Below are 134,810 nucleotides of genomic sequence, written 5' to 3'. Positions count from 1 at the left end.
GCTCCCGTGAGAAACAGCAGGAAACTGAACTGGATACAGGGCTTATATGGAGTTTCCAGGGAAGGGGTGGAACTTTTCGGGGTGATGCTTTCCAGGGTGGCGCTTGGTGGGATTTCATGTCCAGAGATTGGATTTTTTTTTACTCTGTAAAATAGGACAAGGGTTCAGCAGTTAGGGTAGTTAGAGTATTCTTGGGTGGAACCTGGCAGTTAGAGGTCCTGGAGGGGAGGGGCTGGCCACTTGTGTGCCTCAAGGGACTTACAGAAGGCACTTGTCTGCCATTACTTCCCTCCTGTATGAAAGAGAGTATTTTAGGGCTGGAGAGATGGCTCAGAGGTTAAGAGCATTGCCTGTTCTTCCAAAGGTCCTGAGTTCAATTCCCAGCAACCACATAGTGCCTCACAACCATTTGTAAAGAGGTCTGGTGCCCTCTTCTGGCCTGCAAACATACTCACAGACAGAATATTGTATGCATAATAAGTAAATAAATAAATATTTTAAAAAAAAGAGAATATTTTATTTTAAATTTCATACAAAACTTTCTTAGATAAGTCTACAAAGGCCAGGAGGTATCTGTTTATTGCCCTCTAGAACTCCCCTCCCAGTCCAAGTCTGCCTGGAACATTTGCTAAGTACACACCATCGCTCACGGGCTGCCGACTGTTTCTTTTGATGCCTCTGGGATTATTTGCCGAAGGCCGCTGAGTTCCTTCCCAGACAATTTAATTAAGCAAACATTTATTTTGTGCTCTGCCTTTATTCCAACCATAGTCCCTTCCCCTTCCCTTTCCTCCCCCGCTCTCCCTACTGCATGCCAGTCCCTTCAGGAGATGAGCCAGGACTCTCCACAGCTCTCCTCACGGAGCCTCCAGGTGCCTGGCTGTGTGCTTCCTCTCCTCTTGGGCCAGCGAGTTCTCGCCTTTCCAGTTTCAGCCCCACATCCTTTGTGAGGGGTTCCCCACTTCCGCACGGCAGTGTCTACACAGCTCCGTTCACATCCTGCTGGCAGCATTTGCCCCCACCTTTTATTAATGCTTATTTCACCTTCAAGTCCTCTTTAGATTTGTGACGATAGTGATTCCTTCTACCTGGCTTATAGTCGGTAACTATTTGGATATAAATTAATTAAACAATACTTTGAGAGAATTCATGAGGTTTTTTTCTATGGTTATTTGTGTTACTCCACAACACTTTCCAAGAGCCTCCAAATGCTGGACTATTGCTCTGCTGGTAGAATGCTCGCCTAGCATGTGCAAGGCACTGGGCTGGATCTCCAGCACTCCATAAAACGGGCATGGGGTTCATTCCTGCAGTCGTAGCAAATTAGGAGATGGCAGCAGATGATCAGGAGTTCAGGGTCGTCCTTGGCTGCAAAGCAAGTGTGAAGCCAGCCTGAGATAGATGAGACTCTTGTCTCTAAAACAAATATTGGAGGTGGGGGCTAATGAAAGTCGCCCTGCCCTAAAAAATCTGTAATTATTTAAAGGTTGATGGGGGAGAGATATTTTCTTCAGTCTGAAGCCACTGGTAAGTCTCATTTTCCTGCAAATAACCCCTCACCCATAATAATTAAACTCAGTGGGTCACAAAAAGAAAAAAAAAAAAGACAAGAAAAAATAGTAAGAAAGATTTGAACCAGAATAAACATTTACAAAAGAAAGATTTGAATAAGTTACCTGTGGGTCAGTAGTATCGACTCCCCAGGGTGCCTTCTGAAGCAGAGAAATTTCCTCTCTCTTTATATGGGTGCATTCGCACAAAACTAAGCTGCGCAGTTAAGATGCCTAAATTCTGTGTGTGTGACTTATACCTCAATGAACACAGAGGTCAGTGGACAAACAATAAAGTGACGTCACACCATGGGGTGAGAGCGAGAGGCTCGTTGGGCAACCCGGCCCTCAGTTACAGGTGTTATTTTGTGTTGTGGCCACACAACGGGGCCATTATAATTTCTCAGGACTTAATGCCTCAAAAATCTGGATCTGCCCAAGACAGACCCTTCAACACATAAGAGATTTTATTGCAACTATGATTTTATTGAAAATAAAATAGCTAACTATACACAGCTTACACATAAATTTTCTCTTCTAAAAGGAATGAATAAACAAAAAATAAAAATAACAATTTTTGCTTGTCAAGTTCAGCCTCTTTATGTGTATGTGGTGACCATGAGTAGCTGAGGGTTCATCTTTGGACATATTTGGTACATCTTTGTGTTCTAGTTAACTTACCTTAATATGTTTCTTTTACTCATTTATTTTTATTTGTGGTCATCCTAAAAGTTAAGTTGACCTTTTAAAGTGCTAAAATGATCCGTATCTTAAGCCTTCAGACATGAAAAGCACTGTAGAAGCTCCACAAAACTCTCTTTGCAGATGTAATAATAATGTTGGCCTCTTCCCATCATACTGTGGTTTGTTTATCCACCCAATGCAGTTTTTGGTTCTTAATACAGACCTTACTGTATTGCCCGGTCTTACCCCTGCCTTTCTTACTCATTAGAATCATAGAGAGGTACCTCCATGCCCTAGACATTCCATCTAATACATCGTACTGAACAGCTGAGTATTTTTTTAAATATTTATTTATTTATTATGTATACAATATTCTGTCTGTGTGTATGCCTGCAGGCCAGCAGAGGGCACCAGACCCCATTACAGATGGTTGTGAACCACCATGTGGTTTCTGGGAATTGAACTCAGGAGCTTTGGAAGAGCAGGCAATGCTCTTAACCTCTGAGCCAGCTCTCCAGCCCCTGAACAGCTGAGAATTCACCATGAACTTGGCCTCACACATTTAGAATACAGTAAACGCCATGCCCTCTGCCTGGAAGCCTCTTTCCACGGGTTAATTACCTGCACCCATTCAGATCACTGAACGCCATCTCTTCAGGACACAGCTTCCCAATATTCCCCAACACAGTGGATTAGCAAGTCTCCAGGCCATGACCCATGAGCCTTGATTCCATGACAACCTAGAGTGTGTCCGGCCTTCACTCCCGTCCTTTTCACCCACAATATGGACAAAGGCTCCTCTTGTCCTCTGTGGCTTCAAATACACTCCTCACACACAAGCTAGAGTTGTCACTGAAGTAAATATTTTCATTCTTTTTTTATTTTCCTTCTTTGTGATTCTGTTATAAGTCTGGGGTCATCCAGAGATTGACCAGTCTGACCGTTAATAAATTTTGACAAAAAAAATGCTTTTATTCAAATATTTGCACCAAGTCTACACCCAGGACTTTATAAAGCCACTTTAGTCAGGGCTTTATAGATGTTACAGAGTATTTGTTTAACTATGCAAAGATATGTTGCCTTTGTTGGACAATGAAAAGATGTGTTGCATTTGTTTATGCTGTGGAATATTTGTTTAACTATGTAAAGATGTGTTGATATTTACCTTGCCTGCCTAAGGTACCTGACTGGTCTAATAAAAAGTTGAATGGCTAATAGCGAAGGAGGAGGTATGGGAGGGACTTCTGGATGGGGAGAGTAAGTAGGAGGAATTTAGGCTTGAGGGAAGAAAGAAAAAGAGATGCCAGGGAGATGCCAGGGGCCGGCCAGCCAATGAGGGAAGAAGCAGGAGAGTAAGGTAAAAAGTCCCAAGGCAAAATGCAGATGAATATAAACAGGTTAAATTAAGCTAAAAGAGCTAGTGGGACAAGCCTAAGCTAAGGCTGAGAATTCATAATTAATAAGTCGTCTCCACGTCTTTATTTGGGAGCTGGTTGGCAGCCCAAAGAAAATTTCAACTACATATATAATCAAAGAACATAATGTTACATTCTGGTTACATGCAAGCAGAAAGTTGCATTCTGATTTGCAAGGTCTTGGTTATCTGGAACAAAACAAGCTTTTGTTTATAGAAGCAGAAACCATAGTTAACCTTATTACAAGTCCAGACAAATACAGAAACAACCCTTAGCAGCCCTTAGCATTTAGAAAGTTCCAGTTTTGCTTTATAGGTCTCTTAAGCACAGTAGTTTTAAAGTTGGCATCACAATTCCTTTTTAACCATATGCTTTCTCTTCGTGTGACTTCACACACACCCCATGCACACTCACCTATCCCAGTAATTGTGTTTCATCTTCAATAACCCCTGGCTAAGAGACACCTCCAGTATACTTCCCAAGTGCTAAAATTAGTGGACAAAACTTTAATGAGAAACAAAAGCATTGCTTACACTCAAAATACAGTGGTCCTTCCTAGCCTAAAAGAAAAGCATCCCAAGATACTCAGCTGATACCTGCGACCTCAGATAATGCAAACCCTCTGTACCCAGTCATCCCTCAAGGGATGGGTTCCCGTGTGGGTACCAACACTGAGGAGCATATGAAATGGTATACTATTTCGTCATTTTTCTGCAGTGCTAGTGGTTAAACCTAGGGCTGGGTGCATAGTAGTGTTGTGTAGCAGTTTCTTCTGTGACGGATACTTTCCATCTTGAAGGGAAACTCTTAAGACAGAAAGTAAACTCAAAATAGCTTCAGGAAGTCCCTGAAGATGACCAGAGTCACTAGGTCCCTCCATCCCTAGGAGTAAACAGTAAAGACTGCAGAGAGGACTCTCAGAGATGCCCAGCTATGAAACCTGAAACATCGCTGGAAGAGGCAGAAACTGGCCAAGCTGCCTGGAAGAAGTGTAGACAACGGAGTCACTTGGAAAAGATGCTCCAACCTCTTGGACTTCCTATAGACTGTGCATGTGCTCCAGGTCCCCGCTTTCTGAGCTGTCATTCATGCTGGAGCGGCTTGGGTGATGAAGCTGTCTTTAGTCATCTCTGCTCATGTAAGTAACTCCTCACCCACATTCCTATAAGTAACCCCAATAAAACTCATTGGTTCACTAAGTTGTACTTTGGTGATATCACCACATTGGTCTGTCTTGGGCTCCCTGATTGAAAATAAATGCAGGGAAGTGTCATACAGCTGGGCCTATGAGTTCACCTAAGGAGCTGGATAGATGGCAGTTCGGGTTAATATTAAGGAAAAGAGTTGAGTCCTAGGAGCCAGGCTGGGTCGAACTCTTTTAATCTTTATGTTGAAAGATGTATTCATGGGTTTGGGTGTACATCACAGCTGAAACAAAGCCTTAGAACGACCTCAGGTTAGATTAAGATATTTGGACAGGCTCCAAAGCTACACAGAGAAACCCTGTATAGAAAAAAAGTATTTTTTTGATAATAGTTTTGAGGTTAGGGATTAAAAAGCAAAGCAGCCCAATTATTACTAGCTGGAGTACTTTCCTTGAGAGTATTCGTTAATCAAAGATGATGATTATGCTGGGTGGTGGTGGCACACGCCTTTAATCCCAGCACTCGGGAGGCAGAGGCAGGCGGGTCTCTGTGAGTTCGAGGCCAGACTGGTTGGTCTACAAGAGCTAATTCCAGGGCAGGCTCCAAAAAACTACAGAGAAACCCTATCTAGGGGGGGAAAAAAGATGGTGAATAATTCCTTGTACCCATTTCTGTCCTCAGTCTCCTGACATAAAAACCAATGACGAGTGGGTGTGCACGCTAAAGACGTAGAGCAGAGCTGATTGTTTCTCATTGACAAAATGTGGGTTTGGGGCTGGAGAGATGGCTCAGTGGTTAAGAGCACTGCCTGCTCTTCCAGAGGTCCTGAGTTCAATTCCCAGCAACCACATGGTGGCTCACAACCATCTGTAATGAGGTCTGGCGCCCTCTTCTGGTCTGCAGGTACACATATGGGCACAACACTGTATATGTAAGAAATAAATTTTTTAAGAAAAAAAAATAGGTCTGTGATTCCTTTAAGATTCCTTATAAAAAGTACAAAAAGGCAAGATCTCCTGAGTAAATTGGGAGCATGGGGAATCATGTGAGAGGACAGAGGGGGAGAGGGAAAGAAGGGAGGAGAATGGAGAAAAAATATATATAGCTCAATAAAACAATATAATCAATCAATTAATTAATTAATTTTAAAAGATTCCCTATAAGATTATCTTTCAAGATAAACAATAAGATGATTGATCCTTTTTTTGTAACCATAAAAACACAGCCTACCAGTAAAAGAATATCTTGCTTGCTTACATTCTGTTAATCTAAACAAGTTGCTTGAGTGTGTTTGTGGGTTCCTAGGACAACTTGTTTTTAGCTTGTACTACATAAAATGTTAAATCATGTAAGGGAAACGAAACCGTGTATTCATTGTAATCATTCACTTGAAAAATAGAATGTACCACACTGTAATTTCCATATTGCCTGAAAGAAATTGTTGGGGTATATAAATTGTAGAGGAAAAATAGTCAGAATACAGAACACAGAATAAAGACCGCAGAAGAATGAAACCATCCAGAGAGTGTGTGAGTGTCCTTTCCCTTACACCTTTAAAAAGGCCTTTTGAGCCCTGTGCTGCTGGAAGCTGCCCCCTCAGGCAAAAGGTGTCTCTGTGTAGCCCTGTAGACCAGGCTGCCCTTGAACTCATAGAGATCCGCTTGCCTCTGCCTCCCAAATGCTAAGATTAAAGGCGTGCGCAATAACCACCATCTTTCTGCACTCATTTTTTTAAATTTATTTATTTATTATGTATATTCTCAGTATTCTGTCTGCATGTGTGCCTGCAGGCCAGAAGAGGGCACCAGATCTCACTACAGATGGCTGTGAGCCACCATGTGGTTGTTGGGAATTGAACTCAGGACCTTTGGAAGAGCAGGCAATGCTCTTAACCACTGAGCCATCTCTCCAGCCCTCTGCACTCATTTTTATTGTCTCCCTTCTAACCAACGATCCCTGTACCTGTTCTCTATCCCCCTTATCTGCCCCACAGGCAGCCTTGAGCCCTGAGTCCCCCCACTCTTCTGTCCAGGTGCTAACAGCCAAATATCTGGACAGCTGTTGTCTGTCAACCTTAACTCTTCCTCATAAAAGGGACCTCAAAAGCCAGGGAAGGGCTGTACTCTGAAATCTGGACTTAGGGGGAGGCAGTCATGTGACCAGTCCCTTGTGCACCTTTAAATGTGGCTTGCTTTTATCAGACAGCCGTGGGATTGGTTTGTTCTCAACTCTAACTTTCTATGTCATCTTAACACAGGCTAGAGTCATCCATCAGAGAGGAGGGAGCTCCACTTGAGAAAATGCCTCTTAAGATTGGGCTACAGGCAAGCAGGTAGGGTGTTTTCTTAATTAGTGATGGATGGGGAAGGGTCCAGTCCATTATGGGTGGTGCCATCCTCATGCTGGTGGTCCTGGGTTCTGTAAGAAAGCAGGTTGAACAAGCCATGAGAAGCAAGCAAGTCAGTCAACAGCGCTCCTCCGCCGCCTCTGCGCCAGCTTCTGTCTCCAGGGTCCTGCCCTGTTCGAGTTCCCATCCTGACTTCCTTTGATGATGAACACTGATGTGGAAGCACGAGCCAAATAAACCCTTTCCTCCCAAGTTACTTGGGCCATGTGTTTCATCACGGCACTAGTAACCCTGACTAAGACACCCCGCTAAGGCAGGAGAAGCCCCCGCTATGGCAGGAGAAGCCCCCGCTAAGGCAGGAGAAGCCCCCGCTATGGCAGGAGAACCCTGTCACAGAGCAGCTAACCAAGCACTTTAAGCTGACCTGTATTACTAATCCTTTTTGTTATTTTTAAGACAGGAACTCCTTAGTTGCCCAGGCTGGGCTTGAAATCAGTATGTAAGTCAGGCAAGCCTTGAATTTGAGATCCTCCTGCCTCAACCTCTTGAGTAGCTGGGATTCTAGGCCTGAGTCACCAGGCCCAGTTCTCAGATTTAGATGCAATCTGTTTACTTTAAGTCATCTCTAAATTACTTACAATGTCTAATACTACGTAAGTGTCATGGAAACTGCTGTTATACTATGTTGCTTGGAGAAGAAAAAAAATCTGTAACTGGTCAATATGAATATAGTTTTTAGTTTGTCTGGGTTTTTGTTTGTTTGCTTGTTTGCTTGTTTTCACGACAAAGTCTCTCACTGCCAGGATATGGTAGCGCACATCTTTAATCCACAACTGGGAAGGCAGAGGCAGGTTGATCTCTGTTCAAGGCCAGCCTGGTCTACTTAGCAAGTTCCAGGACAGTTAAGGTTACACAGAGGAAAAGTCTCTCACTGTCTCACTGTATAGCCCTGGCTGGCCTGGAACTTGTAACATAGACCAGGGTAACTGGCCCTGAACTAACAGAGATCTACCTGCCTCTGCCTACCCAGTGCTGGCATTAAAAGTCTGCCACCATACCCAGCCTTATACACACACACAGAGCCTTTCTTGAATAAAGTTCAACTTTTGTTTCTTTCTCACTGGTCCCAAAATTCTTTTCTACAGCATAAATCAAATATCCTAACTTAACATTGAAAGGTTTTTATGCCCTGATAAACCTCTCTGCCGACGCAATATCCAAATCAGAACAAATCAAACCAAATTAGAAAAGGCCCAGGTTTAATGGATGGCAGCGCTCCTGGGCCAAGACCAGGAAAACACGGAGAGGGAAAAGGATAACCAGGAAGACCATGTGTTTGTTCTCGGGGGGCAGTTTAAATAGCCTATGGGAGCAGTCTTGACCCTCTCTGGGGAGGGGGTCACCCTTTGGCGGGCTTTCTCGGAGGTAGAGTCTGGACTGCAGGCTTGGGGTAGAAAGTTCCATCCAAACCTTTTTATTTTTTATTAATTTTTTTTAATATTTATTTATTATGTATACAATATTCTGTCTCTGTGTATGTCTGCAGGCCAGAAGAGGGCACCAGACCTCATTACAGATGGTTATGAGCCACCATGTGGTTGCCAGGAATTGAACTCAGGACCTCTGGAAGAGCAGGCAATGCTCTTAACCTCTGAGCCATCTCTCCAGCCCCTCACCCAAACATTTTAGAATGGATACCAGAGTCTGGGGTAAAACTTCCAACCAAACATCCTAGACTCCTTGGATATAGGGGTGCCAGGGAGCTGGGGTGACACCTGGACCAAACATTTCAGACTCTGGATATAGGGGTGCCAGGGGGTGGGGTGACACTTCCAACCAAACAAACATGAGTAAAAGTTAGAACTCCCCAGACCACTCCAGGTGGCAACATAAGGCTGGGTCTCCAGCTCCCACTGACAGTCCCAGCCACTCAGAAGGCTGAAACAGGATTGCTCTGAGCTCAGGAGTTTGATACTAGCCTGAGCAGCAACCCAAAGCTCCAGCTCAAGGAAAATAGTCATGCTCTCAAAGACTAAGCTGAAGGACCAGTTCGGAATATTGAAGAGAAAGAAACAACAGCAGAGCAACTGCTGGTAGGGGGTAAGGATTGTGGGACTCTGTCTAATCATTTTCCTTCTGGTTGTTGTGTACCAAAATGTCTGGGTTTTTAAATGTATTGGTAAAACCCTAGAACCTCCAGAAAAATAGAACCGAGAAAGAGAGAGAGAGAGAGAGAGAGAGAGAGAGAGAGAGAGAAATGGCAGGGTAAGGGACATACAGGGATTGTAACTGCAGGTGCACAGACGGGAATCCCTGTAACACTTCCATCTCACAGGCCATCATCACAGCGGGTGTGTCTTCCCCTTGGGATGGCTGGGGCTCACAGTGTCTCTCCATTTCTACCACCACCTGGGCCCAGGCTGAGACAGGGCAGGTAAAAAATTCAGGGGACGTAAGAAGGAAAAGGAGGCCCGGGTGGTGGTGGCGCATGCCTTTAATCCCAACACTGAGGCAGAGGCAGGTGGATCTCTGTGAGTTCGAGGCCAGCCTGGTCTACAGAGTGAGTGCCAGGACAGGCTCCAAAAGCTACAGAGAAACCCTATTTCAAAAAACCAAAAAGAAGGAGGAGGAGGAGGAGGAGGAGGAGGAGTCAGAAGTCTCTGAGCAGGTGAGGAGGTCGCCTACGTGGATCAACATTCCTTTTAGACGGAAGAGACAGATGTTGAGAAGCTGTGTCAAAGCTCTTCCTTTAGAACTCCGACTCCCCTCAGACTAGCTCACCCTGAAGTTCTTGTCTGTGGCGGCACAGAAGAATCCCAGCTGAATCGGAGGGAAGGGTCCTGAAAAGAAGGCAGCAGAGGCCGTGCCCACGCTCCCTGACAAGGCCATCTCTCTCACAAGGGCAGCTGCATTAACCTCCCCGCTGGCCTCCCACTTTCATTTCTTGCCTCTCTTGCAATCCACTTTTTACACAGTGATCTCCACAGAATGGGGATCTGGAGCCCAGTAAGTGTACCTACCGCACGATCCTTGGCCGCATTTCCACAGACTCAGCATTGCAGGGACGCTGTCTTCGTCTGTTTGTACTGCCACACCAAAATAGCACTGACTAGGGAATGTAGAAAGAACTTTTTTTTTTTTTTTTAAGTTCTAGAGACAGAAGATCAAGATCAAATTGCCAATGGACTTAAGTCTGGTGAAGGCCAGTTCTCAGAGATGACGCTGTCCAGATATCTTTGCAGAAGGGATAAGGGAGTAGCCTTGCTTCCTCAAGCCCAGTTTCTAGGGCACTAGTCCATTCTGAGAGCAATGCCATCTTGGCCTCACCATTCCTAAAGCCCCACCCAGGGTCACTACTACAACAAACGTTAAGATACCACACGAGTGTTGAGGGCACAGTGAAAGCATGGCAAACACTGGTGAGGGACTGGTAACCCAGACCACCAGCTGGGTACTAGATAGACAGGCTGTACGAATCTTCATTGCGGGAACCGTGATAGCAGTATTTTAGGATGGCACCTGGTTCTTAGAGGACAAGTGGGTATATTTACAGCACTTACAGGTGAAAATAGTTTACACCCAGAGGCTGGAGAGGTGGATGACTCAGTAGTTAAGAGTTAGTACTGCTCTTGTGAAGGATCTGGCTTTAGTTGACAGCACACACGTTAGCTTGCAAGATTCCACCAGCTTCTCCTAGGCTTCTCAGGCACCAGGCACTTACACATATTCAGCAAACACTTGTACACATAAATTTAAAAAAAAAAACAAAAAAACTTTTTTTGCAATGGAAGTGATTCAGCAAAAATAATTATTTTATCATCATAATACACACATTCAAAGAGAGATATGAAACAATTCTAGCAAAATGTTGCTGGTAAAAAAAAAAAACAAGGTGTGGTGCCTCAGACCTATAAACCCAGCACTTAAAAGGCAGAGGCAGGAGGATGTCTGTGAATTGAAGGCCAGAGTTCCAGGCCAGTCAAGACTGCATAGTGAGACTGTCTCCAAAGGGTGTATGGGGCGCAGTCGGTGGGGATAAAAGATCAGTGGACCTAGGTAAAAGGTAGAGATATTGTCTGCTACTATGCCAGTACTGTAATTTTTCTAAAAGTTTTAACTGTCTCAGAGGCTAGGGAAAATGTTATTATGTGTTAAATATTGTGAGTCTAACAAGCAGCAATATGATTATATAGCGGAATGTTGGTGCCCTCAGGACACCCAGGCTAGACCACATCAGGTCTGTAAAATTTTTTTTCAAATGACTTTAGCAAAACAAATTTATAAAAACATGTCTGAGGTGCACCTAAAGTACGTAAACATGTAAATGCATGTGTACGTGTACAAATGTAAGAAACGGCAAGTCTAAGGCCGCATAGTGGCTCTGAGCATGGAGGCACATGCCTGTCAACCCATCCAAGGAAGGTGAGGAAGGAGATTGTGAGTTCAAACCCAGCCAGCCACCTGTGGTTATTTTATAAGTATCAGGCTCCAGGCCCCCAGCACACCCAGCTCAGACTGCACAGAAATCCACAAAACAAACAAAACAACAACAAAAAGCAAATCTAGTAAAACGAAGGCATTGCTTCTTGGGCTGGAAAGCAGACTGATCCAGGGTTTTCTCGAAGGCCCAGATGAAAGGCAAAGGGAAACAGAAGTTGTGTTGCCGAGGGGCAGACTTGTCAAGGTCTGATCTAGACCGGAGCCAGGGTCTCAAAGGAGTTAGTTTCAGTTCCTGGGAAAAACGGCTCCTCCCAGCCCCACCCCACCGAGAGCAGTGGTTATCGTCCTGAGGCAGATGAGTCTGAAGTATCCTGTGTTCTTTAGCCAACGTTGTCTGACTTAGCTCTCTGCTGGCCTTGGCCATTTTCTTCTGCAAACAGATGCTGTATTTCTTAATGACCTGGCTTGGCATGAGACCTGGTCTGTGCACGACCACCTAATCCTAGCTTCCTATGTTCTCTATCTTCCCATCTCCTGACCCTCCCCCTTAGGACTCATACCTCCCTCTCCCTACCTTCTCTCTCATCTGCTTTTGTTTTTTATCATTATTATGTGTCTGGGGTGGGTTATGTAAATGAAGGTGCCTGCAAAGGCCAGAAGCAGTGGCCATGAGCTGCCTGCTGTGGGCTGGGTACAGGACCAGGTCCCCTGGAAGCAGAAAGTGCTCTTAACCATTGAGCTGCTTTCCAGGCCTAGGACTGAAATTTTTCAAAATGGAAAATATATATATATATATATATTCTAAATATTATTATATATTTTAGGTCATCTATTTATGTCATCTGTATGACATAAAATAAGCTTAAATTATATAGCATATTGAAAAAGTAACACCTTGTTACATTTCTAACTAAAACCACTAGCTCTCAACTGCCACCTAGGGGCTGAAGAGATAAAAGCACCCTAGGAAAGGCATCTAGCAGGACCTGACCCCTGCCTCTTCTCCCCACTACTCCCACTTGTTGGGTCCCATAGGGCGTGCAAATAATGGGGAGCAGACCACAGGAGTCTAGAAACCAGAAGCAAACTTTATTCCAATCACCATGGGGAACAAGAAACTTCCAGTTCGCTGTGGGCACAGGTCAGAGTTCGGGCTTCTGACACTGTGACAATGGAAACAGATTTTGAGCCTCTTCTTATAATAAAAATCACTCACAGAGATCCACCTGCCTCTGCCTCCCGCGTGCTGAGACTAAAGGCGTGCGCCACCACTGTGCATCCCAGGATGTCTGCCTTTAAGGAAGAAAACGATTGTTAAAAGTTAACAGTACCTGTCAGCTTCAATTCCCCAAAATATGTTAAGGCTTGTAATTTTATATTCTGGGCTCTTTACACTCACTCAAACGGTACAGCAACAGTAAGGCCCATCAAGGAAAAATTGGCACCTCTGGTCACGAAGATGGAACCTGTGTCTTGGGTGGAGCCCCAACGTTCTGAACTACTCAGACATGAACTGAGAATCCGGTTAGGCTATTCCACCACCTGGTCAGTGGATCCTGGGGAGGCAGAACCACCCTTAGAAAGCCAGGATCAGCTGGGCAATGCTAGCCCAAGCACTCGGGAGGCAGAGAGAGGTCTCTTAGTTCAAGGCCAGCCTTGTCTACAGAGTGAGTTCCAGGACAGGCAGTGATACACAGAGAAACCCTGTCTCAAACAAACAAACAAAAAAGTCAGGTTCACCTTAAGCCTTCTTAAAGAGATAGGTGGAATAACTGTCTCTTTAATGAGATGATATATATTTCCTTCCTCTACCTCCAACACACACACGCACACACACACACACACACACACACACACACACACACACACACACCAGTGTTAGTATTCAGGCATCTGTACTGGCCTGCTCTTGGGGTCCTGACAGGATACATCCTCATCTGCAGCCACTTAGAGCTCCTCCGGTGCACAGTCACTACGTTCCCTTTTAAAAGGGCCCTGCCCACCTCCCATCTCTCTCTCTCTCTCCCTCTCTCTCTCCCCCCCTCCTTCTCACCATTCTTGTCCCCAGGGACCGGTCTATGCCTCTTCTCTGTCCCCTTTTTCCCCCTTTTCTCTCCTCTTCCAATAAACCTCCCATGTGAGCCCTCCTGGATGGCGTGACTCTCTCCTCCGCCATTTTTAAATAAATAACCACACCCAGGACGGTCCCGACTAGTAGCCATGAGGTTGTGTTGGTGTACAAACTGACACCATGACTGCTCCATGGAATGGTTTAGGGGGAGGTTTTTATTAGAGACATGAGAAAGAACAGCCAGGCCAACGGGAAGAGTCCAGGACAAAGGGAGAAGTAGACTGAACACGGCCAACAGAGTGGTCCTGGCAATGAGAGAAGCCGGAGCAGAACAGAGAGAGGAGGAGGAGATGAGAGAGCAGACAGATATCAACAAAGAGAATGAGTAGCTGTTGGGGGGAGGGAAGTCCCCAGCTGGAGGGAGTTTAGGGTAGTGGGGAGGTTAGAAGACTTAGGATGCTAACTTGGAGGGAGCCTGGAGGCCAGCGTGAGCTTTGGTATGCTAAAAGGCACCACAGATTGGCACCCCATGTTGGGCACCAATTTGTTGTATGAGGCCACTTGTGTGTTCCCAGCCACCCAGACTACCAAAATAACCACACAGAAACTGTATTAATTAAATCACTGCTTGGCCCATTAGCTTTGGCTTCTTATTGGCTATCATAGCCATGTGGCTGTGGCTTACCAGATAAAGTTCCAGCATCTATCTCCAGCGGGGCTACATGTCTTCTCTCTACTCAGCCTTCTTTCTCCCAGCATTCAGTTTAGTTTTTCCCGCCTATCTCTGTTCTGCCCTGCTAGAGGCTCAAGTCTGCTTTCTTTATTCAGTAACCAATAAAAGCAACACATAGACAGAAGGACTTCCCACGCCATAGCTCCTTCTCCATCACCATGTCTGCCTGTATGCCACCATGCCCCCCGCCATGATGATAATGGACTAAACCTCTTTGAACCATAAGCTGAAGATGGACACTAAAAAGACATCCCACACTAGTTCAGAATTGAGTGTAATAAAGAGTCATTTATTTAGGGGTAGGCTCATAGTCCTCTGCTCGAATGGGTAACAGCAACCGAATCCCACCGATTCCTGCAGCCGGAAGAGAGAGGGAACGCACGTTTTTTTTTTTTTTGTTTTTGTTTTTACATCGGCATTTATAGTATAAGACCACACCCAAGTGGGCGGGTAACTTAAAGGCTACTGGCTGCAGGATTTCTTACAGCAGTAAGCCACTCCAATTAAATGTGTTCCTAAGAGTTACCATGCTCATGGTGTCTCTTCACAGCAGTAGAAACCGTAACTAAGGGGCTGGAGGGATGGCTCAGTGGTTAAGAGCACTGACTGCTCTTCCAGAGGTCCTGAGTTCAATTCCCAGCAACCACATGGTGGCTCACAGCCATCTATAATGAGACCTGGCGCCCCCTTCTGGCTTGTGGGCATACATGGAAGGAATGCTGTACACATAATAAATAAATATTAAAAAAAAAAAAACCCTAACTAAGATACCCACGGTGTCCCTCTCACTATTTCCCCAGTGCTCTGTAAACTCTGAGAGCAGGGCTTGTCTTTATTCTCCAGCCTCCGGCACTGGTCTGGCACATGATTCTGTGCTTAAGATATAGAACGGGCTTCCATTTCCTTATATGTCTAATAAATGATTGGGACCCACGGGTGTGACTGTTAGATTTAGAAGTACAGAGACAGAAGGCAGAACGAGACCAGAAACTGACCTCAACACGCCGAGAGAGATTCCTATCTCTCTCAGGTATGAAGGGGTCTGCGAGAGAAAAAAAATGCTGCTTGGGTCTCTATATAGGGGTGACTGAGAGGTTTTGGAATGAGGAAGTTGATGTAGCTGTAGGGGGCTACGTGAGGGTCTTCAGTTTCTTCTTCCTGGACTTGCTTACTTCAAGCAAGACAGATTACCATGGAAAAGAGGCTGTCCCAGCAGACATAGCCTCTGAGTTGTGACTGACCTGTTGAGCAAAGTCAGATGTCATCGCATAGGAATCCTGTTTTTTACTTTGGAGGCACTCTATCATTGACACGGGACAGTAATCCCAGCACGTAGGAGGTAGACGCAGGAGGATCCGGAAATAACGGGCATTCTGGAGAGGTGGAGACCAACCTGGGCTGCATGAGACCTTGTTTTTAAATAATCAATTATAAAGGAATAAAACTATTTGAGTTACAAAACCAAGAAACAACAAATTCGATGCAACGATCCCAAATTTGCTGGAAATCCTTTTATCCTTGTGTTTGCATTGCTTTGCTCAAATTCCAGACATCGCAGGACTTGGCCTGCTGGGAGGAGAAAGGACTACAATTCCCATGAATCATCTGGGTACTACGTAACTCCCGCCGTACGTAACCGGTACAGCATTTCCTAGCTACCTTTCCGACGCTTCGTAAAACTGAGGTAACGCAGGCTCCGCAGCGAGTACAAAGGTACCCCCCCTAGGGTCTGAAGTGGGTGTTAGGGCTCTGACTCAGCCAAAAGGATGAGGTTGCACATCCTCCATTTTTGCATCTCCTAGCCATGCCTTCCCAGTACCCTTAGTGCCCATCGCTCCGGTCGTTAGAACAATCGCCCCTGTCCCTCCGCTGCCGGCGTAGAAGCCGCGTTAACCCGCCACGCAGTGCAGAGGCGGTTTTGGGATGTGCCCATCTGGGGTGCGTGGGGAGGGTGTGTGGACCCAGCTCTCAGCCCTGCGCCCTTGGTCTCTCCGCAGCGGATGCTGAGGGCGCAGCTGGCCCGGTGCATGGTCTCCATGGCCACGCGCGCGTGTGTGTCGCGGGACAGCACGGGATCGGCGGCTGGCGGGCCAGTGGAGGCCGCCATCCGCGCCAAGTTGGAGCAAGCCCTGAGCCCCGAGGTACTGGAGCTGCGCAACGAGAGCGGCGGTCACGCCGTCCCGGCAGGCAGCGAGACGCATTTCCGTGTGGCGGTGGTGAGCTCTCAGTTTGAGGGTCTGAGCCCCCTGCAACGGCACCGGTTGGTTCACGCGGCGCTGTCGGAGGAACTGGCTGGGCCGGTACACGCACTGGCCATCCAGGCGAAGACCCCCGCCCAGTGGAGGGAGAACCCACAGTTGGACACTAGCCCCCCCTGCCTAGGTGGAAGCAAGAAAACTCGAGGGACCTCCTAATACCAGGTTGGGAGAACAACCATCCGAATGGGCCGAATGAAAATAAACCACTAAATCACTACTACCTCATACCTTGATTTGTATGGACCGCTACCCTTTCTGCTAACATACACCATGCAGGGGTAAAGAAGCTCCTGGCCAGCGAAAGCTAAGCTAGAGAGAGTAGCTACTCACAACTGCCCTTGTTTGGGCTAGTCAAGAAGGGCTGCCCGGTCTGATGAGTCGGAAAGGGCCATGAAAATAAAAGAGAAGCTGCCTCGCAGGGTCAAAGCCATGTTCTTGATATCTGTTGTTGTAGTGTACGTGATGGAGTACATGACACCAGGGCCCTCATGCAGAGGTCAGAGGACAACTCTTGGGAGTCTGGGGAATTGAGGTCATCAGTTTTATACAGCTGTTAGGCCCCTTCAGGTGTTTTTGTGAGAAGAAAATTACGTGTAGACTAGAGAAGGGATTCATGAAGAAGTGAAGTATTTGGTTTTTACAAGGATACCAAGAGGCCGGGTAGTGGTGGCGTACGCCTTTAATCCCAGCACTCGGGAGGCAGAGGCAGGCAGATCTCTGTGAGTTCGAGGCCAGCCTGGTCTACAAGAGCTAGTGCCAGGACAGGCTCCAAAGCTACAGAGAAACCCTGTCTCGAGGGAAAAAAAACAAGGATACAAAGATTAAACCAGAAAGGAAGAAATCCCTGCATCTGAAGCAGGAAAAGAACCGAAACAAACACAACCTGGTTTTTCATGGGAAGTTCAGACGATGCTTAGAAGCAGCCTTTCAATGCCCTGTATGTGGACATTGTCAGAGAAAGGTGTTGCTGACCATAGCTTGGACCGAGAATGAGGCTCAGTGGCAGAGCACATGACTAGCTCCTCTGAAGCCTTGGGTTTAATCCCAGCAAAGCAGATGTGTATGATGTGTCTGAGTATATAATTTGACCATTTCTAACTATAAGCACTTATCTAGATTGGACCTATTGGGGGCAGTTATTAAAGGTTTCAGAGCCCCATGTAGTGGTGCACGCCTTCAGTCCCAGTATGAGGAGCAGAAGCAGGCAGATCGCCTTGAATTCAAGGCAGTCAGGGGTAAATAGTGAGGCTTGCCTCAAAAAAAGAAACAAAACATAATGTGGTTTGATTAAAGTTGCAATGGACTAGAGTAAAGGAAACAGGAGCAAGCTGCAGGGAGTAGGAATTCCCGAAAGACAGCTTAAAACTGGGGGCTAGAGAGCTAGGTCAGCACTTTGGAGCACTTTCTGCTCTTTCAAGAATCCAGGTTTGCTTCCCAGTACCCACAACCCACCTAACAACTGCAATCGCAGGGTATCTAATGCCCCCTTCTGGCCTTGATGGGTACCAGGCACGTGTGCATATACATATGTGCAAGCAAAACATTTGAGCACATAGATGTATGTTTGTGTTACTTTTTGCAAGAATAACAAGGGCTCTTAACCCATAGGGTCGCCTTTAAAAAAAAAAAAAGAACAGCTTAGGGATCTTTATTATTTATTTATTTATTTATTTATTATGTATACAATATTCTGTCTGTGTGTATGCCTGAAGGCCAGAAGAGGGCACCAGACCTCATTCCAGATGGTTGTGAGCCACCATATGTTTGCTGGGAATTGAACTCAGGACCTTTGGAAGAGCAGGCAATGCTCTTAACCGCTGAGCCATCTCTCCAGTCCTAGAGTCACCTTTCCAGCCACCATAAATAAATGTTTTTTTAAACAAACAAAATGTAGATTTGAGGTACCCTATTCCACAAGTCATGACTAATGATAGAGGGGTTTGTTTACTTTGGCTTTGGAGAAGGAATAGTTTCACCAACACTACTTTACCTTCCCCAGACTGTCCGGGAGCAGTCAAACGTGAGTGGAGAGGCCAAGAAGCTGACAGAGCCACTTGGAGTTTTAAGGATTTGTACCCTTTATTTTTCAGCAGTATTTTTCATTTTGTTTTTCACATCAATGAATCAGGTTTAGGGTTCCCCAGGAGACGAGAAAGTGGATGTGTCTCCCCTGGGGCTGTACGGGAGAGGGCTACGTCCAGCAACGGAATGGTGAGAGAAGGGGCACACGTACACTGGGCACTGGAGGAAGAAGGCAGTCCTCTGAGCAGACACCAGAGTTAAACAGTCACCCACCTGGTTCATTGTTACAAAATCAGGGAATGGCCTTGGGGGCGAGGGCACCAGACGAAGCGTGAGGAGGGCGCGTTTGGATTTTCTTTGTTGTGGTTATTTTAACTTCCTGTTAGCTTTTTAACATTGTACAAACAGCTAAAAACTCGAACACAGCACAGCTACAGAGGGGGCGTGGGAGAGGGGGGTACCAAAGAAAGCAGCCACACGGGGTTGGGAGGAATGGAGAGGCAGCTCTACCTACGGAGGCTGTTCTGTGGAAGGGCGAGATGGGGGAACTGAGGCTTCTGGTCCCTGCATTAGGGGGTCCATCACAGCCCAACCTCTTTAAGAAGGGTCGAGGGGAGGACCCCTGTTTCCTGCCCCTGCCCCAACTCCTTGTGCTTTTGGATCTGCTGGTTTGACCTTATACCTGGTTATTTTCCCTTTCTTTCCTCTGGTCCCCCGGCCTAGGAGGACAGGTCAGGTGGGAGGGCTGTGGCTAGTGGCTGGAACCTCTCTAGAGAAGGAAGGAGAGTGAGGCCTTGTCAGATGCCCCCAGGTCTCCCTAGATCGCAGGACTCTCATTCCGGCCTGGCTAGTGCTTCTCCCTCCTCCCCACCCCCCAGCTCCAACACAGAAGACTCTGGGAGGTAATAGAGAAGAACAGTGTTGTGTGTGTGTGTGTGTGTTCACTGACACTATCACCCTTGGCTTATATGTGAACAGTATAGTGGTACCCCTGCCCCATGGCATATACACACATTCACACACACACACACATACACACACACACACATATATATATATGCACACATACAGAGTCCTGCTAAGCTGCCTCAGAACTTATATATAAATAAGAATCAGAAAACTAATTCCGTAAAATCCAGGCTTCACATTTGTAGCCTGAATTGAGGTGAAAATGGAGGCCAGAGGGCTGAGGTTTATTGCTACGCCCCAGCGTCCTTGGGAGGTTAGACGGCACCCAAGGCCCTCCCCACTCAAGGAGTCCTTTTGGTCCAAGCCTCAGCCCCCAACATAACTCCATACCTGTGGTTCACCAGGGCCTAGGCAGAGGGGATGAAGGGGAAGGCAGAAGTTCTGGAACCCCTAGAGCAGGGAAACAAGGGCTCCCCACTAACACTGGGGGAGAGAAGGATGCAACCCAACCTTCTCCGGTGCAAAGTCAAGGGTGGCAGCAGGTGTGGGGGGGGTGCCTCCTCCCAAAAGTGGGATGAAGGGACCTTCCCTGTAGTCCCTGCCCATCAGGGTCACACACATGCACACTGGCACACACAGCTAAGACACCAAACACAGGGGAGTGAGGACCAGGACGGCAGGGCAGGGAAGGGATCAAAGGAATTATTGGTCTCACAGTGTGCCTGCCGTCCCTAAAGTCCTGAGCCCTTCTCCTCACTGCAGTACCTGCCCCCGGGTCTCTGGCAGCTTCAGGGCCAGAGAGCTACCAAGGGCAAGGGCAGCGGAGGCAAAGAGGATAGGAGCAGCCTTGGTGATTCCCACAAAGGATGTGAAGATGCTGATCCCCAGAACTGCTGCCAGCTTGCACAGGGCATTGAGGAAGCCAAAGGCGGTGGTCCTGCTCAGGAGGCCCCATTGCCGAGCCACATGGCCATCAGGGCCCAGAAGAAGGAAGACAGGCAGGTGGAAGCGTGAAGCCAGGAAAGATGGCCAACAGCGTTCAGGAGAGGGGAGAAAGGATGGAGGAATGAGGGGAGAAGGTGGGAAGGCAGACAAACCGGGAGACAGAGAAGGAGACAGAAGCATGATGTTAGTAGTTAGGAGTACAAGGAATGAACAGAGAAGCTCCCAACTGTTAGGGGAAAGCTCAGCAGGGATGTGTGTCCTGTCCCTAATGATATTCTTCCCATTCAGTCCCCCACTTTACCCTACTTCCCCCATCCTGCAGCTCCTAAGCTCCCTCCCCTACCCCCAGCACACTACCTCTTGTCCGAAGGGTAGAGTTCAACAGTCAGCACGTCCAGCGCGCTCCAGGATGCAATGCTGACCCCCCCAAAAAGGCAGAGCAGAGCGATCATGGCTGACTCGCTGTTCCCAAAAGAGAGGAAGAAGCAGGAAACACAGGACATCACACTGGAACCGGCTGGAACCAGAAGGGAGGCAATGAGACCCAGCCGTGGTCCAGCTTACCATCAGCTTGCTTTGTGACACCTCCAGGGAACTGTTTCCAGGGTAGTCCTCAACCCCTGTGTTACTACCGGTAACAGTGACAGCCATTTATTCAATACCAATTTAGAGACAAGTAACTGGAGGACTCAGATGTACCTACCTGAGACAACAGCCCTCTGAGAGAGGTCTATTTTCCTTTCCTACATTGCTGGTGCAAGCTCACCCAGGGTGGTGCAAGCCTGCCCAAGGTAAGTGGCAGAGCTGAATCTCCAACCTATAACCTCAAAATCTTCCTGACATTCTGTTTAACCCCCTAGAGTAACTTCTAGGCAAGATCCGCCCCCCACTTTGCAGCACCCCTAAACAAAACATGAGATCTCTTCTGCAGCAGGAGGTGAGAAGCCTACTGAGAGCCCGCCCCAGCCCCAGCGGCCTCCATGCTGATCAGCACCCAGCTCTCATCGCCTTACCAAGCATTCTGAGCCTGCCAATCTTGTCCATGAGTAGGGCAGACACGATATTGCCAGGAAGCACAGCCAACGTCCCCAAGAAGCTGACAAAGTACACCATGTAGGCACCTTCACCCGTTCCTGTCACATCGAGTGGGCAACCTTCCTTATTGTGCAGGAATGTACTGTTCACCAGACGACTGTTCACGAACTTGTACTTAAACAGGTCTAGGAGGTCAAGACACAGCAGATGGTGAGGTGGAAGCAGCTCCCACTGATGGCTTAGGGATCTGCTGCATTTGTGGAAGTTAGAAGTCAGGGGCTCTCAGCATTATCCCTGGCACCCATGGCAAAGCATCAAATAAGATCACCATGGAAACTAGCAATTTTTCAGCAGACCGTACTCAAGAAGCATGGCATGTCTGAGGCTTTGCTAGTCTTTGTTTCTTGCTTGTCCCTTTTGTGTACCTGAGCTGGCTACAAACAGGAGCCCTGCTGCTGGCCTAGGAACTGCTTCAAAAGAAAACATTAGACATGAATTTTAAAGTCCTACCCTCTCTCTCTTTCTCTTTCTCTGAAAGGTGGGGAAAACTTGCACAGTACTCTATTTTGAGGTGAGATGCTTCAATCTCACAAAGCTACCACACAAAACAGCCATCTAGCTAAGACCATTGTTTAAAAAGTAGATTCGGAGGGTTTTTTTTCTTACATATGTTTAAAAGATTTATCTTAGTAGTGTGTGTGTGTGTGTGTGTGTGTGTGTGTGTGTGTGTGCCATGAGCTCTCAGAGGCAAGAAGACAATGTGACATCTCTAGAACAAGAGTTACAGGCACGTGTGAGCTGCGTGATGTGGGTTCTGGGAACCAAACTTGGATCCTCCACCAGACCAAGTGCTCTTAACTGCTAAGCCATCTCTCCAGCACGCTTAAACATTTGGTTTTGAAACAAGGTCTCAGGTAACCTGGCCTGGTCTTAAAATCACTATTTAGTAATCTTGCACTCCTAATCCTCCTGCCTCCACCCCTAGGGTGCACCCCCATCCTCAGCTTGGCTGTTTTGATTGTTTGTTTCTCTCTAGGGACTGGAACCAGAGAGCATCACACTAGCTGGGCAAGTGCTCCACCCACCACTCAGCCACATTCTCGGCCCTTTTATCTGTTTTCATTCTGAGACAGGATCTTATAAAGGTGTGGGCTGGCCTTAAACTCTCTGTGTCGCCCAGGCAACTTTCAATCATCCTGCCTCGGCCTTCTACAGAGGGGGATTACAGGCCTGTGCTGCTAGCTGGGCTAAGAAAGAGATGGATGCCCTGATCCCCAGTCTCTTCCTTATTGAAAATCCCTTTTCATTGTCTTCCCTTTTCCCAATAACCCAGTTTACCCCCTTCATACTCCCATTAACAATACCTCACTGAACTTTTATAATCACGGCTAAAGGTAAAGAATTGTGACATTTTCCTCAGATAGTCGATCAAAATACCCAATGTTCATTATATGTCTAAATCACTGATGGTAGCCAGTAAGCGACTCCAAGGCTCCAGGGGACTTTCAGATTGACAACTGTAAACTACAGGTTAAGGAAGCCTCCTTCTCCCTTCATCCAGGTCCCAGTCCTTGGGCTGACACCTGCTGGCCACCTTACCAGTGTTATAGAACACGGTGTTGATGAACGTGCAGTTGCGGAAGAACGTGTTGCTGGACGTGACGTCTTCGAAGTAACACTCCTCAAAGAGGGAATCCTCAAAGGACACTGACTTCAGACGCAGCCCGATGAACCTGCGGGACCAATATGATGAGACCCGCCCCTTCACCCTCAGCCCCTCACTGACTTTACTCCCCCACAGAGATCATCAGCACTGAGAAGACACAGGCTTTGCCTGGGCTCAGACTCGTCACAGTGACAGAAGTAACAGGGACAGGGAAGAGAGGCGTTGGAAACCCCGCGTACTTGTCATTGAAGTACTGCCCCCCTCGGTGGATCTGGTTCTCCAGTGTGAAGTTAAATGTCACGTGCTCGACGCGCTCCCCTGGAAACACTTTGGTTCGAGCCGCATAGTCCACAGCCTGGAGATGGCGGATCATGTCAGGGAACCAGACAGTCAGCCCGTAGTAGCTGGGGAGTCAAAGGCGTGGAGTCAGACAGGACAGATAAGAGCCCTATCATCAGAGGGAGGGATGGACACTTCACCTGTGTGCTTACCCCCTCCTCACCCCCACACACCCCTGTGGACTGTGGTTCTGGAGTCAGACAGGACAGATAAGAGCCCTATCAGAGGGAGGGATGGACACTTCACCTTCACCTGTGTGCTTACCCCCAGCCTCACCCCCACACACCCCTTCCAGGACTGTGGTTCTGGGGGCTTTAAGGTCTGCTTCCCAGGTATTCCCTCTTCCTCTGCCACCTCCAGCCCCTCAGCTTGTCTTATTCCCAGTCTCTCTGAGGGTTTAGATCCCCAGCCACCCAGTCCCATGTGTCTCCACAATGCAATGCCCCACCACGCTGCGCCCGGCACCACCGCACAGACTCAAGAGCTAGCTTTATCTAGAACATAAACTATAAGGACTGGAGTGGCACATCGACTCATCCTACTGCATTGTCCGCACGGGATAAAAATGGATACCTGCCAGCTTGAATTACAAGCTTGATGAATTCGTTAAGTGGGGAACCTGGATAAGGCATGGCGAGGATGCAGACAGACAGCATCTTCCCCTCATTATCTGTCCTTCATTTCCAGGCTCCTGGCTCTCCGGTCCACACACAGCCCTCTCACCTGAAGGACATGGTGAACCACACACCCATCATCATCAGCGTGATCCGCCGGTACTCCGGACTGAAGCAGGAGAGGAAGTTTCCCCACACCTACAAGGGACACAGGGAGCGCCGAGGGTGACCACACTGCCATCTCGTCTCACAGACCCCCATTTTTCATCAGCTCACTTTCACCATCGCACGGCCAAGTCCTCCGCCCTCCATTTCTCCCACTCCCTTATCTTCCTCCACCATTCAATCCGCCATTACCTGACCCCCCAGGCTCAAAGCCCGGACTCCCCAGCGCTGGTACCAGGTCCCTGTGTCAGACTGAATCTCAATCAATTCGTCCTCCTGATGAATCGTTTTAATGTGGGTGACCTGGGTCAAGAAAAGAGATGAGTTATCATACACTGTTTCCCACCCCACTCCGCGGGTCTCTCGCAGAAGCAAAGTGAGAGGCAGGGAGTGACATAATGCCCACGGGTGGGGGTATCGCTGCACTACAGTGCGGGCTGAGACTGAAAACGGACATCCAGAAAGGGTCTGAGAGGGGGTTGTAGTCAGGACAGCGGGAAGAGCAGCACTTACTGAGAAGACCCGCTCGGGATGGCCCTTGGCTCGCATGTTGGTGTCGTGAACCTGCTTCAGTACCATCCAGGCCTCGTCATGCTTCCCATTCTAGAACCACAAGTGTGATTCCCAACATGCCCTTCAGGGCTCCCAGAACCCATTCTAGAACCACAAGTGTGATTCTCAACATGCCCTTCAGGGCTCCCAGATGCAGTGTTTCAGAGTCTATCCCTCCAGTCCGTCTTCTAGGATCCCAAGATGCAAAAAGACTCCCAGCTCCCCTGCAACCCTAACCTATGGAGATACACATCAGCCCGAGCTGGGGTACAGCAAGGTATGGTCAGACTCAGGCGAGAGTTGGGGTGGGGGTTTGCAAGGGAACAGATGCCAGCATAGGTCCTAAGTATTTCTTCAGTAAAACAGAAAGGGAAAACCTACAATGTGGAAAATGATGGTTGAGTATATGGCCCGAGACGGAGCCACATCCCAATCTGTGCTAGAGACAGGTGCAATTGGGGGGGGGGGAGTGGATCCCATCCTGAGCCTGCAGAATCTTAAGCCACCCATAGATGGGGAGGTTTCCTGACCTCTTCAAACCCCTCTGGAGACTCAGTTTAAGTCAAAGGAAGCAAGATAAGGTCCCCTAGAGTCATGGGCACACAAAGGAGGAAGCGGTCCCACGAGTGAAGCAACCCCACAGCTAGCATCTTTATCCCCTCCCCACACCACCAAAGCAATCCATTCACCTCTAGGAAGAAGCGGGGACTCTCTGGCTGCGTAGTCAGAGCCCCGATGGCAAACACAGAGGGAAAGGCACAGACGAGGACGAAGACCCTCCAGCTATGGAACTGATAAGCCGAGCCCATCTGGAAACTCCACCCTGGCAGACAGTCACAGAATCAGCAGAGAAGCAGGAAGCTGAGTGCTCCCATCATGGGGAGCACAGCAGAGGTGGGAGGATGGAGACTCTGGGGGACTCCTGCTTACCATAGTGGGGGATGATGGCCCAGGCCATCGCAGCCGCATACACTCCACCGATCATCCAGAACATACAGAGCCAGCTCAAATGTTCCCCACGTTTCTCCTGGGCCAGAAACTCCGAAAAATAGGAGAAGACAATGGGGATGGAACCGCCAATCCTGTCCAATTCAAAAATTAATATTAGAAAACAGCCATCATCCCAGCCCCTATCCCAGCACTCTGGGCCCTCAGTCCCATCCCCTCATCTCCACCTCAGACATTATGTCCTACAAACTCTTCTTGCCACCAGCCACCAAGTCACCATTCTTGGGATGGCAGGAAACAGGCAAGCAGGACTCAGGGCAAGAAAAGAGCAAGCATTAAGCCTTGAAGGTGGCCAAGACTCGGGAGAGGGCAAAGCTGAGGCCCACTGGAACTCAGAGACAGAGTTAGAGGTAAGTTGGAGGACTCAGGGATGGGCCAGGCATAGGATTCTGCATGTTACCAGACAGGCCTTGGGCAGACAGAGCTGGCCTGAAGATGGGGTGGGGAGTGGGAAAGGGGTTCATTTCCTCAATTCACACATATGCCTAACACCATACTAAGTGTATATTACAGCAGCGTCTTTAAGGGTTTAGGATGCGGACACTCACCCAACCCCAGAAAGGAGGCGGCAGAAGAGGAAAGTACCATAACCCTGGACGAAGGACGAGAAGAAGGCGAAGACACTGTTGACTGAGAGCGAGATGAGCAGACACTGCCTCCGACCCAGCCGGTCAGCCAGGCCGCCCCAGAGGAAGGCTCCCACCATCATGCCTAGGTACACGATGAGACCTGTGGAGAGGAAGAACCAGGAGGGACATGAGTCCATATGCCTCGGCTCTCCCATCAGCTGAGCACTGTAGGGGTTAAAACTCCTGGAGCAGAAACTCTGAAGAGCCTTCTAGAAGCTAAGTCTACTCAAAGATAGGGGTGTTGGGAGAGATGGGTGAACAAAGACGGATCGTCATTACTGCAGACCAGGGTTCAAAGGCAAAAAGGCAAATATTTAAGAAAAACCTTCCCTCACTTTCCTCCCCTTCCCCCTCCTAATCCCCTTCCTCTCTCTCCTCTATCACACAGAACACTCACCCCCCAGCTCACCTAGAAGTAAAATGGATCTGCCTAGATTTCTAGACGCGCCCCCATCCACTCTACCCTCCCAGTATGTTTGATTTTTTTTAAATTGTGGGGTTTTTTTTTTTTTTTTTTTTTTTAGATGGTGTCTCACTCTGTAGCCCTGGCTGTCCCAGAACTCACCATGTAGACCAGGCTACCTGGAACTCATAGATCTATAAGCCTCTGCCTCCTTGAGTGCAGGGACTAATGGGGTTCATATGCATCGCCCCTGGGGCCTCCCTTCCCCGCAACCCAGTTGTGATGCCCTCAAAGAGATTTCTTGTTCCTTGGAAAAGGGGTTTCAATACAGCGTTTCTCCTTTATCCTTCTAGCCCCAATACTTGGGGTCCTAAGATTCCCCCAGTTTATTGTTTCTTTCCAAAAAACATTGGAATTTATTTTTTAAATCATCTCCAAATTTTGCATTTTATCAATGCCCAAACCAAGCCCCAAGAGAGAGTCCTGTTCATGGCAAAGCCAGCCCTTTATAATTTCTCAGCGAGCCGATGGGATTCCTTCTTCTAGATCCCTGTCAGGAAAGGCCGTCGGAGACATTCCCGTCCCTAGACACACCTATGTCTGAGATGTCCCTTCCTGCACCACTCCAAACAGACCCTTCCCGTGGATATCAAAGCGTTTCAAAGCTGTTGTTCTTGCTCTGCAGCAGGGAAAGCCAACTCAGTACCAGGGTAGAAGGCTTTGAAAATACACTGCACAGTAGCCCCGCCCACTATGGCCAGATCCAGCAGTTAGGCAAACTACCACCCACTCAGGCACTATTAGTGAAAGCCCCAACCCAGCTACAATCCCTCTCTTCCACACACAACTTCATTTGCTCAACCTCCAGAAGAAGGTGTGTGTGGGGGGGGGGGGGTGCGGAGGGTCAGTGGGCCCTCTAGGTGTATCATGTCCAGCTTACTGGGAAGAACTGGGCAGTCCCCAGCTGCAGGGTGTGCACAGGGCTCTTACCTAGCATGCCTTTGTTGGAGTCAGACAGGCACATATCTTTCTCAGCACTGGGCAGCACGAAGCCCACCACAAAGACCTCGACGCCATCTGCCATCAGCGCCAGACCCAGCACGAAGTAGAGTGTCCACTGGAAGCGGCCATGGCCACACTCCCGGAGGATGGTTTCATACTGCTGAGCCAGTTCTTCCCGGTCTTTCCGCCGCTGAGCCTCCCCGCGACCCCCAGGAGGCCCCTCCCCATCACTCAAGCCCCCTCTCACTCCAGCCAAGGGTGCCCCGTCTGCCATCCGTTCGCCTTTGCCCCCAGATTCTGCCCTGGGAATGCCCTGATATTCCCCCTCGTAGATCTCATCATCCTCGTCGTGGCCCTCGGTGGCATCACTGGAAGCGCCGCCTTCCTCCTCATCCTGGGCCCCTTCTCCGCGGTAATAGCCATCAGCAGGGGCAGGGAAGTCATCGTCATCATCTTCCTCCTCAAATCGGGAGTAAGACCTTCGAGAATACTCATCCTGGACCCTGTCCAGGCCTTTCACCACCTTCTTGGTCGCGTGCTTCTTGACTTCTTTGGCGATGTCTTTGGCCCCGCGGATGAACGCTGCCCGATCTCGGAAGCCTTCTTCCATGATGGGGCTTGGGCGCACCTCACTTGATCTACCTCCCTCGCAGCTTCTTTTACAGCCTTTTGTTTAACGACTTGAGGGGTCAAGAAGACCCTCTCCCCAGAAGAAATGTGATCTGGTATCTTTGGGCTCAGAACAAGAGGAAGTTGGGCCTGGCCAGTGACATCAAAGATGCAGGAAAGGGAGAGTTTGGTTCTGCACTCAATAGGGGGAGTAGGGGAGGGACGGGGAAGCAGGGGGGTGGGATGGGAAGGGGGAGCCGGGTTGGAGAGGCTAAACTGAGGAGCCAAGATATCTCAGAGAGGGCTGCCTACTTCTCCTCCTGGAGCCTCTGGAGACCTAGAAAAAAGAGAGGAAAAGGAAGTTCACTAGGCTAGTGAAGGAAGGCCAATATGGAACCCTTTTCAACCCAGAAACTGACGTAGACCATGAGGAACAGGAAATGCCTCTACCTCTGGCCACCAGCCATCAAAGAGATGATTGGATGAGCCAACTGTGGGCCACCCAACAGACAAGCCCCTTGACTTTGACCTTGAAGGGTAGCTCTACAGAATTGCTCCAGAATCAGCCTTTGCCTAACCTCTGCCCACACTCAGTTCAGACCCTCTGCAAAGAAAACTCAGGAGAAACTAGAATTCCCTGCTCTGGTCTGATGAGAGGTTCCCTTTGAGACAGATCTTAGGATAAAGTGCGGACGGACAAGCCCTCCTCCCAGGTTGCTCATGCCACTGGTGGCTCTGCAGGTGGGTCCTCCACAGTTCTTCCCTGGAGGTCTCCTCAGGAGGGATTTCCCCCAACTTAGCCTAGTAGTAAAGCTCAGCCTCCAGAGTAGGAGAGACTTGGGTTTGGCATGGATTACACGAGTATGACTTGTCTCCGAGCACCCAAGCCTGGGCTCTCTCTTACTTAAATGGGGAAAGTAAGGGTTTAGCAGCTCAGTGCAGATGTGCTGACCTCAGGCCCTGGCAGAGGGAACATGTTAGCTCTAGTGTCGCCGAGATAAAAGGCACCCAGGGGGACGCCCTGCAATCCTCAGCTGAGCCACCTCTGCATGTTCTGTAGGGTGAACAGCAGAAAGGTACATCATCAAGAAGAATGCTGGCCGGAACTAAAGCACGTGGCATCTGAAGTCCCCAGTCCCCTACTCGCTAACTGCAGATGGGCAGGCGGGTTGCCCCAGTTCACCTGAACCTCAATGTCCTTATATTTAACTTGCTGATAATTAACTTGGGAAAATCCATTTCTCAGAGTTGAAAAACTTAAACCTCACAGTATAGCCTATGAATATTAGCTTGCCGCCATCCCTATTATAGTGAGAAGGCGCAAACAAAGCAGGGAGGTGCAGTCAGCAGAGGTCCATACTCGGCTGCTGATGCCCAGGAGCCTCCCCAGAACTCTGTGTTTAAACTAATTCCAGCAGCTGGAATGATTAGAGCCTCTGTAGACCAACAGGATAAGGATCCCAAAAGGGAGACTTGGAACCTGGGTAGAAGGGACAAAAAGGGAAATCATGAGCTAAGAAGACACAGCTGCTATCTCCTTCCTTCAGAATGTCACATATAGGCCCCCTTTTGCCTGTGGGGTGGGAGGTCACAGTTCTAGTGAGTGTCTAAGGTCTATAGTGGTGCCGTGCTCCTCCAGGGTCTCCCTTCCTAATCCCCCTTAATTCCTCGGATCCTTCCTGAGTCGGTGACAGAAAGAGTCCACAAATACCGCATTGCGTAGGCAGCTGGTGGGAAATGAAGGGGGCCTAGGACTTCCCCTTAAAAAAGACACCCCATAAAGCGAGGTAGAAGATAACCTCCTTCGTGGCAACGGAGGACACAGGCCTAGACTCTGAGCAAGATCATTCCCCTAAAATAAGCCACTGCTCCCACCCAGCCGGAGCCTTGACTAATGTCTCTCTCTCTCTCTCTCTCTCTCTCTCTCTCTCTCTCTCTCACACACACACACACACACACACACACACACACACACACGTGCGTGTGCTAGTGGAGAAAGGTAAGGAGTGCTATGTCATTCACAGATGAAGCACTGGCAAGGACAGATGTAAGCGGCTGTCCAACAGTGACCAGAGCAGTGACCCCTGTGTCACCTTTTCTTCACAGCTCAGGGACCAACCGTCCTCAGTGCAGGTAATTTCCACCCCTTGCTTTCTTTCCCAACCACGGTCTCCCCTCAAAGCCTGAAGGAAGCATTTGGACCCAGCAAGAGCTGTTCCCGTGCCTGTTGACACTGTTTGTCCCTCACAGGTGACTGTGGGGGTAGGGAAGGCTCCCACAACACTAGACAGAGGCTCAACAGCCAGCCCCCTCCCCACGCGGCCAGCAGACCCAGGAGAGAGGGAAAGAAGACAAATTCTTTGAGCTGGTGAGGAAGTGGTGCTATATTTAGCCTGCAGAGCAGCACGGAGTGGCTGAGCCTGAGGAAGAGAGACAGCACCGGGAGAGGTGGAGTTAAAGGCGAACAGACTGGGATTCACCGAGTCCTTTAAGGCTGACTGGCTTCACCTGACCGGAAGAAACGGGTCCAGATTTTCTGCAGAGGGTGCAAAGGGCATATGGAAAGGACTTCAGAAGCAAACCATTCCTTTCAGGACAACTGTTCAGGTCCAGACCAGGCCCCTCATCAAAACCTTTGATTTGGGGGCTAGCGAGGTCAGCCCATCCTATCCCGGGTCATTGGGAAGTGACAAGGTCGTCAGCAAGCAGTCATTTATCAAAAGGGTCTCATGGCAAAGGACAAGGGACAGAGAAGGTAGGGTGTGGGGGTTCCAGAGCACCCTTCCACATCCAGCTGGATAACTGACCCTCCTACTCCTCCGCAGGACCAGCAAGGCTGAGCCTCACCCCTACAATCTACCCCTGGGTTCGGGAGATGGGAGCATCCAGTGTCGGCTAAGAATGCTCACAGAGAGGACAGGGATGCAGAGAGAAGGTTCCCGGCATGCACAGGTTTAGAGGCTGCCTCTTCCAGGATTGCGGAGACCCCCCAACCTCACCTAGCCTCAGCTCTGGCACAAGGCACGAGGCCCTAGGGGTGACTCCACTGCTACCCCCATCCCTGGTCCTGCTGCTGGACAAGTGCCCACTGTCATTCTGCGGTCCTCTCCTGCCCCCCTCAGCAACTGCCTCCAGCCCCAAGCCCCCCACCTGGGTGCTTCCCATCACTGTCTCTCCAGTCTTGCCTCCCTTCCATCCTTCACCAACCCTGCCCCTCTGCCCCTAAGCCACCCCAGCCCAGGCAGGAGAGACAGCACCCATTCTCAGGCCCCAGCCAAGGTCATTTATCATGGGATTGGGGGGGGGGGGGGACATACATCAAGGCGAGGAGGGGACTGGAGTCTGAGGGAACCCCAGCTTAAACCTCACCAGGTTTATCTCCAAAGAGTGTAACAGGGACTTAGGCTAAGGTAGGAAAAAAAATCCTCAAAAATATGTGTGCATGTATGTATGTGTGTATATACATACATTTACATATATGTGTATATGCACATATATATTTACTTATTCAAGTATATTCTCAAAGCAACTGAAATAAATGACCCAGTCCCCAAACCGATACCACCACCACCCTCACCCCTACAGCAGGGACAGTCACCCTCCTCATAAGCAAAGCATCAGAAATAAAATGGCTGCAAGGCTAGGCAAGGATGCTTCTGCCTTGGGCGGGGTGGAGGTGAGAGGAGAGGGGTCTCACCTGAGCTGGGTTCCCGGGGTCAAGGAGTCCCCGGGTGAGGGAGGGGTCCAGCCGCAGGGCTGAGGCAGCAGCAGCGACTGCTCCTCTACCAGGGGAAGCAGCACTGCAGACCTGCCCCCCGCACGCGCTCCGGCCCCGCCTCCCGCCCCCCTCCCCCGCTCCAGTGAGCAACGGGAGAGACCATTGTTGGGGGGGGGGGTGGCGAAAGAAAAGAGGATGGGGAGGGGACTTAGGATACAGAAAAAAAAAAAGATGATGAAGGCACTGGAGGGGATTGTCAGGGCGACAGCGGGAAATGACAGTCTTTCTCAGTCCCTTCCTCCTAGCACGAGATGAACTAAGGGAAGACGCTAAGAGTGGTTAGCAGAGCAAATGGGGAGACAGAAAGGCGGTGATGAATGAAGCAGCCCTTTCCTTAGCACCCAAGCCAGGATGACAGAGCCCAAGATTCCCAGCCCCAGACGCTCTTGCTTTCCTTTTCTGCTGCTCTCTGGAATTAAGAACCCACCCAAGGCCACACAGCTTAGAGCCCAGGTTCACCTGACTACGTGAAAGCAGAGATAACTCATATCAAGAGATAACTCTTGGTTTCAGTACCCAGGAGCCAGAGTCGGTGACTCCTGGGTCCCTGTCATCTGTCTCCTCCAAAACCAGTCCAGACTGTTTACCACAAGGCGGACCTCCTCCCTTCCTTCTCCACTCGATTGCTGGGAGCAGAAGCCAGTGATGGAGAAGGGATTTGTTTGTTTGCAAGTCTGACTAGATGGACATTTTCCATTATTTCCACTCTCTCCAGTGACTTAAAAAAAAAAAAAATTAAAAAAAAAAAAACCTCTTCCAGAGGAGGGCGTGAACTGGCTTGGGCTCTTCTTGTGTCTCTCCCCATGTCATTGTCAGATGACCTGGACCCTGACAAATCCAAAAGCCATCACTTGGTGGCACACATCACTTGGTGTGGCTTTGCTCCAGAAGTCAGGTGTTTTGAAGGTGCACACCCTGAACCAGTCTACTCCAGCAAGCCCATGGGACTGTCTGCACAGAGCACAATCCAAAATCTGGCTCAGATGTCCTCTTCTGACATTCTGTTGGCTTTTAGCCAAGCCCCCTGCCTCCGTAAACCTCAAGTTTCTTGTTTAGAAAGTGGAGTGTTTTGGACTGGGTACTACATCAAGTCGTTTTTAGATGCAATACTGTATGAGTCTGCTTGGTTAAATGTGGGTTCAGAATGTTGAGCTCTATTAAATACCAAAGGCCAGAGGTCTGTGTACTGAGAGATTTCCAGATCTGCTTGGACCTGTTAAATTTACTAGGCGAGGAACGGGGACCTAAGTTTCACAGTTTAGTGAAAGTCACAATAGACACCAGTTTACCCTAAAAGTTTACTCTTACCCAGTCTGAAAATGCTTGTGTCCTGTGCATCTCCCCCAAAAGCCAAATCACAACCATGTCACTGCATAGTTGCACAGTGGCAATACTGAACAAGAGGGTTTGTATCTTTAATGGCATCTGGCCATGCCCTGTAGGATGCCAATGAATCCAACAACACCTGGCACCAGTCCTCTGCCCCACCTCTCGGGAAGCCTTGCCAATGCTCTAGAAGTACTCTAAATCTGCTGGCTGGAGGACTCCTTCCAGGATGGCACAGGCAACAGCGCCGCCCACGTGGGCCTCAGGAACTCGCCCTCTCCTGGACTTTCATTGATGAAACTTCTTAAGGTCAATACATCTTTTAATTTAAATACATTATTTCCCATCTTCGGTTATAGCCAATGCTGGCCAGCAGGAAGCTGCTTCTCTTTCAAGCAATTCTGCACACTCTGCATGACATGTTAGCCTCCCAGAAGAAATACTGTACTCGCCAGCCAAGAGTGCTACAAGCCTGTAGTCCTTGCTAGTCAGGGAGCTGAGGCAGGAGGATCACAAGTCACACGCCTGCCTGGGCTACAAAATGAGTTTAAGGGCACCTTAGTAAGACCCTGTATCAAAATAAAAATGGTAAAAAGGGCCCGGGACATTCGATCCCCAGTACTACAAGCAAATGAAACAGGGAAATGAAGTTTCTCTTTAGATTCCGAGGGAAGACTTCAATCACGCACTTCACCGCCTACACTTCCCGAGTTCCCTGAACTGGATTCATCAACTCCAGCTTCTTCAGTTGGGTACCAGGCCCTTCCAGCTCCTTCTCACTCATTCTCTTGCTACTGTGTCTGCGTAGGTGATCCCACATTTACATCTCCAATCCAGCGCCGAGTCAACACGACCACCTTTGATGTCTGATAAACAGTCACGGGGCAGCTGGAATTCCTGAGCCTAGAGCTGCAGTAGCATCCTCCCTTTTGCCCAATGCTGTTCTGAAGGGCTCTGTGGTCACCAAGTGAAAAGAGCTGAGAAGCACTAATGCCTCCACGAGTCTCCACACCTAACTCTGACCTCAGCCAGCGCCCAACAGCCCAGCTCTAGTGCAGTATCCACCCCTCTGCATGGCGATCCCACCTTTCAAGTTACCGTTCAGCCAGGAGCTGTGGAAACCCCATAATGCCAGCATCCTACTGGTAAAGGCAGAAAGACAAGGCAGGTTGAGGCTAGGCTAGGCTAGGGATAAACCATTTTTTTTATTGAGACAAACAAGTCCTATATGGCCCTGGCTGTCCTAGAACTCATGGTATAGAACAGGCTGGCTTTGAATTTACAGAGATCCACCTGCCTCTACCCCCTGAGTGCTGGGATTAAAGGCATGTGCCACCATGCCTGGCTAGTAAGACCATCTTTGACAAAAAAAAAGACTACATTCAGACGTCAGTATTTTTCTAGGAAAGTCTTCCTGAACTTCCAGACTAAGCTAGGCATCTTTTGTCCTATCCCAAAGCGTGTTTCGGTACTGTGCTGTGCCAGTTCTGACAGCAGTTACCCGTTGAGCTTGCATCCTCACCACTAGCAGAGGCTCTGGAGGAACCGTGGAAATGTTATATTGTCCTTACTCATTTTGTCTAGCAATTAAGACGTTTATATTGCTCCAAATGAAAAGCCATGTTAACGGTACACTCGGTAAACAAAGCTTCAGCTAAGCATGGTAGCGTACGCCTTTAATCCCAGAGAGGCAAGAGTTCTGTGAGTTGCTGACAAGCCTGGTCTACATATCTACATGAGTTCCAGGACAGTCAGGGCTACAAAGACCATCTCCATATTAAAAAAAGGAAAGAAGTTTCCTCCATATTCCCTACCTTCCCAGTGATAATTTCCATTGGTTATCTATTTTTCCAATAAAAGCAAACACACACATACGTGCTACCCCTTAGATAAGGTAGCAGCACATCATATATAGGCAAATTGTATTAATACATAATACACGGCATGTGTAATTTCATTTACTATAACTTACACTCCACCACTCAGTCACAGCGCTCTAGTGTGTGGCTTTTCCGTGCCCAGTCCCTTACTGACTTTCCAACTCAACTCCATATAGCCTTACAATGGATACTTTTCTGCATGTTACTTTCTTTTTCCCTCAGTTTTTTGAGACAGGGTTTCTCTTAGCTTTGGAGCCTGTCCTGGAACTAGCTCTTGTAGACCAGGCTGGCCTCAAACTCACAGAGATCCGCCTGCCTCTGCCTCCCGAGTGCTGGGATTAAAGGTGATATATCACCATGTTATTTCTGCTGCTAATGTCCCCATCATGAGCCAGAGGCTAAGGTCTACTCCAGAACAACTGCTCTGGTACAGGCGTCTGGTGGTTGAGCCACTGTAGTCTAGCAGCGGCACACATGACCTCTACAAGGGGAACGCCCTCTTTCTGTACCACTCCCCCACAGTACCCCGACCGCTCTTAAAAGTTACTTCACCGGGCTGGAGAGATGGCTCAGTGGTTAAGAGCATTGCCTGCTCTTCCAAAGGACCGAGTTCGATTCCCAGCAACCACATGGTGGCTCACAATCATCTGTAATGGGGTCTGGCGCCCTCTTCTGGCCTTCAGGCATACACACAGACAGAAAATTGTATACATAATAAATAAATAAAATATTTAAAAAAAAAAAAAAGTTACTTCACCAAAGAGTAAGAAGTATATTTTTATTTTCTCTATACATCTGTAAAACAATTAGGACCAACATTTTGAAACAGAAATGAAAAAACCCCCCCTGCGGAAAAATGACACTGAAACAGGGACAGAGTTGCTGAGGGGCAGTGCACTAGCCCTGACAAGCTGTAGCAACTCTGATTGGTCCAAGAAATGGCGGTACTGGGAGGGTGTAAGAGGGAAACAAAGGATGGCAATTTACTGAGGAAGTGGGCCCCGAAGTGGACCACGAGGGGGAACTGGGGGCCGTGGAGTGGGTCTGGGTGGAGGGAGGGGCCCCCGCTGGTAGCCGTAGGGAGGGGGCCTTGGAGGACCAGTGTATCCATGAGGAGGCATCAATGGAGGAGGCCCGCGCATACCGTGCGGAGGCATGGGGCCTGGATGACCTGCAGAAAGAGAAAAGAAAAGTTAATAAAAATGAAAACAAGTAGCAGTTGATGCTGACGGAACAGAAGAAATGCGAGAAGCCACAGGGGACAGGGCAGTGACAAAATGCTGTAAGAGGACACGCAGAACTGCCAGCTCGGCCACACAGGCCCCATAACCCCAGCACCGAGGCAGGAGGAGGAGCCAAGGCTACCCAGGGGGGTAGAGCCTGTCTCTCTCACACACAGAGAAATGTATGTGAGGATGGATAAAGGGGCTAGCGCCCACTCACCCATGGGAGATCCAAAAGGAGGCCCTCGGGGGGGCATGCCCATGGGAGGAGGTCCAGGATGCGGCATTCCAGGAGGTGGCCGGGGTGGTGGTTGTCCTCCAGAGCCTGGAGGCCCAGCATGGGGGTGTCCTAGGCCATGGGGGCCATGGTGGGCCAGCTGCATCTGGGACATCCCTATGAAAATAAAACAAAGGAAAAGGAGACAAAAGGAACAAAGCGCAAAGAAAGAACAAAATGACAAGAGTGACACGGAGAATATTAAAACAGGGCTACCACTGTCCTTCACCTGTCAACAGTAAGGCTCAACCAGTTCTGTAGGCTCTTCACTTTCCTTCTATGATTTTATTTTTATATCAATACTTGTCTGAAGGTGACTGACAGCAGTGGTCAAAGTAGCCACGCTGCTAATTTACCTCCAAGTTTATTTAGCACATCAGAAATATCTTTTCTCTTGATGTGAAGAAAAAAGACAATGAAATGTGCACTCGTTTTTCTTCTATGACTCAAGCACAGGGACGGTGACAGCACGTATACAACAGCAGAATGTTTGCTCTAAGACAGGACTTGGGACGGTGGCAGTCATACCCCAGGGCAAAGGCTTCATTCTACAAGGCCAATGATATCTCCCAGCAGCAAGGTGATGCCACACACTGAGTTCGAGGCCAGCCTGGTCTACAAGGACTAGTTCCAGGACAGCCAGAGCTATACACAGAGAAACCTTGACTCAGGAAGCTCACACCTGCATTCTCCAGCATGTTGAAGGCTGAGGCAGGAGGATCAGTAGCAGATGAAGAACAACCTTAGCTACCTAGCAAAGTCGAGACCAGTTTGGGCAACATAAGACTCTGGCTCAAAAAACAATAGAAACTAAATTATAAAAAATAAAATAAATGCCAGTGGGTGGTGGTGCACGCCTTTAACCCCAGAACTTGAGAAATAGAGGCAGGCGGATCTGGTCTACAGAGATAGTTCCAGGACACCAAGAAACCCTGTCTCGAAAAACCAAAAAATAAAATAAACTTTTTTCTTGCCATAGTAATGCACACTTTAAATCCCAGCACAAGGGAGGCAGAAACAGGCAGATCTGTTGCGTTTAGGCTAGCCTGCTCTACAGTGTTCCAGGCCAGCCAGGAATATACTGTAAAGCCACCACCAGCACTGAAAAAAGGTTCCTTAAGAGGACAGCAGAGTGGACATCAACGGCTCCCGGCAGAAAGTCTGGCGCGCGCAAATCGCCAAACGGCAAACACGGAAATACTAATAACTAGGCCATCAGGAGAACCTGAGTACGGAGTGCTATGGCAATTTCATAAGTGACAGGAACAGAAGAATTTTAAGGACACGTCTATGAACATCCTAGAAAAATCACTCAGGAAAAAGTAGATCAAAGACAGAGAAAATTAGAGCCAAAGAGACAGGAGATCAGCAGTCATTACAGGTGCAGGAGAGCAGGGTGCCGGCTTGTGGCCAAGGGCAGAACACGCGTTAGATTCGCAAGTGGATGACAGAACAGACAAACTCCCAGAGCTGTGAACTTAGCGGCTACAAACAAGGGCTGTGGAAGAAGGCTCAGGAAGGAAAGAAAAGCAACCTGTGGGCTGAGGAGCAGCCTTGTCTAGCCTGTCATCAAGATCCATGGACCAGAGTCCTAGAAGGAATCAGTACCTGCACATTCAGCACTACAGATAAACATTGAAAAGAGAACCAAACATAAAGTCTACACAGAAAGAAAGGGGGGGGGGGGGGCTGGTCCAGGTTGCTAAGGCTGATAAGTCACATGGAGAATAAAGAAAAACAGAAAAACACAATAATTTCAAACAGGAAGACATGGCTAGTCACATGCATAGCAGTGGTTGAGAAGCTGAAACGGCTGGTTGGTGGTGGCACCATCTTTAATCCCAGCACTTGGGAGGCAGACAGGCAGATCTCTTAAGGCATGCCTGGTCTACAATGCAAGTTCCCAAAACAAAATCAAACAAAAAAAGGAAGCAGAAACATCACCTAGATTTGGCAACTGAGTTACTACCTGGGAATGGGAGGAGGCTAAGAGTAAAAACAACAGCAAGTACAGCCTATTCTGCAGAAAATGAAAAGCTGGAGATGAAGTGGGAGCGTATAGAAGTATTGTTTTCTGACGGAAAGGGGGACCCTGGACTACTTCCTCCCAAGACAAAGAGCAGCGGCCGGGCAATGACCAAGGCAGTCTCACAAGCTCAGCTCCTCTTCCCAGCAAAGAGCACTCACCTGGATGGGGCATCCCACCTGGGGGGAACGGGTGAGGATGTGAATGTCCGTGACCAGGATGTCCAGCTCCTGGAGTTCCTGCTGCTGGGGGGCCATGTCCTCCAGCCCCAGGTGGCATCGGGGGCGGGGGCATGGCTGGGGGTATCCCGGGAGGCAGGGCTCCAGGAGGTGGCACCGGAGGTGGGAAGGAGCCAGGAGGAGGCATGCCTATGTAAGAAGGGAGAGTTAGTGCTAGTGTCCAGCCTCCTCCCAGCACACTGAACTCCAGCCTCCTGAAGACACCCAACAACTTCGTCCCTTCCACCACCGCTCCCTATTCTCACTGCCCACTGATTTAATGGCTCACTACTTCAGGGCCTTTTCTGCCCCCTGACCCTCCCCCTCCTATGGGCCTCCCTGGTGTAGTTTGAACTAAAAGCTTTACCTGGTGGAGGAAGTCCAGAACCCAGGGATGAAACCACAGGGTTGGGGGCAGAAGGTGGAGGGGGTGCGTCGGCAAACAGCTGATGAGGGCGGTCAGCCTGGGACAGAGGGTTCTGGGCTGCCAGAAGTCGCTCAGCTGCTGAGCCATGGCGCTCGCCCTTCGAGTCCTTCTTGAAGGCGTAGGACACAGTGATAGGACGGTTACACAGGTACTGCCCATTCATGGCCTCGATTGCTGCGTCCGAAGCGTCAAATGAAGCGAAGTTAATGAAGGCATAGCCCTTGGAGTTGCCCGTGTCCGGGTCCCGCATGATCTTGGGGGTTTGTAAGATGACCCCAAAGGCGCTGAAAGTATCATAGAGCAACTTCTCATCGATTTCGGGGTCCAGGTTCCCAATGAAAATGTTGGCCCCTACGTCCAGGTTTTTGTTGTGAGCGGAAGCCTTGTTCACCCGGATCGGCTTCCCATAGAGCTTGATCATATTCATGATCTTAATGGCATAGTCGGCATCCTCCTCGCTCAAGAACTCAACGAAGCCATAGCCTGTAGAAATGGAGCAGAGAAGGGACTACTGACTACTCAGGTGAAGGGAAGCGAACATTAACTCACCAGCCTCCAAACAAGGACCAGGACGGAAGGGGAAATCTCGCTTTAGCTGAGAACAATTCCAGTAACTTCAAACTAAAGCTAAGAGAATACTCCAGAAACAAACTACGAACTGAAGCCTAAGGAAAAGAAATCTTTAGGGTTCCAAAACAGTTGGGATTACTAGGGTTGAGACTCTTCAGGGGCCGTTAACCCTACGTGGAGTTCCTTCTTGCCATCCACTCACCTTGGTGCTGGCCAGTGACTCTGTCCTTTGGCATGTGGGTGTTGACCACTGGCCCTGCCTGGAGAAAGAGTTCCCACAGCAGAGGTTCGCTTACTTTCTCGTCTAGACCGCCCACGTACACAGTGGCATCTAAAGCGAGGGAGCAGAAGGTAAAGGCAAGGTCAGGAGTTAGAGAAGGAAAACAAAAATGAAAAACGCTACCTAAAGCGCTGAAGCCTCCCTCTGCCTGCCTAGTCGAGAAAGTCCGCTGAAGTCTAATTCAGTGCTCTTTCCTGGTGGGCTTCCGTCTGTTTGGGGATGGCAGTGCCGAAGGGACTGGATCTAGAAGCATCACCCCTTACAGGCCTCGGCCTGCACCCGGCCTCCAGACCCAGCACCCAGAGGCTGGCCTCACACCGGGAGAATCTAGTCCCCCACCCTGGCAGACACGCTTCTGGCACTAATCCGCCCTCCGCCTCCCCTGCGCCCATGTTGGGCTCTTCTCTCTCAATTACCCTGATTGCGTTCGGAGATCGGTCCGGCAGCCATGGCGAAAAGGCTCCCGCCGTCTCTAAGCAGCAGCACCGCCCTCTGACCTCAGTTACTACTTCCACTTCCGGGCCAAGGCTCACATTGGGCGGGGCCGGCGGCAGGGGAGGAACCGGAAGCGATCGCGGCCATTTTAGGAGTCGGATTGTCTAGGAAGATGCTCTGGAGCTGTTACAACACCGGGGAGGAACAGACGCACTCAGCCCCTCTTGATGTAGTTCTCGACTGTCAGAGGATCACACTGCTCCCCAAGTGCAAACTCAAGTGCTAAGCCGAGCTTTATATGTTCCGTGACGCAGAGAAGTGTGCTGGAGGGGGGGGGGGACCACCGGGCGGGGGACGGGGTCTCCCTCAGGTCTGCCTTCGGAAGCAGCCTAGGACCTCAGTCCACGCCCCTCGTGCAGATCCGCCCTCAGCCCTGGCTTGAGCTCCAGGTAGATTGTTTTCTGCGCCTGAAGTGTCTGAGCTCCACTAATGTTTGGGAAATCAGAGACCCAAAGCCAGTATTGAAGCTTTCCACAACACACTCTGGTCTCAGCAGCTTCACGCTCTTGTCCCATCGCCTATATAAGAGACACAAAGAGATCCTTTCCCTGGGCGTGGTGGGTGTGATGGCACCTGTTAATCTCAGCACTCAGGCCGGTGGGTCTTGAGGCCAGCCTGGTCTACAGAGCTAGTCCCGGGACAGCTAGGGCTACACACACAAACCCTGTCTAGAAAAACAAAACAAAACAGAGGAGGTTTCAGGACAGCCAGGACTACACTGAGAGACCTGTCTCCAAAAAAAAAGGAAAAAAGTAAAGGGGGGGGCACCCTTCTGTCCCCACATTTCACGTGAATTCAGCCCAGCCCCACCTGACTTGTGCCTTTATTTCCTTATCAATAACATGAGTGCTATTCTCTCAGTTCATACTTTTCTTCCAACCGCTTTTCTGAGATCATCATTCAACACAAGAAATGCTACCAGCAGTGCGTAGAAGTACTGTACTTTAATGAATTCCTTAAATAGAAATACCACTACAAAAATACACAGTGGGAGGGGAGGGTGTCTCCCTTATTCACCTCGTTCCGGTAGAAGACTAAAAGACCGGGTTTCAAAGCCGCGGCGAGGCTTGAGAATGAGGTCTCTAGGACATCTAGGGACTGATCTCACAGTTTTGACTGTTTGTGATCTAAAAGGTATGGAATTACCTCGGGGGCGGGGCTGGGTGGGGGAAGGCAACCACATTCTGAACTGGTTTTGTTTCTTATTCTTCAAATCAAGAGAAACAAAAATAGCTCTAGTAACCAAACGACATGCAAGCTGGAGGGAGCTGGAGGTTGGAAGCGCCCGCCTCTGCTACAGAGACTCACGCAGGGAGTTAGCTCCTTTATTGGCTGGGATGTGAAAACTGAGCACCAAAGTCAGATACAAAGAAAGTTTGGCAGAACCGCCCCCTCCGTCCCCTCTGCCCTGCCTTCCAGAATGCTAGCAGTTTCAACGGATCTGAGAGAGCATGGTATTTGGATCTCTTTTCTTGCAGTGATCCTCAGGAGATACTCTTGGTGTCAATTTTCTTAATAGTTCCTGGAGACAAGAGAGCTCTTCCTGGAGGCCAGAGACTGTAACTGCTGAGGAGCCCATCTGGGGAGGAGAGAAAGAAGGGCACAAAGGTATATTGTTGCAAGTCTCGCTGGTTTGCTTGCTTTTTTTTGTTTTGTGTTTTTCAAGACATGGTTTCTCTGTGTAGCCTTGGCTGTCTTGAAACTCACTTTGTAAACCAGGCTAACCTGGTCTGCACACAGGCATGGGCCCCACTGCCTGGCAAAGGAGTAGTATCTGTTTTTAAGATCCTTGCTACTTCTAGAGTCTTAAATGCTCCTTCCTCTTCTGCCCGTGCCCTACATTCTACATGACTCAAGCCAGAGGCAGTTTCCCACCACTGATTAGCCCAAGTAGATAAACAGTATCCCAGCTTGATAGATAGAGTACCCCCAGTTCCTCCAGCCTGTTGCCTTTCCAGCTCTTTCTCCCCTTCCTGTCTGTCTTCCCTTCTCACCTGGACGTGAGGCCTTCCCCTCAGGTAACAACGTTTCCAGAATCTGATCTGAGGTCCCAGATACCCAGGCAGCAGTAGCCCAGGAGGTAAAGGGCAAGCTCCCCAATGTGAGGGGAGCCCCCATTCTTGATCAGCTAGGCTTTCGGAGGATCTAGCAGGTCGAGGGAGCCAATGAGAAGAGACTGCCAGCAAGGAGGGACTGTCTTGCCAAGGACAGAGCTGATTTAGGGGTGTCAGGGCCCCTCGAGAGAACAGCCACACAGAACTGGGGGGTCCAGGAACCATGAAGCTTTTCTAAAAAAGAAAGTGAAGTCAACAGACAACCGAGAAAACAACTGCTTTCTGAAGTGGGAGGGTATCCAGCTGCCGCCCACTCGTGGTCCCAGTGGCTGAAACCCCAAGCCGCCTCTGAGCTCCCATCTCACTAGGCTTAGGGCTTCAGGGTTATTAGGTTCATTTTTATTTTTTTTAATTTTTTTTTATTTTCGAGACAGGGTTTCTCTGTAGCTTTTTTTTGGTTCCTGTCCTGGAACTAGCTCTTGTAGTCCAGGCTGGCCTCGAACTCACAGAGATCCACCTGCCTCTGCCTCCTGAATGCTGGGATTAAAGGCGTGCGCCACCACCGCTGGCTAGGTTCATTTTTAGAGAAGCTTGTAATATATGGACATGAAACAAGAGGACTAGCAAGCAGAAATGAAGACAAAAAGGATGCTGTCTGCTATTCTGGGATAGCGGTCTTGCTGAAGACAGGCTACACGTGACAGCTTTGAAAGACATGGCAGCTTTCTCTGAGGATCTCTGATATCCTGTCTTTCTACATCGTCTAGTAGTGTGAGCCTGAGAAAGTCAGGGAAATTGAAGGGTAGGCATTTTACCTGTTGTCTGGGGAGCCAGGAATCTGGGCAGTGCTCCGGACTGTAGCCAGGATTAAGGAATTGTGATATCTGTTCCTTGCTGTAGCGTAAATCCCAGTCCCAGACAGACAGATGTAGATTAGCAGAGCTCCCAGCTACGGACTGGGAGTCCTCAGGGGGGTAAATTTGTGTATAGGAGTTGAACTGGACAGCGGAAGCAAGAAAAGGGGTTGGTTAGAGCTCAGGAAGTGGCTTCGTGGAGAAAAGCAGTTGCCATGTGAATTTGAATGCCCAGAACCCACACAAGGCCAGACACACAGCTCAGGGTCGGCGACCTCAGTGCTTCCACAGGAAGACGAGAGGCAGACACAAGAGAGTCCCTGAGAGCGCAGGTCCAGCAAGGCTGGAGTATGCAGCAGACAAGCAGTAGGAGGAAGGTGAAGACTGACGCCGGAGCTTGCCCTCCGACCACCGCAGGACTCCTATGGCATGCACACATCCACATTCACACACATAAACGTGCACGCACGCACACAAATTTTAAACGGATTGTTAAACCAGTGTGTGTGTATCCACCTGTCCTACATCTACAAACCCCCTTACTTCCTATTTCAGGCATCATATATAGAACAAAAGTCTAATCTCAAGAGGGAGCTCCCCCAACCCCTTCCATATACCTCAATTTTTATAAATCAAGACCAAATCTCAAAGTTTGAATACTCTACCAGGGGAAGAAAAACCAAAACTATAGAGGTCACTGACCTGCCCACTCTTCTTCCCACGCTCCCAGGGAGTGTCTTTCAGGAAGGTGAGGGTGTCAGGAACCCAGATGCTGTCGTGCAGAGCAAGAAGGAAAAACTCAGAGAACTCAAATTCAGCTGGAAAATGCTGGAGAAGCTGCCAGGCACAGTCAAGGAAGAGAGGAAACACTGGGGCCTAAAACAGGAAAAAGAGGTTGGAGAGTCTACAGGGATCTAAAGAAGGGGATAGCAAAATACAAGAACAAAGGGCCCAGGAGCAGGATACTAAGGAGGTCAGAATTAAGAGCACCAGGATGTGAGCCTGGCCATCTGAGTGTCCACTCAGACTGTGTTCACTTCCAGTGGGTCAGCCTCTGCCATTCTCTCTCGTTTTCTTTGGAATGACTGCCCCCCCCCCCTAAAACAAAACCTAAAGTGTTCTCACCTCCTCACTGCCCCCAGTTTCCCCAAGCCTGGTCAGGAAAGGGTGTCCAGCTGCCACCCACTCTCGTTGCACTAGTGACTGGAAACCAAACAATGTCCGGGCTTCTGGGGCCAAAAGCAGCTGGACGAGTGAAGAGAGGAGGCCATTGAAATCACGATCCCCACGCTCTGGGCGATGAAGAAGGAACAAAAAAGGGAGTCCGAGAAACTAGGGCAGGAGGGAATGAGAAGAGGAAACGAGAGAGGACAGAAGGCACACGGAAAGGAAAGGAAGAGAAAGCAGGATTGAAAGGACACAGAGAAGTGAAGAGAAAACAAAGCTCAAATGAATCACTTTATAGACTTCCCTTCTAGAAACATCCAGTGTCACAGAGGAAGCAGAGCCACGCTTCCTGGGGACCTGCATGGGGACAGGTCCCCATCCACTGATGAAGGGGCCAGAGGGACTAAGAGCATCTTATTACAGCAGGGAGACTGCATAGCTCTGAAGGATGCCTTGGCACAACTGCTTCCTTGAGCACAAAGATGCTAGAATTTAAGGGCGTAAGGAAGCTCTACAGATCTTCCACTCACATGAAGGAAAAGGTCAGGACTGCAAGGAGCTGACCCAAGGAACTCACCTTGAAGTACTACAGAACGGACCCGAGATGTCACTAATACTGAGATGTCACTGGCCTTTCGAAGACAAGACCTGGAGGGGCATATGAGGAAGGGAGTAATAGATTAGGAGAGAGGCAGATTTCCAAACACCTGATCCTTCTAAGAAACAGTAGTACAGTCTTCTTGGGAAACTGAGGGGATAATTTATGGAAGGCCATTGGAAAGTCCAAGTCAAGAGAAGGCTGGAGAATATTTTGTTTGTTTCAAGACAGAGTCTTACTAGTATCCCTGGCTATCCTGAAACTTGGCCGGGTTGGACTTGAACTCATAGACATCCACCTGCCTCTACCCTATACCTCTGCTGCTGCCTTGAGTGCTGGGATTAAAGGTATGCACCATTACATTCGGCTACAGGTTGGAATTATTAATCAAAATTAGAAAGTTGAGCATACCTGACATAGTCCAACCATCGTGTTCCTTCCAAGGCTGAGAGCCACTTATCTTCAGCTACAGAAGAATCTAGCAGAGAGGGATCAAGAAAGGCAAAGAGATAAGGATCCAGGTCTATACCCTAATGGGTTAAAGTCTGATAGAGAGGGCGAAAGAGATGGCTCAGTGGTTGAGAGCATTGGACCCAGGTTCAATTCCCAGCACCCACATGGCAGCTCACAGCTATAACTCAAGTTCCAGAGATCTGACATCCTCACACCAATGCACATAAAGGGTATCACTCCTTTAATCCCAGCACCTGGGAGGCAGAGGCAGACAGACGTCTATGAGTTCAAGGGCAGCCTGGTCTACAGCATGAGTTCCAGAACAGTCAGGGCTACACAATAAGACCCTGTCTCAAAAAAGCAAAACAAAATAAAATGGTTTAGTAGTGGGGGCTAGATAGAATACTTGGTGTTAAGAGTGCACATCACTCTTCCTGATGACTGATTCTCAGAGCCACCTGTAACTCCAGATCTAGGGTTACCTCCATTGGCCTCCACAGGCACCCCTAAATACACGGCATACAGACACATGTGTACACATGATTAAATATAAAGGAAGGCCTTGGGTTTGATCCTGAGCGTTTAAAAAAGGTTTTTGAGTATACAATATAGTAAATAAAATTCACTGTATACTTAAGATGGGTAGAGTGAATTTCATAAAGATTTTTTTTTCATTTTTGTTCTGAGATAGTGTCTCAGAGCCCATGCAGGTATGTGTGTGTGCCACTGGACCCATATTCAGCCAGCAGTGGAGTTTTGTTTTTAAAGTTGGGGAGCAGAGTGTGGTGGTGCATGCCTTTAATCCCAGCACTCATGAGACAGAGGCAGGCAGGTGGGTCAGTGAGTTTGAGGCCAGCCTGGTCTACATAGTGAGCTGCAGATCAGCCTGGGCTACGTGTGAGACTCTGTCTTAAAGAATAAGAAATCAAAACAAAAAAGATTTGGGGGAAAACAGGCTATTGGTAATCTGTAAGTGATGAAGATGGGATAGAAAAGTGAAGGTTCATGGGCTAAAGGGCCATTCATCTATAATATACAAAATAGTAAACCAGGGTAGAATTGGGGGCTCACAGGTTATTCTCACCAGGCAGGCAAAGGGCCCTCAGCTTCACGTGGGCAAGCTGGATATCAGCAAGACTGGGCATCTCGTCCATAGAATCTACCAAGACAACATCAGGGTGCCCAGCCTGTAGCATGGACTCCACTGCTCTGCAGGGAAGGAAAGGAGTCAGGAATTACGGCAAGGCATCTCCTAAGAATACCTAGCCCCAAGTGTCATCACAACTCCTCACCTGACATCTTCTTTGTTAGGGTCGCTGGCTACATAGAAGCCTCCACATCGGAGAAGGTCACTGCCGCCAGGGTGGTGCCAGGACAAGCGCTTCATAAGGGTGAGAAGAGGGTCATTGTAGAAGAACTATTCTTAAGCTGCCCTTGTCCCGACAATGACCTCACAGGAAGCCCTCCAATCCCTTTTCCCCTGACCCTCTAATCTCAGACTAACCGGTCCACGGCCCTGCTGGAAGTGAGCAAATGCTCTTCTGACCTCACTGTCCAGAATTCGATTAGGGACCCAGAAGTAACCCGAGAGGCTGCAAAACAGAGAGTGACGTCAGAGCTTGTCAGTGACCTCTGCTAATAGGAGCTAGTATTACAAAATAAAGAGTGACGTCACAGCCTGTCAGTGACCTCTGCTAATAGGAGCTAGTATGACAAAACAAAGAGTGATGTCACAGCCTGTCAGTGACCTCTGCTAATAGGAGCTAGTATGACAAAATAAAGAGTGACGTCACAGCCTGTCAGTGACCTCTGCTAATAGGAGCTAGTATGACAAGGAAGTTATTTTGGAAAGACCATTCCAAGGGATCTCAGGTTTTAAAAACAGAGGTAACAGAGCCTGGAGTTTATGGGAAGTTCTGGCTTAGAGGATCAAGGGACTCTGGGAAGACCTGGAAGGCAGCAGGAGTGGGTGGATGGGGACATCACCTGGTAGCCATGTCGAACCTCTCGTTGACTGTGCTAACCCTCCAGCCTCTGGCCCCCTGCTTCTTCCGCTCAGCTTCCCAGTCTTCTAAAGTCTCCAAGAGAGGAATAGGTGGTTTTCTGGAGCCAGTAACCTTGCCTGGAGCAGGAGTGAGACACAGAGGAAGAAGAAATATTTTATCCAACTAGCCCCTTCCGTTTCAAACTCTTCCCATCTCCTTAAGCTAAGGCCTCACTCACCAACTTTGCTCAGGGTTACTCCTCTGTAGTGCTGCATTTGACTACTCTGAGCTCGGGCTTGAACGATGGCCACGGTTACCTGGAGAGGAAAACATATTCCATCCTTTAGCCCCAGACGAAAGGAAAAAGAATGAAACGGAGCACATGTTGCTCCACCATCTTTACCACCAATAGCGCAGAGAAGCTAAGGCAGGCCCCAGAGAAGGGGGCCTCCACAAGTGGGTACTGGGACCAGAGGGACAAGCTTAGAACCACAGACTCAGAACATTAATTTGGGGGAGGAACCTTGGGACTATTATCCAACTCTCCACAATTTTCAGAGGTAAAAACTTACCCATAGTTACTGCCCACAACCGACAGAGGCAAACTACAGTTCAGGCCCCTCCCACTCATGAGACTATCACTCCAGTCTTTTAGCTTCTAGAGTGGAGTGGACTGATGAGAGAGCCTGGAGCATGGAGAAGAGGCTGGGTTCCTAAGGTGAAAAGAGTTCTTCAAATGAAAGGGTTCTTACCTGAAAGGCCTGAGGCTCTAGTCCTCCAGCCTCAAAACCAACTCGAAGCAGACGGAAGTCTCGGCCATGAATGAGAATCTCCTCTGGGATGAACTTAAGCTGGGACCCCGGACGGAGGAGCTGCACTCTGGACAAGCCGCTCACTGAAGCGAGAGTCCAAGTAGGATAGCTATGGGTCACTCTGGGAGGACTCCCTGCAGTCCAGCCTGCCCCGCCCCTTTTATAAAACCCTCAGGCTTACCAGCCTCTAAACGCCCAATGTTGACCAGGGCAAAATCATATTCACTGCTCAGGGGAGTGTCCTAAAGGAAGCCAAGCCAAGACTGGTGTTATTGACCTCGGACAGCCATCATTGTCCCACCTTGGTGACTCTTCTCTCCCCTCCCCAGTAGAAGGCAACTTACTTCCCTAGAAATAATTCCTACTATCAATGATACATCCAAAAGAAAACCCCTAATCCTGTTTGTCCGAATCCAGATTCCCTTGCTGTTCACTCTAGCTGTCCTTTATTTTGTCCAGTAACAAGAGTATTGCTATGTAGCCTAGGCTAGCCTGGAACACTCATGGTCTTCCTGTCTCAGCCTCTGGGGGGGGGGGGTCACAGGTCACTGCCACCATGCCCAGCTTCTGTCTTGTCTATTATCCTAACCATCTCACCTGATTTCGCTGCCATCCACAAGGTTGGAAGGTGACCCTAAAGTTAGTGCAGATCAGAGTTCCAGGCAGTTCCAATTCTTGCCCCTTCCTCAGCCCTGGTGCCCATGCTAGGATCTTCTCCCCTAAAAGGGAAAAAAGGAAGCAAAGTTCTAACTGTTCCCTATGCTGCCCACATGTCTACATCTCTACTCCTCTTTCTAGAATGGAAGATAGAAGGGAAATGATTTGCTTTTTTTTTTCCCCTCTCTCTCTCCAGACAGGGTTTCTCTGTGTCCTCAGTCCTGGCTATTCTGGAACTCACTTTGTAGACCAGGCTCCAGGCTGGCCTCAAACTCACAGAAATCCACCTGCCTCTGTGTCCCAAGTGCTGGGATTAAAGGCGTGCACTGCCATCACCACCTGGCTATGGTTTGCATTTTTTAACCTCTAAAAACTCAGTGTACAAAACAGGGCACATAGTAGACACGCAATGATCATGGACTAGTTAATAAGAAAAGGGCTAACCAAGGCAAGAAAACAAGAGGGAACATTAAGGTTCCCCAGCAGCTCTGGGGAGACAGGAGAGCAAGCCTCAGGCAGAACAACTCCGACGAAAGGAATCCAGAGCTATGTCTGGTGAGAACATACGAAGGCTGGGGTAGGAGGAATCCTGATGGAGTCTTGGGAAGTCAAATTATTACCTGGGAGACACCCAGAGGCCAGGCAACCGCCAAGCTGATGACTGCTGGGCTCCGGCATCCTGTTGCCTCCGCCAGACTTGGGTCCAGAGAGCTGAGAAGGGGAGAGTTAATCTGGGACTTCCCAACCTCAGGATCTGGGATTTCTTCAGCAGCTGCTGGCAGGGACCCACACTGAGCCTCTCCCTCTCAGGGAAACTGAGACCAGTGACTGCCAGGAGCTCAGGCCTGGGACTGGCAGACAGGACAGGGAGGGGCTAGTTAATGGATAATGAGACAACTCGAGACTGAAAAGTGCAGAGCAAGCTCCATGGCAGTTGATAAAAAGATACACCCTCCTCCTCTGGACCCTTTGCTTCCCTCTTAATTTCCACAGCATCCCCATTCATACCGTCTTGCCACCCCCTCCCCCCATTCCTTCTCCTTACCATCTCTGGCTCCTCCTTCCGGGGGGCAATGTTGAAACTCTGGCCCCGGCCCCCCCACCACATTTCCCTGGCTCCATCCGGGAGTGGAGCAGCTAAGGGTGGGAGTTCTCAAAGATGCTCACTCTCTGGGGAGAGGCTAAATCCTAGAGGTGGGGAGAAAGAGGCCAGGGAGGACTCAGGGGAAACAGCCTTTGGGATGCCAAGAGCACAGTTCCGGTGGTCTTACTTGAAAGGTGTGTCCTGCCCAGACACGGGAGGCTCTTTGGAAACTTCGGTGAGTCTAAAGAGGACAGGCGAGATGCCCAACCCCTTAAAGGAGAATACGCACAATTTTTTGGAAAGTAGAAAGGAAATGGAGGACCTTAAGAAAGATGGGAGAAATGGGGTAACTGGGGAATACCCAAATTTCCTTCACCCAATCCCACATTCTAGTCCCTTTAGTCCCTTTTCTGTTCATGAATATTAGAAGTGTGGAGGCAGTAATACAATTATTAGATAGAAACATTTTGTGCTAGCTCTACTGTTTCAGTGGAAACGAAACACTAGGAAACTCAAGTGTTTTGTTTGGTTTATTTATGGGTTTGTGATTATGTTATTTTGGCCTGTGTTTTGATTTTCAACCTTCACCGACAAGCTAACGACAGGGCTTGAGAAGAGGATGTAAATGGGAACAGGACCTTGTGTCCTTTCCGGAGAGCGTGACAGGCCGAGGGGCAAGTGGAGTGGGCGGAAGTTGGTGCGTCTAGGATGCAGACGTAGTACAGGTATTTTGGCGTGCAAATCTCGGCAGTGGGGCGGAGGAGGGGGGAGGCGGGTAGAAAGCACAGGAAAAACTCATAGTATCTAATCCAGCCTTTACGCACAGCAAGCGCACCTCCCTGTTCCCGCCTTCACCTATTCCCCTGGAAAGCCCTGCCTCCTCCCCTCCCAACCCAGTCACCAGATCTCCTAATGAATGATTCATGTTCTGGACTTTGAAAGCTAAGGGTTGGAAACCTTCTTTCAGCTCCAGGATCACATAGCCCCCTCCTTCCTTAACTCAAGGAGCAAAGATGGGGGTGGGGTGCTAGGAGACGCGGAACAGAGATGGAGGTGGGGAAGGCAACTCGAGGGCAGCATGTTTAACACGGAAAAGACAGGAAATGAACACAAAATTGATGTTAATGAGCTGCTGTTTTATTGTTTCTGAGTCTGTACAGAGGCAGCAATCCTAAGGTGGGGGCCGTGACACCCAATACTCCCCTCCCCACAGCACACATCCTTCCAGCCTCAGCTTCCCAAGTTCCCAGGGTTGGCAGCAACTGTGGAAATAGTGAAGGTAGCCCGAGCAGAGTCAGTCTGGAACAAACAGGTATGTACTTGCTAGCAAGAGCCCCAGAAGCCCGACTGTAGGAATCCAAAAGGCCGCTGACCACCACCCCCACCCCGCCCCACACCTCAATGTCTTGTGGAATACAGTACGGGCTGTAAGAGGGACGCAGCAGGTAGAGAGGTGTGCCCCACCCCCATGGTTTAAAATCCCACGATCCACTTTTCCTCACCCCACCTTCTTCCTTCAGAGAGCCTCATTCTATTTTTTAATACCTCAAGGTATGGGAGCAGCAGAATACAGAGGAAGGAATAGTCAGAACTGGGAGAAACCATAAATAAATTGGGTGATTTGGATCATCACCTAACCAGAAATGCGAAAGGGGTAGCAGCCGTGGGTTAGGTAACGGAAGATTGCAGCACAAACCCAGAAGCCCATGGGATGGAAAGGGCAGAGAGGGGCAAAGAGCTCTATCAGTTTTTCATTTTCAGACCCCTATTTTGGTTACACGTTTGTGCCAGGAGCAAGGGCTGTTGGGAGGGGCAGCCGGAGGAGGGAGGTGGAGCTGAGTGACTCAGAGGATGAATCACAGATCCAGTTATAAACACAGAAAGAGGCCAAGGTCCTTCCCACCCCACTCCTTAGACAGCTTCCATCACTTCTGCTGCCCCCAACCCAGACAGCCAATGGAGGAAGCAGACACAGGAATTCTACAGGGAAGCGTGGTAGTTAATCAGCTTAAGTCTGCAAAACATTAAAAGAGACAGAGTGCCTCCATGACTCATTGAATCAGCAACTGGAGATGGAGGGAAAGAAGAAAATTATGAGACTCTGGGGTACATGTGTTTCTAAGCCAGAAAATGGCTTCCAATTCACCTATGGCTATATGGCTGATACTGCCTCCTTGGAAAATGAGGGCACAGTCCAGAGGTGTCTGAGTAACTCACAATTATTTCCAAATGCTCCTTTATTGAAGGAAAAACAAAGTGCCTGGAACCTTGGGCATGTGACTGAAGGAAGAAAGGCAAGAGCCAGATCTCAGAGAACCAGCTCCATTCTCTGGGCTCAGGATCACCTCCCAAGTGTACAATATAAAATCATGCTAATTTTTGCTTTATTGGTCTGTGGCCTTTGGAAGCCTATAGCGAGGAAGGTACTTCTACTTTAAGGCACAGCAGGGAACTTAACACCATCCGTCACTCTTAGAAATTGCATCTTAAAAACTAAATAAAAAGATACGATTTATATTATTTATAAAACAGTATGAGGAAATATTTTGCAATTCTCAATTAAGCCAGCATGAGTTAAGAGGAAGGATGTGGAGGATGGCCCTCTGGTGTATTTGCTGTAAGCTGAGAACACAGAATGTAGGGTGGAGAGTGCAACCATGTTAAGTGAAAGGAGAAAAATAAGAACCCTGAAGATCTCCTCTCTGCATCCCACTTCAGCAGAAGCCCAGATGCCCTGGATTGACAGGAATAATTGCACTTAAATGGAAGCCTGAGAGATGAGGCCATGCCTCATCTAAGGATACAGGGTCTGCCTTCCGTCACTCATGTGACCTCCTAAACAAGGGAGGTTCTACTCACTTGAAAGCCCCCACATGGTCCTCCCTCCCTTTTCCCCACCACAGCAATTGCATGGGCTCGTCTATCCCAAAAGACAGGCCGGTCCGTATCGGTTTTGTTTTCTAGACATTATTAATTCCATCCTACTCAACCCCTCCTTCACCCCCAAAAAGAATGAAAAATAAAGTCCACCACTCCTTATTTTAAAAAAGAATGTTTCAGAGAATGGAGAGGCCTTTTGGTGTCATCCTCCCAATTGAAACAGATTTAACAAGAAGTTAAAGGGCCTAAGACCCATTTTCCACACCATCTTAGAACACCCTTCCCTTTCCCTGGAACTTCCTTTTATTTTTGCTTTGGAAAGGCAAACAATTAAGATTGGGTACCATATGAATAAAAACAAACATGATACAAGGTTTCTGTTTCTCTTCATTTGTCCTCAGTTTTTAAAAACAAGAGTGGTAAATACAATCTAATAACATATCAAGTCCAAACACAGCAGTCCAAGGAGAGCAACTCCCCTGTTTTACTTGATAGGAAAACCCCTGCCAGGCTCTCTGTTCCTATCCACTTAGGCAGGCATCTATGCAGGGTATGGGAGAATGACTGAGCAGTGGACACCATGGTGTCTGTAGTGTCAGAAGGGAGAGGCTCATCTGGTGAAGGCTTCACCAGTGTCATTCAAACTCCAGGAACCGGGACAAGTCTAAAGGGATGAGAACAAGGCACAGGCATTCATTCACCTTGGGAGAAAAACTGAAGGAGTGCTTAAAACCCAGGAATCAAGATAAATACTATCTTGATGCAATATTTTTTAAAAAATCAAAAAATGTTTAAAAAGAACAAACTTTATGAACGTATCAAAATTTAAATAGGATTTGTCCTCATAGTTGTTCAGTTCAGGGCTCACTTCTTTACCTTAATACCAATTCCTGTTATATCCCAAGATTTTGATGTTTTGGTCAATCTGGGTTTTATATTGTGTTTCTATACTTGACGGTGTGACCCTAGCACTTGGGAAGCTGAAGCAAGAGGGTCATACATTTGAGGCCAGCCTAGGCTACAGAGTAGGACCCTATCAAAAAACAAAAACAAAAAAAAAACAAAAACCCCTCAATTTTTGAATAGACCTTTAAATTATACACCAGTCAGAAATGCTTGTCCTATATTAGGTTCCAGCTTAAAGAAACCTGGGCGTGGTGGCTCATGCCTAGATCCTACAATTCAGAAGACTGAGGCAGGAGGATGGCTATGCATTGAAGGCTAGCCTGGTCTATATAGCAAGTACCAGGCTGGCCAGCCAGGACTAAGTATCAAAGAAACAAACAAAAAATTGCCTAAAAATAACGATAGGAAATTATTAAATCAACAGATATGGTAGATATGGAAGTGAGTGACTTTCAAATTTTTGGAGGGGAAAAACTAAATAATTTCACTGAGAAATTTTTGACTAGCTTCGTTATCAAGGCGAGGTGTGACCATTTTCCTAACCAGGCAGAAGAAGCATGTAGACAAGGGTTCCTCAAGCATGCACGCACGCACACACACGCACACACACACACACACACACACACACAGAGCCATTTGTGACTTAGATCAAATGTGAGAATTACATTCCATTAGTGGGTGATGACATCCCTCACTCAGCAAAGAAATCAAAGCCCAGAGCACAGTCCAGTTAACACTCCGGACACACCTCTTTGTCATATGCAGCCACAAGTGTACACAATTGCATAGATGATTTTTCCCCCAGAAAAAAAATATAAGGAAAAAGGACAATTGGTGAAAGATAGTCTTCTGGTTTAAAGCTCTTAGAAATGGCTCTGGTCAGAGCATAAGCTGTCCAGACTTGTGCTTTGTGCAAACTGCAAGGGCGCTCTCACCACTGGGGCCACTCCACCCCTCTGGAGAACAGGGTTGGCTCAGGAAAAGGGAGAAATCCAAAGGCAGATCCGCTCACTGGGCTAATCTGGGCCTGTGGCTACGGTTCACTAAAATATATTTCTCTAGCTACCTTTATAAAAGGCCCTTTCCCACACTTCAATACCAGCCCTAATATCAAAAATATTCTTCTTACAAAGTATTTTTATTATTTTAATAAACTAACCATAGATTAAGGTCAGCTATGGCTTAACAAAAGAAGCCAGGATGTTAAGTTCATTCTCCAGCAATAGACAGGAAGGAGAAAAAAAATCGCTTAAATGGGGATAGGGAGTAAGTAATTTTTAATTCTTTTTTTGTCAGGATCTTATTTCTTTTTCTTTAAAAAATTAGTACACTAAGCTGCTTTCTCTAGAAAGGCAGCCGCAGAGGACGAGAACTCTGTATAGGGTTTTGGTATTGTTTCAAACAGTCTGGCCGAGCGTCTGGCCTTCCTCCGCCTTCCTCAGTGCACTCAAACCCCACATATAGTTATTGCTAAGTAGTTAAAAATAGATTCCTCTGTACCCACCCACCTGAAGAGAAGCCCACACACAAGGCTGCTCTTACCACCCTCCTCTCCCCCTAAAGGGACTTGCTTTTAAAATAAAAACTTTTTTTTTTAATCACAACTTCTTAAAACTTAGCTGAACTTAGTCCTCAAAATGGATGAGGAAAAGATGGGGGCAATAGACAATCTCCCCTAAAACTAGAATGGATGACAGATGACTATCTAGAAGAACATAACACTTACGAGGCAAAGAATCCCCCTTGAAGGTTCCTATTTCCACTCACTGGGATTTAAATACCCTTTCTAAGTAGGCCAAGCACACATGCCTGACATCTACCTAATTTAGACCAGGATCAAACTTGTTCTCAGGTTCGCCCTATGCTCCCAATTCCATCATCATGTGCTTTTTTTCTAAAGTCAATGAACTTTGGTCTATTTTTCCTTAACTGACTGAAAACCTTCTTTCCAGGTTCCTCCCACAAGATGTCCACCCACCTCCCACCCACACACACCAATTATTTCCCCACTTTCCCTTGGGCCCTGGAATAGGGCAAGAGGTTATGAGATAGTCTTCCCCTTCTGTCTTGCAGTCTCAAGCCAAACTGCGTAAGAGTAGTACAGCCCTTGAGGTAGGACTAGCCCTGTCCTGCTCTCGCCAGCCTGCCAGCACTCCAGCTCCCACAAACACTCTGCACTTGCCCCATCAACACAGGGGCCGGGTCTTGATGAGCCAGAGCTGAGCTTAACTTTTCTTTGTTTAGCCCCTTCCCGCCAGGTCCCACCCATTCAGAACCTATGCGCCAGCAGTTCCCCCCTCCTCAGTTCTTCCCTGTAACAGCAAGAGCAGAAGTTGTTTGTCTCCGGGTGTCCATAGAAGCTGCAGTTCGGTTGTTTGCATTTGGTCTGGGTTGGGGGAATGCCCTGGGGACCTCCAGCCCATCCATCTGGCTCAGGAGGCTCTCTGTAGCCATTGCTATAGGAATCAGCCACACGGAACTGGGGTGGTAACAAGGCACCCCTGTGAACTCCATCTTTGCCTGGCTCCAGAGATGGGATGTTGTCCTGGTGGGGATAGGGTCGCCCAGGAGGGTACTGTCTGGGAAAGGTGGCATATGGTGGAAGGCCACCTACACATGGGCCCCCTGCCAACTGCCGGCGGGGCTCCTGGCAGTGGACTCCACCCCCAGAAGGTCGCGGGATAGTAAAGCCCCCAGGGTAACCAGCAGAGAATGCCAGTGCCTTCGACTCTGCTGGGGGGTCACTGGGCGGGACCTCCCCACCATCTGGCTCTGGCTTTTTGGCTGGAGGAGGCCCACTAACTAACCCTCCATTCATGATCTTCCTCTCAGCTTCCTTCTGCTTCTGTTCTGCCAGGAATCTCTCCTCAGCATCTGCAAGGTAGCGCTGGATCATCTCCTCCTGATATTGGTGCCGGTGGCCCATCTTCAGAGTTCCAACAAAAATAAATTTGCCCTCCCCTTGCATTGCAATCCTCATAATGCTCAAGCTTTGCATCACTTCCTGGCTATACTTGCTCCCTCCATTGCCAGCAGACTCAGACGAGGGTTTCTCTGACACAGGCCCATCCCCAGCTGCATCCTCCTTGCCACCCTTCCAGCTCTTCAATGAGTTGTTCTTCTTCTTCTTCTCTAGTGTCTCGGTACCACTGCTTATTCCAGACCCACTCCCCAGTCCTCCAGGCTTAGGGCCCTTGCTATGCATCAGGCCCCCCATGTTCTTCTTAAGCTTGCTGCCCAAGGTCTTGCCAAAGCTGCCCAGTTTGTTAGCCACAGAATCTGCTCTCTTCTTGTCCTTCTCCCGGTCTCGCTTCGACTTCTCCTTCCGTCTGCTGCCCTCATTGCCAGTAGAACTGCTGCCAACTGACTCCTTGTCTGATTCTCCAGACTCAGGAGTGGATCTGGGCTCGTCTCCAGCTGAGGCTGTGGGGGACTCTGGCTGGGCCAGAGGAGCCTGTAACAGAGAGCACCATTGACAGTTACCTCACTGGTTGGTGTGGGTAAGTTCCCACAGGCACGGAACCTATCTAACAGTTTACAGGGCTCCCTGTCACCTCTGCTATTGGCCACACACAAAAAAGGGTACTATCCTGATTAGTGCCTTTATCACTTTGATATTAGTTAGGGTCATCCAGGAAGAAGGAATGTTAGTTAAAGAGCTGCCCCATCATTCTGGCAAGCTGGCAAGTCTGAGGAGCCTTTTCTTGATTAGTGACTGATGTTGGAGGGCCCAGCTCACGGTGGGTGGTACTGCTTCTGAGTAGTAGTCTTGGGTTGTGTAAGAGAAGTCAGGAAAGCAGACTAGTAAACAGCGTTCCTCCATGACCTCCGCTTCAGTGCCTGCCTCTATGTTCCTGCCCTGGCTTACAACAATGCTGGAGTGCTATCAGAACACATACATCAAATAAACTCTTTCCTCCCCGCATCAACTTTTTGGTCATGATCTTTACCACAGCAACAGGTAGCAAACTAGAACAGGTGGCAAGTGCACCATGAACCCCATCTGTCTAGCTCCAGAGAAGGTTACTAGTATGACAAAGTTCACTCAAGAAGCCACTGTCTTTTCTGGCTTCAGCCAGATGGTCATGGGCCAAGAAAAGATATTTATCTACTATCTAACTTTCCATCACTCACTGAAGTCTGATTTCCTTCTGTAATGAGGAGATTCAAGAGGGAACCTGAGTGTTTCACAGCAGTGAGGCACTGTAATGCATGGCCTCTGGGTGAGCAGGGGCGTTTTCTTCCTTCCTCCTTTTCCTCTCTTCCTTTTCTCTTCCTTTCCTTCCTTCCTTCCTTCCTTTTTTTCCTTCCTTCCTTCCTTCCTTCCTTCCTTCCTTCCTTCCTCTCTTTACTTCTTTCTTTCATTTGAGATGGGGTCTTGTTACACCATCCAGAGTAGCCTAGAACTCATAATCCCCTTGCCTCAGTTTCCCAAAACACCGGGACTAAGGGTATCTGCTACTTTGCCTAGCTGGAAATTTTTTTTTGCAGATACCAGTATGCTCATTATTACAAGTCTGTCTATGTCCAATTCTGTTCAGAATTCGTTTCAAGGAAGCCTTAGCCAAGCACAAACGCCCAGGCCTGAGCACTGCTTTTGTAGATTCCATCTGCGGAGTTCACAGCTTTGCCTCTGCTCCTGAACTTGTGACCAGGAATCTTTGGCTCTCTTTCTGGTGCCCAAAAAAGATCTATCCAAGGAGTGAGGGGCAGGACACAGAAATGACAATCTCAAGTTATTTAGAGGAAAAAGAAGAAAGGTTTCTTAAGGAGTGTAGGTTAGTATTAGGAAGCAGAGTCTGGAGCCAGGCATGTCACTCAGTGGTGAAGCACACACCAGCAGGTAGAGGTCCTGGGTTCAATCTCCACGGAGTCAAAGAGTAAAGTAAATAAGGAAGCAGAGAGTGACTGAAGACAGAGAGGAGAAGGGCATGTTCTGCCGTCATCATCAACTGTACTACAACAGATTCTAACTGAGCTCACGGGCTCTCCTTGTTCTTCCTGTCACTGACAGTGAGGACACAAAGGGTATGGGTGGGAGCAGCCTTCACCTGTGCATCAGATGACAGTGGGATCCACTTCACATTCATATAGCTATGCAGCAGATGTAATTTGACCTCCAGGGACAGAATTATACTGTGAAAAGGAGGGAAGAAAATTAAACAGCTATTACTTCAAAGGCAAGCAGTCCTTTGGAAAGGACTCAACAGTGTCCAGATACCAGACAGCAGTCATTGTCACTGCTGTGACATCATTTGGCAGATTCTGACAATCAAGTGAGGACTATAGCTTTTGGTTTTCCTTTTGTTTTAACGGAAGGGACTCATGTAGTCTGGGCTGGCCTTGAACTTGCAGTGATTCCCCTGCCTCAACCTCCTGAGTGCCATGTGGGATATGGCCCACCCACAATGCTCAGTTCTAAGAACTTTTTTTTTTTAAGTACTAGACTTGGGGGCTGGAGAGATGGCTCAGCAGTTAAGACTGCCTGATCTTCCAAAGGTTCTGAGTTCAATTCCCAGCAACCACATGGTGGCTCACAACCATCTGTAATGAGATCTGGTGCCCTCTTCTGGCCTGCAGGCAGAATACTGAGAATACTGTACACAGAATAAATAAATAAATCTTTTAAAAAAAATAAAGTACTAGAAATTAAAATCAAACCCTCCCAGGCAGCTCCCAAAGGGAGGCACTGGGTAAGATGTAAGGGACCTGTGTTTACAGCCACATCTCTGCAGGTGTGGAGGGAAGTGGGAAAAGATGCTACCAGACCACAAGGAGGCAGCTTTGAGAAGCAGATGAGAAAGAACACATCTTCCTTGCTATCTAAACACCAAAAAGAAATTTAGGAGCAGACTATTTTGGCCACTTGTTTAAAATTCCTCTGCTTTGGCTTAGAATCAAAAGGAATTAGCTGGGCAGTGGTGGCACCTGCCTTAAACCCAGCACTTGGGAGGCAGAGGCAGGCGGATCTCTGTGGGTTTGAGGCCAGCCTGGTCTACAGAGCTAGTTCCAGGACAGGTTCCAAAGCTACAGAGAAACCCTGTCTCAAAAAACCGAAGTGGGGAGGAGAATCAAATGGAATTTGGGTGTCTTGCCTTTCTGAGCACTGTTTGAGGATTCTGGGATGTATCAGCAGGAACATCTGTCCTGCTCTAAGAAAAGGAAGAAGAAGCAGCTGCAAAAGCCCAGTGAACCAATGCCCGGCATGCCTTCCGTCTTCTCTCCCCCTTCCAGTAAGCCCAGACCAAGGATGTGACTGTCCTAGCGTTGTACATGGCCACTGCACGTGGAAGAAAGCGCAGCTACAATGCACACGGAAAGGCTAAACTCGCCTCACCTGGCCAATCGGACATTGTCATTGTCATCTTTGCCCCACTCCCAGCCTTTTCCTGGGTCCACAGCAAAGTGCAGGGGCAGCAGCTTATGCTCTGAATCTGTGAGCGGGATCACAGCTGGGGAGGGAAAAACACATGTCAAGAAGTCTTTCTGGGAAGCACAGAAGGCAAATGAACACGCATTGACTTCACTGACTCATATGTAGGCCTGTGACAGACTGTATTTCATCCACCCTCAACCCTTAGAAGTGAAGTACATTCCCCTCACCGAAGGACTTCCCCTCACCACTCAGTACACAATTTAGCCTATTAATCTCCTGGACTTCTGCCAGAGCACCAGACTACTTTCTGCAGACAGGTGCAGCAATGTAGGCCTTAGAACAGACCTTTACTCCAGAACAGGGACAGACACACCTTTTCACCAAACCACCCCCACTTTTTAAAGCTAAAAACTCTTGGCAATATTGTATAGCTTGGTTTAAAAAACAAAAGCTGGCACTGTCTGGACTTGTTTCCTCCTTCTTAGCTACTATTTTCACTTTTGAGTAAAAATAACACAGAGCAAAACCAAGACAGAACCGGACCCTCACCTTGTTCCTTGGCACTGTCCTTCTGCTCCATCGACACAAGTGCAGAAAAATGGGCCTGGTCATAGGCGAGCACCAGAGGAGATCGGTGACACTGGCTGGCTGGGACCTCCAAGGGGAGATAGATCCCTCCAAATGGAATAGGGGCAAATGCTGCAGGAAACCACAGAGGTTGTCACTAAGGTTAGGCCCTTGTGCAGTTGTCTCTCTACCCCACTTCCTGTGTGTCTGTGTGGGGGCATGCACACAACTGTAGTGAATGCTAGGTCCCCTGGAGATGCCCAACGTGGGTCCCCACAAGCAGTTCAAGCTCGTAACTGTGGAGTCATCTCTCTAGTCCCTCAATCCCATATTTGAATTGAGCACCCATCCCAATCCCAACAGCTTTCATTTGAATCTCTTAAGGATTTTCCACTATTTTAAGCCCCCACCCACCCCAAAGGTCTGAATATCTCCTTGTCTGTCTTTCTGTTCTGTCCAGCCAAAGTCTCTGTAAACGGGACAGTCTGGAGGCAGAATGACAGGACTGGCCGGATGACTCACCTTCCCCGCCGGAGTCCCTCAGCATGGTGTCTGCCACGACCACTATAGGCCTCTTGAGCACATGAGCAAGAACAAAGACATGGAATTCCTCTAGGCTCTCATATACTGGCTCCTCTGAACTCTCCACTCTACAGTTACAGGAGATGAGAATGGAGGAGGCACAGCAGAAGGGAGAAGAAGAAACAAGAGTCGTGAGACCAGCTCCAAAAGAGGGGAAGGAATGCCCTGCAGATTATGTTGGGGCACATGGTTGAATCTACTCCCACTTTACCAATCAGGAAGTCCAAGAAAAAGGCATGGGGTTCAAATGGTGTTACCAGTCTGGAAGTAAGGGGCTGGTGACAAGGATAAAGGAGCTTGCCATAATGCCTAACGACCTAATTCAATCTCTGAGACTCACACTGCAGACAGTGGAAAGTGCTGGCCCCTGGTACCATGTTCTGACCTCTGTGCTGTGATGCACGTAAGCACTCACCACTCCTCCACCCACGCACACACATACAAAATAAATAAACATTCAACAATCTGGAAGTGATCCCCATCTCTTAATACTCACCCTTAATATTCAACTCCCATGTCTCTCTATCCAAGATCCAGTACATAAACTCACAGCTCCATCCTGCTTTCCTGACCACCACAATCCACACAGCAGACACGTCATAGGAGAGACCTCCATCTACTCGGCAGCTTAACTAAAGTTTATAAAATGTGTTCTTGTTATTACTTAGCTTCACCTATTCACTGGCTGGATCAACTCCATCTCCTGTGTGGCTCTTGCAGCTCCTGCATGTCTACCTACCATTGTATTCCCACACTCCTGGCCTGGAGTATTGCAAACACTTACCCACCACCACTGGTTCCATTGGTACCTAGATGCATTCTGGGTTCACTTGAGGCAAGCTTGATCAACTCATTCCATTCCTTCTGCCATTCATCTTCAGTATACACCAGTCCTGACTATGAAAGAAATCGTACAGTAATGAAGGCACACCGGGCAAGCAGAGGTTAGGTTCGAAAGGCAATAGCCATCCCAACCCTCCCAGCGTGACATCCACTCTCTATTCTCTGAGCACTTGGTTTACACTTACACAGAGGCAAATTTCTTCTCCTTTTCAGAGTCAAGACCCATAAAATCGGTTGGCTGGTTTTGAGACAAGGTCTCACTGTATAGTTCTGGCTGTCCTGGAACTCCCTATGTAGACCAAGCTGGCCTGCCTCGGCCTCTGCAATGCTGGGACTATAGGCACGTCACCATGCCCTATCTCATTTCTTTCTGAAACAGAATCTTTTGTATTGTCATTGAATTAGCTGTATATTGAGGCTGGCCTTACAATTCTGGTCCTCCTGCACCTGTCTCCCAAATGCTGGGATTAGAGGCACATGCTGCCATGTCTAGTAATCTCACATTTCTTAATCTTCTGTTCCTTTCTCACATGTTGCGATCTGACTCCTAGTTCTGCTCTCTCTGCTACTACCCTGTCCACACAAGGTACATCACCTGGCTGACTAAACTGACAGTCAGTGGACTCTGGCTCTCTTTTCAGTCTCTGAGTACTTTCCTCTTTGAGTGTTCTAGTTTAGCTTCCACACCACTGCCTTCTCTTATTCTCTGAACTCTCCTTACCACAAAACTGGGGTTTGGGTAACCATTTGAGCCTTGCTTTCCTCTGATGACTCCACTTAGGTGCTCAGGACTCCAGAGTCAGCCCTCTCCCAAATCCTTTTCATTTTTTGTTCTATACCTGTCTACAAAAAAAATGCAACCTATCCAAAGCAACTTTAAATTCTATTATTTTAGAATTTAAATTAAAGTCCTGTCTCCTCACATACTCATTCTTCTTCCGATATTTCTTTTATTTTTTTTAAATGATTTAACTTTATTTTACATGCATTGGTGTGAAGGTGTCAGATCTCGTGGAACTGCATTTTCAGACAGTTGTGAGCTGCCATGTGGGTGCTGGGAATTGAACCCAGGTCCTCTGGAAGAGCAGTCAGTGCTCTTAGCGGCTGAGCCATCTTCTCCAGCCCTTCTTCCGATATTTCTACCTATTGAACAGTACCAACTATCACCCAGATACCCAGACTAAGACCCAGAGAGTAGGCTGAGGTTCCTCTTCCTTCACTCACCTCACACCTGCATGCCTCTGTCAACACTTACTAAGCACGCCGTGCAATGCGGCGCTCTCTGCTTTTCTGAATTCTTCAGATCCATTCTTATTAGGCTACTGCATTTCCCCCCAGTGATCAAAATCTAATGCCTTGTTTCCTGAGAAGACATTCTAAGAATCTTTACTGCCCGTGGTATACAAAGCCTACCTCCTGTACCTGCCCCTTCTCTGCACGGGTCTTCTGTTGCATGAAGTCTAATTGGTCTTAATAATCAAAACCCAGAGTCAGATATGGGGCAAATGTTGAAAGATCAGAGAAACAAAGGAGCAAACCACAGCCAACACTTCCTTTGCTAACTCCTCAGCCAAAAAAGGCCAAGCTCCTGTCCCCTCCCACCTTATACTTCTCTCTCTGTCCAGCCATAACACTTCCTGTCTGTCTGTACAGACCTCCAGACCTCTGTAGTTAACTAGTGGCTAGCGTTGTCCTCTGATCTTCAAGCAAGTTTTATTTGTTAGCGCACAAACAAAATATCACCATATTTCCCCTTTTTGTCTAAAATAAAAAGGTTATAACTAATATAAGAAAAACTATATACAATAAGTATAATAACTATATACAATATATACAGGCAATAACAACAATGTCTGATCCATTAGCAATTGACAAATTGAGAGAAAATACTCCATAACTATCCTATCTTGGTGAGTCCAAACGGTTGTACTTAATTCACTATCTATCCTAACTTGTATTACCAACCCAGTTATCTTTTTATATCTTTCAACCTTATATACTTAACACCTCATTTGTAAGTTTCTTTTCTGAATTTGTTAACAAGGAAAACTATATTTGTTGTACCAACGTGGAATTCTCAAGTTTCCACATAAGACCTGAGAAAGCTTGGGGGGGGGGGGGGTTTGAAACGCATAGACTTTGTGTCTCTCATGCAGGCAGGCCATGATGCAGAGACAGCACAGCATTCAGGCTGGAACACAGCATGGCAGATTCCCACCACAGTACACAAAGGTGTCTCCAAGCCACGGAGAGCACTGCATGGTGAAATTAGCTTTTACTCATACAGACAAAATGTTTATGGCCAGCATGCTACAGGCTGCCTGATGGTGGCATGGACCTGCTGCTTCCCACGGGCAGTGACCATGGCTCCCAGAACTGGTGGTGACCTTACCTCCGCCATGTTGGAAAGCCAATAGGGCAGAGCCAACAGTCTAAGCTGTCATGTTGATCCTAGCCATGCCTGCTTAGTATTTTAAAAATTCTCCAGGTAGAAAATGATTACAGATACACAATAAAAACAGATTCAGGGAAAGAAAGAAAAAAAAAGAAAAAAAACCCTCTAAATAGGTCACAACATGTTTAAACAATGTACACAGGCTTAAGAAAGAAAGAAAATGGGGACAGTTATAATTTTAAAAAATAAAATTAAAAGCCGGGTGGTGGTGGCGCATGCCTTTAATCCCAGCACTCGGGAGGCAGAGGCAGGCGGATCTCTGTGAGTTCGAGGCCAGCCTGGTCTACAAGAGCTAGTTCTAGGACAGGCTCCAAAGCCACAGAGAAACCCTGTCTCGAAAAAAAATAAAATAAAACAAAAAAATAAAATTAAAGTCTTTAAAGAGACAGTAAAAAATAATATAAAGAAAAATAAACCACATAAAGATGGAAAATCACCAAGCAGCGGAGCTTCAATCAGCTCAGAGACTGAACCCGGATGGCCATATATTTCCATGGGTGATGAACTCTGCTCTGTCAGCACTGTCTGGTCAGAGATGCCGTTTCTGATGTTGCCACATGTTGTTGTCTCTCGAATTTAAAAGAAAATCTTTGAGTTCAGTACACCAAAAAAAAAAAAAAAAAAGATGGAAAATCACAGAGGATCTGGATTATGTATACTATTACATTTTATTTGAAATTTTGGCTGTTAATGAGCTAACTACAGAGAGACATTTGATTGTGGGGGCTGCTAAGCTAAAGCAACATGCAGATATCTTGACTTCAAAATATGGGAAAAGACGTTGTGCTTTTGTTTCCACAGGTGACAAGAGGCTGTGGATTTCTTTCAAGTTATCATGGTTTGATTGAGCAAGACCTCCCAAGAGGTCTCCAATGGGAGTGATGGCCCAGGTGATCCAATATCCAAAACAGTTTCCAAGCTGCTGGCTGAGATGGACCAACCACACAAAATACCCCAGTCAGGGTATTCTAAATTTTCTCAAGTATCCCATGAGATTACCAACACCCCCAATCAGCCAGAAGTAGTATAAAAAACTACGCCTAAATTCCCAAAATGTTATTTATGAGTTTGTTTTCATTTAAAGGGGGTTGGTTATTAACGATCATAGTCAATCTCTTTCTAGAGAAAAAAAGGAGGATATGATATGAAAACAATTTTTAAAAAGGTAGATTATTAAATCTACTTTAATACAAAAACAACTGTTAATCTCAAAATACTTTACATTGGTATATATTTTGGTTTACTGGTATAAATTTAAGGTCAATTTTCTTTATTTCTACATGTATATTTCTATTCTCGTTTAAAGTATTATGTTTATGTAGTTCATTTAAAATATAATGTATAGGTAAAAAATACAAATGAATAGTCATCTATCATAGTCAAACGTCACATTAGTCAGGTTTTCTAGAGATGGAGAGATAGGTAATCTTCAAACACTTCAAAGACCTATAGAATATGGCATTTAAAATGTTTTAATAAACTTAGAATTCTTAGGATGTGAAACATCTGTTCCTTATGGAGTTTGCTTTCAATGTGGTGAGACAAGACATTTGGGCAAGAAACTGCTCTTTAGCCGGGCGGTGGTGGCGCACGCCTTTAATCCCAGCACTCGGGAGGCAGAGGCAGGCGGATCTCTGTGAGTTCGAGACCAGCCTGGTCTACAAGAGCTAGTTCCAGGAGAGGCTCCAAAACCACAGAGAAACCCTGTCTCGAAAAACCAAAAAAAAAAAAAAAAAAAAGAAACTGCTCTTTACTGGACTGTTTAACAAGATGCTATATAAATTGAACATGCAGGACCCATAGGAAAATGACTGCTGAACTTGCCAAGACAAGGTGGGACAGTCCTTCAGGGTTCCTGCTTCATAAAAGAGTCTGCCAGACATTCTACAAGACACAGAAGAAAGTGACTGATGAATTTTGCAAAAATAAGCAGGACAGTCCTTCAAATTTCCTGCTTCACTGAGAAATCTGCCAGATACTCGAGGCCTATAGGCTGAAGATGGAGGCCCCAACATTGCAGAAGAACTTTGGACAACTGTCCATGAAGTCAGATATCTCTGTCATTTCTAGAGTTTTGGAAAATGCTTACAATGCACTTCCTGTTTGATTAGGTAATATTAGATCCTTCTGGGGTCTTTGATTGAGTTGAAGACTAAACAGTTATAATTACAGTTTTCCTTGGTTAAGATAAAAGATAAATATAAAACTTTAGACTCACAAAGATAAAACAGATGATGGAGTATTTAATTTTGTCAAATACAAATAGACTAAATATTTTAACTGCAATTCTTGCTTGATAACTGTTTTGTTATATGTAATTTTACTATATTAAAGTTAAAACCTTCCTTTTTAATTAGATAGAAAAGGGAGATGATATGGGATGCCCCTCTGTATATTGTGAATATGTTTTATTTTATTACCACTGGTTAATAAAGAAGCTGCTCTGGCCTATGGCAGAGGAGAATATAGGTAGGCAGGAAATCCAAGCAGAGAGAGAGGGAGAAAGAAGATGGAGTCAGAGAGATGCCAGCAGTTGCTGGAGGAGTAAGATGCCAAAACATTATTAGTAAGCCACGGGGCAGGTAGCAATACACAGATTACTAGAAATGGGTTAATTTTTATGTAGAGCTAGTCAGTAAGAAGCCTGAGCCATTGGCCAATTATAATTACTATTAAGCCTCAGAATGATTATTTCCTAAGTGGCTGTGGGGATCAGTCCAGAGGGACTGGGTAGAGACAGTCTCCAGCTACAGGCTCCCCTCTATCAGGGCTGCTCCTGAAGAGCACTGCTTCCCACTCTGATTGTTTACCATAGGTATTCCTCCTGCCTGTAATGACCACTTCCAGTGTGCCTGGTGAACAATTCTTCACCCTTCATAGCAAAGCTCTCCTCTGAGTCTTCCCCAGGACAGTCCCTCCTTCCTGTGGATCTCTCCTCACCTGTTCTACAGAACTCTATTAGAGACACCATGTCTGAGTCAGGTGTAGTGGCGCACACCTCCACCTGCAGGAAGAAGAGACAGGCAGATCCCTGAGGGTGCCAAACCAACTGAGGCTACCAGTGAGACTGAAAAATCAACAGGAAACAAGACACTACACTATGTCTCTTTTGCTCTATATCTTTAAATGTCCATTTTATTCTAGTGCTCTACAAGAAAGAATCATGTTTTATGCAACACGGCCCAGGGCCTATTATATGATCAATAATCAATAAATCCATGCTAAGTGAAGTTATAATTTTTATTAAAGGATTATGTATAGCAATACAAATAATTTGCTTTGTTTTCTTGCTTTTGAACAAGGTCTCACTGGGTAACTCACAGCAAACCTCCTGACAGACATGCCTCAACATCTAGCCAAATGACTTTAAGATATATTGGCTTTAGGGGTTGGGAATGCAGCTTAGGTGGCAGAGTGCTTGCCTAGCATTAACGAAGCCCTGATTTTTATTTGCAGTATCAAACTGGGTATAGTGGTATACTCCAATAATTATGGACAATCCTGGCACTCAGAGGATGATGAGAAGTTTAAGGTCATTCTCAGCTACAAAGTAAGTTGGAGGCCAGACTGGGCTAATTGAGACTCCGTATTGATGAGAGAGAGAGAGAGAGAGAGAGAGAGAGAGAGAGAGAGAGAGAGAGAAACAGAAGAAAAGGTTTTAGGACACGTGATGATTTGATTTTGAGAGATTAAGTTTATCTTATCAGTATATTTTGTTTCGCATTAAAACTGAATTTCACCAGATGAATCTAAAATGGCTGAAAGAAACTTAAGGAAATGCTCAACATCCTCAGCCAGAGAAATGCAGATTAAAAGAACTCTTAAATCCCATCTTACACCTGTAAGAATGGCCAAGATCAAAAACACTGATGACAATTTATGCTGGAGAGGATGGGGACAAAAGGAACACTCCTGCATTGCTGGTGGGAGTGTAAGCTGGTACAGCCCCTTTGGATGTCAGTGTGGCAATTTCTCAGAAAATTAGAAAACAACTTACTTCAAGACCCAGAAATACTACTTTTGGGTATATACCCAAAGGATGCTCAATTGTGCCACAAGGACATGTGCTCAACTATGTTCATAGCAGCATTATTTGTCATAGCCAGAACCTAGAAACCACCTAAATGCCCTTCGACCAAAGAATGAATAAGGAAAATGTGGTACATTTACACAATGGAGTACTACACAGTGGGGAAAAATAATGACATCTTGAAATTTGTGGGCAAATGGATGGATCTAGAAAACATTGTATTGTGTGAGGTAACCCAGACGCAGAAAAGGCAAATATCATATGTACTCACTCATAAGTGGCTTTTAGACATAAAGCAAAGAAAAACCAGCCTACAATCCACAATCCCAGAGAAGCTAGACCACAAATAGGACCCTAAGAGGGAGACATACATGGATCTAATCTACATGGGAAGTAGAAAAAGACAAGATCTCCTGAGTAAATTGGGAACCATGGGAGAGGGTAAGAGGAGAGTGGGGAGGAAAGCGGAGAAAAGTATATAGCTCAATAAAAACAATTAAAAAGATAAAATAAAATAAAATAAAGAGAAAAAACTGAGTTCACTGCTCAGCTACATCCTGACAGCACATATGCGGCCACCGTGGGCACATGAGCAGCACCAGAACAAATGGAATGAGGGCTAGAGCTATGCTGACAATACTTTAATAAAAATGCAAAGTAATTTGCAAACTGTAAAATACTACCACAGACTTCAGATGAAAATAAAGAGGACAATACAGAAGTTATATATGGAATGCTCATGCCATTTTCATACACATCCAGGAGGACCTGCTCTGATTCCTCCTCTCCCTATCACCTAGTTCTGCTGGTTCTGGGCTTTCTGAGACAGGCTTTCTCTGTAGCCCTGGCTATCCTGGAACTCACCCTGTAGACCAGGCTGGCCTCTGCCTCCTGAGTGCTGGTATCAAAGATGTGCGCCACCATTGTCTGGCTTTTCTTTTTTAAAATATTAATTATTAGCCGGGCGGTGGTGGCGCACGCCTTTAATCCCAGCACTCGGGAGGCAGAGGCAGGCGGATCTCTGGGAGTTCGAGGCCAGCCTGGTCTACAAGAGCTAGTTCCGGGATGGGCACCAAAGCTACAGAGAAACCCTGTTTCGAAAAACCAAAATATATATATATATATTAATATATATATATATATTAATTATTTTATGCATGTACTTTGCCTGCATGTATGTACGTGCACCACATGCTTGTTGGTGATCAGTGAGGTCAGAGGAGGGCACTGTTTCCCTGGAACTGGAGTTATGGACAGCTGTGAGTCAGCAGAGCTCTTCCACAAGAGCAAGTGCCCTTAACAGCTGAGCTCCTCTCCAGCCCCTAGGCTTCCTGTTTCAATACACACAGCCACTAGGTGGCAGACGCTTCCAACAAGTTTTACCATCAATTTCAACACAATATAAGAAGAAACAGGAAATAATGAGTATCTTAAAACTCAAGTATCTCAGGTCATCTCCTTCCTGCTCTCAAGGTAAGGGATAAAGTCATCAAAGTTCAAGCAAGACAATCATGAATGACACATTTCCAGTGGGAGACTTTCGTTATGCCACCAAAGTATGAATAAAAGGATTGCTCCTTCACTAGCCTCTAGTCTATGCACACATGCCCCAAAATGAAGAGCAGAAAACATAGAAAGGAACTTAGCTACTTCTGCTTCTCCTGAATAAACAGTTCCAGAATCTAACTCTATCTTTAAAGTAACTATAATAGGTTTAATAGTCATAATTGAGATCTACACAGCAAGTTCCAGGACAGCCAGGGTTGTTAAATAGAGAATCCCTGTCTCAAAAAACAAAACAAAAATCCAACATTAATTTCTTATATAAAAGTAATCACAATATCAGCCAAATCTCTGAACAGTAATATTTAAATTCAACTTAACAAGTATCTTTTTACATGTTTTAATCAAACCAAAGCTAAGTATATGAAGAACAAAGTTGTAGACTATTAAAAACATTCAAGCATTTACACAAGAATTAAAAACATGGGTGGCAAGCAGTTAAGGGTACTTGCTACCAACCCTGAAAACCTGTTCAATCTCCAGACCCCACACTGTGGGAGCAATTTGTTTCATACAAGTTGTCTTCTGACTTCCACATGTGTGGCATGGCATGCACACATTCACATATAATAAACATTTTTTTTTCTTTTTAGTTTAGTTTTTCGAGACAGGGTTTCTCTGTAGCTTTGGAGCCTGTCCTGGCACTAGCTCTTGTAGACCAGGCTGGCCTCGAACTCACAGAGATCCGCCTGCCTCTGCCTCCCGAGTGCTGGGATTAAAGGCGTGCGCCACCACCGCCCGGCATTTTTTTTTTTTTTTAAGAATTAAGAAGAAGCTGAAAATAGTGATTTACCCATATCCTAGCAATTGGGAAGCTGAGGGAGAAGAACTGCTGCAAATTCAATGCCAGCCTGGACTAAGTAGTGAGTCTCAGGCTAGCCTGGGTTACCAGAGTAAGAGCCTGGCTAAGGAGAAAAGGGAAGAGGAAAGAGGGGGGAAGAAGGAGAAGTGTGAGAAGGGAAGAACAGGAGGTGAAGGAAGAGAGGGGAGGGAAAAGGAAGGGAAAAGAAGAAGGATTCAAAATTAATCTAGGGCAGGTGAGATAACTCCGTAGATAGAGGCACTTACCACCAAGCTTAATTATTTGAGTTTTGATCCCTGGAATCCACACAGTGGAAGGAGAGAACCAACTCCCACAAGTTGTCCTCTGACCTCCACATACACATTGTAGTAATGTATGCAGCCCCCCAACAAATGGATGGATGGATGGATGGATAATCTAGCCTAATAATACAAAATGAAGTACAAAAATCCTATGAAATTGAAGCCAGGTGGTGGTGGAACACGCCTTTAATCCCAGCACTCAGGAGGCAGAGGCAGGAAGATCTCTGTGAGTTTGAGGCCAGCCTGGTCTACAAGAGCTAGTTCCAACACAGGCTCCAAAGCTACAGAGAAACCCTGTCTCAAAAAAAAATCCTATGAAATTATCATAGTGCATTAAAACAACAAAGCAAAACAAAAACCCTTCCACTAAGAACTACTGAGTATCTGTAAAAGGCACAATGTTAGAAACCACAGGTTTCTCTCGCAGGTACAGGCCTCGATTAGCTGATCTTAGTAGATAAGAAGGCACTTGTCCTGTGGCATTTCCTGCATTTTCTGTGAGTTTCAGAAGTACACAGGAAGACACAATCCAGCACTAGGAGACTTTGGAAACAGGGTTCTCCCACCCAAGCTCACCCACCTCTTTATTCTGCTGTGTTTGCTGCCACCTCCAGCGTCTTCTCAATGCTTCCTTCTCGATACCCTTCTCCATTAGTGCATACAAAGCTTTCCTCAGCACCAAGTCTCTATCATGGAAACCCCACATCCCTGTGGGGAGAAAGCAAGGCACAGGACACTGTATTAATTCAGCTCCACTTACTAATCCAGCCTTTGTTTTGTGATGACAGGGATCAAACCCAGGGCCTCAAAAAAGGACGGGGAGGATAGAATACATTCCCCAAACTCCTGAAAGGAAGCCCTTACTCCTCAGCAAATCTAACAAACCAAACACAACAGCCAGTAAGACTGGTATGGCACCACGACTATCAGTATCAGAGCTCATGAAAGAGCTAGAAAATGGGGACCCCTTCCAAAGCTAAGAACAAATATACGGAGTTGTGAGTCCAAAGTCAATGTCACAAGAACCAAGTAGAAGAATAATCAAGTATAATGTTGCCACTACACATGTATATAACCACACAAACTTTGCTTACTATGCTCATTACTCCTAGAGCTCAGCTCAGAATGGAGCCTAAACCAGCCCTGTGCTTGTCTATCTCTAAGGACAACAAGCCAAGTCAAGGCTTGCCCATCTCTCTAAGTCTGCTGTGAGGCCTCACTTGACCTGAGATGAAATCCTACACGTGATGTTTGGCTCAACTGCTTTCTCTCTACAGGGGAGGGAAGACCATTTTTAAGACTCACCAAGAGAGGCTGCATGCAGGAGGCAGTTCCCATCTCCAGTAGTTGCTAAAGGAAGCAGCCTCTGACAGGTGGAGTCCACACTGACCCACCAATTCAAACGCCCTACAGACATGACAGTAGGAGAAAAGGAGAGAAGTGGATTAAGAAGACAGCCCGGAATAAAACTACTCTTTTTCCCCTTGAGATGGGTGTCTTGTTACACATGACCCTTCTGCCTAAGCCTCCCAATAGAGATACTGCATGCTCTGTATTACTGTTGTTGTTATTATTTATTATTATGATTTTGAAACATGATCTCATGAAACATGACGGGCCTTGAACTACTGATATATCTGCCTCTGCATCCTTAGTGCTGAGATTATAGGAACACAACATTAAGTCCAGACTCTGTGACTCTCTATATAGTCTTTCTTACAGTTAGAATGTATAGGGATGACTGGTTAGATCAGTGGTCTTAAGGAAGGACTGTTTTGTCTCATGGGATCATTAGCCAATGTATGAAGATATGTCTGTTTGTCACAATTGGTAGAGAGGTACATACTTCTGGTATCTAGCACACAGAGACCAGAGAGAACATTATATTATAAACATAAAATAATGCTAAAGGTAGCATGTACAATAAAGAATTAATCTGGCACCAAAAGTCAATATTGCTCAGACTAAAACTGTTAGCTACTTTGTTTGAATCCTTCACTCTGGCAAAAAGACTGGTAAATACACTGGAAGCAAAGCTCAACTTAACTGAATCATAAACAAAAGAAAAACTATGTATGGTATATGTCTGTATCATTCAGCACTCTGCAGGTATGCAGTGTGACATTAAAGTTATAATCAAAAAGAAAAAGTACATAAAGCATCCAAGTAAATCAGACTCAACTGTGAATGGCAATCTCACAATTGCCAAGTCAGGCCTTACAGGAGGGAGCTAGTTTACAAACGACCCTTAAAATTGTGTTTCCTTGAGCAATTAAAAGTTTACAAAAGGTAAAACGGCTTATAATTTCACTAGATAACTTGCTAGCTTCTGAAGAGAGTTAAAGTTAAGATAGATGGATATGAAATGAAAAAACTCCCTTTCCATGTCCCCACTTCCAACCTCCAATTTTCCTTCCATTAGAACTGAAAATCTTTTTTAATATTTAAGTTACGTGTATGAGTGTTTTATCTGCATGTATGTCTATGTCCCACAAGAATGCCTGGTGCCCTCAGAGGTCAGAAGAGGGCACTGGCTCTCCTGCAAGTAGAGTTATAGACAACTTCAGGCTTACATGTGAGTACTGAAACAAAACCTGTGTCCCTGAAAGAACAGATTCTGAGCCATATCTCTAGCCCCCTTGGGGATTTTTTTTTCCATTTTTGAGAAGGGTCTCAATAGGTAGTGATAGCTAGCCTGGAGCTTGCTGTGTAGACCAGGTAGATCAGATGGGCCTCTTCTGTCTCTAGAATGCTGAGATTAAATAAAAGAACACACCACTAAGCCTGGCCTTTTTCAATTTCCACAACTACCATGAGGATATTCTAACACGTAAGTTCTTCCCAGAACCGCCAACTACCATACTGTTTTACAGTAGCTAATTTTTTAAAAATTACACTTAGCGTGTGAGTGTGTAAGCAATGGCACATGTGTGCATGTCACAGCACCTGTGTGGAAGTGAGAGGACAACCGGTGGGAGTCAGTTTTCTTCTTCACAGTGTGAGTCCCAAGGATCAAAAGTAAGTCATCAAGCCTTGGTGGCAGATGTCTTTATCCACTGAGCTATCTTGCTGACTCAAACTAATTTTAATGCTAATTTAAAATGAACTCAATTGTAAAGGTAAATAAATGTAAATAAAAGTCATAGATGTGACTCTCAGTGCATCATCTATAGCCTTGGTCCTCTGTGTTTGCAAAGGTGCTCCATGGCCAATTATAATCAGTCATATTTGTTCATGTGTTGATTTGGGGGCATCAATTACTAAACCCTTCACATATATATCTGGTTTCCCTTCTATTAAATAGGAACTTTCCAAAGTATCTAATGTTTATTCCTGCCCCTCACCACACACCTGGCTAATTTTCATTCATTATCTCAGGACACGTATCTGACTGACCCCTATCTGTGACAGCTATCAGATAACACACTTAAAAAAGAGGTTGCTGAGGAAGACTGGCCCCTTTCTGTGGCTGCAGGCAGAGACTAGAGGAGGCATCGCTGAAGAGGAAACACCCACTGACCTGCCTGTTCCAAGGCGACCAGCATGGACTGTTCAATGAGATCCCTCTCTATGAAGCTTCGGAAGTCTTCTTTGTACACAGTGAGATCTGGAAGCTGGAAGGCACAGATGGGCATTTCCAGGGGGTGCTCACTGCTCCCCCCACCCCCACCATTGGAGGAGACATGGGACCGGGCCAGGGAAACAATGCTGGAACTGGCGTGGGAGATGCCCCTAGACAGGCGTTTTTCTGCAATGAGAAATGGAGTCACCTTAGAATATATGCAACCCATTTTGAGAACTCTCCACAGATGAAGGAGGTAAGAGCACTTGACCGTTTCCAGTCAAGGAAAAACTACCTAACCAGCTACTTCTGAACCTCATGGTATTTCTTTTCTTAAGCCAAATACAAAGGGGAGAATATACAAAATGGTATTTTTGTAGATACTTAGAGTAGTACAAAAACACATTCACCTAACCTTGTTGAGGTTTCCCTGACTTTCCTTTTCCTATGACCTCATCTTTGACTCCCATTTTTCAACATGAGTGTGAGTCATTCACTTAGCAACTAGGTCATTTTTCTAGTGGGAAGAAGAACAAGTAAGAGAAATGGGCTTTCATTTGGTTGGATTTAGCCAAATAATGACTCTAGTAAATCCTACATCTTAGAGGATGTAGAAAAGATTTCCATTATAGAAAAGAAAGTGACAGTGTCATCACCAACATCTATATTATTTACTATAACTTTTATTAGTATTCATATTTATCATAAATTTACAGAGACAGTCAAATTTTAATATGCCAGAGAGCAAAACAGTAATGTAAACTGCATCCCCAAATCATTTCATATGTTTTAAGTACATGGCACCTGCAATGCCCCAGCCCATGTGACATTATGAGCAAAATGTGTCAGTATAATATTATGTATTTGCACAGCTTGAAGTACATGGGTGATTATCACAGGGGATGGGAGCTCTAATGCTATGCAGTTGTTGATGTGAAGCAAGCAAGAACTGTCTCAGCCCATTGTATAGCTAGCTACAAATTACCAGCTGAATTTGGTGGGAAGAGAGTTAAGGAATGAAAACACCTTTAAAGGAGCACACAAACTCTTCCTAATCCACATGCAAAAGCTTTGTCCTCAGTTCAAGCAATACCTTGAACGATGTCATCCTGTCTCTGTAGGATTGGTCGAGAAGGGCGAGTGGGTTCTCTATCAGAACACCCTTTTTCAGGGGTCTTAGAACAACTACTCCCTCCACTAAAGGGTGGAGACAGGTTCCCAGCATGGACTTGGCGTAGCTGTTCAAAATCACTGAGGGCAGCACTCACATCCCAGTTCTTTCCTAATAGAAAAAAAAAAATACAAAAAAAAAAAAAGAAAAAAAATACCATTTTAGACCCAGAGTATTATGAAACTGGAGAGAGACATAGGAAGACCATTCTAACCACCCTAGCACAACCAAGCAGGCCAAGTATGGCAGCACAAGCTTACAATGCTAGAACTCGAGAGGGTGAGACAGGAGGATCAAAGAATTTAAAGCCAGTCTGGTCTACCTCAGACTCAGTTTAAAAACACCTCATATCAAAAATAAACCTAGTAATGCCAGGCAGTGGTGGCAGATGCCTTTAATCCCAGCACTTGGGAGGCAGAAGCAGGCGGATCTTGGAGTGAGAGGCTAGCCTGGTCTATACAGGACAGCCAAAGCTATACAGAGAAACCCTGTCTCGAAAAAGCAGATAGATAGATAGATAGATAGATAGATAGATAGATAGATAGATAGATAGATTAGGTGATAGATATAGTTATAGATGAACAAACAAATAAATGAGCCAAGTAAGAACATACTAATAATGCACACCACAATTCTATCAACTTTCTTATCCAACTACTTTAATTTTCTTCAATCTGAAGCACTGATTTTCTTTATTGTCTATTTCCTATGTAAACTATATAATGATACTTTGTCTCTAAACTCAAAGGGCTCTTCAGAGACTTAGTCACTAAAATGAAACTCCTTTTACAGATAAATGAGACAGAGCTTACAGAAGTACCATGACTTGTTCAAAGTCACAGTTAGTTTGCACCGGGCTCATTAGCTGAGGTAGATTCTAGGATGTCTGAAAGCCACCTAACGGTGAAACTCTCCAGTGAAGAGTTTCTAGGTATCACAGCACCAAAAGGAGCTGCACTGCTCCTGCTTTACAAACAGCTCTCTATCTCAAAGACTCGATCGCAGTTTTCTGCAGCTAAATTATTTCATACATGTTGGCTGTTTGCACCTGTGCACTCTAGCTGCTGCAGCCTTGGGTTAGCTTCTCACCGAGTACCCTATACCTCCAATCTACCCAAGAAATCCCATGAGATTTGTTTTTCTAAAGCACCGTTCTAACCATTTTAGCTCTATGTTCAAATTCTTTATGTAATGGCTCATCACTAATCCTTTGCCCATTATTTGAGACTTTCTATGACCTCTCCTATTTCCTAGCCTTTTCTCTGTGCTATAATTTACTTATTTATGAAAATGTAGATAATAATACTAGCATGCTGTGTAGCCATTTCTTCCAGGTTGGATATGATCATTGCCATCTGACACCCTCTTCTGGCCTTCTTAGATACTAGGCATGCACATAGTATACATACATGTCAGGCACTCACACACAGACATAAAATAAGACCAATTTTTTTTTAATCCCCCTTAGTAGGTAGATGGTAATGAGATTAATGACGTTCATTAGGTCCCTCCTTTGCTCAAGGATATATAAAAATTTAAGAATTGGTTCAAAGACAGACTTTTTGGTGGTATAGCTGTCCAGTTTTCCACATGCTTGGCATGCTACCCATGCTCCTAAAGTAACCTCAATAAGTTCTGGTTCAGCAGGCTAATTTTGGTTGAGGTAGCTTTTATAATCTGCTCCCTCTATCAGGGATGGATAGAAATATCCTTCCCCAGAAAAAAATCATGCAATGCTGTGCCTGAAGCACAGTGCTGTTCTGAAGGTTAAGCGAGTCGAAAGCACGTACAACAGTATCTTGTATGCAGATTCCCACATGCATTTACTACTGCTGCCACAGTCTCTGTTCTTTTTTTTAAAATATTTATTTATTTACTTATTATGTATACAATATTCTGTCTGCGTGTATACCTGCAGGCCAGAAGAGGACACCAGACCTCATTACAGACACCAGACCTCATTACAGATGGTTGTGAGCCACCATGTGGTTGCCGGGAATTGAACTCAGGACCTTTGGAAGAGCAGGCAATGCTCTTAACCTCTGAGCCATCTCTCCTAACCCATGCTTGCTGACTTAATTCTAATACTCTTCAACTCTCTTTCTTCACTCTTTGTTCTAGTCTCCTCTCGTGTTCTGGTCTCCTTGCTGTTCCTAGATCACACCAAGACTGCTCCCACCAAAGCCTCTCTTGCCTATTCTACTGCATAGAAGACTTTTCTCCAGTGTATCTACATATGTGAATCTTTGTAAACTTCAAGTATCTGTTCAAATATCACATTCTTAGTCAGTCCTACGCTGGCTTCCCAGTTTAAAATCACATGCATTCCATCACTCTGCTCAGTTTCCCAAATGCACTCCATACCCTAGAACATACTTTACAATGTGTATCTCTACCATACTTGTTTACTGTTTATCCTACTGCAACATCAGGATAGGAACTTTGGCACAAGCATCCAAAATAATACCTAGCATCTAGAAGAGACTCAATAAATACTTGCTGAATAAATGGAGAGTATTTTCCCTAAATCGATTCATCTATTAATCTATAGCCTGTTTTAAGAACAGGATCTCCAACTGTCAGGAAAGTACCTTAAAACCATCAGGCCAACACGGAATGCCAACCATCTCCACCCCAAAACACGTGTGCCCTCTCTTCCTCATGTGACCCCTAAATCAGTAATAGAATCACAATCCCTGAAAGTCCCAAGCCTTCAGTTTCAGCTCCTCACACTCTCTTCTCCCTCACTATCGCAGTTAATCCTCAGGGTCTAAATATCTCTCACATCCATTCCTTCTTGTCTATTTTTATTATCTCTGCCCTGACTCAAATCCTCATAATACTTACCTAGTCTTTGGTGTTTTGAAAGGGAGACTCTCTAATAAGACTTTCTAAGTCTCTCTGCTCCTAATCTTTTTTCTAATTTATTCTTTGTACTACAACCAAAGTTAATGTTTTGTTGTTTTGATTTGAGAACAAGGCTAGTCTCAAATTCACAGAGATCCGCCTGCCTTTCCTGAGTGCTGTGATTATGTGAAATTATGCCTCGGAAAGAGTTAACTTTTAAAGAAAAACAGCATGAGAAAGAAGGAGACAACATCAAAGTTCTTTATTTCTTTTCTAAATTGTACCTTTTTAAAAAGTCACTTATTTTTTTATTTTATGTGTATAAATGTTTAGTCTGCATGTATGTGTGTGTATCACATGCTTCCCTGGTGTTCAAGTAAGCCAACTGAAGTTGCATAAAGCTATGAGCCACTATGTGAGTACTGGGAACTGAACTCAGGTTCTCTGTAAGAGCAGCAAATGCTCAACTACTGAATTATCTCTCTAGCCACTAATTTATATTTAAATCCATCAACTTCTCTCCCTCTCACCCACACTGTGGTCTAAGTCACCATTATCTCTCACCTGAACTATGGCAATTCTTAGCTGGTTTTATCATTGGCCACTTCCAATACAATCCTATTGGAATAGCTTGAACACTGAAACTGGAAAAACTATTCTTATTCTATTAAAAACTTCACTTCCAATGAACATAGAAGTCCCTTACTATGGCCAACAAAGGCCCCATATTCTGCTTCTTGTCCACCTAACCAGCTCCCAATCATTCTCTCATCTCTCTCACTATTTCTCTTTACATTACATCCATCTCTCTACTCTTAGGGTTGTCTGTAACTACTTCTCCTGGGTAGGCCTTCCAAACTCTAGAGCTGAACCAGATTTCCATCTTCATTCTCATAGCACGCTCAGCTTTTTTTTTATATATATATAACATGAGTGTTTATAACATATAAGAAGTAATTTGTAACATAATCATTAAGAGACACATTATAAAAAATTGTCAAAGGTTCAAATCCTATGTAGCTTCACTAAACCTCTGTTTCAAAGTTATAGCATGGTAGTTGAGAAAATACATCTTAAGTACCTGGCATATGCTAGGCACACTGCACATTTTATAAGATGATGATTTCATTTTTAATTTTTTTCTTAATTTTGAGTGTGTTGTTGCGCTGCGTGTAGTATATGTGTGTGTGGTGTGTGCATACAAGTGTGTATAGAGGTTAAAGCATGTGTGTGGTATATATGTGTGGTGTGTATATACAAGTGTGTAGAGGCTAGAGCTCAAGATCAAGTGTTTTTACTTATGATTATGATTTTAGTGAGCTAATTTAACTTTCTTCTTGGATTATCTGAATATAAACTCATGAAGAAAGCTCTGAAAACATACAAGGTGAAGGGATTTTGGATTTTAAAACTAGTTGGGCACACCAAGCAGGTAATAAGAAGCAACTTAAATGGAGGTCTATGGTATACAGAATACTTTTCTGATCACCTTAAATATTCCTAGTAAATATCGCATTTTGCTTTCTTTTCTCACTCTCTCCTTACCTTCCAGAAGATCTCGGGCCAGCCCTGGCTCTGCACCTGTAGAACGGACAAAATCCGACAGGACAGCATCCATGTCCAGGGTCATGGGATCATCAGGTTCTCTCAGGCAGCAGGATGTGAGCAGAACATAGATCAAAATCCAGGCTTGAACCTGAAAAGGAGATAATCACACAAGGCTCAAGTAAGTACCTAGAACAACATCATCCCAGCCCAATTCCAACAGGTTTATCTAAATGGGAAACTATTCTGGTTCCTTCATTCTAGTTGAAGTTTGAAATAAAGAAGTTTAAAATTATTTGAAGAATCACACTTAATTTCCTCATTAACAATAATGTCTTATTGCCTACAATAACCACAAACCACTGTGAACAAAGCTTTCTCTCCGCTATTTATTTATTTATTTTATTTGCTTGTTTGAAAGAGGCACTAGGTATTAAACCTAGGGCTTGTATATGCTGCGCAAGTGCTCTATACCCACCCCAGCGTCAAGTCTGCTTCTCCAGTTGAAAGAAAGGAGGCAGTAGAATGCTGCCCAATAAAGCTCCCCAGCCTGCAATGTTTCCTAACATAGCCCCATGTTCATTTCTTTCCTGAAACATATTTATTATTAAGGGTTTTAGTTTATTTTTGGAGACAATGCTTTATTCTGCAGTCTTCTTGCCTCAGCATCTTGAATGCCATCATGCCCTGGGTTTCCTCTGAAGTTAATTTAATCATTCCCTGTCTAACCTCTCTTGATTTTCATACGCCAAGTTTTGGGAAATAGGAAGTTGTGTGTGTTCTTTCCTGATGTATCAGCAGAACAAATCACTTGACACACATGGCACACTGGCCCTTAGCAGACTCTTATTAAACAAATGAGTACTACACAGCAGAGGAGTTCAGGGTTGAATAATATTCCCTTGCTGGCTGAGTAGACAGGAAGTGTAAAGTAAAAACTGAGAACTACTGAAAATAAAACAGCAAACTATTCTACACATCTGAGTAGAGCCCAAAGGCTCATCATAAAAGCAACTTCAGGAGTTCAGGAAACAGGCAGAATCAGAAATGCTTTTCTCCTTCCAGGATAGATGAGTACTAGGTAAGTTTACCTGAAAAAAAAAAATCCTTTCTTTCAGACTTGACTTTAGCAGAAACTATGTCTCTGACCTGACCAACTGGCACCAAGCCAACATTCCTCTGTGGTTAACAGACCCAGTTGAGAAAGCAAAAATAGGATGGAGAACAGCCTCTGACCAAATTCACCAGGTCTAGAGAAGGTGGCTCATTCATAAAGTGCCCAGGTACCCACTGCCCACTACACCCACTAATTCCATCTTTTTGGAAAAGCCAAAACTAGAATTCTTGAAAACAACAGGTGACTCAGACAGAACAGTCTTCCTACACCTAAAGCCTAAGGATGACTCCCAAGCATTTTTTTTTCATCCCGCTTCTGTCCCAGGATACAACTTGTTTAGTGGTATGATCTGATCCCAATTTTCTTCATTCCTTGAATATTGTAAGGCAAATAAGAAATATTTGTGGGTTATAAAAATTCTAACTCTCTAACCTGATAACTCATTGTCTTGGTGGTGGTAGGTAGCTCTTTTGATATTTTTTTTTTTGAGAAAGAGAAACTATTATTTCTTTTAGTGCTCTAACAACACAAGAAGTCAGTGGATACAGGACATGATTTATTTTATCCCAGGCCAACATTTAGCAAGGTATCTACAATATTTCAGGAGTAATAAATACCTGCTGAATAAACTCAATGTAAACAAATGTCTCGTCTTCATCTGCCTCAACATACTAAGCACCAAGTCAACATTCCTCTGAGGTTATTAACCTCCCTCTAACCCAGAACTGCATGAAGAACTTCTGACCAAGCTTTCTAAACAGTGACCCAATCAATCCCCTTGAAGTCTGTGCTTAAGAACTTAACTTCAAGGCAGGCAAGTGGTAATGTCTATAATACCAGCACCCAAGAGGCAGAGGCAGGAGGATTGAGAATTCAAGGCTACAAAGAAAGACCCTATCTCAAAAAATATTAAAAAGTAAATGCTTTCAGAAATCATAGATGAATGAAAGGCTTTTCATCTCCTAGCGCACATGAGAATTCTGTCCAAAGCCCACGGTGTTCAGCACTTTGGTCACAGGACATGGGCACTGCCCAGTAACAACATATAATTAAACAATGCAAAATCAAGAACCTAGCTCCAAAATGAACTTTAATCTCTGTTCTTAAAAGATAAAACAGGAGGGCTGGAGAGATGGCTCAGTGGTTAAGAGCATTGCCTGCTCTTCCAAAGGTCCTGAGTTCAATTCCCAGCAACCACATGGTGGCTCACAACCATCTGTAATAAGGTCTGGTGCCCTCTTCTGGCCTTCCGCATACACACAGACTATTGTATACATAATAAATAATAAAAATAAATATTAAAACAAAAGATAAAACAGGACTGATGAGTGTGGTGGCTCAGGCCTTCAATCCCACACTCAGAAGTAGAAGAGGGCAGAGCTCTGTGAGGAAAGGCCAGCTTGGTCTACAGAGTGAGAGCTCAGAGCTATGAGAGCTATGAGACCCTGTCTTGATAGACAGACAAGAAAAGTAAAGAAACAAAACAAAGCAAGCCACTTTAACAACCTTCTGAGAGGATATGGGGGAAAAACAGAAACAGCACTCAACAGAAAGGAGAAGACCTGACTAAGCCACAGGCACGCAGACAATTTCCAGCCAGATTCAGGCTCCTGAGCACGAGAAGCAAATGAAAACTATTGGTGCTATGGCATCTGAGATCTTACATGGTAACAGAAGGTAGGTCATTCATTTCCAAACATCTAAGATAAACAAATAACTCATATCTGGAAAGACTGGCTCTTCAGCAAAAATGTGAAGCACTAAAGCAAGCTTCTTGGCAGCACATTCTTGTATTTGATTCTCCAGGTACATGGCATGGACTGTGCCCTTTGCCCAACAGGTAAGGACAGCAGCTCTTGTTACATCACCACACCTGGCTAAAGGTTCTCAAATTCCATGGGGATATCGAAGCCAACGGCAAAGACTCTGCCTCAGCACACAGGAAGGAAAAACCCAAACAAGAAAACAAAACACTAACCTTCAACTTTTCAAATAAAGGGAGGCAGCACTCAAATCTTTGTTGATTATATGTATAGACAGATTCAAACGTCAAAATCAACCAGTTTCCTAGTAAAGGGGCCATCACCAACTACTCAGACCAGTGCAAGGACTCCTCTATTACATCTCTAGCAGGTCATCTAGTTCCCGAGTGAATACAAGCTTTGATAGGGAGCTCAATGCTTTCAGCTCCAACTGTTATAAACTGTTTTCTTCTAAACAAAAACCAAGTCTATCACCAGATCCCTCCCCCAGTACTGTTCACATAATGGTTCTTATTCTGTCCTATAGAACAAAATTAACTCCTGAGAATGATGGATTTTTTTTCAATGGAAAATATTAAATCATTACTTCACATAAATACTTGTTGTGGCCCAACATCATGACTCTGTCATCCTCAATCATTTTGCAAAGAATTGCTGGTCCAGCAGGTGAGCTCTTTCCTCATTTGCAAAGTATTGTCTGGAGTTCACTTTCCCCTTGGCGTGCCAACCGAACTTTGCCCTCCACATCTATCACCATCTGGTCTGTCTTAGTTTGGATTCTTATTGCTGTAAAGGGATACCATGACTACGGCAAATCTCATAAAGAAAATATTTAATTGGTGGTGATTCTCTTACATTTTCAGAAGTTTAGTTCATTATGATCATGAAGGGGAGCATGGCAGCATGCAGGCAGACATGGTGTTGGAGCTGAGAGTCCTACATCTTGCAAACAACAAGAAGTTGACTGACTCACATTAAGTGCAGCTTAAGAAAAGAGACCTCAAAGCCTGCCCCCACAGTGACACAGTTCCTCCAACAAGACTATACCTCCTAACAGTGCCACTCCCTTTGGGGACCATTTTCTTTCAAACCACCACATTCTACTGCCTAGACCCCAAAGGCTTATAGCCGTATCATAATGGAAAAATGCATTCAGTCCAACTTCAAAAGTCCCGATAGTTTCTTACGGTCTCAAACATGTTTGAAAGTCTAGTCTCTTTTGAGATGAATGGCAATTTCTTAACTGCAATCACCTATAAAAATCAAAATCAAAAAGCAGATTACATACTTCCAACATATAATGGCACTCCAACACACAGGGAAGGGAGCATAGTGAGGAGATACTGGACCAAAGCAAGACCAAAATCAGCTTGGCAAACTCTAGACTCTGCATCTCCATGTCTGATGTCAAAACACTCTGCACATCTCCAGCTCTATTCAGCTTTGCTGACTGCAGCACACTTCTTTTTCTTGGGCTGCTTCCACTCCCTGTTAGCAGCTCTCCTCCATAGCTATCCCATGACTCTGGCATCTCTAACATCTTGGGGTCTCCAAAGCAATCCAGGCTTCAACTTCACACTTTAACACAATGGCCTCTCTAAGGACTCCATTCAGGGACACCCCTGACACATCCCTGGTCTCACTGGCTGTTCTAAAGTACGGAGGAAACTTCTATAATCCATTTCTTCCACCTTTAATTCTTTTTTTTTTCTTTTTCGAGACAGGGTTTCTCTGCACGCCACCATCGCCCGGCTCCACCTTTAATTCTAAAGCCAGAACCACACGGCCAAAGCTTTCAAGCCCTGATGCTTGTTGGGGCTGGAACATGGCCCCCAGTTTAACTCCAGTCTTACCAGATTTTTCTTTTCCTTTTTTGCCTAAGCTTGGACATTATCTTAAATTTCCAAACTCTAAGAGATGAGATTTGTATCACTAACCTTCTGTTACACATGAAAATGACAAATAACCTCAAAGAAGTTAGGTGATTCATCAATGTTACTCAAGAACTAACTAGCAGAACAAAGATGTTTACAAGTCAACCCACAGCACGCCAGAGACCTGGTCCTTATTCTATACTGCACTGTGTCTGCAGAAGATGGAAGAAAATGGGCAACCCATTCATACAAAGTCTACACTCACTGCTTAACCCTCTCAACTCCACATTCAAATAATCAACTCTAGGTTCAGATGCATCTTGTTACAAATCCCTAACCTAACACTTTAGGGAACCATGGGAATACAACTATTCTGTACCTAATATATAAAAAGGAAAATACACAGTTCAGATATCTTGTTTGTATTACAAATATTTACAATCTTTTTTTTAAATATTTATTTATTTATTATGTATACAATATTCTGTGTGTGTGTATGCCTGCAGGCCAGAAGAGAGCACCAGACCTCATTACAGATGGTTGTGAGCCACCATGTGGTTGCTGGGAATTGAACTACAATCTTTAAAGTAATACCTAATATAGATCTTTGAGAAATGCCAGCTGTCTTTGTGCCCAAATCCTTATCACAATACTAATTCCACCAGTACCCAACACAGCTGCCTATATTATTTCTTCCAAAGTTCTCTCTTCTCAAACCAACCCCTCCAAGAGTCCTACAAATCTTCTCTTGTTTTTTCAAGTTTTTTTTATTTGTTTGCTTTGTGGGGGGTGTTGTTTTGTGTTTTAAGAAAAGATTTCATATAGCCCAGGCCTTGAACTCTGTGTGGCCAATGGCCTTCAACTGCTTATCTTCCTGCTTCTATCTGACAAGTACTGAGAACACATCCATGCCGCCTGTTTATGTGATGTTGGGAATCCAACACAGATCTTCATGCATGTTAGGCAAGCATTCTACCAAATGAGACACATTTCCAGCTCAGCTCATTTTTGCTTGGGGATTTGTTGTTTGGTTTTTTAAGACAGATCTCGTTGTATGGCCCAAGTTAACCTTGAACTCACTCTGTAACCCAAATACGCACTGAATTTGCAATCCTTCTGTCACAGCTTCCCAAGCTTCCCAAGTAGCTGCAATTATAGGCCTGCACTACTGTGCCTAAAGCATTGGGGGTTTTTTGGTTGTTATTGTTGCCATTGTTTTAGACTTAGATGGTATGTGTAATTTATATACTTTTCTTCTTTTTCCTTTCAGATAGGGCTGGGTTTTCTTTTTTTATTTTTAAATATTTATTTATTATGTATACAATATTCCCTCTGCGTGTATACCTGAAGGCCAGAAGAGGGCACCAGACCTCATTACATATAGTTGTGAGCCACCATGTGGTTGCTGGGAATTGAACTCAGGACCTTTGGAAGAGCAGGCAATGCTCTTAACCACTGAGCCATCTCTCCAGTCCCCATGGGTTTTCTTTTCTTAGGTTTTAGTTGTTGTTACATTTTGCTTTGTCTTTTGAATTCTCTCTACATAGCTCTGGCTGTCTTGGAACTCACTATGTAGATGAGGCTAGCCTCGAACTCACAGAGATCTGTCTGCCTCTGCCTCCTGAGTGCTGGGATTAAAGGCATGCACCATCACACTCAGCCAAGATTGTATTTTCAATAAAGTTAATTTTTAAAATAGCCTACAAAAATAAAAGTTCTACTTGAGCTCTTTAAAGACTGACTATTGAATTCCTTATATATATACCACTACTAACAATAACAACAAATCAACAGCCCACACTAAATGCAAAACATAATAGCTCTCAAAAGTCAACTCTCTAACTTTTAGTAACAACCAACCCTCTCCCCTACTTGGTTCATAATTATTGGTCATTACTTTATCGATTATGAAATATCTAGTTGGTGGAGAAATCAGATAGAAGGGGAAAAATAAAACTACTGTACTATCTGTGTTAGTTATCCATATAAGATTAATTCATTTTAAATCTCTTTTGGTAATTAATTTCCTTCCACATACAGTTAATAGTTTTTAGCCTTCATTAGACAAAGAAGTTTTCCTTTTATAAAATTAGATACCTAAAAACCAGGCACACTGGTGTGTACCTGTAATCTCAGCACTCAGACGGCTGAAGCAGGAGGACTGGCCTGAGTTGAAGGCCACCCTAAGCTACAGAGTACCAGGTTAGCCAAGGTTACATAGTGAGATACTATTTCAAACAACAAAACAACAAATTAGATACTTCAGCTCAAAGATTTTCATCACTTTCTTCTTTTTAGTTCTGCATCTATCTTTTCTGGTCATCTCTAAAACTCATTTAGCTACTATAGGCTCTATAAAAAGCACCTGCCATTGTTATTAGTTGGTCTTTTAGACACTTCCATCCTAACTTCAACTTGACTATCAGTCATTCATTCAAGATCTGCCAACCTGAACTACCGTCTTCTAGATACCGACTTAAGGGCTGGGATACAAACGATGAAGAGGAGACACCATTCCACCTTCAAGGCATTTGAGCTGGATGAGGAGTGTACACCTGTTAGTGTCACTAGTGTAGGAAACACAGAGCAACTATTTTACCTACAAGAGTTAGGAAGTGGAATCTTTAAGAACAGCAGGAGGCGAGAGGAGAAGATTGCATTTTGGTGGATATCCTTGATGTCAGCATTATTATTATTATTATTTTATACTTTAAAAGCTTAAGCCGGGCGGTGGTGGCGCATACCTTTAATCCCAGCACTCGGGAGGCAGAGGCAGGCGGATCTCTGTGAGTTCAAGAACAGCCTGGTCTACAGAGCTAGTTCCAGGACAGGCTCCAAAGCCACAGAGAAACCCTGTCTCGAAAAACCAAAAAAAAAAAAAACAACAACAACAACAAAAACTATCCATCCTTATTGATACTGTCCCAGCTGTTACTATCCCTCCCAGTAACTACACAGTCACACAGTCACACGTATCCCAGATGGAGTTAGGAGTGCACACTCTAATACGGGTTGTCTCCAGCACTCTTTGGACTTCTTTCACTTAAATAGGCTGCTCCCTCTTGCAGTATTTGTTTCACTTTTAGTAGCAAATTGGGGCTGGAGGAATGCTCAGGAGTTAAGTACTGGTTGCCCTTCTAGAGGACTTGGGATTGATTCCCAACACCCACATTGATACCTATAATTCCAGTTCTAGGGAATCCAACACCCTTTTCTGGCCTCTGCTGGTACCAGGCACGTACAAACCACACAGTCATACATGTAGACAAAATTTTTACAAATTGGGGAGTTAGAGAGATGGCCCAACAGTTAAAGAGTCCTTCCTGCTCTTGCATAGGAGTTCAGTTCGGCTCTCAACATTCACATGTTGGCTTACAACCACCTGTTACTTCAGTTCCAGGGGTTCTGATATCCTCTTCTGATCTGCACCAGACACCAGGCATGTACATGGTCTACATACATACATTAATAAACCTTAAAAAATAAGTCTCTTGCACTTATGTACATAAGATTAGGTATGAGTATACGACACACTCTGATGGCTCTAGTCTAGGGCAGTGCACTCCATGCTTTCGTCATTCACATAATTAACATCCTATGTGGACAGAGGTAGGGAGGCGCAGAAAGTTAGTGTTTTCCTGTGTCACACTTTAGAGTCACGAACTTTTAGAAATATCAGAGACTTTTTTGAGACAGGGTTCTCTCTGTAACAGCCCTGGCTGTCCTGTAACTCACTTTGTAGACCAGGCTGGCCTCAACTCACAGAGATCCACCTGCATCCACCTCCTGAGTGCTGGGATTAAAGGCATGCACCACCACACCTGGCTTTATCAGAGACCAGTTTATTGCATACTTCAAGTTACAGATGACAAGAACTCAGAGCCAAGTGAGTGAGGTTTAATCACCTGTCCAAAGACACAGAGCTAACTAGTGATAAAACTAGTTCCAAGATCATAAATCTAGCCGGGTGATGGTGGCTCACACCTTTAATCCCAGCACTCAGGAGGCAGAGGCAGGCGGATCTCTGTGAGTTCAAGGCCAGCCTGGTCTACAAGAGCTAGTTCCAGGATAGGCTCCAAGCTACAGAGAAATTCTGCCTCAAAAAAAAAAAAAACAAACAAAAAATCATAAATCTAGTGATTCCAGTAGCTGTTACCTGACATCACATATCATTAACTTTCAGTTTCCTCCAGTACCCAGCTAAATCTACAACATCTACAACATCTTCAACATCTGTGAACCAAAGAAAAAGATGTGCACTTTAAAAGTCAACCCTTAAGCAATCTCCATTCAGGAAAAGAAATCACCTGTAAAGATATCAGAGCAACAGAGCAAAATCACTTCTGTGTGCCAATCAACACTAAGAGAGAAATCCTACTTGGAACATCATATGCCTAAGACCTAAAGCAAGACGGTGGGATAAAATTATGAATCACAGAGATATTTTCTTTTTACTTTTATATTGACGGTTTAAAGCTAGATTACTTTTTCATAATAAACTTATTTTTATTGAATAAAACTTCTCTTGTACTAATTAAATATCACTGTTGAGTTTTGAACAGAAACAAACAAAATACCAACTTTAACACATTTCCTATTTACCTGAGTGGAAAGCCTAAACAAAATACCAACTTTAACACATTTCCTGTTTACCTGAGTGGAAAGCCTAAACAAAATACCATGTTGAGAGAAGGTACCAAGTCATGGGGCAAAGGGTAGTTAAGAAATGAGTTAATTTAAATGTAAGCATTAGCTAGTAACAAGCCTAAGCTACTGGCCGCGCCTTTACAATTAATATTAAGTTTCTGAGTGATTATTTAGGAGCAGCTCCCTGCACAGGAAAACTCCACCTACAGGAAGATATCAGTTAACTTCCTTTACTGGATAAATATATACCAAGTATCAGAAATTTGAGACAAAGACAAAAGAAACCACAAAAGGGGGAAAGATCTTCAATATCTACTGAACAAATTGCTTTTTTATTATTATTACAGTCAAGTTTCTCTTCAAGAATGCCAATCATTTGAAGCTATCTATGAAGTCCTTTGATGGAATACCTAATCAAATACTCAGTCAAAGACATTGTTTACTCAATCTCACTACTTTGGGAGTCAAACAGACACTGATCTGGACCAAAATGTTTGCTATCTATTATACAGGATCCATATTAGAAGAAAGTGGTTGATCTTACTTCCAACTCAGGATAAGCTGTTTCCTATGTAGATGAATGCTTTCAGAAGAACATATTGAAAATGTCTAAGGTCAGTGTGGTGGTGTCTGCCTATCACCCCAGCATTTGAGTCACTGGCCTCTGACTCTTACCTAAAACTATCTTAAGAATGAGTTATTATCCATTATTGTTTTCAGTGGTAGTAGTGTTGGTAGTAATAATTACTGGCTTTAAAAATAGAAAAGACATAAAAGGAACGATAGAAAATTATCTCAAAAACCAAACCTAGTTTTAATGAGAATTCAAAAGCAAATAAGTACTCTCAATTCTACTAGATGGCCAATAAGTTACTTCTATCAAAAAACTGGAGGACTAACTCAAGCAAAATAAAAATCACACATTTCCCCTTAAATTATGCACTTAATAGGCCAAACTGACCCAGTCGGCAAGTGTTAGGCTCAGACCCGCAGTGAGAACCTGAAACCACAGAACTGTGTCACTGCGCCCTTTCCTCAAAAGCTTACCTACACAGGTAAATGCTTAGGATTACAGTTAGTGGAGGGGGCCTGCTCCACAATGCACATACAGAGGTCATACGACGACATGTGAGAGTCAGTTCTCTCCTTCCACCACGTGCATTTGAAGTAACAAACTCAGGTCAGCACAAGTGGTACAAATGCCTTTGCTCACTGACCCATCTCACCGGCCCCAGGACATAACTTTCCAAAGAAGAAAGACTGAAATGTCTGAAGAAGGCACTGGTAAAGCACAGCACCTGAGTACTTTTTGAATATTTAACACAGAGTGGGCACAGGGGCACATGCCTGTAACACCAGCACTGTGAAGGCTGGGGAAGGAAGTCACAGTCCAAGGTGAGCCACGGCTACAAGAACCGGGAGACTATCTCGCTGACTATGCTCCTACCAAATATCACACATTACTTACAGGTCAGACACACCCACATCAACTATCCCATTAATCTCACAGGATATATTCAGATTTTCTTAGTACCCAGTGTTGGGTAATAGTCTCCTTGGAGATTGAAACATTCTATCCCAGCATGTAAAGAGACCCTAAAGGGAGAGAACAACTTAAATTAGGTAACAAAAAAGCAGAGCCAGATGGTGGTGGAACATGCCTTTAATCCCAGTACTTGGGAGTCGGAGGCAAGTGGATCCCTCTGAGTATGAGACCAGCCTGGTCTACAGGGTGAGTTCCTGGACAGCCAGGGCTACAGAGAGAAACAATTCTGAAAAACAAAAACAAGCAAACAAAAAAGTAGACCAGAGAGGGCTAGAGAGATGGCTCACCTTGGACTCAACTTCCTTCCCAGCCTTCACAGTGCTGGTGTTAAAGGAATTTGCCCCTGTGCCCACTCTACTTTATGTTAGATCTTCAAAAAGTACTCAGCAGTTAAGAGCACTGGTTGCTCTTCTAGAAAACCCAAGTTCAATTCCCAGCACCCACATGACAGCTCACAACTGTCAGTAACTCTAATTCCAGGGGATCAGACATCCTCACACAGATAGACATACATACAAGCAAAACACCAATGTACATAAAATAAAAATACTTAAAAAAGGAAAGGAAGGAAGGAAGGAAGAAAGGAAGAAAGAAAGAAAAAAAGCAGAGGAAGAGGTCTGTCTGGATTACTCAAAGACAAATGTGGCAAGATTTGTGTTGAGCTGGAGTCTGTAAGGAAAGAGTTCACAGAAAGTCAAATTGCGTGCTAAAGTGCTTTCTGGGCGGCTTTAAAGCCCAAAGAGCAGTTCACTGAAGACATCTGCTGTAGAACACAGGTTAAAAACCATCAAGCCTGTCCCGGGAGTGGGTAATTATCCCCTAGATTGAGGAGAGCATGTTTTCCTCCAACAAAAGACCAGCCAGGAACTCCCTCAACAGCAGGTACAGTGTCAACACAGGGCCTGTCTGACCCAGGAAGCCTGCAGGTACAGCAAGACCATGTTCCCCTGTGGTCCTGGGTAGGAGGTCTGAGCAGATAAAGTCAGGCCCACTGAATTCATCAGGTGTGGAGAGATGTAAGGAGGCTTCATGGAAGAGCTCCAGGATATGGAGATGTAATGGCGCAGAATAGTTGAGGGCTACAGGGAGCTAATTAAGTTAGCACCTCCCATCCATGCTTTGTACCCACCCTTGATCTATGGAGGAAACAAATGATACAAATAGATGGAACGTTTCCGTGCTATATTAGACCTCACTGATATGTGCCTTTAGTATCTTAGTAGTAAACTTCTGGGATCACCTGCCACTTGCTCAGAATCCATGACAACAGACTTTCAGAGTGCTCCACTGAAGTATCTTTGTAACCCCACAATTTATTATGGAACGGTGGTTCAGGATGCCTTGCCCTGCCCGTCCTCTGGAAAAGGTTTTGTTATATAGATAACATAATGCTAACCTGAGCGTTTTGCAGATCTGGAAAGTCATAACAGACACATGTGTATGTGGATGGGGCTCAGTCTGCACAAAAAGCAAGGTCTGGGCACAGCTGTAAGATGCATATTATACTTGACAATGTTACTGACAAAATCCTACAAAAGCCCCTGCTTGTAAATATAAAGCTACAGGCATTCTTGGGATATTGGCAGATTTTCATGTCCCGTCCTGCCTAAGCTGTCTGTCTTCTGTATAACCTGATGAAGAGTGTTATATAGAACTGGGATGGAGAGGTTCAAGAGCAGGAGGTTCAGGAGCAGGCTAAGCTCCTTGTAGGACAGGCTAGACAGCTGTGTGCCCCACTACTGTCCTTCCTGTTACAAGTCACCAGTTATTCAGAAGGCTACAGCTGGTGGCTATGACAAAAGCAACCTGAGCACAGTTCCAATTGGATTTTAGCTTCAGTCATGGAAAGCAGCAGAAGCTATATACAACACCCAGTATAAAACTGACAGCATCCTCAATACTAAATACTTCTAATACCTATAACTTTGGTCCTACCTAAACTCTAGAACACAAATGGAATTCAGATTCTGAGTCTTAAGCATCTGTAATGCTTTCTAGTAATTTCTAAAAGAAATCTTTGTGCCTATTTTGAAACTGTTGAATATCACTTATCCCAGGTATTGACACATGGTAACAATGGCCATAATTTAAAAATAATACTCTCAAAAAATAATAATACTCTCAAGCCATGTAGTGGTGCACACTTTTAATCCCACACTCAAAAGGTTGAGGCAGACTGATCTTTATGAGTTCGAGGGCAACCTGCTCTACAAAGCCAGCCCAGAACAGCCAGGGCTATTACATGAGAACCCCTGTCCCCTCCCCCCAGAAAAAAACCAATAATAATAATAATAATAACAACTACAATGAGTACTCTCTTTTATAACATGAGCTAAAGAATCAACTTAGAATACAAATAAAACTGATACATGGCTAGGCAAAGGATACCCAATTCTTTATGTTCTTCCCATCTCAAAACTCTTTCCTAGAATTATAATACAGAAAACATTTTCTAATTGAATGAGCTGCAGAAGGTAAATCTAACCAAAGTGTTCCTGGTCACATATTCAAAAGGAAGAACTAGGTAAAAGAAAAATGTCCCAACTGGAATAACTACATGACACTGTTAATGCATTACTCACCACCAAGTGAAAAGAGAGAACATGAGACTGTGCATGGAACGTTCAGGAAGCCTAGGATGCTAATTCTTCCCAGTCTTCAAAGCACGTGGTCTAAAGCAGGCCACAGTGTCCAGTTTATGCCCGGGTATAAGTAGGGGGGAAAAAGAAAAGGTATTATGGGCAGGTGGGCTGTCAGCGCAGACACATTTCTTGTATTCAAGAGCCTTTGAAACAGAGGAATTCACAGGATTCCAGCTATTTTCATACTTCTCTTACTTATGTATTTAAAGATTGTCATTTATATACAATATATGTAAATGACAGTCTAATGTAATAAAGGTTGCAGACATTATCTCTGAAGTCCACCAAAGCTCTATCTAAATCCTAGCTCTATCCCTCTTCTTCTTGTAACCTTGGGTAAGTTGTTCAGCCTCTTTGTAACCCTGGCAGAGACCTCCTGTGACATTCACTACAGTATTCTCAGCACTTTAGTGCTCAGTGCCTTAGTGTTTAGTACTCAGCGCAGTGCCTCAGCAACAGCAATGACTATTTTAAATAATTCATCTGTCATTGTGTGTAAGAATAGCTACCTTAAGGGACTGCTGTACTAAATGAGATATAAAGTGCCAGGTGGAAGTCAGGATAGGATCTACAATCAAACAGTAGTACCGTCTTCCTTTTTTTCTCCAGCTAGGTCACAAGTTATGACAGAGACCCTGGCAGAGAACAAAATGGGGTATGGGCCCTAGAAACCAAGTGCTGGAAGCTGTTTACTACTAGAAATCTGGCCACAAACCCCAGCAAACGTAGATGAAATTAAGAGCAGTGCTAGGCCTTTACAGTTGAAGAATAACAAATGGTGATACAGAAAATGTTACTCTGAATCGTTGGGCATCTGTCAATACGTAGATAAAATCATGGCCAAAAAGAAAAGAAGGTGAGAAGGAGCACTACCTTAATGAGTCTGGTTACATATTTTAAAGACACATACAAGCCTCTTATCTGTTAGTAAAAGTACTAACAGCTTCACGGTACTCACCTCCCTGTAGGGAAGAACACCTATGTAAGTTGTCAATCGCTGACAACATAAACCAGCAAGAGCTGACTTCAGACTCACGTCCTCCAAAAAGACATTACTTACAGCTTGCTAACCCAAGCAGCCATTCTACTTGCAAGGGAAAAATTATTTCATCTTTAAAACTGAGAGAAAGAATATACATTTAAGTCCAAATTCCAAAAGAATCTTTCCCTTTGAATACAAAGAGCTGAGCCTCAAAAGAAGACAACACTAATTACTTGTTGTAGTGCATGTTGAGCATGACAGCTGTGAGCACACAGTAGTGTTTAAGTGCACAGAAAACCTATCCAGAACTGAAACAGCCTGTGGTTAGACCTCATCATAATGTGGTCTTTAACTTCCCATTCCATTTCCCAGGCTTCTGATCTGCACTTTTAGCCACGACCTACCTCCTCCTAAGCAATATGATACGGTAAGAGAGAACACTGAAGAACAGACAGTCGAGAGAGCTCCAGGCTGAGCTCCATTGCTCACTGGAAGCAAACAAACTAGTGACTTCAATTCTCAATTCAGTATTAGCTGAAAGCTTCTGGCTAGAACCAGTGTTTTCCAAAGGTTCCCATGAGGGAAATCTTCCCAAGAAAAATATCCCAAACCAACCTAACGAAGCTTTCCTATTGCCCTAAACTATTTGAAAATATGCACATTATTATCTACCCCTTTCCCACAATAAGAATTACTAAATTGTATTTCTCTCCAAATCACTCAGATTCCTCACTATTCATTAGTGGAAATTTTTACCTCTACCTTCCATACTTATACAGAATGCTACATGAATTGATTCCGCACTTAATATTTAGTGTTCATGACTTTGCATTAATATTTATCTTGTTTGCAAATATTTATTTATTTTTTTTAAAGATTTATTTGTTGTGCTTATAGTATTCTGCCTGCATACATGCCTACAGGCCAGAAGAGGACACCAGATCTCATTATAGATGGTTGTGAGCCACCATGTGGATGCTGGGAATTGAACTCAGAACCTTTAGAAAAGCAGGCAGTGCTTTTAACCACTGAGCCATCTCTCCAGGCCCCATGTTTGCAAATACTTAGTACTCAAAATGTTCATGTGTACGCACGTGCACACTGTGGACAGACAGACAATGTGGGTGCACATGTGGTTTGTACATGGAGGCCAGAGAATTGTATTAGGTGTTAGTTCACTTTTACTATTATTTGTTCACTTACAACTGTTTATTTATTTGAGGCAGGATCTCTCACTAGCTTGGAGCACATCTTGTATGTTAGTCTGACTGGCCACTGAAACCCAGGGACCTGCCTGTCTCCCCCTCCCTAGTTCAGGGATTACCAGCATTACCACCAACACCACAGACAGCTTGGCTATATGGGTAACAGAGATGAAACTAACGTCCTCATGCTTGTGATTGACAAGAACTTTAAGAACTGAGCTATCTCCCAAGTCCTAATTATTAATTTCTTGATGCATATAACTCTATACCGGAGGCCCAACTTTTCAGAAAGCAAATATACAAACAATGTTTGTTGTTAATTACCATCTTGGACAAGTAATTCAAATTTTCTGGTCCTTGTTTTCCTCAGCTAGAAAATGATAGTAACATGTAAAGTTCCTTTAGGTCTAAAATGCTGTATGATGCTATATATGCTACAAAGTCTGCATTTGTTTCTCAGTGTGTGTGTGTGTGTATGTGTGTGTGTGTGTGTGTGAAAGAGAGAGAGAGAGAGAGAGAGAGAGAGAGTCCTATCTAACCCAGAATGTGGATTCCCACAGGACCTATCCTCTTACTCTTATTTACTGGACAACACCTTCTTAGCATCACTCTGGTGCATCTGCCCAGAGCCGAGTACACAGACAGTGCTCAGGAGACAGGAATGTATCATCTTCACCAGTCAGCAAACACCAAAGGAAATTTACACAATCTTAATTTCCATGATGAACAAGTATATTATAAAAAAAATTACAAAGATGATGTGAAAGAAGCTAGGATACGGCAACACTTAAGTCTAATTTTCAATATCTTTTTCAGGATTCTGAGAAAAGTAATGGGGAATCTCTATCTCTGGTCAGTAGGTAAACAATAGCAGGCAAGAACAAAGGACATCAGAGACTTGTCCCTTAGTAAGTGATGGTAAATCAAAAGAAACAGAAGCAGGTGTTCACAGCGGGCTCTAACAGCAGACAAGAACTTGCTGCCTAACACGTGTAGCTGTCAACACACATTTCCCCACGTCTGGACCTCAGCTCCTCCACGGAGACCAGCTCCACAGAACAGCAAGCTTTACTAACATCATGGTCTCAAAGAAGAAAGCTCCTTTTCCTTTGCTCTTAGCTGCTAATGATTCAAAAGGCACAAAAAAGGGGCTGGAGAGATGGTTCAGTGGTTAGGAGTGCTGGCTGTTCTTCAGAGAACCCAGGTTCAATTCCCATCGAGTACATGGCAGCTCACAACTGTCTGTAACTCCAGCTCCAGGGGATCTAACACCCTCTCACAGACATGCATGCAAGCAAAACACCAATGCACATAAAATAAATAAATAAAATAAAAATACTTTTAGAATGCACAAAAGGATTAACGCATTTAAAATAGCTTTGACCGAAGGAAAGAGAGAGGGAGGGCCGGGCGGTGGTGGCGCACGCCTTTAATCCCAGCACTCGGGAGGCAGAGGCAGGTGGATCTCTGTGAGTTCGAGGCCAGCCTGGTTTAGAAGAGCTAGTTCCAGGACAGGCTCCAAAGCTACAGAGAAACCCTGTCTCGAAAAATCAAAAGAGAGAGAGAGAGAGAGAGAGAGAGAGAGAGAGAGAGAGGGAGGAAGGGAAGAAATCCTACTAAAGAACACAAAATTGACCTTTCCAGATATATTTTTCATATAATGTTATCCAATTAACTGTTAGTATACAGCCTGGAGATAGTTAAATTACAAGACTTCCATAACACCCTCCACCAGGTTTTGAAGAGTTAGGGAAAGATGCTATGCTCCTGTCCATAGTCCTATTCTGCAATATCTAACCTCTGCTTCTTTGCTCTTTCCCTGACTTCAGCATCTTCCCAACCTAAGAATACTCTGGGAACCACAAGGTAGTAGAATAGTCTGGGGCTAGAGCTCCTTCCCTCTTCCTTCCCCAAGTTCCTAAATAAAGTCTAGGCCACAGGCAATTTTCTCCAACACCAAATCTCCCTATGGAGACAGTCAAAGGGGGCGGGTATCATTTATGGACTATGTAAACTTATTAAACTAACACAATTACATGTATATAGTCACAGCATATTTTTCATCTCAGGCTTTTTGTTTTGTTTTGTTTATGTTTTTGTTTTTTGAGACAGGGTTTCTCTGTGTAGCCCTGGCTGTACTGGAACTCGCTTTGTAGACCAGGTTGCCCTCAAACTCACAGAGATCCACCTCCCTCTGCTTCCCATGTGTTAGGATTAAAGGCGTGCACCACCATGCCCGGCACCTCTGAGGCTTCTTGGCCAAAGCTAAGTTACCGACTGAGCTATCTCTGTAGCCCTAATTATTAACATCTTAATTCTGACGACATTAATAGAAGCCACTCTAGCCCCACACATTCCCTTACAACCTTCATGTGATCCAAAAGAGACACTCCACCAAAATTTGACCTAACGATAACTGTAAAAAAAAGTAGTTGAAGTAAAATTCAGAAGTACATTTCAGAAATATAATTGAATTTGGGATTATCTACTTCAAAAACTTCATGATATTATGCTTCGGAACTCCAAGAGGAAATTAAACTTCATGTTAAACATACAAACTTAAGTAGATAAAATTACTAATATTTGACTGTTCATACAGTTACCTTAATAGTTAACTCTTTTTATTTTTTTTATTTATTTTTTATTTTTTGGATTTTTCGAGACAGGGTTTCTCCGTGACTTTTGGTTCCTGTCCTGGAACTAGCTCTTGTAGACCAGGCTGGCCTCGGACTCACAGAGATCCTCCTGCCTCTGCCTCCCAAGTGCTGGGATGAAAGGCGTGCGCTACCACCGCCTGGCTTAATAGTTAACTCTTACTTGGGGTTAGGCAAATCACTGAGGTCCAAACAATGTTTTGTTAGGGCTTTAGGCTGCAGAACTAGTATGACTTTGAAGCTTTTAAAACAATCATCTGTAGCTTTTGAAGCTTTTAAAACAATCATCTGTAGTTTTTGAAACATCCTGCCTTCAATTTTGTTTGTTCATTTGTTTGTTTGTTAAGACAGAGTTTTTCTGTGTAGCCCTGGCTGTCCTGGAACTCACTTTGTAGTTCAGGCTAAACAAGAACTCAAGAGATTCACCTGTCTCTCTGCCTCTGCCTCCTGAGTGCTGGGATTAAAGATGTGTAACCAACCAACAACCTAGGCCTCCTCAATTTAAAAAAAAAAAAAAAAAAAAAAAAGGATGGGAGGGAGAAAGGAAGCGAGCGAGTTGGGCAGTGGTGGGGCATGATTTTAATCCCAGAGGCAGAGGCAGGTGAATCTCTGAGTTAGTAGCTAGCCTGGTCTACAGGACAGCCAGGCCTACACAGAGAAACCCTGTCTCAAAAAACAACAAAAATAATTCTGGTAATCCCACAGTGCGTAGGCTGAGGCAGGACTGTGAATTCTGGAACAGGCCAGTGTGAGCTACATAGTTAGACCTCATCTCAAAAAAAAAAAAAAAAAAAAAGTTGAGAAGCGGGATGTGGGAGGAGACATGGCTAAAAGTACATGCACACATGTATGTAAGAATGTGTGCTGGCCGGGTGGTGGTGGCGTACTCCTTTAATCCCAGCACTCGGGAGGCAGAGGCAGGCAGATCTCTGTGAGTTCGAGGCCAGCCTGGTCTACAAGAGCTAGTTCCAGAACAGGCTCTAAAGCTACACAGAGAAACCCTGTCTCGAAAACCTAAACAAACAAACAAATAAATAAATAAATAAAAAAGAATGTGTGCTGGAGGTGGGAGACATGGTTAAAAATACTTGTACACATGTATGTAGGAATGTGTGTACCACGTTTTCTTCTTTAGGTCAAAATTTCCTGGTCTTCAGCAGCATTTAGTAAGTAAACAGAGGTTGGTGTGTGTGTGTGTGTGTGTGTGTGTGTGTGTGTGTGTGTGTGAATATTCATCTCTAATGAGGATATCAAGACCTTGATGACAAAAGCAGAATCTGATAGCTATTGAAGTGAGTCTGGCCACAGGAGCACACAATGATCAAAAGTCACCAGGATCAATCCCCAAGAGTTTCCCCACTGCGATGATATCACCTATCCATTTCTGATACAACTTCCAAGGACTGTGCTCTGACTCCCTGCAGGAAATTAGTCTTGAGTGTACTTTATGTATATTTCAATATACTTTTATTGCAGGATGTTTCTTTGTAAATTTTACTTTTATAGGGACATCTCCAATTTTTAAATTAAAATAAGAGTTCACTAACTCAACAGACCCTTATTTTTTATTAATCTGACCATTTAATCACTAATCATGACTAATTGTTACTAAATGCTTACTGTGGTAAGACCCACAAGGAAAACAAAAATAAGGGACTACTTGTCTGTTTTTAAGGCACTTACCGTGCTTAGAAGAGGTATACCAATGGCACAAATAAGCCAAAGGATGAGAACATACAAATACTATATGACAAGTACCAATAACACAGTACAGATCAGCAGTGCTACAGTCGGTCGCATCCTACTGGGAGACAAAACAAGAAAGATGCTGTGAAAGACTGAACCCAGATCTTAACGGCTGTCGGGGCTCTTTAGCAGTGGAAAGAGGAAGTAAACTTAAAGATTAAGTGGCAGCATGAACTAGATCCACATCTAGACACATCTGAGAAAGCGATTTTGAGAACACTGCAAACACTGTATCATCTGTTGACAATAGTAAGACTACTTACATAAGATTTATACAATATACATAAACATGTTTATGAATATACAATATGTAGGAAAAAAATTATAAACTCTAAAATGAAATGATCAGGCCCACAGTCTCTTCTTGAAAAGAGGAAGGGGGATGGATGTAGGTTAGACTTCAGCTATATTTGTAAAATATTTTAAAGAGTGTAAGACATCTAAAACAAATATGATAAAATAGTAATATTCTTTAGATTTGAGTTGTGGACTCAAAATTATGTTAGGGCTTTTTCCCTAAAATTTCCTAAATGTTTAAAATAGCTCCTCATGAAAAACTGAAAAGCAGCCAGGCAGTGGTGGTACACGCCTTTAATCCCAGCACACAGGAGGCAGAGGCAGGTGGATCTCTAAATTCAGCCTGGTCTATATAGTGAATTCCAGGAAAGCCAGGGTTATAAAGAGAAACCATGTCTCAAAATAAAATTAAAAAAAAAATTGAAAAGGATGGGTAGGCAGCTGGCAAACTCTGGGAATCATGGGTTGGGGAATAGAGCTCAGCAGCAGAGCACACGCCTAACATGCAAAGGTGACCCTGGGGCTGATGCCTCGCACAACAGAGGAAAGCCAGAAATAAGGGCCATTAATGCAATAGTAACACTCAGAAGCGGGATAGTTCCTCTAAACTTTTAAGGCAGTAGTTTTCAACCATCCTAATGCTGTAACTCTTTAATACAATTCTTCCTCTATAATACACCACCATATGATGGTGACCCCCAACAAACCATAAAATTTTGTTGCTACTTGATAATTGTAATTTTGCTACTGATATGAATTGTAATGTAAACATCTGATATGTAGGATATCTGATCAACCCCTGTGAAAGGGTCCTTCAACAACCCCCAAAGGGGTTGCGACCCACATGTTAAGAACTGCTGTTTCGAGAGAACACGTGATCGGTTTCATTTTAGGCTGGAGTCATAAATACTTCACACAGTACACACAAGAAGCGTCTAGAACAGGGCGGAGTAGGGTTGACAAACTGGTTAAGAATGAAGTTTTTATATTGCCATCCCAAATCAGATAGCTGAGGGGAGTGAGAACCACCTTCCCAAATAACTTAAATGCCGGTGGAGCAAAGTCATCTCCCCCAAAACAAAGCCAAGGAAACTTCCAGCTACAGAGGAATCCAGACAAGGACTGGCTGTGAGTAGTTCTTCTGTACCTCCTTTCTCCCCTCCCCCAACACTCATAAACAAAAACAAAATGTACCCTTGCCCACTTGAGAAAGAATCAAGAATTGGCAGATCTGCTGAAGTGGACAGCTTCCAAACCAAAGCCCTTTTCTGGGGAAGATGTTGACACAGCTCAGAAAACAGAAGAAAATCGCAAGTCAGTCAAGATCTGAGGAAGGCCATCAGAAGGTACCCATCCTTCCACACTCCCCAGAGTCTTAACTTCCTCAAGGGAATCAGGAAACTGAAAACGTTCCCTATCTGATCCTGTTTTTCCCAGCAAAAAATGACACATAAACTCCCATTAAAACCAATCTCCTTCCACAATTAAAAGATATCCTAATAATACCTTCTAGACACCTAATTGACCCAGTCAAAAGTCCCTCCTAAGTAGTACTTTCAAAGCAGGATTTTCTCAATCAAATCTTGGGAAATATCATTGTTCCCTTTGGTTAAAAATGACAGTGGGATGGGGGTAATAATAAGCCCTTCTGTCTTGTAGCACAACACAAGGAGGGAGAATGAAACAAACACTGAAACAAGACAGCAGAGAGAGCGAACAGTGTGGTGACCTCACATTTATTAATCACCTGCCAAAGGTCAGTCACAAGACTGAATCCTAGACTGACCTACTAAAACTACTCTGTGATTCTGATTAAATCCTCAGGTATTCAATTTGAAAATTAATAAAATATAGTAATCCCTCCAATTCTCTAGCTCCATAAATTCCATCAACAAAAATGCTCTGGTTAAACAGAAAAGTACCAAAAGGCCCTTTGCCTTGTTCATTTCAAATACACTTTAGACACCACTGAAATAACCTTTCTTGGATTTGAAACTTATCACCATATGCTTATAATCCTTATTATCGCCCCCATTTACTGCACTACCAGTTAAAGCACGCCAGTGGTAGAGCACATACCTAGCACGAAACTGAGTTCAATTCTCAGCACCACAAAATAAACACAAGTCAGGCATGGAGGTTCACAACTGTACTTAGGAACACTTATGAGGCTGGCAAAGAAACAGCCATAAGTTCAAGACCAGCCTGAGTTACGTAGTTAAATTCCAGGCCTGCCTAGGTTACAGCATGAAACTCCATCTCAATAAATAATGGATGGATGGATGGATGGACATACTGACAGGAGATAAAGCTCCACATGATCCAGCCTTGCCCAATTTTGTCTGCCATCCATAATTTCTTAGACACTACATAAATCTGTTTCATTCCTTTACTTTTTTATTCAAGCTATAGTCTCGGCATACAGTGTGCTACTCTCAGCCTCCTGTAGGCTGCATGCTTAGCTCAACCTTCCCTTCCAATGTCATCCTCTAGGAGGCCAATTGTTTGTCCTGTGGTTGCAGACCCATGGCAGAAATGACGTGTGAGCCTCCGTTCTCTACCCCATAACTTTATTACAGCTTTTACCACACTTCATCTATATATTTACTATCTCTCAATTAGACCCGTTGTTCTCCACCTTCCTAATGCTGTGACCCTTTACTACAGTTCATGTTGCGGCGACCCCCATCAAAATATTGTTTTGTTGCTACTTCATAACTTTTTGCTTTTGCATAACTTTTATTTTGCTACTGTTATGAATAGTACTATAAATATCTATTTATGCAACCCCAAAAGGGGTCGTGATCCACCAGGTTGAGAACCACTAAATTAGACCCTTATGCTTCTTATGAGCAGAGATTTTTCCTGACCCATTCCCACCTCTCCAGCACCTAGGACAGAAGTTTGTAAGATGCGAGACTCCAATAGACACTGGGCGGGGCAAAGACTAGAAAACAGAACCAAATAAACAGGAAAGGAGAAAGAAGAAGCAACTGGGATGGCTCGAAAGGAAGAAATGCTAACACTCGGGATTCCTGCCAGTATCCACTGTGCTGCTTTCTCTGAACCCATCCTCACACAACTACAGCTATTGCATATTTGTGATAACCCTGTTATCCACTGCCCCACCCCAACTCTGGCAACCAAATCAGCTTTCATCGAACATGTGCCATTTGAAATCAAGTATACCCCAAATTGAACTCATCATGTTTTCCTTAAAAATAAGGAAATATGAGGCTGCAGAGATGGTTATGCATTTAAGAGCACTTGCTGCTCTTCTCGGAGGAGCAGGGTTGCGGACCCAGCACCCACATTAGGTAGCTCACAACCAACTGTAACTACGGTTTAGGGAATCTGGCACCCTAACCTGGCCAAGAGAGTAATTTCCACGGTACATATACATACATGCAGGACCTGCCATATACATCACATACATACAAAAATTTTTAAAAAGTAAAAATAAAGAAATCTTCTTAATGACTTTATCTCAGCCAGTGTCTCCTATAGCCCAGGCCTGACAAGTCCTATCTGACTCCTCGTCTCCTGGGTCTCCCTCACCCAGTTCTCAACTTGTCTTTCACTATCTCATTTCTACTCTTTTCTGTATTTAACCTTCAAAATTACTCTCAGGCCTCGTCACTTCAGACTCCAGATATCAATCTCTATTCCCTTTAAAACAATCACGATTTTAATTAAAAAAAAACTTAATAGGTTCCCTTTTCCCTATTTTTTATCTTTTAACACATAAATTTACTAGCCTAGCTTTTAAGACTCCCTTTTCCTGTAAACACAGCCCCAAATAATGCTCATTTCATTACTACTCCAGGCAATCTAATCAACGTTCCTAGAATATTTTGAATACTATTTTGTTTCTAGGACTTTGTTTGGTCCCTTTGATTTCTTGGTTTTTGTTGCTGTTGTTCTGTCTTGGTTTTTGTTTGGTTTTTAGTTTTTCTCTATGTAGCTGTCTTAGAACTCACAGAGATCTGCCTGCTTCTTCCTCCCAAGGGCTAGGATTAAAGGCGTGTGCCACCTCCGTTTGGGGTGTGTGTGTGTGTATGTGTGTGTGTGTGTGCATGTGTATGGTTTGCTATGCTGCTACAATTGATCTGAAACCCACAATCTTTGGTCTTCAGCCTCTCATGTGCTAGGATTTGGATTACAGGTGTGTGTCACTATACCTGGCTCCCCTAATGTGCTTTTATAAAGTATCTGAAATGCTTTATAATTCCTGTGTGTACCTTCCATAGTTACCAGAGTACTGTTCTCCTAAAGTGTCTATGGCATAAGACCTGGGCCATGCAATTCATAATATACTTTCAATTTAAAAGTGTGTCTCGCATGTAAATACAGGCTCAAAAAATATCCAAACGTTTCTCTGACTTCCAGCCGAACTCGAAACTCAAGAACACGAAGCTGCATGTTGTCCTGGTCCTTCATTCAAGCACTTAGCACAGAACTGAATAAAAACAAGTTTAACCAACTCCTTTCACTTCAAACTATTTCTCAGAAGAAATAAAGGAATAAGATATCACTAAACAACACAGTTGAACTTAATCCCAACCTAGCTAGAGATGATAAAATTCTTGTCTTTGCTGCCTCTGGTTTCCAACTCAGAAGTACAACTACCTGACTGGAGGTCAGCAATACCCTGTGCTCATGACATCACAAACGCATAGTTTTGTAATAACTACAAGAAGGTGGCGGCTGGCAGGAATGAAGGCAAGTGGCAAGTCCACTAAAGAACAGCTGTGTGCTTCTGTTACATGGAGACCTTTCTTTCATACACACCCTTTTTTAAATTAGCCATATTACCGGAGAATTTTCCTTTAAGATAGCTGGAGAAGGTTTTTCAGTGCCCAAGACCTTCAAGAAAGCTACCTTAGTCTTTAACAATGCAGTGGGTTCTCCAGACAGGATGAAAGAAGATCCAGTCTAGCTGGAACACAGACATCATCGACCAACTGTTCTTATGCATGAGGGAGAAAGCCTGAGAGGCCACATTCACCTTCAGTTTTTTAAATTAGCCTACATTAAGATACTTAGTATAGTCTAGTTTTAATTACCTATAAATGGACTTTCAATTTTGTGGATTTCTAAAACCAAATATTTAAGCCAAAATTGTACAAACTGTACAATTGTACTTCTACAATTGTAAAATTCCTACAGACTTTTCCTTGCTATCAGATAATATAGGTTTAGAAATGTAAATTCAACATCAGTATAACCCCCAAAAGAGTAAGTCTGGCTTTAAAAATAATTTTTTTTTGGCAGGGTGGGGGTTACGAGGCAGGGTTTCTTCGATAGTCGAGGCTGTCCTAGAACTAGCTCTGTAGACCAGGCTGGCCTGAAACAGAAATTCACCTGCCTCTGTCTTCCAAGCGCTGGAATTAAAGGCATGTGCCACCACCACCAAGCAAAATAATGCATTTTTAAAATAATAAATTTGTTCAAAAAGCGTTGCATTCTTATGCCAGTACGCTCAACATTAGCAGAGCTAAATGCCCTGGAAATATGATGTCATCCTTACCACAAGCTTTGGAGCAGAACCCCGCCATAGTCCTGCGATTTCTCCACAGGCTGGTGCATTATGGGACAGGGACAAGCAGAGCTCAGACAGCAAGGTACACAAATACAAAAACTTCTATATGGAATCGTTCATCTACTGGCTATATATCTTTGGGCCAGAATGGTACAGAAAAGAAGCAGAAGAGTCACAATGTACCGGCGCCTGCCTGACTCCTTGTCCCTGAGTTCCTGGACCAAAGGGCTCAATATTTCTCATTAAATCCATCCTTTGTTCAAGGACCTACAATGACTCTATTGACCCTTCTATCCACATCCAACAGTTTGGCCTCTCAGTCCCTTCCACCCTCTTACTCCCCATGACTTGACCAGCCCACACTCTACCCAGTCACTCTCACACATAACTTAGTCATTCATACAGACCATCGCTGCACACTGTATATGCTATATTTTATTTGGAAAATGATTTTGTTGGGTTTTTGATACTGGGTTTCATGTGTCCCAGGCTGGGTCTGAATTGACTACACATCTAAGGAAGGGTGCCCAGAAACCTCTGATCCTCCTGCCTCAACCTCCCAAGTACAGGGATCACATAGATGCACCACCACAACCGATCTATGCAGGGCTGACAACAGCCCCCAGCCCCTCAGAAAATCTTTGTCTTTTATTCCTAACACAGAAAAGATTTTTATTGACTTTAATGTGCACACTTATATAGGTAATGATCTGGGCAAGGTCATGTCATAAAGAAGAACCAGAGTCCATAGTTTTATATGACTAATCCATAATCTCCCAAGTCCATTTCACAACATACTGATTCAGAAAGCTCTGTCTAATCTCACTAATTCCTTCTTACTTCAAGTTTTCTCCAGCCCATCCACATGCCAGTATAACTGTTTAGACAGTTTCTGACATTTTAAAGTGTTTAAACACTAAAGCCTCTTCCCATGTATGTCACCATCCTCCTTCGCCCTGCTCTGTGTTCCATATATTACCTCCTGACCCCTCACCTCCCACTCCGAGGGAAAAGTCACCTGTTTCACATCTATCTCCCCAAAGGCTGCCACTGGAGTTTGCAGGTTGCTTCATCCATAGGGGTGCTCAAATATTATTCAGCAAGGAATGTTTAAGTCCTCTCTTCTATTATCTTAAAAAGCCAAGTGAATTGAGCAGTTCATGATAAAACTGCCCTGCACAGAATTTTAATTGTCTGAATCTATCAGACACTACTAAGATTCCAGTCACCATTCCACATAGGAAACATCACTGAGATCACATTCCCAAGGACTGATTTTTCCCTTGGGTGGGATAAGTGTTTGTGCTAAGGAGGACACGGACACAGACATACACTTTCTCTCTCTCTCTCTCTCTCTCTCTCTCTCTCTAATAGTCTCAGTCAGTACTGTTAGAATACTCGAGGCATCTGGGAGTCCAGAAACACAAGCAATACAATGCTCCCATAACAATGTGAACATTCATTTGTGATACTAAATTGTCCCATCATAGCTCACTTGGCTGCTACACAATGTACCTCACACTGTACCTCAAATTTCTAAAAATGCCTTCTGAGAACTAAGAATAGTGGAGGATCTATTGGGCTGCTTGCTTTACACTTATTTCTAGGTTTCTACAAACTCTTCACTCCCCACCCTGTGGAATAATATACACAGTTCAACAAAAGGAAGTCAGCTATAAACAGAAATCACCCATATGTCATAACTACTATTGGCACCAGTCAATTCACAAGGATTAAAACATCTATTAACAGTCAAGACTCCAAGTGAATATATGTGATTATTAATCCAATTTTAGACTCCAATTGAGATATTTTTCCACTAATGGGTAGGAGAGGAAAAGAAAGATAAAGCAATGATTATGCCAAGGAAGTTTTCAGACTAGTGATATAACTCCACCACAGAGCACCTAACACGGTGCATGCTGGTCGTCTGTCTTTCTACAGCACACCAGAACCCACTGCTGCCACCCTGCCTTATACAGCGCACAGGCCTGTTTTCTTTGGCAAAGTTTTACTCTTTTCTCCTCCACAGATATCGTCCCTGGTACTAAAGGAAAGGAATAAGACAAATCAGACCACCAAAAATAAACAAACAAATCAGTAGTAGTTTGGAAACAAACTTCCATCTTTACCTCCTATTTGAATGTGTAATGTCCAAAGCAGACATCTATTCAATTCTAAATTATTCACGGTAATGGATAATGACTGGCCAAAAGGTGCTGATAATCCAAAGTGAGAGGGAAAAATCGAAAAAGAATCTATTTTGGTTTTGGAATATATGTTTTTCAGCATATTTGCCTTCTCAATTATTCGTAGCATGAGCTAATATTTGTGTTCATGTTCAGTCTCTAAGTACACAGAAACTGGCCTGTTAGGAAGGCGTTCTGAAGATGCCAGCTCACTAGTGAAGTTAGAACAGACTGCTATTCAGCTCTGCACATGAGGAACAGCCAATTTCTTTTATCTTGCAGTTCTGCTCAGTCTTCAAAATATCAATAGACTAGTACAGCAGGTTAGTAAGCGGAAAAGACCTGCCTGAAAACAATGAGGGCAAAGAACATAATTAATTCCTCATTGTTTACCTAGAGCGTGTTCATTTGTCGGCTATGCACGGCCAGCATTTAACTACAAGTCTGGCTCTCCATCCCTTCAGGAACACAATCTCATTTATTAAGAAACATATTTTCTAAAATTAAAATAAGTTATTCTTTTGGATTCATCTCACCACTACTACTTCTTATTTTGCTTTTCCACCTCTGAAACAGGTTTTGAGACAAAGGGATCCTGCCTTCTGAAAGACCTCCTAAGTATATAGTAGGAAAAGCCAAAGATGGACAAATTACCAGCTTCTAGTTTCCTAAATAAAACATCTTCTGTAGTACTCACAAAAGATAAGGAAAGAAAATGCCAAAGTCGAGTTAGCTTTGCAAGTCATGAAAATTCCCTTAGAAGTGTGTGTGTGTGTGTGTTTGGTAGGGGATAACCTCTTAGATCAAATTTCATCCGTCCACTTCTTTCAATTTCCCCATTTTTACATGTGCCTTGCGCTCAGAAAAAGATACCTACGTTAGATAGACACTCTATCACCAGGGAGGAGAGACAGACTCTAAGGGCTGGTCCTTGTGAGCCGACAGGCTAAAAATACGCCGGCCCAGTAAACAAATCCCATTCCATCTCGACAGGAGCCACACCGTTAACCTAGTAATTATGAGAAGAGTGAGATCACGCAGCCCCCGGCTTACTCAGCAGCAGCTTCGAAAGTTTCCATCGGCTCAGAGCAACTTTTCTTTTTTTCTAAAGTCCATAAGCCTGCCCTAGAATTTCTACACCTACACTTACAGCCTCTCTCTCTCTCTCTCTCTCTCTCTCTCCCTCCCTCCCTCCCTCTTTCTCTCTCTCTCTCTCCCTCCTTCCCTCCCTTCTTCCCCCCTCCCCTCACCCTTCCTCCATCACTGGTCGCACCTCCCTTTGGCTATCGAGAAGCAGCACAAACTTGTCTTTTCATTTTACTTTTATAATGACTTCAAAAGAACTTTATCCCACTGGCTTGAGGGGGCCCGTCAGCGGCATCTTGACCCCCCTAAAACTCCGCCATCCCTCCCCAAAAGCCTAGCGGACAAGAGGGGACCATCCAAACTGCCCAGCACAGCTCGGGAGAGGACAGAAACCGCCGGGCAGAGCTGGGAGCGCGGGACGCAGGTGAAAAGACTGGCGTGAAGAGGGAAGGTGGGGACCAAGCAGGGAACGGCGAGGCGAGGAGCGGGTGCTCAAGGGAGATGGCTTCAGGTAAAGTCTGGTCAGAAAGAGGGAGCAGTGGAGCTCCGAGGCGCAGAGTTTGGGACGCTGGAGAGGCGGGAGGGGCGGGGGAGGACGGGGAGGGTTGTCAGGGCTGGGGGCTCCGTTACCCTCGCGACTCTCAGGGCAAGGCTCTAGGCCGGGGCGGAGCGCGGGGCCCGGCCGCCTCTCCTCATTCCTCGGCAGTGACCCCGGGGTCCGAGCGGCCCCTCCCCCGACGACGATGGAGGCGGAGGCGGACACTGCGACCGCGACTGTTGCTCTCCACAGGAACTGGAGCCGGAGCCAAGCCGGGAACTGGCCGAGACTGGCCTCTCCCCAGTGGCTTTCCGCCGGCTCCACACCGGGTCGCCACTCCGACTCCAGCGGCTGGTTCAGGATCGGTGGGTCTCGACCGTCCGGCCGGAAACAAGAGCCCGTTTCCGGCCGGAGCGGGTTGGCGGTGACACCCTAGCCGCCCCCGGGCCTCCTCCCGCCCGGCGCGGCCGGCCCCGCCCCGTCCCGCCCCGCCCCGCCCCGCAGCAGCCCCGCCCTCAGGGCCGTTCTGGGGCCGCGGCCAGTTTGGCGCTTGCCCGGCGCGTGACCCCGCGCGTTCTTGGCTCGCGTGCCCGAGCCCCCAGGCTGAAGCAGTTTTGAGCCGGGAGCTGGGAGCCCGGCGAGGACTCTTAGGACTTTGGGGTCGTCTCAGTTGGCGCCGGCCCTTTGGGAAGAAATAGAAACGGGAGGAGTAGTTCTCGAAAGGTGAGAAGGATGAAAATATTTGAGAAGAGGGCTGAAATTCTAGTTACTCCAAGCAGTCCTTCTGGACCGACCAGAGGAAAATAAACAGCGCTTCTTACAAACCAGTCCCGCCCAGTTATGCGTTCCCCTTGTTCCTTCACTTGGCCGTACCCTTTGCTGTACAGTATTTACTTGCATAACAATGACTCCCTAATGACACCTTGGCCGCAGACCTAGCGCTGTCGGTAAAAGTTATGTAGTACTTTTGATGGTTAATGTGTTTTTACAACGTTACAGCATAATTAGACGCCAGAATTTATTGAAGCCCTACTATGTAAAGGCACTTGCACTCCGTAATACTGGAAATAGAAAAGTCAAAGAACACCAATTCCAAGCATCAACGGTCTTACAATTTAGTATTAATAAAATGCATTAACGTACTTTTAGGCGAGGCAAGACAAACATGTGCCATGTAGGTTACAGTGAGCTGTGCCCAGAGAGGGCATAGACGAGCCGTCTCAACCTTCAGTATCTGTAAAAGAATATGGACTGCTTCCACAAGAACCAATTGATTGCAAACACAAAATGGGGCCAGCCTCTGCTACACGCTAACCTAAAGAATCCTAGATTTAAGTTCAGACACTTAACATCGTGGTGCCCAGTGTACATATTCAAAGCAGGGTTTATTGTCAAAATTATGTTCTTTGGGCTTATGTGACAGTACACCACCCTACAGTCAGCTTTTCATTTTCCTCACCCCCCTCTGGGGCTTTTGGTTTCTAAAGGGGAGGGAGGGATGGAGCACGGAGTCCTCCAGACGAGCAAACTGACACCTGAAACATGAAACCTGCTGGACAGCTCTGTCTCTTGAGAGATCCCCTTAAGTTTAGAGTTGAAGGTTTAGGGCTGGACCTAGAGCCATGCGTATGTACCTCAGCCAAGCAGAGCAAGGTGCCTTGCATGGAACATACCAGAACTTACAACTCAACAAGAAGAGATGTTAGGGCCAGAGCTTCAAAGATTCAGGGACTGCAGACTGTGGCTACAACTTAGTGACAAATTTGAAAAGAACAGGATGAGATCTGGTCACTTCTGTTGATTCTAATTGAATTCCGTAGATCCTACCAGACCTTGACAGCTAGGTCTGAGGCGGGAAGGCAGAACTGTGCAAAACTGAAGGCTGTTTTCACCAAGGAATCCAGGACCCACTGGCGCTCATCTCAACGATGTCTGTTCTGCTCATCACTCTCACCGACTCTCTGGGACCAGGTCTGGAGCCCAAAGGTTCTCTCCACCTTGAGCAGACTTTTTCTTTTGGCAGGGACCACAAAAAGGGGTCCTGATTCAAAAGCTGAGCCAAGTTGCTGGTCAGCGTCGAGCAAGTGACCACACACTGTAGGCCTGCCTGAAAATTGAGGCATCAGGAAGTGGTGGGGTTGCTGTTGCTTTGTTTCTTACCCTGACTGCCCATCAGTCATTGTTGTTTGTGCGACTGCTCAATGGGCTGCTTGTCTTTGGCCAGCTCTGCCTGTGTGTGGGTAGCAGTGTGGTCAGCTGGGCTGGAAGCCAGGCCACCTGGGTTCTGGTTCCCGCTCAGCCAGCCCCTGATCCATTAAGTGTCTCCCTTCCCATTCCTATGCTGTCGGTTTCTCTGCCTATAAACTATAAAGTAGGAGCCTCTGCTCTTGTGGGGTGCAGCCATTCTGACTGTCACTGTGTCCGATGCTCAGAAGCGACCATCTCATAGTGAACAGTCACAGCAGCCTGAGGACAGCTGAGACTTTTTTTTTCTTCCTAGGTAGAATAGTAAGGAACCGATGGAAAGGCATCGAAGAAACCCCACCAGTGTACACAAGGCCACGCCCCTTGTCTGCTACTCCCTTCGATGTTTTTTTCCACCCTAACAACTGCCTGTTTCCTTGTCTTAGTGATTCCAAGCTTCTAGAAGCTCCCAGAGCTTGAACTTGCATTTCACCAGAGCGCCTCAAAGGAGACCCGGCATGTGGCTGGCGGGTATGGTGCAGGGGAAATAGTCAGAGAATGCTGCTTTGCAGCTAACCAGGAAAAAAAAAAGGAGAAATTATTTGCATTTATATGTTTTTGTGGTAGAAAAGAAAACCAAACCAAAATGACTTCCTCTCTACTACCATACTATAATTTAGGCCAGTGGTTCTATGATTCGTTTAATACTATGTACTGTACATGCTTAGGGATGTTAGGCTAGTTCAGAATTCTTGATGCTGAAGGCTATATAAATATAAATATATAAGCTTATATTTATAAAATATAATATATAAATATATATTTATATATTGGTTTTTCGAGTCAGGGTTTCTCTGTGTAACAGTCCTGACAGTCCTGGAACTTACTTTGTAGACCAGGCTGCCTGTTTACTTCACCTGCTTCTGCCTCTCAAGTGCTAGGATTAAAGGTCTGTGCCACCACCGCGCGGCCAAAATATATATCTTTAAGAAAAATATCCAGGGGGACTGGAGAGATGGCTCAGAGGCTAAGGGCACTATCTGCTCTTCCAGAGGTCCTGAGTTCGATTCCCAGCAACCACATGGTGGCTCACAACCATCTGTAATGTAATGAGACCTTGTTGAAGGAGCTGTGGGCTGTGTTCCTGCCACCTGGCTAGCTTATGCCCCAAAATAATTACACGGAAACTGTATTCTTTTAAACACTGCTTGGCCCATTAGTTCTAGCCTCTTAATGGCTAATTCTCACATCTTGCCTAACCCATATTTAGTAATCTGTGTAGCACCACTCTTACCGGAAAAGATTCAGCATGTCTGACCAGGCGGCTTGCTTCATTGCGTCTGCCCTGGAGAGGAGAGGCATGGCGTCTGACCTCACTTCCTTCTACCCAGCATCCTGTTCTGTTTACTCCACCCACCTATGTTCTAACCTATCAGGCCAAGGAGTTTCTTTATTAATTAACCAATGAAATCAACAGGTTGATATATGACACTCCCACATCATTTCCCCTTTTTCTGTTTAAACAAAAAAAAGAAGGCTTTAACTTTAACATAGCAAAATTACATATAACAAAACAGTTATCAAGTAAGAATTACAGTTACAATATTTATATCTATTTTATCTTTTATCATAACAAAGAAAAACAACTATAACTATCTATCTATTTTTCAACTCCATCAAAGACTCCAGAAGTATATAATATTACCTAAGTAAATGAGAAGTAAGCAACTTACAAAACTCTAGAAATCACAGAGACATCTCGCTGCCTGGACAGTCACCCAAAGTTCCTCTGTGCAGCTGGGGCATCCATCTTCGGCCTACAGGCCCATAGTATCCAGAGACATTTCCATGAAGCAGGAAATTTCAAAGGCAGTTCAGTCACTACCTGCTGTGTCCTGCAGAATGTCTCGCAGACTCTTTCATGAATCAGGAACCCCGAAAGATCATCTCACCTTTAGGCAAGTTCAGCAGTCCTCTCTCTGAGGGTTCTCTGTGTCCAGTTTATGCAATAGTCCAGGCAAGAGCAGTTTCTTGCCCAATTGGCTATCAAACTCGATAAGGAGCCTCTTCGATGCCCATCTTCCTTTTGAAGTAGATTGGTGCTGCCAGGAGCAGACGTGTCTCATTGTCATGAAAAGTCCTAAGTTATTAAAACATTAAATGTCATATTCTGTAGTCTTTGAAAGATATGAAGAATGTCTATCTAAAATATATCTATGCACATCTAGAAAATCTAATTAACATGACTACAAGTTTGATTATTATTAATGATTATCTATTAACAACCTATATACATTACATTTTTACATGAACTACACAATCACAATACCTTAATCAATACCAGAAATACATATACATATAACAAGATTGACCTTAAATTTATATCAGTAAAGTCAAATCCATACCAATGCAAATTATTCATATCTCCATCAAGACCTAGTGCCTTCCTTGCCAGCAGTACATTGTATGCTTAATAAACAAATCTTTAAAAAAAGAAAAAATAAAAGAAAAAGAAAAATATCCAGGACTTTTTCTAAGTTAAATCCATTCCTGCCCTCTCACCCAGAAATTCTACTCCTGGATGTTTACCTACTAGAAAAGAAAACATGTGTCTACAAAGAGTTTACGTATGAATGTTCATAATGACTTCATTTTTCATAGCCACCCAATGGAAACCTTTCAAATAACCATGATTTCAGAAATGGACATCTAAACCCAGCAATATCACTTTTGGGTATATATCCAAAAGATGCTCAATTGTACCACAAGGACATATGCTCAACTATGTTCACAGCAGCATTGTTTGTCATAGCTAGAACCTGGAAACAACCTAAAAGCCCCTCGACCAAATAATGGATAAGGAAAATATGGCACATTTACACAGTGGAGTACGACACAGCAGAAAAAATAACAACATCTTGAAATTTGCAGGCAAATGGATGGAGCTAGAAAATATATTGAGTGAGGTAACCAGACCCAGAAAGACAATTATCATATGTACTCACTCATAAGTGGTTTTAAAACATAAAGCAAAGAAAACCAACCTACAAATCACAATCCCAGAGAACCTAGACAACTAAAAGGATCCTAAGAGAGACACACATATATCTAATCTACATGGGAAGTAGAAAAAGACAAGATCTCCTGAGTAAATCGAGAGTATGGGAACCAGGGAGAGGGTTGAAGAGGAGGGGAGAGAAAGGTAGGTGAGCAGAGAAAAATGTATAGCTCAATAAATCAATTTAAAAATGGACATCTATATTGTCTACTACAGAATTTTTTTAAAAAATATATAAACTACCTTTAAGCACAATAATATCAATTAAACTCAAAATCATCTTTTTAAAAGATTTATCTTACTTTATGCATTTGAATATGCCTGCATGCATGCATGTACACCATGTTTGTGCAATGTTCACGGAGGCCAGAAGAGGATGTCAGATCCCCAGAAGCTGGAGTTATAGATGGTTGTGAGATGCTAGTGCTAGGAACTGAACCTGGATCCCCTGCAAGTCCTATTAACCACTGATTCTTCCCTATAGCCCTTCAAAAACTTTTGACTATTGATGTTTGCTCAATTGTAGAGCCCTCATCTAGGATCCACAAGGCCCTGGATTTGAAACCCAGCACTGTGAGAGGGCACACACACACAATTTGTTGGGGGAAACATTCATTTATATGAAACTCGAATTTTAGGACAGGCAGAAATACACAATAGTAGGTATCAGCCAAGGCCAAGGAAAAGAAAATTAAATGCAGAGAGACACAAAAGGATCTTCTAACGTGATGGAATATTCTGTTCGTACTAAAAGTAGCTGTTACATGTCTCTGTCACTTGAGGTTTTTGTCTTAATTTTAAGTTATTACTTTACATGTTTGTGTATATTCCCTGCGTGGATATCCATGCACCATGCGCCTGTTTCCCATGCAGGCCAGATGAGGGTAGTATGTCCCCTAGAACAGGAGTTAAAAATGGTCGTGGGCCACCCTAGATGCTGGCAACGGAACTGAACCTGGGTGCTCTGGAAGAGCGACCTGTGCTCTAAGTGCTGAGCCATTGCTCCAGCCCCATCTGGTCTCATTGTGCACTTGAGATTTCCTGGAGGTGGATTCGTTACTGTAAAGAAAGACGAGGAACTCCAGGCTCCTTCGTGATGCTGAAACGGGCTATAACTTTATGTTATTTGTGAGCCATCTGATTTGTGCTTTACCCATAGATTCTAAAGCTCCATGAGGTAAACACACCATTTTTAAGTATAATAACAATGACAATATTTGGCCTATGATAGTCATTCATTCACTATTAGTTGAATTTGGTAGCAAATTGGTCATTGAGAACCATTGGTTTGGCAACTTGTCGTTATAAGAAGTGTAACAGGAGCCAGGAACTATGGTTCATGACTAATTCCCGGTACATAGGAGGCCAAGGATGTCAAGTTCAAAGCCAGCCTGAACTACAAAATAAGACCCTGTTGTCGTCCCCATTGTCATCATCATCATAAAATATTATTGTTTGTCTTTACTCCCAGACCTTCTTCTGCTTCCCTATCATTGCTAGATTCTATCTCCTAATGTACGCCAATGACTTCTCTTCACCAAAGCAGTCCGGACATACGGCAAGGTAGTTAGTTATTCGTGGTTGTCAATTCGATACATGTGGGGGGAGGGAACCTCAAAGAGGATCTGTCTCCACCAGATCATGTCTTTGGAGTCAATGTTTTGTTTGTTTGTTACTGCTGACTGATGGAGGAGGACCTAGCCCCCTGTAGGCAGGCCATCCTGGTGCGGGTGGGCCTGAATTGTATAAGGAAGTTAACTGAGCAGAAACAGAGCAAACCAGTAAGCAGCACTCCTCTGCCTCAGTTCCTGCCTCCAGGTTCTGCTTGAGCTCCCGCCCCGACTTCTCCTGAGGATAGGCTATAGTTTATAAACTAAAATAAACTCCTTTCTTCTAAGTTGTTTTCGGTCATGGTGTTTCTCATGGCAACAGAAAGCAAACTAGGACTCTTGTCCAATGTCCACGTCCTTCCTCTTTGCTTATAGAGCCTTGGTTTTACATTCAATAGCAAACCTTCTCTGTGTGGCTCAGAGGAGGCTGGTTCCAGGGAGGTGGGTGGGGGAAACACTGGTGAAACACAGATGATCATCAAATTCCATTACCCCTTTCTTCAGCTTTGTTTAGTCAGGTAGTAGAATTCAGACCAATATGAAATGCAAAGAAATATGCTGGAGGCTTTTTGGGGGCCATGCTGGTTGTCTTCGTTCTTACAAAGAGACAAGAAGAAAAAATAAAGTATTTTTTTCCTGTTGTTTGAATGTTGATTTTGAACTGTTATGCTAGCTGGAAGACTAGTTGATATCCAGAAGATAGCAGATGAAAAACAATTAAAAGAATCTGGACCCTTGGTAAATGACTGATTTAACCAATACTGGCATGGCCCCACTGGAAGTTCTTGTTACATAAGCTAATACATCTTACTTATTGTTTAAGCCATTTGAATGAAACTTTCTATGACTTGTAGCCAAAGCATCTCAACAAATCAAATGGCATTAGTTCCCTGGTATAATAAAAAAAAATGCAAACTTCTTAGTTCCCTTTATAAGCTCCTTCGTACACAGCCTTACCTTAGTCTGGTTCTAGCCCCCGAATAGGGAGCTTGTTATTTCCTACCTCTACCTCTGTGTTCTAATGTCTTTTGCCACCCATGGAGTGCTAGTGAGTATTAACTGGCTTTCCAGAGGGGAAAAGGCTATGGTTGGTAGCGCTGGTCAGTTCCCATGGTGAACTTATGCACCAATGATTTCCTATTATAACGGTACTTACTGAATAAGGAGTTGGGAAAAGAGACAGCTTGATGTGGCCTTAGCCCGACCCTGTAACTCGCAACTTCCTCCTCTTCCTTCTCTATGTAGAGCTCAAGGTAAACGCTATCACTCCCTTTAAAAACCTTTATGTGATGCTCCAAATTATAAATGTCTTCACCCATCAATTGGAGTTTACAATCGCCTTGAATTGCTCATTTCCACAAAGGTTAGTTCATAGCTGACTGCTTAATTGACTCTTAAAAAAGAAATAAAATACAAAAAGAAGCGTTTGCTAGTGAGCCAATGAGTGGCACTAGATTACCTATGTGTTCTTCTAAAGGCTTCCTAGGATTAAGCATTAGGGGAATCCCTAAGAAGGACATCTCTGCCCTGCCAGGGCCCGAGATGAACTGGGGGTACTTTATTGCAAGTAAGACTCAAGTTAGCTGCCAGCTACAGCTCACACAATCCCTGGGTGAGCCTTGAGAGGACATTAACTGAAGAGCCCTTGGCAGAGTTGGGTGTGTTCTTATCCTGGGCCTGACAAATCCCCTGAGGATATTAGGATGGCTTCTTAAGGCCGGAAGAGGCCAACAGGTTGGTAGAGAAGGGAAGCCGGTTCCTGAGGCTGTGAGGAGAGTAAGTGCTGCCTTACCTGATTGGAATGCCAACCAGGTGGGTCACCTCCAGCTCCACCTCGCAGGTGACACACCCCTCAGGCTTGGAGGAAACAAATAATTAAGTCAGCGAACACATCAGCCAAGACAATGAGGAGAGGCCTGGGAATGGAATGGCAGCCCCCAACTAGGTCAGCACTGGGAAGCAAGCCAAATTCAAGCCCATTCGGGGTGGAGAGGACAGATGACTACGCCAAGCTCTGATTACTGCTTCCGGGTGCTTGCTTGAGCCCCCATTCCTGTTCCCTTTTCCCTTATAAGGTCACTAGTGGTCGATGTTAAGCCCCTGCACACTAAGATTGTGTTCCCAAATTGTAAACAGGTCCTTGTTTTCTGCACAGGAACTGTATCTAGGTGGCACCTTCTGTACTGTCTTGGGGATATGACGGTGACTTTCCAGATTCTGTACTGAAGCATCATGGCTAGTCCCAAGCTGCGGGTGGTCTGCAGAGAAGCCTGCACACCATTACCAACGCTCAGAGAAGTAAGAAATGGGAGCTGCTTGTCAGTTGGAAAAAGAGAAAAAGATAAGGATCTGAACATGAGAAATATTATTTAGGTAACATTCCTAGCATAAGAAGAAATAAAATTCTCAGGTCAGAAGAAACTAATGGAATAAAACCACCAGCTAGAGGAGGCGCCACAGGTAGGAGGACCAGAGATAGATAAGAATGGAGGACAATTGGATGGGAAAGCAGTGACTATCATGGGTGGGGGGAGGACACAGACGGACGGACAGATGGACAGATGACTGAGAGAAGGAGGCGCCAAGTGCTAGTCAGGAATGCCAGCCTTACACCTGTGGACTCCTCTCCTTGGGCCACAGGTAATCCAAGCGCGGCAGCTCCACTTTTACTGCCAATAAATGATGCTGAATCAAGGATCAGCCTATCTACCCCATGGTCTAGACCCTCTACATGAACCGTAAGTACTCAACAGCATGCAGATTGATGCGGCATATTTGATTGTTGTTGCCGTTCCCGTGTCCACCATGTGTCCGACAGGCAAAGATCCATCACTACTCTCACAGAGCTTTCATGGCCAACCCAGGAATTGGAAGTAAAATTCTTTTCTGCCTGACATATGTCCTTCATCTCCTATGGGTGCAGGGGAATGGTGTGGATTGCACGGCCACACTGCATCCTGTGACTGTAGATGTTTGTTCTGCCTTTGCTGCCCACCCAGTCAGTCCCTTGTACTTGACTTCCTGCTTCCCGTGAGATGTTCCACTAGATCCCGAGTCTTTTTCCTCTCTTTATACAGATAACTGGTACCTGTTGTATGCCCTCAAGCCTTAAACAGCTTCTAATACTTAGCAAGAGAATACAGCGGCTAACCTTGAGTGATGCCTGCCACTCCTGCAGGGTTCCCAGCACCAGCCATATTCACATCTACCCAGCACACAGTTGGTACCTGTGTCCCTGCCTTAGATTAGCATCTGCTTTCAGTGTTTGAATCTATTGTCAGTGCCTCTGCCCTGAACCCTCACATCTCCGCCCTCCTCACAATTCTCAGTGTCACATCCTAGCTTACGACCTCCCACCTTCCTAATGGGCCTCTTGCTCTGAGATGGTCTTTTCTCATCTACTCTGATGGAAACCCTGATCTGGTCATATCATTCCTATGTTCAAAAGCCTTCAATTATCCTTGAAGAGACATTTATCTCCTGCCAATAATAACAGTAATATCATCATGTCTGTTATAGTTATTATAATTGACATTATCCATCTCAGGAATGAAATGAATTCAGGGGACTGATATATTGTCTTGGAATCTCCATGTAACTGGGATATTTAAAATCAAAGTCACCAGGCGTTGCATCTTAGGTTTGTATCTAAATCTTTAGGAGGCTGAGACAGAAGAATTCAAATAGATTACAATGTGTGGTAGAACAAGAAAAGCAACATCAATACTGACCCATGAGGAAGAAGGCATGATCCCCATATAGACAAAAAAAAAAAAAGACTCAACACTGCCTCCTTTAGGTGAAAGAATTGGAAGAAAATGGCGGCCATTGGCAAGCCTCTACTGGTTCTTCCCATTACCTAGCAAGACTTAATAAATAATCCCTGACTATCATAGCAAAGCACATTAAAAATGGGAGCCACATGGAAAGATGAGGAGCCATTAAAGGAAGAGAACGGGTCAAAAAATGGCAATATGAGGTGTCGCCATTCCCCTCCAAACCTCGAGCAGAGCTACACATGCATGCAAACATCTTCTGTGAAGCGGTGTCCCCTCTCAGTGCAACCCGGCGGAATGAGGACAACATATCAGCCACAGTAGAGCCCACTCACGAGGCTAGTCAGGAACAGAGCAAGTGCACAGCCCACCCTCAGTGCCAGGATCCCTGGAGATGGGGACTGTTATGGTTTTGGTCCCTTTAAGAGACAAGCCACACCCATTCCCCACCCCATCCGCTGAGGCAGGCTGATCTTCAGCTTCCAGCCTGAGCTCGCTCTCTTTTCCATCTTCCTCTTGGAGAGGCAGCTTCACTTCTGCCTCCCCACTTCTCTGCTTCCCCCCTTCTCTGTCTCTTTCTCCTCTTCTCTCTCTCTCTCTCTTTCTCTCTTTCTCTCTCTTTCTCTCTCTCCCTGTCCTCCTCTTCACCCTTCCTCCTCCATAACTCCCTGAATAAACATTCAACCTCACCCTGCATGTCATGACTATCCATGTTTCTGTCTTCTGCCCACCCGCCATGTGTCTCCCCGCCTGGGACCAGCCATTGCTCGGGGACCAGCAGCCGTCTCTGCCTGGGGCCCACTGCCTGCTGCCACATGGCCCGCCACCACTGCTCTGGGACCGGCAGCCATTTCTGCCTGGGACTGGCTGCTCCCAGAGCTCCCAGAGCCCGCTGCCTGCCACCACAAGGCCCTCTACCACCATTTGGGACCTACAGCATTTCTGCTGCCTACTGCCACAGGGGATCTTGCAGCATTTTTTAAAAAAGAACAACATTTTGGTGCCGTGACTCGGATGATTTGTGCGCCCCGAACTTCTACCCGGGGCCGGAGTTCTGGCTTTAGGCGCCATCCGGGACTCTGAGCTCCCTCCTGGGGCAGAATCAGAACTCGAGGACCTTCTCTACAACAACCCACTGTTCCATCTGCCTGGACACAACAAATCAACTAATCGTGAGTGTCTCCATCTCGGCCAGCTTAACCATCTCTTTTAACCCAAGGGATTGACTGTTGAGCTCCCAGCAACACTTCACGGCTTTTAGGGATGGGGGACCTCCAACGGCGGGCTTTCAGGGCCTTGGTTGTTCCCTTCGCTGGCATTCAATTCAGCTTGTCTCCTGTGCTAAGCCTGTGCCTGAGATGGCTGGCCTTAGCCAGCCCCTCAGCTCACCCGCACCTGGAGGCCCGGGGTCTCCAGTTCTCCCTCTTTTTCTTTTTTCATTCCTTTTCTTCCTTCTTTTCGTCGTAACTGCTGCTACGGTGCAGCACGCCACTACGGTGCGGCCTGACCTTGGCTGAATCCCTCCTGCCCGGGAATCCCTCTCCCGTCGGAGACTCGAGTCGATTCAGCCAGGTTATAGCACCCCCCTCCCCCCCGTGAGCTCGGATGCCTGTTCACAGGGCCTGGGTGTTCGTGCCATCTGCATCTTGCCTTAACGGGGAGCCGTTCTCGTTGTAGGCTTGAGGTGCCATGGTTTTTGCGGGTGTTTTCATGGCCTTGACCATGGGAGCCAAGCCATCCAGACCTATCACTCCAGCCTCATGCTTTAATGCCTTACACTTATCCGTCTCTGTCCAAATAAAGGGCCCCATTAAAACTATACACGGCCATTTTTCAGTTCCAGCCTTTTGCCCTTCCCCGCTGCGGCTTCTGTTATGGCATGGCGGCTCACCAACAGAGCAGACAACATGTGACCTTTTCGCCATCTTGGCTGAGAGCCAGGTCACGTGACCACACTCTCCTGGTTTTACCCTGCCTTCTCATTCAGTTTTCACTAAACTCCTCATGCTAACTCTGTTACATGTGTTTTGAGCAATGGCATGTCTCTGATAGGGCCCATCAGTCGTCCACATTGCCCAATTCCTATTCACTCTTTCTATACATAATAATACATATATTTTAAACTGGTGAGGTTTTCAAGGTGACCTCACCAAACAAATTTCAAATCAAATTTATCTCTTATGCCACAGTCATTATATGTCTAAAACTTCTGTTTTCACAAACCCAAGGAGTTCTTGTGAGTTCCAAGGAGCTGAATTAAAGAATCCACCTTAAACAGGTCAGATACATCCCCCTCAATTCCCTCGGTTCGAATCCGAGTCACGGCACCAAAATGTTGTTCTTTTTTAAAAAATGCTGCAAGATCCCCTGTGGCAGTAGGTAGCAGAAATGCTGTAGGTCCCAAATGGTGGTAGCGGGCCATGTGGTGGCAGGTAGCAGGCTCTGGGAGCAGCCAGTCCCAGGCAGAAATGGCTGCCGGTCCCAGAGCGGCAGCCCGAGCGGTGGTGGTGGCGGGCCATGTGGCAGCAGGCAGTGGGCCCCAGGCAGAGACAGCTGCTGGTCCCCGAGCAATGGCTGGTCCCAGGCGGGGAGACACATGGCGGGTGGGCAGAAGACAGAAACATGGATAGACATGACATGCAGGGTGAGGTTGGATGTTTATTCAGGGAGTTATGGAGGAGGAAGGATGAAGAGGAGGACAGGGAGAGAGAGAGAGAAAGAGAGAGAGAGAAGAGGAGAAAGAGACAGAGAAGGGGGGAAGCAGAGAAGTGGGGAGGCAGAAGCGAAGCTGCCTCTCCAAGAGGAAGATGGAAAAGAGAGCGAGCTCAGGCTGGAAGCTGAAGATCAGCCTGCCTCAGCGGATGGGGAGGGGAATGGGTGTGGCTTGTCTCTTAAAGGGACCAAAACCATAACATTCCCAGGTCTTCCTTATAATAAAAAGCACGCACATCAAGGAAGCAGAAAAGGAAGGGCCCAAGATGGCGGAGGGCAGGTCAGAGGTAATGGGAGTGGGCGTGGCTTGTCCCTTAAAGGGACAGAAAAGCACAACAGGGACAGTCCTGTCTCAGGCAAGGTAGCAGGTTTAAGGCAACTTTCTCCGGATCTCAAAGCATTTAGTTCCTTCACAGGAATGGGCTCCACCTGGATGAGGAGTGGGGACTTCTTTGTTTTGCTCACGTGTCCTGAGAAAAGCGTGGGAGCCCTGTGAGGGGTCCATTTCCCACCATTGCCTAGAAGACTAACCCTTACCTAGAGGCATGTCGTCATTCACTTCCCATTTCAATGGTCTTGTCAGAGGTCTGTTGGGTCTTGGGATTTCTGCTCCTCGCCAGCTGTGGTCAGTAAGCAGGGTTTCTTCCTTTTCTGTGCAAATGCTCCTCAAAGTCAGGTTCCACTGTCCACAGGGTGGAATTTGGGTGAACCCTCTGAACAGCCTTGTTCTCACTGAAGTAAACACCTGTCTGTTCCCAGCCTGATTGCCTCCCCACTCTTCACTGACAGGCCTCCCATGAGTAAACTTTGCTAATAAGATTCCACATAATTAGTAGAAATAATTGGATCCAAAGAAGAAATAATGGGAGACATAATCATGGTGTCCTATTTATTAAAACTAGTATCTCAGCAGGACAACAGGTGGCCTTCCTGAGGTCTGAGGGAAAACAGAATAAGGCAAAGGATAAGGGCAGATTAGTAGTGGACTTCAGATAATAAAGCCCGAGTCCCAGGTGACAACCCAGGGCCTACCCGAGGTCCTCCAGGAAGGTCCTCCCTGCCCTGAACCCTGCACTTGAAAAGCTCTCATTCCAAGCCTTTCCCAGCTGCACACTTTCCCATGAATGAGGAAGCTCAAGACTGTGAGGGCCCAGGAGTCTGGAGACCCCAACCCTAAAGCCAAAGCATGCTTGGAGCACCTTTTCAAGTCTGGTCCCTAGGCCCTTACTACCAGGGATGAGCTCACACTGGTGAGAAGGTGTGCCCGCGCTGGTGAGATGGTGTGATGGTGTGCCCGCGCTGGTGAGATGGTGTGCCCACGCTGGTGAGAAGGTGTGCCTGCGCTGGTGAGATGGTGTGCCCACACTGGTGAGAAAGTGTGCCCGCGCTGGTGAGAAAGTGTGCCCTCGCTGGTGAGAAGGTGTGTCCTCGCTGGTGAGAAGGTGTGTCCTCGCTGGTGAGAAGGTGTGTCCACACTGATGAGATAGTATGCCCGCACTGCTGTATTCTGGGGGTCTAGTAATTCTACTTTACAAGTTGTTATGGAGAAATATTTGTCACGGTAAGAGGACAGAACATACTCCATCTAACAAAACTTATTAATTTTGGGTATAACTTTCAAATACTTAAATATATAATATATGGGCCTCTACTCTTGTCCCAAGACCCACAGAAGTTGAGAGTAGACTTTTTTAAAACAAAAAAAAGTGCTTAGGATTAGATAATTACTTACTTAACAGTAAAATGTTACCCTACAATTTATTAAAAGTTTGTTAAAACTTAAATATTTATTTAAGTTTATTAATTTATCTTAAAATTTTTCTTGAAGTAGATCCCTATCACAGCTGTGTACAAAATTACACGTTTCCCCAAAAGTTTTGCTGTAACCAAATAATTGTGAGCCTTGCTGCTTTCCTGGTTCCCAAACAAAAGGTTAGATCCTACCCCACCACACCCTCACCCCTGCCTCCCTGCCATAGGGGCCTCTCTAGTACATGGTGCTCCGCGCTGAGGCAACCTGCCCTGTCTCTGCTCTGCTTGGCCTCGCTCTCCTTCTCCCTAATTTACACTATCCAGACTAAAGCAAAAATGCACATATATGTGCATAAATATATGTGTGAATATATTGTGTGTGTATTTGTATGTGTGTCTACATGTTCACATGTGAGTGCATATATGTGAACACCAATGGTCTACTTTGAGTCTTTCTCTCCACATCATTTCTTTTACATTGATTTGTTGTGTGTGTACGCATGTACCACAGCATGTGGAAGTTAGAGACAATCTCCTTCTATTCTGTGGATTTCAGGGATCAAGCCCGTGTCATCAGGCTTAGCAGCAAGCATCTTTACCTGCTGGCCTGTTTACCTTAAGTTTTGAAACAACGGCTTGCTCTGATTTGGGAGACCACAGTATGGTTAGACTACCTGGGCAGCAAGCCCCGAGCACCTTCCGGTTTCCACCATCTGAGCACTGACAACAGGTATACAATGCCCAGTTTTGACAAGAGTATTGGAAATCTGAATTCAGCTCTTCATGTTCACACAGCAAAGACTTCCCAACTGAACCATCTCCAGTCCCCACAAAAGCAATGTGTTTCTAAGTATATAGTTTGAAAGATTTTTCTGTCATTGGGGAATAACTTTAATAGCAAACTTTTTCCCTATCTCTCAAAATAAATAAATAAAAATAGAGGCTTTTTTTCTCTCCTTGTGGAGAGCTACGTACCCTCTCTGTAGGAACATGATCTGTCCGCTGTTAGTTCCTCAGCTGTCACCCGTGAAAACACCCTACCATCTCTAGCTACGTACCCTCTCTGTAGGAACATGATCTGTCCACTGTTAGTTCCTCAGCTGTCACCCGTGAAAACACCCTACCATCTCTAGCTACATACCCTCTCTGTAGGAACATGATCTGTTCCTGTTAGTTCCTCAGCTGTCACCCGTGAAAACACCCTACCATCTCTAGCTACATACCCTCTCTGTAGGAACATGATCTGTCCGCTGTTAGTTCCTCAGCTGTCACCCGTGAAAACACCCTACCATCTCTAGCTACGTACCCTCTCTGTAGGAACATGATCTGTTCCTGTTAGTTCCTCAGCTGTCACCCGTGAAAACACCCTACCATCTCTAGCTACGTACCCTCTCTGTAGGAACATGATCTGTTCCTGTTAGTTCCTCAGCTGTCACCCGTGAAAACACCCTACCATCTCTAGCTACGTACCCTCTCTGTAGGAACATGATCTGTCCACTGTTAGTTCCTCAGCTGTCACCCGTGAAAATACCCTACCATCTCTTGCCTCCAGAGCTGAAAAGCTCACAACTCGTGGACTCCAGAGTGTGAAGCCCAGCTGTGTGAAAACTCCCTAGACAACACAGCAGACTTACGGGCGCAGACGCCAGAGGCCTACGAAGACACCTCAGTGCCCTGTTTCCAAACAATGTTCTGCACACTGCTGGCTTCTCACAGGAGTTTCCCCTCTGGGCAAAGCAGTTTGGAGCCATTCACCCTCATTCCATTAAAGAAACACATAGCTGGGCAGCAGTGGTGCACACCTTTAGTCCCAGCATGTGGGAAGTATAAGCAGGTGGATCTCTGTGAGTCAGCCTGGTCGAGAGAGAGAGACAGAGACAGACAGAGACAGACAGAGAGAGTTCCAGGACAGGCTCCAAAGCTACACAGAGAAACCCTGCCTCGAAAAACAAACAAACAAAAAAGTCCAAAGAGTCTCTGCCTAGCAGCACCAAACAGAATTAGCATCACAACGGCACTATTGTTTGTCAACGCTGTGACAAGAAGTTGATCACAATTAGATGCAGACTGGCGGTGGAGAACAGGGTAGTAGACAAGTAGAGAATCCCTTTGACCTGGTCAGCTTTCTGCAAGCAGACTCAAGAAGTCATCATTTCGAACACACAGAGACACAAGTGTGGACACTTAGTGTTGTTCTTTTGGTCCCTGCCCTAGCCACGCCCACTCCTTTTAACTCCTGACCTCTGCCTTGCCCGCTCTCTTCCTGCTTTTCCTCTCACACGGGGCTTTTGCCTCTCTCTCTCCTCTCTCTCCCTTCTTTTCTCTCTCTCTTCTCCTCTCTCTCTCTCTCCCTCTCTCCTTCTCTCTCTCTCTCCCTTCCCCTTTTTAATAAACATTTATGGCTATTTCCTGTGTTTATATGTCTGACCCGCCGCCACCGCCGCCGACTGTAGTCGCTTGCGCACCCGCCAGAGTTTGCTGCGGGGCAGGGGGACCCCAAGGGATATTTTTTTTAAGAATAAGATTGGTGCCGTGACTCGGATGATTCGTCCGCCCCGGATTTTCACCTGGGGCCGAAGTTCCGGCTTTCGGTGCCGTCCGGACTCAGCTCCCACCCGGGGCAGAATCAGGACCTGAGTATGACCACGTGTTCCATCTGCCTGGATCAACTAATCGTGAGTGTCCCCATCTCGGCCAGCTTAACCATCTCTTTTAACCTAAGGGTTTGACCGTTGAGCTCCCGGCAACCCTTCACGGTTTCTAGGGATGGGGGGACCTCCAACCGCGGGCTTTCAGGGCCTCGGTTATTCCCTTCGCTGGCATTCAATTCGGCTTGTCTCCTGTGCTAAGCCTGTGCCTGAGACGGCTGGCCTTAGCCAGCCCCTCAGCTCACCCACGCCTGGAGGCCCGGGGTCTCCAGTTCTCCCTCTTTTTCTTTTTTCATTCCTTTTCTTCCTTCCTTTCGTCGTAACTGCTGCTACGGTGCAGCACGCCGCTCGGTGCGGCCTGACCTAGGCTGGATCCCTCTTGGCTGTGAGTCGATTCAGATAGGTTATAGCCTCCCCCCCTATGGAATCGGACGCCTTTCCATAGGGCCCGGAGGTTCGTGCCATCTGCATCTCGCCTTAATGGGGAGCCGTTCTCGTTGTAGGCTTGAGGTGCCACGGTTTTTGCGGGTATTTGCACGGCCTTCACCATGGGAGTCAAGCTATCCAGACCTACCACTCCGGTCTCATGCTTTAATGCCTTACACTTACACAGCCGTTTTTTGGTTCCAGCCTTTTGCCCCTTCCCTGTGCGGCTTTTATTGTGGCATGGCGGGCTCTAACAGAGCAGACTACACGTGGTGGTCGCCATCTTGGCTGAAGGCCAGATGGGTCAGGTGACTTTTTCCGCCCTCTTGGCTGAGGGCCAGACCACGTGACCACACTCTCCCGGTTTTACTCCCGGTTTTACCCTGCCTTCTCACCCGGTTTTCACTAAAATCCTCCTGTTAACTCTGTTACAAGTGTTTTGAGCAATGGCATGTCTCTGATAGGGCCCATCAGAGTCGTCCACTTGCCCAATTCCTGTTCACTCTTTCTATACATAATAATACATATATTTTAAGCTGGTATGTACCTTTAAGTCTCTTAAGCTGTTCTCTACCATTGTCAGTAATATAACCTTATATTACAAGCTTTTTTCCCCTCTATTTGCCTTTTTACAAATGTAAATCTTACCTGTTGAGAGCCAGTGTGGTCAAGCTCAGACCCAACTTTCCAAACAAATTCTATACTATAGTTATACCTGATAAACAGCCCTCAACTGCTCAGAGATCTGGGGAATGTGATATTTAAGTATTTAATTATTAAAAACTTTTCACAACAATAAAAAAGAGACAGGTTGGCTCCTAGCAGCTGCTCTCTGCTCCCTCCAAAGAAGACAGAAGACAGACACGCGCAGAACAACGTCCTTCTGCATTTCGCATCGACTGCAGAGCGCTGACCATTGGGCAAACCTGCCTTTCATCTAAAGTAAAGACCTCTAGACGTGGACGGAATCACTGGAATCGACAGCCTAGCCGCTCAGGTCAAGGTAGGCCTGTCTTCCTACAGATTTCTTAGCCCACAGGATCTTCTGCAGTCTGGCAGGCCCTGCGCTAAACAGCAAAGGTCAAGTGCAACCTTCAGTGACCATGGAGGACCCAAAAAGAGTAGCTCTGGGTGCCAACCAAGTAAGTTCTCTGTCATTTTTCAATCAGTAACTCAAGTAAAATCTTATCCTTCTCAAAGATCTCTGACAGTTTGACAGCTGAGAGGTTTTGCAAGGTGACCTCACCAAACAAATTTCAAACCAAGTTTATCTCTTATGCTACAGTCATTATGTGTCTAAAACTTCTGTTTTCACAAATCCAAGGAGTTCTCGTGAGTTCCAGGGAGCCGAATTAAAGAATCCATCTTAAACAGGTCAGATACCCCCTCAATCCCCTGGTCCTAAAAATTTTTTTTTCCCTTAATTTAACTTTGTTCTTTGTTCTGCCAATACCTTAAACAGGGTAAGAGATACCAGACATTTCCATGCCACAGACATCGGTCAAAAGCAAAGAGACCAGCTATGCCAGGATGTTCCCAACACCCAGCCTTCTCTCGCACCCCCCCCAAAGACGACGCCCACAATCAGCCGGAAGCAGTCTTGAGAATTCACCGCCCCAATTCCTTCAAACTGGAGCATCTAATTTGCTTTTTATTAAAAGCAAGATGTGGGAATGTTGTTCTTTTGGTCCCTGCCCTAGCCACGCCCACTCCTTTTAACTCCTGACCTCTGCCTTGCCCGCTCTCTTCCTGCTTTTCCTCTCACACGGGGCTTTTGCCTCTCTCTCTCCTCTCTCTCCCTTCTTTTCTCTCCCTCTTCTCCTCTCTCTCTCTCTCTCTCCCTCTCTCCTTCTCTCTCTCTCTCTCCCTTCCCCTTTTTAATAAACATTTATGGCTATTTCCTGTGTTTATATGTCTGACCCGCCGCCACCGCCGCCGACTGTAGTCGCTTGCGCACCCGCCGGAGTTTGCTGCGGGGCAGGGGGACCCCAAGGGATATTTTTTTAAGAATAAGACTTAGTCCCTAGACCAAGCCAAATGGCTGTTATCAAAAGGATGGAAGATTAGCCAGCACTGGTGGGCACGCGGATGCTGCCCACGGGGTGTAAATTAGTATGGCCACTTTGGAAAACAATATGCAACTTTCCCAAAAACCTAAAATAGAATCACCATATAATCAGCAATCCTATTTGTGTATATCCAAAAAATAAATCAGTACATCAAATAGATGATCATTTTAGCACTGTTCCCAAAGTCACAGTACAGAAACAACTTATCCTTCAATGTATGAAATGCTTTGAAAAATATGGGTTATATACATAATGAAATACTATATAACCTTTCTCTATTCTTAGTTCTTGAGGGAGACTCAGAGCCCGGGATGCTAGGCAGGAGTTCCACTGCTGGGCTATGTCTCCAGCCCTTACAGCCTTTTCTTTATTTAGGGTGTTAGGTATTTTTGTTTGGTTGGCTTTTGGTTTGGTTTGGTTTTAATTTGGAGGTTATTTGTTTGTTTTAAAGATTTGTATATCTTCTTCTCCTGCATGTGGGTGGTTTTTGCCTACATGTATGTCTGTACACAATATGCATGCAGTGTCCCTGGAGCCCAGATCCTCTGAAACTGGAGATGGTTACCGCCATGTTGGTGCTGGAAACCAAATTCAGAGCCTCTGCAAGGGCAGCAGGTGCTCTTAACCGCTGAGCCATCTCTCCAGACTGTTTGCTTGGTTTTTTTGTTGTTGTTTTTATTTTGTTTTGTTTTGTTTGTTTTTGGAATAATGTCAGGATTAGAGGCTAATTGTGACCTCTAAGTCAGTTCTCCTGCCTGGGATTCCTGAGTGCTAGGATTCCTGGTGTACGCTGTGTTGAACTCTGAACAGCATTTACAATTCTTTACTTTAATTATTTTTAACAATACAGATCCTGCCCTTATGTAAAACTTCTATACAACCTTTTCAAAGGAGGGGATTCTGTCGCTTGTGCATGGGAGCAGCTGCCTCATGTTGTGCTGAGTGAAGTGTGAAATAAGTCGGATACAGAAAGACAACAATGTATGACCTCACTCTACAGTCTGGAAAGGCCGAATCCATGGTAACCGAGACAAGAGTAGCAACTTGGTGAGAAGGTGAGAAGTTTCTACTCCAGGACGGGTTGGATGAGTTCCGGAGATCGGCTCAGCACGATGGCCATGCTTGATGTCCCTGTACGTCATTGCTCAGAGAACAGATGCTGCACACCCTTGCCACAAAGCTGTGGTAAAGATGTGAGATGTGTGTCATCAGTTTGAGTCAGTCTTTCTAGCGTGAGCACAAATATCAAACTATCTCATGGTCCCCATACATATAGATACACACTCTCTGTCAACTAAAAATATTTTTTTAAAGATTTATTTATTTATTATATATACAACATTCCTTCCGTGTATGCTTGCATGCCAGAAGAGGGCACCAGATCTCATTATAGATGACTGTGAGCCACCATGTGGTTGCTGGGAATTGAACTCAGGACCTCTGGAAGAGCAGTCAGTGCTCTTAACCTCTGAGCCATCTCTCCAGCCCTCAACTAAAAATATTTAAAGTGTAGTGATCTAATGGTGCCATCAACACTTCTTGTTTCCTCTTCTACGTGTTAGTGAGTGGCGGCAGGATTTAACTGCTTCAGTAGAGCTGGCTTTTATTTCCTCCTCTCTGTGATGCTGCAGCTTGTGGTGATGCTAAAACGGAATAGACAGCTATTTCGCTGGATTGCAAGGACTTACCGCCCAGCACAACAAAATAAGCGTTCCCTTCCACAAGTCAAGCCTAGCGCCTGCTTCTCCTTTACAAGAACCTGCGTTCTATCACACATGACAAACTCTGAATCTTCTCCAATAGAGCCATTTCATTTTTTTTCCTGAGGCCAGGAATAATAATAATAATAACAATAACAATAATGTAATAAAACACAGCAACCATTTTTCCTGGCAGGAGTGTGACCCTGTTTACTGCCTCTGCATTCTGGGGAACAAAGGCTGCCACAGACTTATGAGGGGACATTATCGCTAATAGGAAGAACAGTAAAGAGGATAATGGGTTTAGGGATGATAAGGTGATAAAGGCTGGGAACAGATGGCGTGCAGAAGAAGCTAACCAAGGGAACACTGTCCCTCTGGACTCAACCCTCAATGTTCTCAAAGACTACAGAACTTATTCCTGACTTTTTAAAAGCTGAGCTTAAGATATGTGACAAGAATTATAAACACAGGCCGGGCGGTGGTGGCGCACGCCTTTAATCCCAGCACTCGGGAGGCAGAGGCAGGCGGATCTCTGTGAGTTCGAGACCAGCCTGGTCTACAAGAGCTAGTTCCAGGACAGGCTCCAAAACCACAGAAAAACCCTGTCTCGAAAAACCAAAAAAAAAAAAAAAAAAAGAATTATAAACACAGGCATAGAGGTTTGAGAGCAAAAGCCTCACTGCAACAATCGCATGGGAATAGAGACTGGAGAGGGGCTCAGTGGCTAAGAACATTTGTTGCTCTTGCAGAAGACTGGAATTCAATTATCAGCTCCCACGTGGCAACTTAAAATGATCTAACTCCAGTCCTAGGAAGCCCAACGCCCTCTTCTGGCCTCTGCGGACACTGCAGGCTCATGGTTGGTGCAGTTACACACATGCAGACACTTATACATACATGTAGAAATATAAACAAGTAAAATTTCAAATAGAAGTAAGCATCAACAGCTACCAGGTGTGTATTAACAGAGTATGCTACAGGCTGTATGAAAAGAAGGATGGACAATCTTTCTTCCACTTGATCTCCTTGACAGCTCTTCTTTAAACCTAAGTCTTTAGAAGTTGTGTAACCTCCACAACCTGGTCTTAGCTGAATTTTAAAAAGGCTAAACACGCCAGTTGTGGTGGCACATGCCAGTAGGATTTGCTGAAGGAGGCAGAGGCAGGAGGATCACGAGACCAACCTGGGCTATACATTTTAAAAAAGGAAAGCCAGGGTGGTGGTGCACACCTTTAATCCCAGTACTCAGAGGCAGAAGCAGGCGGATCTCCATGAGTTCAAGGCCAGACTGGTCTACAAGAGCTAGTTCCAGGATAGGTTCCAAAGCTACAGAGAAACCCTGTCTCAAAAAACAAAAACAAACAAACAAACAAAAACCAATAAAAAAAGAAGGATAAACATAGGACAAATCTCAGGAAAGACTGTCGCCGAGGACTCAAGTGTTCCCAGGATCCCCTGCACCCTTCACCATGTCTTTTTCTTTCTGTCACCGTGGTCTTTAGGGCTTGAGTTCCTCACATACAGTCATACAGTGTTTGCCTTTTTTTGTGACTGTATTGTTTCCTCATCATATTGTTTCCTCCGGTGTATCAACCTGGGGGGGGGTATGTGTTGTCCTCCCTCTTCTAGGCCAAGTGACAACAACAATAATAATGGGTGTCACGGAGACATCTCCATCTGTCGTGGAGATGCTTATCCGTCCATCGGCCAGCACACACTCAGGGAACTCTACTGTTTTATGACGAGTTACCTCTAGCACTAGCTATTCTGTAATAATGTTAGAAAAATGTTTGCATCGATGGTAAGCTAAAGAGCTCAGCTTTGTTCTGAGCCTCAGGAAGATATGGACAGAGGACTGGGGAGAACACGTAGCTGTAAAGTACTTACTGCAGGAACATGGGGACCCAA

At 45.4% G+C, this 134,810-nt stretch overlaps 5 protein-coding genes and 1 non-coding gene across 7 annotated transcripts; 1 reads left to right on the top strand and 5 right to left on the bottom strand.

Moving 5' to 3' along the window:
- Positions 1 to 15,980: 15,980 nt before the first annotated feature.
- LOC121438033 (bolA-like protein 1) lies at positions 15,981 to 16,860 on the top strand. Of its 2 annotated transcripts, none has more exons than XM_041638220.1 (2): positions 15,981 to 16,069; positions 16,383 to 16,860. In XM_041638220.1, the coding sequence occupies exon 2, from the start codon at positions 16,386 to 16,388 to the stop codon at positions 16,797 to 16,799; it is 414 nt and encodes a 137-aa protein (XP_041494154.1). In that variant the 5' UTR covers positions 15,981 to 16,069; positions 16,383 to 16,385; the 3' UTR covers positions 16,800 to 16,860. The 2 variants fall into 2 exon arrangements, with proteins under 2 accessions (XP_041494154.1, XP_041494153.1); XM_041638219.1 differs by having other exon boundaries at positions 16,011 to 16,098.
- A 1,642-nt stretch (positions 16,861 to 18,502) lies between these two features.
- LOC121438005 (synaptic vesicle glycoprotein 2A) lies at positions 18,503 to 32,376 on the bottom strand. The gene is made up of 13 exons (XM_041638171.1): positions 32,239 to 32,376; positions 27,921 to 28,878; positions 26,447 to 26,627; positions 25,821 to 25,972; positions 25,580 to 25,713; positions 24,852 to 24,941; positions 24,531 to 24,641; positions 24,283 to 24,371; positions 23,460 to 23,624; positions 23,154 to 23,287; positions 21,533 to 21,739; positions 20,877 to 21,036; positions 18,503 to 20,511 (listed from the first exon to the last, which is right to left on the bottom strand). The coding sequence occupies exons 2-13, from the start codon at positions 28,540 to 28,542 to the stop codon at positions 20,328 to 20,330; spliced, it is 2,229 nt and encodes a 742-aa protein (XP_041494105.1). The 5' UTR covers positions 28,543 to 28,878; positions 32,239 to 32,376; the 3' UTR covers positions 18,503 to 20,327.
- Positions 32,377 to 36,295: 3,919 nt separating this feature from the next.
- LOC121437937 (splicing factor 3B subunit 4) lies at positions 36,296 to 41,026 on the bottom strand. The gene is made up of 6 exons (XM_041638075.1): positions 40,963 to 41,026; positions 40,469 to 40,597; positions 39,637 to 40,179; positions 39,213 to 39,419; positions 36,969 to 37,142; positions 36,296 to 36,696 (listed from the first exon to the last, which is right to left on the bottom strand). Exons 1-6 carry the CDS (start codon positions 40,994 to 40,996, stop codon positions 36,509 to 36,511), a joined length of 1,275 nt encoding a protein of 424 aa, XP_041494009.1. The 5' UTR covers positions 40,997 to 41,026; the 3' UTR covers positions 36,296 to 36,508.
- Positions 37,327 to 37,453, bottom strand: LOC121438134. The gene has a single exon (XR_005973075.1). It is a non-coding gene; the product is annotated as a small nucleolar RNA SNORA19 (small nucleolar RNA).
- An 880-nt stretch (positions 41,027 to 41,906) lies between the features above and the next one.
- LOC121437960 (myotubularin-related protein 11) lies at positions 41,907 to 50,933 on the bottom strand. Its single transcript, XM_041638106.1, has 17 exons — positions 50,667 to 50,933; positions 50,242 to 50,332; positions 49,562 to 49,683; positions 49,146 to 49,206; positions 48,905 to 49,047; positions 48,391 to 48,469; positions 48,154 to 48,289; positions 47,672 to 47,759; positions 47,460 to 47,548; positions 47,252 to 47,376; positions 46,126 to 46,192; positions 45,694 to 45,764; positions 45,075 to 45,241; positions 44,652 to 44,825; positions 43,911 to 44,093; positions 43,036 to 43,329; positions 41,907 to 42,620 (listed from the first exon to the last, which is right to left on the bottom strand). Exons 1-17 carry the CDS (start codon positions 50,727 to 50,729, stop codon positions 42,474 to 42,476), a joined length of 2,100 nt encoding a protein of 699 aa, XP_041494040.1. The 5' UTR covers positions 50,730 to 50,933; the 3' UTR covers positions 41,907 to 42,473.
- A 3,021-nt stretch (positions 50,934 to 53,954) lies between these two features.
- On the bottom strand, positions 53,955 to 111,345 carry LOC121437848 (OTU domain-containing protein 7B). Its single transcript, XM_041637936.1, has 12 exons — positions 111,057 to 111,345; positions 81,137 to 81,287; positions 76,667 to 76,855; positions 75,532 to 75,759; positions 73,317 to 73,418; positions 72,592 to 72,719; positions 62,801 to 62,913; positions 61,957 to 62,084; positions 61,417 to 61,566; positions 60,829 to 60,943; positions 59,543 to 59,627; positions 53,955 to 57,945 (listed from the first exon to the last, which is right to left on the bottom strand). The coding sequence occupies exons 2-12, from the start codon at positions 81,219 to 81,221 to the stop codon at positions 56,761 to 56,763; spliced, it is 2,508 nt and encodes an 835-aa protein (XP_041493870.1). The 5' UTR covers positions 81,222 to 81,287; positions 111,057 to 111,345; the 3' UTR covers positions 53,955 to 56,760.
- Positions 111,346 to 134,810: the final 23,465 nt, after the last annotated feature.

The sequence above is a fragment of the Microtus oregoni genome, unplaced genomic scaffold (assembly GCF_018167655.1).
Source record: "Microtus oregoni isolate MIOR12 unplaced genomic scaffold, Mior012 000054F_ref0000373, whole genome shotgun sequence".
NCBI classification, from domain to species: Eukaryota; Metazoa; Chordata; class Mammalia; order Rodentia; family Cricetidae; genus Microtus; species Microtus oregoni.
The sequence above is the reverse complement of the archived record's forward strand: the minus strand, read 5'-3'. Positions and strand labels throughout refer to the sequence as shown.

Coding starts and splice junctions, on each gene's coding strand:
- LOC121438033 (XM_041638220.1), top strand. CDS start 16,386: ATGCTGAGGGCGCAGCTGGCCCGGTGCATGGTCTCCATGGCCACGCGC.
- LOC121438005 (XM_041638171.1), bottom strand. CDS start 28,542: ATGGAAGAAGGCTTCCGAGATCGGGCAGCGTTCATCCGCGGGGCCAAA. Junction 24,942..25,579: donor GTCCCCGCTTCTTCCTAGAG/GTGAATGGATTG, acceptor TTGTGGTTCTAG/AATGGGAAGCATGACGAGGC. Junction 24,642..24,851: donor ATCCCGAGCGGGTCTTCTCA/GTAAGTGCTGCT, acceptor TTCTTGACCCAG/GTCACCCACATTAAAACGAT.
- LOC121437937 (XM_041638075.1), bottom strand. CDS start 40,996: ATGGCTGCCGGACCGATCTCCGAACGCAATCAGG. Junction 40,598..40,962: donor GATCTCCGAACGCAATCAGG/GTAATTGAGAGA, acceptor CCCTCGCTTTAG/ATGCCACTGTGTACGTGGGC. Junction 39,420..39,636: donor TTCTGGACTTCCTCCACCAG/GTAAAGCTTTTA, acceptor CTTCTTACATAG/GCATGCCTCCTCCTGGCTCC.
- LOC121437960 (XM_041638106.1), bottom strand. CDS start 50,729: ATGTGGTGGGGGGGCCGGGGCCAGAGTTTCAACATTGCCCCCCGGAAG. Junction 49,207..49,561: donor GTGGATGGCAGCGAAATCAG/GTGAGATGGTTA, acceptor GGCTTCCTTTAG/GACACTCCCCTGAGCAGTGA. Junction 46,193..47,251: donor GAGGGCCCTTTGCCTGCCTG/GTGAGAATAACC, acceptor CCTCTCTGCTAG/ATTCTTCTGTAGCTGAAGAT.
- LOC121437848 (XM_041637936.1), bottom strand. CDS start 81,221: ATGACCCTGGACATGGATGCTGTCCTGTCGGATTTTGTCCGTTCTACA. Junction 75,760..76,666: donor ACAGGATGACATCGTTCAAG/GTATTGCTTGAA, acceptor TTCTCATTGCAG/AAAAACGCCTGTCTAGGGGC. Junction 72,720..73,316: donor CCTGCATGCAGCCTCTCTTG/GTGAGTCTTAAA, acceptor TTCTCCCCACAG/GGATGTGGGGTTTCCATGAT.